We start from the raw sequence: 143495 nt of genomic DNA on the forward strand, positions 1-143495 counted from the left end.
GCGAGGTTACATCAACGGACAGCCTGTCAACAAGATGTTGGTAGACACCGGGGCGGCAGTTAACATTATGCCATACTCCATGCTACGTCGGTTGGGACGCTCCAGCTCGGATCTGATCAAGACCAACGTAACGCTGAGCGATTTCAACGGCCAAGCATCTGACGCGCAAGGTGTTCTGAATGTGGATCTGACCGTAGGAAGGAAAACTGTCCCTACGACGTTCTTTATTGTCGACAGCAAGAGTACCTACGCTGTCCTGCTAGGGAGAGATTGGATCCACGCCAACTGTTGCATTCCATCCACGATGCACCAATGCCTAATACAGTGGGATGGAGATGAAGTAGAAGTCGTCCACGCAGATGATTCAGTCGAGGTTTCAACAGCTGGCATGGACGTTTGGGAGACATCAGGCCAAGAGCCGCTCTCAGGCATCAATTTGGACGACTGCGAGCGCATCGACGTGAAAAAGAACGGGGTTAGGCTAGTTTTATCCACCGGCCTGACCGTGTAACAAAGCAAACGTCGATGGACGAACATGGCAAGGCTGATCCTTGTGATCGGCCCCAAAAAATTTATGAGGGGACCTCACAAAACCTTCACCGAGCAAGCAACGTGGAGGCCGATTCCAGCAATCGGCCAAAATTATCCTCACCATTCATTCTGCCTGGGTTCAACATGTAATCTAACAGAGCCGATACCATCAATTCTCTTGACAGAATCGGCTCGGGGGGGCACCCAGGTGGATAAAACACGAGGGTATGCAGTAGAAGTGTCTCATCCTTTGGTGATGGGTATTGAAGTATGGGGGCCAATGCATAAGTCGGCCGTAAAAATTCAAAAATTCGAAAAATTTTGAGCACAGCCGATGCAGCAGACATCGACTTAAGGATATGAAAGCCGATGCATGGCCATCGACTCAAGAGGTATAACTGTCAGGGGATCAATGGAGCAGTAAGTGGACCACGAAGAGAGACTATGATGGGAGAACTCCTCAATGGAGTGGTTCAATGGTTCAAGGGCTCGGATCCTCTCTTCAAGAACAATGCCAAGAGTAGCCTGGACGTGCAGATCAGGTCAAGGATGGATTGCATTAGATCCGCCAAAGGAAAGGAGCCGATCTGGCCGGCAAGGTGTAGGAAGAACTGAAGAAGCTCGGGGGGCAGCTCACCCTGAAGGTTCTCTGCTCTGGGGAACCGATTTTGTTGGAATCGGCTAACTCTGCATCACAACTTGTCTGAAGAATGGTGCTGATGTTGCGAAATTATCAGTTTCAGTATGCAAGACGATTCAGCGACAAGCCCAGGGCTCTGTTGAGGACACCTACTCAACACCAGATTACCAGCCTGCTGGATCGACTATATCGGCTGTCGACGGATGAAAGGTGATCAGCTGGTTGGCCCCGCACGATAGCGCTCTCAGACATGGTTGAGCCCAGGCCTGTTTGCCTGAATTACGGGTCCTCATCACTGTTTCCACCCCGGCTGAGGCTCGGGGGGCAGCTTGCCACGAAAGGTCCTTTGCTATAAGGAGCCGATTTTGCTGAGATCGGTCGGCTCTGCATTTCAATTTATCATGAGAGACCGATGCGCTGCCGTCGGCTCACTGGGCATTGACCAAATTGACAATCTGCAGAATCAGTACGAAGGACAATCGGCTAAATTATCTTAAAGGAAATCGGCAAAATCAAATTGGGGAATTTCTTCATTGATAAACCAGATTTCTTACATAGAAGAGCTGATTGCTCTCAAAAGGGAGTACTAAGGGGATACATTGCCCCGTCTACTACTGCTGATCCTAGGCTAAGGGTCCTATCTACGGGCCGTCGCTGCCCTTGTCATCGCCCTCGCCGCCGCTGTCGGCGCTGCTCCCGGCGGGCTCGTCGTCGCTGCTGTAGCGGCCACCGGCGGGACCTTCGTTGTCCTCATCCTCCTCGTCGTCGTCATCGTCGCTGTCGTAATCACTGAGATTCCCTGGCCAGGGGCAGTGGCGCTTGGCCGGCGGCTCGTCGGAGGGGCTGTCGTCGTCGTCCTCCTCCTCCTCCTCCTCCTCCTCCTCCTCCTTCACCTCCTCGGAGGAGGTAAAGTCATCCCAGGAGAAGCGATCGTCATCGCTCTCCTCCTCCGATTCCCCGTCGGCAAGGAAGCGGAGGTCGCTCTCCCCGTCCGTCGAGGACTTGTCGTCCTCGGACCGGATGGAGAAGTCATGGTCCGGCTCCTTCCCGGCCTGCGGCGCGGCGGGTGTTGGCCGCATGGACCTCTTGTGGGTTCGGTTCGGCGTCGGCTCGTGGGAGGAAGAGGACTCGAGGGAAAGTCCCGACGAGGCGGAGGAAGAAGAAGACATGGTGCGCGGAAGGGCTTTTGGAGTGCTAATACGGAAAGGATGAGGAGAAGAACTGTTCGGTACGGTTGGATAAAAGAAGTGGGGATTTAATGTCCGAACGGTTTTCGAGGAAGTTGTGCCAAAAAACTGTCAAATCGTGCAGAGAAGTTGGGAAGGCAAGTTGTCATGATGGAAATACTGCGACGGTTCTCGCTCGCCACGACATGACCCCTCGGAGGAAAAACGAGTGGTTTTGAAATTATCATTACCAAAACCAGGGGGCATGTGTTATCACCGGATTTTGGCTAAATCGGGAGGTGGGCCGCGATCAAGATGGGCTTGGAAGATTACACGTGGAAGATCTCCGAAGCGGCCTTGCTCGGAGAATTTGGGCTAGATTGCCCATGTATCTTTAATTACAATAGATTGTATCTAGATTAAAAGTTAGAGTTTGTCTCGTACACGGTGGGGATCTCCCACGTTAGAAAGTCCCTTGGACTATAAATATGTATCTAGGGTTTATGGAATAAACAACAACCAACGTTCAACACAAACAAATCTCGGCGCATCGCCAACTCCTTCGTCTCGAGGGTTTCTCCGGTAAGCACCATGCTGCCTAGATCGCATCTTGCGATCTAGGCAGCACAAGCCTGCCCACGTTGTTCATGCGTTGCTCGTCGTTGAAGCCTTTTTGATGGCGAGCAACGTAGTTATCTTAGATGTGTTAGGGTTAGCATTGTTCTTCGAATTACATGCTTTCGTTATGCGACCCTTGCACATCTAGCCGCCCTTACACCTATCTTAGGTGTAGGGGCGGCACCCCGCTTGATCATAGTTTAGTAGATCTGATCCGTTACGGTTGCTCCTTGTTTCATCAAGGAGTAGTTTAACATCCGCAATAGTTAGGCCTTACAAAGGGTTGGAGGATCCAGCGGCGTGTAGGGTGACGTTTGCTAGCCCTAGAAAGGACGTTCCGGGGATCAACCTCGTGTTGGTTTTTAGGCCCTGTCTAGGATCGGCTTACGGTCACCGTGCGCGAGCGCGAGGCCCAATCGTGAGTAGGATGATCCGATTATGCGGTGAAAACCCTAAATCGTCGTAGATCTAATTAGCTTTATCTTGATCAAGCAGGACCACCATATATTCGGACACCTCGTTCGAATCATGGGTGGATCGGCTCTTTGAGCCGATTCACGGGATAACACTGAGAGCCGATCGAGGCTCGTATTTAATGTTTACGTGTATGCCATGCAGGAAACTAAGCGAGGCATCATCCACACCTTCCCGACCAGGTATAGGTCAGGTGGCACGCCCTTGCGATAGCATCGGACGTGCGACCAGGAGGCTTTGCGGGCCGTCGCTCTGAGGGACTGGGGCCAGCCGCAGCCCTAGTTGTTCCCGGCTCTACTGTGTTGCCCGTCTCTGCCCGCCAGGGGGTTTCTGACGTCAACAGGGAGGAGGTGGTAAGTGGACCTCACTTCTGGGTTCTCGAGGGTTTCTTTGCGCTGCCTGAGCATTGGCATGCCCTGCATATCTCAGCATTGCCTGGAAATTTCGACAATCCTTCTGAGGATGTCCTGACTGTCTTTTTCCGTTGCTGTCGAGAAAAAAGTGCATCTGACACGGCCCGTTCATCATTTCTTCGGGAGACACAAAAGGCCTCTGGAACCTTGGCCCGCTGTTTTGCTTATTTTGTCGAAATTCGTCTCTGTTGTCACTTCGTTGCTCATTACTTCTCTGATAGTCATCTCGATTATTTCCTCCTGCGCTGGCTCGGAAACCAGCCGAAATTTGACCTGGAGCGTCGTAGTTCAAGTACTGTCGAGGAAATCGTCGCCTTGATTGATAATTTCGACCGCGGTCCTCCTCTGGCGACCTATGCCGCTTGTTGTGGACAGCATCTTCTCCATCTGCCCATCTATTTGCTATTTCCATTAATGCAGATACTGTCTTTGGATTGGTCCTTCCCAAATCTTCGACAAAATCTCCACGCCTGATACCTGCAACAAATGCATCTATTGCCCTCTCATCATATATATTTTCTGCCGAGTTTTTTATGATGTTCCACCTTTGAATATATTTTCTGATTGGCTCGTCTGGCTTCTGTCGACACGCCCGTAACTCTTCTAGAGACGCGGGTTTCTTGCAGGTGGATCGGAAATTCTTGACGAATATATCCTCAAAGCTATCCCAGGCTGTCGATAGATCCCGGCGGAAGCTTCTTGATCCAAGATCGTGCAGCTCCACTTAAGTGCACTGAATACTTTGCATGGCTGTTGCCCTGGTCCCTCCGAGTTAACTTCACCGTCTCGAGGTAATCAACTAGCCAATCCTCCGGATCTTGCGAGCCGTCGAATTTTTTGAAATGATCAGGCAACTTAAATCCCGAAGGGACTCGAGTTTTTCGTACTCTCCTTGTGAAGCACGGCAAACCGCACATATCCTCGTCGTTTAGTTCTGGGGAAAGCCGATGTTCCCTTCTGCCTTGTCGTGCTCTGTCTACCCTTGCTTGTGCTGCCGTATCTCTTGCTCCACTTGTTCCTTCGACATTTCTGCTGCTTGCTGCCGTAGGTCGTGGACTATTTTGCCTTGCGGCTCCTTCCGCGGTGTTGATACAAACGCCGTTCCCATGGCTTCAGCTCCTACTACTACCATGTTGTACAAAGCCTCCCTTGGATCTCCTGGAGGTGGCCTGGATGCAAGGATAAAGGCTTGTGTCGCCATATACCCAGCTTCTGGTGTTTTAGGGATAATATTCCCTCTTGTGTCTATCGACATAAAATACATGTCGAGATTTTGAACCAGGTACTCTCTTTCTCCTTCCGGTATGTGTTGCAATCTGGACCTTGCTCTGTTCCGAGCTTCTCTATGACTATCTCCCGAGGTTCCGGATTGTCGACTTAGATCTGCCCTTCGTACGCTTGACGCGGAAGCTGCCTCCTTTCTTTTATTTAAAGCTTCAGTCTGTTTTTCCGAGTTCTCTTCCAGCTACGGCGAGTCTATATTGATAAGCTTGCAGTTCTTGGACTGTAGCAGTTGTCGTCATTGGCTCCGAACCATCTAAAGCTTTTGCAGCTCTATCTCAGGCTGTTTGTGGAAGTTGAACTCTGACGTGTGGTGTGGGCCCGACATATTTAGTTCCCATACCTCTCCTTAAATCTGAGGGATCGACATAGGGATTGCCCAAATCGTCGAAAGCCTCCGATGTTTCCTCTTGATCGCGGCTTGCATCTCCGATGGCGAAAACTTGATGATACTTTGGAGTTTTCACTTTGCTTGGTTCGGTGACACCATCACAGAGTTTGGTGAAGACCTTCCCAATAGAGGTGGATTTGTCGATGAAGTCGAAGCTGTCAGTGTCGCTTGAATCATCGCTTATATAAGAGTCCGCCGATGATTCAAAGGACACGTCGCTGAAGATTCTGGCGAGTTTTTCGCTTGCCCTGCTGTCGATGAAGCGTGGCGACGAAATCTCCTTATTGCCGGACTCGACGGATGATACTGAGTTTGAGAGATCAGAACCACCCGACGAAAATCCCGACGAGATCGGAACTTCGAGACGGTACACTCCTTCTTTTTCGACGTGGAAATTGAATTTTCCGAACGTCATCTTCATTGGCTCCTCCAGATACGCATATGCATCCAAACGGGAGGGCGGGTGAGGAACAAAATTAACAAGACCAGTTTCGATCTGTTTACCTCTGTCCATGATGTTGCTTGCTACCGATGAAGTCGACGATCTTGAACGTGCCATCGAGATCAGCTCCTTGTCGCCTCTAATTCCCACGAGACGGCGCCAATTGACAAGGTATTAACTTGTCAATGCCTATGGATTGTAGGCTAGGGTTTAGTTGGAAGTAGAGGGCAAGTAGATCTCGAAGGTTTCAGCCGAAAAGTACTCGACGATTATGAAAACTAGGGTTTGTAGACAATGATTCGTCCTTCTCTGCGTCCCTCGACTCCCCCTTATATAGGAGGCGGAGCCGAGGATTCGTGCTTGTACAAGTTACAAAGTCCGGGAAGGTTTCAAACTCATCCCGTAAGATTACAAATAAGACTTTCTATTACAACTCTAACTTTCCTTAATAACATCTTGGGCTTCCAAATCCTCTTATTCTTCGAGTAGTGGGCCTTCAGTAAACCCCGGGTACTACCTTCGGCAAGCCCATTAGGGATGCCCATGTCAGTTGGCGATGCGCCGAGATTGGTTTGTGGTGAACGTTGATTGTTGTTTATTTCATAAACCCTAGATACATATTTATAGTCCAAGGGACTTTCTAATTCAGGCGTGCACCTAACCGTGCACGGGTTAAACTCTAACTTCTAAACGACACGTATCCTACTATGTTACAGATACACGGGCAAACTAGCCCAAACTTGGTATACAAGGCCGATTCATGCATTCCTTCTATGTATATTCTTCAAGCCCATCTCCAATCGCGGCCCACCTCTGATCCGGTCAAAATCTGGTGATAACACCATGATCGTCTATTAATCAACAAGCTAGTTTAACAAGAGGCTTACTAGGGACTCCTTTATGTTTACAAAACACACAAGTATTAATGTTTCCGGTTAATACAATTATAGCATGGGATGTAAACATTTATCATGAACACTGATACGTCCCAAACGTATCTATAATTTCTTATGTTCCATGCTACTTTTATGATGATACTCACATGTTTTATACACATTATATGTCATAATTATGCATTTTCCGGCACTAACCTATTGACGAGATGCCGAAGAGCCGATTCGTTGTTTTCTCGCTGTTTTTGGTTTCAGAAATCCTAGTAAGGAAATATTCTCCGAATTGGACGAAATCAACGCCCGGGGTCCTATTTTTGCACGAAGCTTCCAGAAGACCGAAGGAGTCACGAAGTGGGGCCACGAGGCGCCGCCACAACAGGGCGGCGCGGCCAGCAAGGGGCCCGCGCAGCCCTGTTGTGTGGGGCCCCCGTGGCGCCTCTTGACCTGCCCTTCCTCCTACTTAAAGCCTCCGTCGCGAAAACCCCCAGTACCGATAGCCACGATACGGAAAACCTTCCAGAGACACCGCCGCCGCCAATCCCATCTCGGGGGATTCAGGAGATCGCCTCCGGCACCCTGCCGGAGAGGGGAATCATCTCCGGAGGTCTCTTCATCGCCATGATCGCCTCCGGATCGATGTGTGAGTAGTTCACCCCTGGACTATGGGTCCATAGCAGTAGCTAGATGGTCGTCTTCTCCTCATTGTGCTATCATGTTAGATCTTGTGAGCTTCCTATCATGATCAAGATCATCTATTTGTAATTCATGTTGTGTTTGTTGGGATCCGATGAATATTGAATACTATGTCAAGTTGATTATCAATCTATCATATATGTTATTTATGTTCTTGCATGCTCTCCGTTGCTAGTAGAGGCTCTGGCCAAGTTGATACTTGTGACTCCAAGAGGGGGTATTTATGCTCGATAGTGGGTTCATGCCTCCATTAAATCTGGGACGATGACGAGAAAGTTCTAAGGTTGTGGATGTGCTTGTTGCCACTAGGGATAAAACATCGATGCTTTGTCTAAGGATATTTGTGTTGGTTACATTACGCACCATACTTAATGCAATTGTATGTTGTTTACAACTTAATACTGGAGGGGTTCGGATGATAACCTCGAAGGTGGACTTTTAGGCATAGATGCATGTTGGATAGCGGTCTATGTACTTTGTCGTAATGCCCCGATTAAATCTCATAGTACTCATCATGATATATGTATGTGCATTGTTATGCCTTCTTTATTTGTCAATTGCCCAACTGTAATTTGTTCACCCAACATCTGCTATCTTATGGGAGAGACACCGCTAGTGAACCGTGGACCCCGGTCCTATTCTTTACATCCGAAATACAAACTGCTTCAATTGTTCTTTACTTGTTCTTCGCAAACAACCATCATCATCCACACTGTACATCTAATCCTTTGTTTACAGCAAGCCGGTGAGATTGACAACCTCGCCGTTACGTTGGGGCAAAGTTCTGTGATTGTGTTGTGCAGGTTCCACGTTGGCGCCGGAATCCCTGGTGTTGCGCCGCACTACACTCCTCCGCCATCAACCTTCAACGTGCTTCTTGACTCATACTGGTTCGATAAACCTTGGTTTCTTACTGAGGGAAACTTGCTGCTGTACGCATCACACCTTCCACTTGGGGTTCCCAACGGGCGTGTGCTTTACGCGTCATCAAACACTAAGATATAACAATAAACACTTTTATTATTGCTCTTGGGCGTATCTCCAAGAGTCTCCCGCTTGCACTAGAATCAATAATCTAGTTTACATTTGTAAAGATATAACACCTTGCCCTTATGGTGCTTATCATGTTTGCCTATGGGAGAGGTTTCAGTCAACGAATCTGGCATACTCAGAAACGTATGTATTTTGCAATTCATTTGCGTCTCTACGCATTACTCAGTTTTTCAAACAAGTCGGCATTAAACGTATATATTTGGTCTTCTGGTGAAACCTTAATTCCGCGGTCTAAAATATGTTACCAATATTGTCACATACAATATAGTTTCATAGTTCTTACACTACCGGAACTATACCAAGTTCTCAAATAACTCTTTCACTCAAACACCTTTGGTCATTGTCAAAACAATTTCATCATTGTCAAAACAATAAGATACTCTGCCTTCGTTTGTAGAATCTGTCACAATATTTAGAACTTATCTAAATCTAGCATAGACTCTTTCTAGCCCATTGTGCTACCTTTTAATGAACACATTAGCTTAATTGAGAGTGAAATTTCATTTTTATATGTGACCAAACTAATATCGGTGTAACACCTTACATCGATTCGTTTGTCATTACCCCATATAAAACTATATATATTTATATCCTCGGCTCTGACAAAGCACTCAGGGATATTCTTACTTTTATCCAATGATCATCATATGTATCATTCTGATATATGCTCGTAACACCTTAGAGCATAGGACATCTGATTGTGTATATATTATTCGTGATCTAAAATCACTCATGTGTTTTTACTCATTGAGTGTCAAATACACTCAAGTCTTGTTTAAACCTCCACATGGAAAAGAACACCTTCTTAACGTTTTCATATTGAACTACTTCAATATTCATTCTATGTACTTTGACTTAAACTTATTATGTGTTTCAATCTATCTTCATAGATCTTGACGCTAAATATGTTTTTAGTCCATATTCTTTTATTGAAGTTGATTTTCAATGAAACCTTCTAATCATATCAAGTACATGATTATATTATTTATAATCAACAGTATGTCATCTACATAAAGTATTATAAATATGTCTCAGCGCTCCCACTTAATTTCTTGCAAGTGCAAGCTTCTTCATCGTTTATGATGAAATCATAACTCTTTGATTATTTTATCCGGTGAAGATTACAACTCCGTGATACTCACTTCATCCAGTGAAATTTGTATACCTTTCTAGTATTCTACGGACTAGCAAAACTCTCAGTTGTATCTTGTATACACCTTTAATACATACTTCTGATAAGGATAGTAATTCTGCCATCCTACTAACATATCTCATAAAAGAAATATGTAGCGATTACTAGAACAATCTGTATAGACTACAAGCATCACTGCGAAAGATCTAATCTTATAGCAGTCAACTTTTTAAACTTTGTCGTAAATAAGCTTTCGACAAGTCAAGCTTGTTTAAGGATATTATATCCAAGTCTATTAATTTTATAGATCTATTTACTTTCAAAAAGTATTTATTCCTTCAAAAGGTTTACCAAGCTCCAAGCTTGATTATAGATACTATTTTGGATTTCATGGCTCTTAGCCATTTTAACGGAGTCAGGGCCCATCATAGCTTCTTTGTATGTAGTTGGTTTATCATTGTTCAAAATCAATTCTTTGTCCACAAATCATTTATTTGATCACAAAGTAAACCATACCTACAAGGTTCAATAGGTACTTCGATCTCCATGACTATAACACTTTGTAGACATGGGAGCCATAATCGTCGTGGCTGCTTCTGGAACCATTTCCAATGCTGCGCTACTCTGATCATCATGCTCAGGTTCATCAACCTTATCAAGTTTCATTGTCCTCCCACTCAAATACTTCGCTAGAAATAATTTCTTGGAAATAATCAAGACTCATCGACAAACACTTTGTCTTTGACTTCATAGTGGAAAGAATTCCCAATTTATTCTCTGGGATAACCAACAAAGACATTCATTCGATTTTGGTTGTAAACTCATTTACTTATGCTATGCATACCAAAATTTAAGAAATGACAATTAGGATTTATACCCATGCCATAACTCATATGGTGTCATTTCAACGGATTATGATGACGCTTTATTTAGTGTAAAAGCGGTAGTCTCTAAAGCATAATCTACAAAAATATAATGGCATCATTTTATATCATCATTAATCCAATAAGGTTTGGATACGTCTCTCGAATACTCCATCATAACTATGGTGTTTCGAGAAACGTGAGTTGTTGAACAATTTCGTAACTCTCTTAGATGTTCGCTAAAAATCGTAATTAAAATATTTTCACCATGATCCAATCATATATATTTGACTTTTCTATTACGATGATTTCCACTTCATGTTGAAATTTATTTGAATCTATTCAATGTTTCAAACTTCTTCCTCATTGAATAAATATATCCATTCAATTCATTGTTGGAAGTTTTCATGAAGTAGAAGAATCTTACGCACACAACTATGCCCAATGAACCACATATATCATCATGTATGTTTCCATTAAGTTAGTTGCCCGTTCAACTCTTGGCCTATGAACAGTATTTCAGTCATTTTCTTTAGAAAAGATTTGCAAGTGCCAAACGATTCAAGAATCAAATGACTCCAAAAATCCATTTGCATGGAGTTTCTTCATGTGTTCCTTTCTAACATGACCTAAATGGCGGTTCCACAAATAAGTGGAATTCAAATCATTTGCCTTATGGCATTTTAGCGTCAGTGTTATGTATGTGTGTTTCACCATTAAGATTTATAATAACTTATCCATCGTACATGGAGTAAGGTCATAATTTGAACAACTCATTGTTTTCGTTTGACCATAGAAAAATAAAAATTATTAAGTTCTTTATTATATATCTGAAGGGCTAGGTAGAATGCCAATGACGAACATAATAACACTTTATTTTATCCAGACGTGCATTATTACCACATTCCTTATTAGGCACTCAGGCCATTGTATTCTTGTATTGCGTTGTGTTGTATGACATCTCGTACCAACCAATATGGTATAAATACCCAAGAAATTCATTGTGTGACTAATCAAAGGATACATTCATAACATGTATATCATCTATATACACCTGAGCTAGACTTTCTAGTCTTTTCTTTCTTTCTGCCAAAATCCTTTTTGTACTTTCTATTTCGACTTTCCTCATATTTCAGTAACCACTTCAACATCAATAACTTCTAGGCTTGTTGGTCAAATACCAATAACCTTGAGGTTCACACTTTGAAGTTGATCATCACATGACAAGTGTTTCAGATTTCACTATTAGTAACTTTTAATGTGATGAACAATTTCACTCATAATTTTACCCATCAAATCATGACAACTTCATGATGAAGCTACTATGGCTTACATGGATATGTGAATAATGTTAGTGCCCAACTAGTTGGAGGATCGGGACGCCTGTCGTCTTCAACCTTCGTACATTCCCATAAAACTTATGAGTTTATGTAGTCTTACTAAATTATATTCTATCTTGTAATAAGGTATTAGATATCACATATATCTCACACCATGCTTATTTCTGAAAACAAACTTTTCAGCTCCTTACTTTTCAAAAGGATTTGAACATCAAGTTTCACGGAGACAAGATAATTTTAGATACTAATTGAAACCATTGTTTTTCTAATCAGCAATTTAAGGATTATCAAAAGTTTGCTATAGGACTTAATTGTTTATTGATTCTTTAAAAATACGGTACTAGTCCGTAAAGTTACTTGTCAGACTTAAAAGTATTTCTATCTCAATTACAAGCCTAGCGTAAAGTAGAAAACGGATGCCAATTCTATAAAATTAATTCAAATACAATTTAGACTTTGTTCAGGATAAATTTGAGTTTACTATTAATTTTTGTATACGTGACGTGACTCACAGAGTTCATTTTTTATGTCACTTTTTTTGCGAGTCAATTCAAACGTAATTATTTGTAAAAAAATATAATTTATGAATGTAACAACATAAAAATATGTTGGGTTCGAAATAATTTCTGTTATATAAATTTGTTGTGAGAGTATGTACGTGCTTGTGTCCGGCGCGGAGGAGGAAGGAGGCGACTACTGGGGAGGCAACCACCACGTGAAACACGTCCAAGGACGCAAGTTCAGCGTGGAGGCGATCCGAGGCGTCACAGAAGAAGAAAGACAGCATACTGTCGACGGAGGGAGGGGAGAATCACGGCGAGGAGAAAGGCGGCGTGACCCAGATCTCGCCGGCGATGAGAGGCAAGGAGGGAGAGAAGGAGATGAAGGAGGAGAAGTAGGCTAAACGTAGGCTTGAAAAACCTTACCTCGACCAGACCCGAAGGAACTGCATCTGCGAAGGAGACAAGGGCCGCACCGCCGCCCAAAGAGAGGGAGCTTTCCGGGTGCGAGCCTCCAGGGAGGGGAGCAGCAGCAGGTGAGGAGTGGACGGGCGCCGCCGGAGCAGCAATGCTCGTTGGCTGAATGGGACCTCTGGTTTTGGTCGTGCACTGCAGGAACAGGCGAGGTGGAGCCGCCGCTCCGCGGGAGCAGCAACTGAGGCTGGTGGGGGCTAACTACAGGGAGGCTGGGGGAGGCGCATGAGGGCTGGGGACGCCGGCCGCCGGAGCGGAACCGGGCGGGTCGCCCGCTGTAGTTAATTTTTTTTACAGTATCTTCGTTTTTTATGATAGAAGAAGCCGTTTTAGCAAAGTATTTTAGTTTGGTAAAACGGGTCATATTAGGAAACAGAATGATAGCCATTCGGTCGTAGTCTACATATAGATAGCGACGCCGCATCCGAATTTCGCATCACGGCCGCATCCGCAAATGTCGTCCGTGCTCGTGCTCTACCGCCTGAAGCCGGATGTCCTCGCTGACCTCGCCGGCCGCTTCCGCCTCCTCGACTCCCACGCCTCGCCGCTCCCACTGGACGCCTTCCTCGTTGCCGCGGCCGCCGACGATGACCCCCCCCCCCCGCGCGCGTGTTGCGGTCAGAAACCCACCGGCGGGCAGCGACTGGCAACACCGTAGAACCGGGAACAACTAGGGCTGCGGCTGGCCCCAGTCCCTCAGAGCGACGGCCCGCAAAGCCTTCTGGTCACACGTCCGATGCTGTCGCAAGGGCGTGCCACCTGACCTATACCCGGTCGGGAAGGTGTTGGATGATGCCTCGCTTAGTTTCCTGCATGGCATACACGTAAACATTAAATACGAGCCTCGATCGGCTCTCAGGTTATCCTGTGAATCGGCTCAAAGAGCCAATCCACCCATGATTCGTACGAGGTGCACGAATATATGGTGGTCCTGCTTGATCAAGATAAAGTTAAAGCGATCTACGACGATTTAGGGTTTTCACCGCATAATCGGATCATCCTACTCACGATTGGGCCTCGCGCTCGAGTACGGTGATCGTAAGCCGATCCTAGACAAGGGCCTAAAAACCAACACGAGGTTGATCCCCGGAACATCCTCGTCTAGGGCTAGCAAATTACACCCTACACGCCGCTGGATCCTCCAACCCTTTGTAAGGCCTAACTATTGCGGATATTAAACTAATCCTTGAAGAACAAGGAGCAACCGTAACGGATCGGATCTACTAAACAATGATCAAGCGGGGTGCCGCCCCTACACCTAAGATAGGTGTAAGGGCGGCAAGATGTATAAGGGTTGCACTACGACAGCATATGATACGAAGAACAATGCTAACCCTAACACATCTAAGATAACTACGTTGCTCGCCATCAAAAAGGCTTCGAGCACGAGCAACGCATGAACAACGTAGGTAGGCTTGCGCTGCCTAGATCGCAAGATGCGATCTAGGCAGCATGGTGCTTACCGGAGAAACCCTCGAGACGAAGGAGTTGGCGATGCGCCGAGATTTGTTTGTGTTGAACGTTGGTTGTTGTTTATTCCATAAACCCTAGATACATATTTATAGTCCAAGGGACTTTCTAATTCAGGCGTGCACCTAACCGTGCACGGGTAAAACTCTATCTCCTAACCGACTCGTAATCTAATATGTTACAGATACACGGGCAATTAGCCCAAACTTGGTACACAAGGCCGATTCACGTATTTCTTCCATGTATATTCTTCAAACCCATCTTGATCGCGGCCCATCTCCTCGATTTAGCCAAAATCTGGTGATAACACATGCCCCCCGGTTTTGGTAATGATAATTTCAAAACCACTCGTTTTTCCTCCGAGGGGTCATGTCGTGGCAGAGCAGAACCGTCGCAGTATTTTCCACCATGACAACTTGCCTTCCCAACTTCTCTGCACGATTTGACAGTTTTTTGGCACCACCTCCTCGAAAACTGTTCGAACATTAAATCCCCACTTCTTTTATTTAACCGCACCGAACAGTTCTCCTCCTCATCCTCTCCGCATTAGCACTCCAAAAGCCCTTCTGCGCACCATGTCTTCCTCTTCCTCCGCCTCATCGGGACTTCTCCATCTGGTCCGAGGACGACAAGTCCTCGACGGATGGGGAGAGCGACCTCCGCTTCCTCGCCGACGGGTAATCGGAGGAGGAGAGCGATGACGATCGCTTCTCCTGGGATGACTTCACCACCTCCGAGGAGGTGAGGGAGGCGGAGGAGGAGGACGACGACGACGACAGCCCCTCCGACGAGCCGCCGGCCAAGCGCCACTGCCCCTGGCCGGGGAATCTCAGTGACTACGACAGCGACGATGACGACGAGGAGGAGGATGAGGACAACGAAGGTCCTGCCGGCGGCCGCTACAGCAGCGACGATTAGCCCGCCGGGAGTAGCGCCGACAGCGGCGACGAGGGTGACGATGAGGGCAGCGACGGCCCGTAGATAGGACCCTTAGCATAGGATCAGTAGTAGTAGACGGGGCAATGTATCCCCTTGGTACTCCCTTTTGCGAGCAATCAGCTCTTCTATGTAAGAAATCTCGTTTATCAATGAAGAAATTCCCCAATTTGATTTTGCCGATTTCCTTTATGCCAATTTAGCCGATTTCCCTTCATACTGATCCCGCCGATCGTCACTTAGTCAATGTTTAATGAGCCGATGACAACGCATCGGTCTCTCATGATCCATTCTTCATCCTTTTGATGTCGGAGTGATCGTGAACTTGCTCCATGCTCAAAAGCTGATGTTAACATTACTCCTTCACGATCTATCTTTCGCCTTTCCGACCGATGACTTTGAGCTCTTGGCGGTCAACGAGGCAGATCAACGCCTTTACGAGAGCCCCAGAACCGCTGCTGAAACGACTTGATGCTGAAGCCGATACCTCTGGAAATTCAGATATTCAGTGATACTCTGCCCAACCCTCTTAAAAAAGGTCATGATGGAGGGCCATCCGATGAAATCTCAATCGGCTTCTTAAGAACAGAATATCTACGCAGTCAGTTGCCCCCCGAGCCTCTATCAAGGCGAGAACAGCAGTGGGCTGATCAAACGTGTCACCATCGGTTTCCAAGCCATGATGCAGCACCAGCCGATTCCACCAAAATCGGCTCCTTATAGCAAAGGGTCCTTCAGGACAAACTGCCCCCCGAGCTTCTTCAGTCCACTTCTTCGTCTTGCTGGTCAGATCGGCTTCTTTCCTTCGGCGGATTTGATGCAACCCATCCTTAACCTGATCTGCACGTTCATGCTGCTCTTGGCATTGGTCAGGGTCATGATCCCCCAAACCTGCCCCAGCTAATACTGCGGACTCGAATACTCGCAAAAAGAATCCAGAGGTTCTTGAAGAGAGGATCTGAGCCATCAAACCACTCCATTGAGGAGCTCTTCCATTAGGGTCTCTCTTCGTGGCTCACTTCCTGCTCCATTGAACCCCTGCTTATAACAGTTGTATCCTTTGAGTCGATGGCCATGCATCGGCTTTCTATCCTTAAGTCGATGTCTGCTGCATCGGCTGTGCTTAAAAAAATTTGAATTTTTTACGGCCGATTTATGTATCGGCCCCCATACTTCAATACCCATCATCAAAGAATATCTTGGGCTGCTGGGCATTTGCAAGACACTCCTACTGCATATCCTCATGTTTCATCCACCTAGGTGCCCCCCGAGCCGATTCTTTCAAGGGATTTGATGGTATCGGCTCTTCAGGTATTCCCTGTTGAATCAAATGCTGAACCCAGGCAGAATGTATGATGATGAGGATGATTTTGGCCGATTGCTGGAATCGGCCTCCACGTTAATTGTTCGATGAAGGTTTTGTAATGTTCCTCCATAAATTTTTTGGGGCCGATCACCAGGATCAGCCTCGCCACATTTGCTCATTGATTTGCTCCAGCTACACGGTTAGGCCAGTGGATACGACCAGCCTAACTTCATCCTCTGTCACGTCAATGCGCTCGCTGTCGTCCACCTTGAGTGCATCGTTTAATCCTCGAGCAGTAAACTCCGTTGGGAGGATGAACACCATGTTTGTGCCAGCCGATGTCTCATCATCGGCTTTCCTTTGCTTGGGGCGCCACTCTATTCTTTGTGGCCGACCTTCTTCGTCCAGGGTTCGCTGAATTTTGGCGGCCAGATCAGGCCGTGCCTTCCTCAACGTGTGCAGGTATAATCTTTCAGCTTCTTCCAACCCACGCAGACGCTGAACCCTTCGTTTTTGGGAACGGCTGAGCCCATCAGGGCACCACCTTGGCCGATGATACTTGTCTTCTTCATCATCGTCCTCTTGTTCCTCGAGATCTTCCACCCGAGCAGACTCAGCACGCTTGTTCCGAGGCGGGAGAGGCCCTAAACGTTTGAACACGGACACGCTAGCTGCATCCTTCTTCTTCTGTTTGCATTCTGGGCAGTTGCCAATTGTTGGCAATCGGCTCATTCCTGAATCCCAGCAGTGTCTGAAGAAGGGGCAGTCCCAGTGCCTATCCACGTCGTCTTGCTCCCTCGACTTTTCCTTGGCGTGGCGCTCGTATCGCTCCTCGTCGTGATCATGCCAACGACGTCTCCTCGTCGTCCCTAGCCGACGATCTTTTTCATCATCGTCGCCGTATCGCCGGCGTTGGTCATACCGACTCACATACTTGTTGAGGAGGTGATCGGAGAGAGGTCGTTGATATCTTATGTTCTTCACTTCTCCCTCCGTGACGTAGCGCTTGCCGTCGTGGCGGAGCCGATCGCGTGGAGCGGCTTCCTCTGTGTCTTTGCTATGAGAGCAGCTGCCCTCATCTCCGTCCTTACCAGAGTGGTGCCCAAATCCTACCATGTTGATATTGCACGATAAATCTGGCTGGCACCCTCCATGGTAAGTATACTCCACCATGTTAACGGCGGGGAAGGGGTGTGTGTCGACCTTCATGGCGTACTGGTTGAAAATTAGCCGTCCATTTTCTATCGCCATTTGGATCTGCCGACGCCACACCCTGCAGTCGTTAGTGGTGTGGGTGAACGTGTTATGCCACTTGCAGTATGGCTTTCCGTTCAGCTCCTGCACCGTAGGAATCTTGTGGCCTTCGGGTACCTTTATATGCTTCTCCGTGAGTAAGAGATCGAAAATCTGCTCGCTTTGGTCACGTCGAAGTCGAACCCTTTTGGAGGGCCTTGTGGCTTCACCCATTTGCAGGACACGGGGCCTGCCGCTCGAGTCCATTCAGCCACCTGCTACCTCTCGATCTCCCGCAGCACCTTCATCCTCGTCCGCCTCAACCGTGGCCACCGCACGCTTGAATTTGTCCTGGTAAACATCCGGGTGGCGCTGTTCATATGCCGACGGCTTCGCACCATGTGCGCCAATGAAGGGTAGCCTCGCTTGGGAGGCCACGTCCCTGATCGATGATGAGAGACCCACCACCGCCAACTCGATCGCTTCTTTTTCACTTACGTGAACCGAATAGCATCGGTTCCTCACGGTCCTGAAGCGCTGGATGTATTCCGACACCGTTTCCCCGCGCTTCGTCGTACTTGTGCTAGATTGGCAATGCCAGCTTCGGAAGCCTCTCGAGTGATACCGCTCATGGAACCGCTCTTCCAACTGCTTCCAAGTCCGGATGGAGTTCGGTGGCAGCGATGTGTACCACCCGAAAGCCGATCCCGTGAGGGACTGTGCGAAGAACCTCACACGCAGCTCGTCTGATGCTGAGATCGTGCCCGAGCTGTGCCAAATATCGGCTCACATGCTCGATGGAGCCGGAACCGTCCGATCCACTAAACTTTGTGAAGTCCGGGAGCCGATATTTGGGTGGTAGCGGGATCAATTCGTACTCGTTGGGGTACGGCTTGGTATAGCCGAACGTCTTCCTTTTCGGCATCATGCCGAACCGATCTTTCGAATTGTACAAATCTGATCCGCGGTGATGGCTGAAGGTGTCGAACCCTGAAGATTCGCCGGGGTGGCATACTTAACCAGCCATGCTTGCTTTTCCAGTTCTGAGCCAACTGCAGGAGCTGGGCTCTGGAGGTTTGTCGGAGTGGCATACTTAGCTAGCCACGTTTGCTTCTCAAGATCTGCTCCCGACGTTCCTCCTGCTGTTCCAGAGGCCCCTGCCGTTGCAGCCTGGTTCGAGAGTGCCCAGGTGCTGCAGTCTGGCACATATGCGCACGCGTATCCGTGTGGGATCTCCTTGGGCGCCTCAGGTAGGAATTGGTAGTCACTAGGATCACCACCAATCTTGTAGACGACGTATGCCGATGAGTTCGGCACTTCCGGTGCCGCCCATGCGAACGGCAGCGGTGGATGGGACTGGAGTGGCATCTCTCCTTTGTACGTCCCCAGAGCTGGTCCCGACGGAGAGTACCGATGGCTCATGATTTCCTGGATCACGCGCAGAGCGACACGCTCCAAAGTGTTCACCAGGCTCTCAGAGTGGCGGTGCAGCGAATGAGCCACCATGTAGTTGATCTCCTGACGCAGCGACCTGGTGCGTTCTTCTGACGGGGCAGACAGGTCCACTCCATCGAGTGCGCCTTCAGGTGAGAACCCCTTCCACCTGACGCCATGGGAGCGGGTTCGGTGGAAAGAGCCGATGAGTTCGGCTTCGAGGACTGCCTTGATCTCGTCATGCTTCTTCTTGAGCTCGTCAGTCAGATCCTCGTACTTGACCGGAGTGCTTTCCGCCATCTCGGATGTAGATGGCGATGCGGTGGATGTCGAAGGTTGTCCCACCGGGCGTGCCAGAATGTGTTGCGGTCAAAACCCACCGGCGGGCAGCGGCCGGCAACACCGTAGAGCCGGGAACAACTAGGGCTGCGGCTGGCTCCGGTCCCTCGGAGCGACGGCCCGCAAAGCCTTCGGTCACACGTCCGATGCTTGTCGCAAGGGCGTGCCACCTGACCTATACCTGGTCATGAAGGTGTTGGATGATGCCTCGCTTAGTTTCCTGCATGGCATACACGTAAACATTAAATACGAGCCTCGATCGGCTCTCGGGTTATCTCGTGAATCGGCTCAAAGAGCCGATCCACCCATGATTCGTACGAGGTGCACGAATATATGGTGGTCCTGCTTGATCAAGATAAAGTTAAAGCGATCTACGACGATTTAGGGTTTTCACCGCATAATCGGATCATCCTACTCACGATTGGGCCTCGCGCTCGCGTACGGTGATCGTAAGCCGATCCTAGACAGGGCCTAAAAACCAACACGAGGTTGATCCCCGGAACATCCTGTCTAGGGCTAGCAAATTACACCCTACACGCCGCTGGATCCTCCAACCCTTTGTAAGGCCTAACTATTGCGGATATTAAACTAATCCTTGAAGAACAAGGAGCAACCGTAACGGATCGGATCTACTAAACAATGATCAAGCGGGGTGCCGTCCCTACACCTAAGATAGGTGTAAGGGCGGCAAGATGTATAAGGGTTGCACTACGACAGCATATGATACGAAGAACAATGCTAACCCTAACACATCTAAGATAACTACGTTGCTCGCCATCAAAAAGGCTTCAGCACGAGCAACGCATGAACAACGTAGGTAGGCTTGCGCTGCCTAGATCGCAAGATGCGATCTAGGCAGCATGGTGCTTACCGGAGAAACCCTCGAGACGAAGGAGTTGGCGATGCGCCGAGATTTGTTTGTGTTGAACGTTGGTTGTTGTTTATTCCATAAACCCTAGATACATATTTATAGTCCAAGGGACATTCTAATTCAGGCGTGCACCTAACCGTGCACGGGTAAAACTCTATCTCCTAACCGACTCGTAATCTAATATGTTACAGATACACGGGCAATTAGCCCAAACTTGGTACACAAGGCCGATTCACGTATTTCTTCCATGTATATTCTTCAAACCCATCTTGATCGCGGCCCATCTCCTGGTTTAGCCAAAATCTGGTGATAACAGCGCGGCCATCGTCCCAGGCAGCGGTGTCGTCCGCATCGACGCGGCCTTCCTGGACGCGGCCCCGTCGCTGGGCTGCATCGTGTCCCTAAACGCGGGCCTCAACCACGTCGACATCCCCGAGTGTGCGCGCAGCGGCGTCGCCATCGCCAACGCCGCGGGGATATACTCCGCCGACGTCGCCGACTACGTCGTCGGCCTCCTCATCGACGTGCTCCGCGGCGTCTCCGCGGGCGACCGCTTCCTCCGGCGCCGCGGCGAGTACAAATTCTCCTTTAACATGCATTTGGTGCAATTTATTGCAATGATGAGAGTAGATTTTGTACTTACATATATGAGTGTGGGTGTTTTCGTCATCACCCATTTATTTCTCGAGATTCGGATTAAAAAAAAGAGAAATAAAGAAATACACTTTTCCCCCCTCACGCGTGTAAGTACAAACATATTTCCCTTGGGCCTCTTTCGTGTTTCAAAGTTGTTTGCCTTGTAGTTGATTTTTTATACGGTACCTCCCTTTTATAATAGAAGCTATTTTAGCGGGAGTGGTGTTTTGGACATGGGAGCATATGCTCCTCTATTTTAAAATGCAACTTACATATATTTTAAAATTTTAAAAAAAAATGATACTCCCTCCGATTCATATTACTTGCCATCAATATGCATGTATCTAGAATTAAAATGTATCTAGATACATCCATACTACAATCAACTAATATGGATCGGAGGGAGTATAAAAAATTTGCACATATATCTTCACGTGCTACACACTCACAAAATCGTTTTATAAAAAATTAATTTGTCAAGTGACGTGCGTAAAAAAGATAAAATTAAGTGCTAAAACTAATGCTTTTCACAAGATAAATTTTGTAACCATAAAATATATTGGTTTTTCGTGAAACTTGACGACTCACATATATTATGGATATGTGCATGTAGAATTTTTTGTTAAATTTCTTTAACATTTTAAATATATCTTTTTGGTTTCCTGTCAAAAAAAAAAAAATCTTTTTGGTAGAGAAAGCATATGCACTCGGGAGCCCAACTGAATTTCCGCCGTTTCCAAAGTATTTTAGTTTGGTAAAAGGGGCTCATATTACAAAACAACAGAGTGATACTATCTTAGCCATTCGGTCGCACTCTACAGATAGCGACGCCGCACCAGAATTTCGCATCACAACCGCTTCTTCGGCGAGCCAAATGCCGTCGTCTCCTTCCGTGCTCGTGCTCTACCGCCTGAACCCGGCCATTCTCGCTGACCTCGCCGGCCGCTTCCGCCTACTCGACTACCACGCCTCGCCGCTCCCACTGGACGCCTTCCTCCTCGCCGCGGCCGCCGACGATGACCCCCCGCGCGCGGCCGTCGTCCCAGGCAGCGGCGTCGTCCGCATCGACGCGGCGTTCCTTGACACCGTCCCGTCGCTGGGCTGCATCGTGTCCGTAAGCGCGGGCCTCAACCACGTCGACCTCCCCGAGTGCGCGCGCCGCGGCGTCGCCGTCGCCAACGCCGCGGGGATATACTCCGCCGACGTCGCCGACTACGCCGTCGGCCTCCTCATCGACGTGCTCCGCGGCGTCTCGGCCGGCGACCGCTTCCTCCGGCGCCGCGGCGAGTGCCTCCTCCCCCTCGGCGGATCCAGCCTCGGCGGGAAGCGCGTCGGCATCATCGGCCTCGGCAGCATCGGATCGGGGATCGCGAGGCGGCTCGAAGCATTCGGATGCGTCGTCTCGTACCACTCCCGGCGGCAGAAACACGACGTCTCCTACACCTACCACCCCACGATCCTCGACCTCGCCGCGGGCTCCGACGTCCTCGTGGTGGCGTGCGCGCTGACCGCCGAGACCCGGCACGTTGTGGACGGGGCCGTGCTGGACGCGCTGGGGAGCGGCGGCGTGGTGGTGAACGTGGCGCGCGGGGCGAACGTGGACGAGGCGGAGCTGGTGCGGGCGCTGGCGGAGGGCAGGATCGCCGGCGCCGGGCTGGAGGTGTTCGAGGACGAGCCCAACGTGCCGGCGCAGCTAATGGGCATGGACAACGTGGTGCTGACGCACCACCAGGCCGCGTACACCCCGGAGGCCATGGCCGACCTCGACCGCCTCGTGGTCGGCAACCTCGAGGCCTTCTTCACCGGCACGCCGCTGCTGACACCCGTCCTCGTCTTCGACTGATCATGCGGAGGTTGCCAGCCAAAATTTGAGCTTGGAGTCGAAATAGTCTTGAGTTTTTTTACCCTGGGTTTGGGAAAGAAAAACTACTAGCTCATATGCATACTTCTCTGCTCAAGTTCTTCAGATCGTGGTCTTCTTGCGTGCTGAAATGTTTGGATCACTGACATTAATTTCTAGCGCGCGTGATGTCGTTTTCTAGTTACAGAGCACTGTGTGTACTCCACCACAGATCATGTCTGCTGGTGGCTTTACTGTCTCTGTCCCTCTAAACGTTTCAAGCCAAACAAATTGCTTCTCGACGGACCGACGGACTGATTGCCAAGATCTTAATGGAGAACATGAGGCCACCGCCACCGTCCAGCGACGAGAGGCCGCTGGTGCTCCTGGCGCAGCCGCTCTTCCCGGACTTCGCCGCGGCGCTCGCTGGCCGCTTCCGGTTCGCTTTGGCCGCTGACGCGGACGCGGCGGACACGGCCGAGGGGAAGGTGCTGCACGTGGGGTTAAAGCCTGTCACGGACGAGCACCTGACGGCGTTCCCGGCGCTCGAGCTCGTGGCGGGCATCTCTGTGGGCGTCGACCACGTCGATCTTGCCGCCTGCAGACGCCGTGGGCTCAGCTTGACTAACGCTGGTGCCGCGTTCGCCGTCGACTCGGCCGACTACGCCGTCGGGCTCCTCATCGCCGTGCTTCGCCAGGTGGCCGCCGCCGAGGCGTATGTCCGCGGCGGCAGGTGGGCGTCCGACGGGGTTTAGCGTCTCACCACCAAGGTTAGCAGCAGTACGTACCAGCATACGGAATTGCTGGGCTTATGGTAAAATTAGGAAATTCCTATGAAATTTACACCAAAAAAAAGGAAATTCCTATGAAATTAGATCAAAATTGGTATCCATGTAGTTGCAAACAGGGTTTTCTTTTCTCGCCCGAGATTTCCGAAATCTCGCCGGAAACTGAAAATCTCGGTACCCTCCGAAAAAAATTGCTACCGGATAAAAAAATTCGGTTGCATTTGAATTTATACTCGGCTGACTACGCTGTCGGCCTCCTCGTCGCCGTGCTTGGCCGGGTGGCCGCCGCCGAGGCTTATGTCTGCGGCGGCAGGTGGGCGTCGGACGGGGATTACCCTCTCACCAGCAAGGTTAGGAGGTGGAAAAGTGTAATTCTGTAAAAAAAAGGTGGAAAAGTGTGACAATATTTACTACTCCCTCCGTCTATAAATAGTCTAAGTTTTATCTAAATTTAGATGTATCTAGATAATAAATAGCGTTCAGATACATCCATATTTAGACAAATCTCAAACGTCTATCTTGAGGTAGTACATTTTCAATAAAATTAGCCAAAACTTTAAACATTAATTTAATAATATCTCCGTCCATAAAAAATGTTAAAGATTTGTGAAAATTCGATTGTATCTATACACCAAATAATGTTTAGATACATCCAAATTTTTACTAACTTGTGATTCTTTTTATATGTTGAGATAGTACAAAAGCTAAAAATACACTTATTTAAGAATCTAGGATTATACTGTCCTAGACTTCTAGTAGTATTGATTACTCTTTTTTTTTTTTGAGTTTGCTACACATGTAGTGTTCATACGGGTCCTAGAGAAGTTACACAGGAGGACGTTTATACTCTCTCCGTCTCATGAAACGCCTTATCAGAGATTTTTTAAAATTGGGTTGTATTAAGGTGTTATCTAGTGTCTAGATATACATTTAAATTTAGATAAATCTCAGACAACTTTTATGAAATGAGAGAGTACCATCTAGACCATCTAGCATGGAATTCAAGTGGTATCAAAGCTTCATGTGTTCAAGTTCTAGCGAAAGCAATATTACAAATAATATATGTGATCGATCTCTCTAAAAAAGTCTAAAGATCCATGTCCAAGAACTCCCGTGCTTCTTCAAACATAATCCCACCGGCACGTTGAATAAGTTACATATTAGCTTCTATTAGACCAGTCTTTCGGAGGATGAAATGACTAGAGCATGAAATCCGCACTACTCACCTAGGAGAAAAATTCATAGTGAAGACCGGGCGATGAATCATTACTCTAATTGGCAGTATAGTGTTCGATCTCTAAGTTGCGCTAGATAATTGTAGAAAAATACATAATTTATGCTTTTCATTTGTTTAATAAAGGAGAAGTGAAGAAATAACATATGCCTATAGAGTTTTCCTATTGTAGCTACTCATCCCAAGGACCCAAGAAAATGAAAAATAGTGATTTTTTTTGTTTGATCATAGTTTCAAAGAGAAAAAAAAGTCAATAATAGTAACATCAATATACTTTACATGTGATTTGTCTTTAATTTGATGAGTATTTGCATGTTTTCATCCTATGAACCAAACACCTAGCCCTACCAAATTTGTACCTTCATTGGTACTTTGTTTTGCACAAGCATTCCTATAACATGTCTCTATTTTTATTTCTATATTTAAAATAGCTGCCAACTAAGGAGAAGCTTTTGTCATTCTGGAGAAAAAACGAGGGTACTGTGAGTTTGGTGTTTTAATGCTCTTTCACTTCAAAAGAAAATAAAAACCACACTTTGAGGTTCGAAAATATTCTCAACAGATCTAGATGTAGCCAATGATGTGTCGTACGAGTGTGCGAAATATGAACACGAAATAGCTTGTATTTCGCACGATGAAAGATACATCATTGGCTACATCTACAATTTTTTCTTTTTAATAGTTTTTAGACGATGGAGAATTAAGTTAGTTCTAAGTCGACTCTAAAACCGCTAGATTTGTATCGCCCCTAGAAATTCCAAACGGGGGAGAGGAGACAGAGTGCTAAATCCAGAACAATTTAACCATTTGCGCAAAGTGCATTACCATGAGGCACCCTTTCTTCTTCCTTCGATCTGTGTAATCCTACGTGCTAGGACAGCATCTAAATCTAAGCTTCAGTTTCGGAAACGCCGCATTTCGTCTGTTCCATAAAGATGATATTGCCAGCCACTGTACTGTACTTACCCTATTGAAATGGTCAGACTATGTGTTTCAATACCTTTACTTTGATTTATTGCTTTATGAGTTAACTCTTATGCAAGACTTATTGATGCTTGTCTTGAAGTACTATTCATGAAAAGTCTTTGCTATATGATTCACTTGTTTACTCATATCATTACCATTGTTTTGATCGCTGCATCCACTACATATGTTTACAAATAGTATGATCAAGGTTATGATGGCATATCACTTCAGAAATTATCTTTGTTATCGTTTTACCTCGCTCGGGACGAGCAGAACTAAGCTTGGGGATGCTGATACGTCTCCGACGTATCGATAATTTCTTATGTTCTATGCCATATTATTGATGATACCTACATGTTTTATGCATACTTTATGTCATATTCGTGCATTTTCTGGAACTAACCTATTAACAAGATGCCGAAGTGCCAGTTCCCGTTTTCTCGCTGTTTTTGGTTTCAGAAATCCTAGTAACGAAATATTCTCGGAATTGGACGAAACGAAGACCCAGGTGCCTATTTTTCCACGGAGCTTCCGAAGACCGAAGAACACACGAAGTGGGGCCACGAGGTGGCGACACCATAGGCCGGCGCGGCCCGGGGGGCCCGCGCCGCCCTATGGTGTGGCCCCCTCGTCCGGCCCCCGACTCGCCCTTCCGCCTACTTAAAGCCTCCGTCGCGAAACCCCCGAGGCGAAAAACCACGATACGGAAAACCCATGCGAGACGCCGCCGCCGCCGATCCCATCTCGGGGATTCCGGAGATCTCCTCCGGCACCCTGCCGGAGAGGGGATTCATCTCCCGGAGGACTCTACACCGCCATGGTCGCCTCCGGAGTGATGAGTGAGTAGTTCACCCCTGGACTATGGGTCCATAGCAGTAGCTAGATGGTTGTCTTCTCCTCATTGTGCTTCATTGTTGGATCTTGTGAGCTGCCTAACATGATCAAGATCATCTATCCGTAATTCTATATGTTGTGTTTGTCGGGATCCGATGGATAGAGAATACCATGTCATGTTAATTATCAAGTTATTATACATGTGTTGTTTATGATCTTGCATGCTCTCCGTTACTAGTAGAGGCTCTGGCCAAGTTTTTACTTTTAACTCCAAGAGGGAGTACTTATGCTCGATAGTGGGTTCATGCCCGCATTGACACCGGGACGATGACAGAAAGTTCTAAGGTTGTGTTGTGCTGTTGCCACTAGGGATAAAACATTGGCGCTATGTCCGAGGATGTCGTTGTTGATTACATTACGCACCATACTTAATGCAATTGTCTGTTGCTTTGCAACTTAATACTGGAGGAGGTTCGGACGATAACCTGAAGGTGGACTTTTTAGGCATAGATGCAGTTGGATGGCGGTCTATGTACTTTGTCGTAATGCCCAATTAAATCTCACTATACTTATCATGTCATGTATGTGCATTGTTATGCCCTCTCTATTTGTCAATTGCCCGACTGTAATTTGTTCACCCAACATGCTTTTATCTTATGGGAGAGACACCTCTAGTGAACTGTGGACCCCGGTCCATTCTTTAATACTGAAATACAAATCTGCTGCAATACTTGTTTTACTATTTTCTCTGCAAACAATCATCTTCCACACAATACGGTTAATCCTTTGTTACAGCAAGCCGGTGAGATTGACAACCTCACTGTTTCGTTGGGGCAAAGTACTTTGGTTGTGTTGTGCAGGTTCCACGTTGGCGCCGGAATCTCCGGTGTTGCGCCGCACTACATCCCGCCGCCATCAACCTTCAACGTGCTTCTTGGCTCCTCCTGGTTCGATAAACCTTGGTTTCTTTCTGGGGGAAAACTTGCTGTTGTGCGCATCATACTTCCTCTTGGGGTTGCCCAACGAACGTGTGAAATACACGCCATCACCTGCACTCTTCGCCTTTTTGCCCGGTGAACGAATAGACTAATCGTTGGAATAAGGAAGCCGATGACGGCCGATCGCAATTTAATCTTGCGACCGGCTGTCATCGGTTTCCTTATTCCAACGATCAGCCTATTGGTTCACCGGGCAAGAAGGCGAACGATGCAGGCGCGGGACACACGGCTTGAAGCGCGACAACACGGCCCGGCATAATGCTGGGCAGGCCGGCACGGTCTTTGCATCAAGGACTCGTTCACCTGGACAGCGAGGGACCGGCGTGGTTCTCGCGCCGGAGATGCAGATCGGCGTTGTTGTGTCGTCAAGCACCCGTTGACGGAACGCCGACCGGGGAAAGGGGCCCTTACGCAAAGTATACGGCGGTGTATACTGCAACTATGGTTTCCGACCATAGTATTTGTGTTGACCAACAATGTATGAGGCACATATTCCATTTTGTCATTCCATTTGCTTTGAGATTTTCAAAATGCCGATGATTAAAATGTTTGGTCACCGTACACTTGGGGGTGGCGTAAGTGAGCCTGGTAAGATAGCACAAATATCAATCTCTTGTGCATCCTACCTGGCCTCGCTTACACCATCCCTAAATGTTAATATTTGTGTTGACCAACAATGTATGAGGCACTTATTCCATTTTGTCATTCCATTTGCTTTGAGATTTTCAAAATGCCGATGATTAAAATGTTTGGTCACCGTACACTTGGGGGTGGCGTAAGTGAGCCTGGTAAGATAGCACAAATATCAATCTCTTGTGCATCGGACTTGGTCTCACTTACGCCATCCCTGAATGTTAATATTTGTGTTGACCAACAATGTATGAGGCACTGCTTATTCCATTTTGTCATTTCATTTGCTTTGAGATTTTCAAAATACCGATGATTAAAATGTTTGGTCACCGTACACTCGGGGGCGGCGTAAGTGAGCCTGGTAAGATAGCACAAATATCAATCTCTTGTGCATCAGACTTGGTCTCACTTACACCGTCCCTGAATGTTAATATTTGTGTTGACCAACAATGTATGAGGCATTTATTCCATTTCTCTTGTGCATCGGACTTGTTGGTCTCACTTTCTTCCATTTTCATCATAGTAGGAACTGGATGAAGGACCCCGATGCAAGCGAGCCTGGTGGGTAGAGATGACGGAGCAAAGGAGGAACCGGATGAAGACTACTTTGTATCTCGAAATTGTGAATTTTGTATGAATTAAGAGTTGTATGCAAAACATTTGACACTTGCCACTATATATGTATCTCGATCGGGCTCTAAGTAATGTGATGATGATGTCTATGTTATATCTGTGCAATGTACATGATATTTATATTATATCTGAATGTTGCTGTATATAACCTGTGTATCTGTGTATCTGTATTGCTGTCTATAAACTGCATGTGTATAGCAGGCAGCACAAAATCGTGTATAATACAAGCAAATCCTGTGGCGCACTAAAAACAAATCCTGTGGCGCACCTAAGAACAAGTGCGCCACAGAAACCTTAATTCTGTGGCGCATGGGCAGGTGCGCCACAGAAACCTTATTTTTGTGGCGACGTTTCTGTGGCGCACCTCCCATGCGCCACATAATCCATTTTTCGTGCGCCACTGATGAGGCTTTTCCTACTAGTGAGGGGTAGGCATGGCTGCCGTTCTCGCGACGGTGGGGAACGGCGATGTCGAGGGATAATCAGCCTCCCCGGTAAAGGGGGAACGAGGCGATGACAGTGGTCCTGTTGGTAATGGAGGCATGCTTGAGGAGGGATGGAGCAGTGTCGTGGTGGAGCTCGCGAGCAGCGTCGAAGACCGCATCATGGTTCACATACCTTCCGCCGGTGTTTGTTTTCTAGGAATTCGTGGTATTTTCTATTGTGTCTTGCCAACTTCGCTGGAAGAGGGCCAGAATTGAACTAAGCGTCAACTTTCACGTGTTCTAGATTTTTTGCAAAAATTATTTTTAGATCCACCATGTGTTGTTTTATCAAAGTTATGATGTCGGTTTCACACGGTTCCCTCCGGTGTGCCTCACAATAATGCCCGTTCTTATAAAAAGTCATTTCAACGGGTCCTAGTTTGAGCACAATTCTCTTTTAAAAAATAGAAAATTGGAGAATTTTGGCAAGGCATCATTTTAGGTGACCTACTTGCGGTAGAAAAATAAGAACTTGGAATACGATAATAATTCTGAATAGCCCTTCACAAAATAAGCTACCTCTTACGATGTACTCTGTCTTTTAGGTCAAATAATCTAGATCATGACTTGAAATGTGTCATAGTTTGCCGGAACGAGTCCATATTGCGTCCATGCGTGAGCTTGGGATGAGAAGAAATATTTTATTTTTAAGTTTCCCATTCCTAGCCATGAAAACCTATTTTTCATTTTCCTAACGCTGAAATAATTTTTTGTGAAGCAGCTACAACAAAAGGAATCGGCAATGGCACGGAACCTATGCACCAAAATAGAAGACCACTTCTGCCACATGGTTTGCATACCTTCTGTCCTCGTTTGCTTTCTAAGAATTCGTGGTATTTTCTACGGTGTCCTGGCGATTTCGCCGGAAGCGGGCCAGATTCGAACTAAGCGTCAACTTTTGCTTGTGCTGGATTTTTTGCAAAAAATATTTGTAGGTCCACGACGTGTTTTTTTATCAGAAGTATGATGTCGGTTTTGTGTGGCTCCCTCCGGTGTCCCTCGCAATGCGTGTTCTTGCAAAAAGTCATTTATGCGGGTCCTAATTTGAGCAAAATTCCCTTTTTAAAATCGGAAAAAGGAGAACCTTCACGCATTTTAGGAGACCTACTTGCGATAAAAAAAATCAAACTTGAATACGCAATTATTCCAAAAAAAAAAACATTAACGACATGAGCTACCACCTAGGTAGGTCAAACTAGCTAGGTTATGACCAACGGACATGCATAGTTTTTCGGAACAAGATCATATCGCGCACATGCTTACCCTGGGATAGGAATCAATGTTTTGTGAGGGGTTTTAGCATCGTGGCCATGGAATATCCGATTTCCATTTTCCGAATGTCAAAACGCGTTTTTTTGTGAAGCACGTAGAAGGGGCGCAAACTGTGGTTGAGGTAAACCTGTGCACAACGTTATATGAACAACTATACAACGCGTTTCAAACACCTGCTTTGTGCGCTAGCTCTCCGGAAACTCATAGGATCCTCCATCACATCCCGCTGATTTCGCTAGAATCGGGCCAAATTTAAACTAAGCGTCTACCTTTCATTGCTCCGAAATGTGTTATTTTATTTTCCTTTCCTCAGTTTCACGCGGGCCCCAATGATTTGTAGTTGAACGGGTTGAAAAGAGACATACAAACTTGGCAAGAACTCGTGACGAATGCAATATGAAGGAAATGAAGATGGCCTAGGTATTGCAGATTAAAGAAAAATTCTGAAAAATTCTTCCTCGTTGTTACAACCTACTACTCTGTCCAGTCATTTTTAATTGATGTGGAGTACTTCACTGGCTTGCACTACATTTTCTTGTGGCCGTGTCAATTATTACCAACCGGAGGTAATATTACATAAGGTTGCCCGCATAAGATAAGGATATGCTGGTGCACTATTAGGCAACACAAGACATAGTGACAAATAAAATATAAAAAACTGCTGCAACATTAACTAAAGCAAGACACGGAATATCCATTAAAATAACCATAGAAATTACTGTCATGCGCCATCGTACAACTTTATTATTACAGTGGTATAAATGAGACACACACCTATACGTATTTATTTTCCAGCAATATATGTGGCAGTGTCATATCGTACACGTGACTTGCCGCATATACAGGCTGTCACCGACATCTTATTATAAACGTAACACAAACGCCCCAGCAATACGTTTCATGCCAGGAACATGTGTACAGTACGAGGAGTTTAAACATACATTATTAGCACTCACTGAACTCAAATAAACTGTGTGCACATGTGGACGTAGACCTGGAAGCATGTTGAAACTTCAAACATCAGGCTACTTATTAGCCTGTGGTGCTGGGTCGCTGGTACCTTCATCATTGCACTTGCAGTCGTTCTTGAGGACGCATTCGACGAAGCAGGTCTTGACCTCATCACCATCACCACCAGCTAATATGCACTTTCCAGCACAAGCACAGTTCTTGGAGCAGATGCAGGCACTGGCGCCAGGAACCTTGTCCGTCGTGTCGACGCAGGTATCCTTCTTATGTGAGGGATCTGGTTCCGCATTAGCAGCGATCACGAGCACGATGGCCAATATCATGCCAATTGCAATCATCTTCACCTGAGCACCAGAAGCCATTGTTGCTAACTTTGACAGACTATTCTTGAGTATATATGTGTATTGGCTTGTTGTAAACTGTGGTCTGTTGATGGATGTATTGCTCCAGACCTTTGGTATTTATAGAGGCCGGCTTAGAGAGCAAAACGCATGCCACACCCTTTCTAGCTTCTCCAGGTACAGAAAAAGAAGGAAGAAATATAAATACCTCATTGTTCATTCCAGACCACACACATATGGAGCACCTATATATCCGTAGAACTTAATTCAAGGACGTTAAAGAAAGAAGTGCATAGGAATCAATCAGATAATGCTGATGCAGATGCACACATGTATGTACGTCCACATGCTGAAAAAATGGAATCAGATTTAATCCTTTAACTATCCTATGAAAAATTCATGACTCTCAATATGAGCATATTTTTTCACAATCGGGCGGTCGGGTGGCGGCCGGTGAAGCAGCTGGTGACGGGGGAGATCCCGATGGTTGTCGATCCAGACCCCTTGGCGGCGTGGCTGAGAGTGGCAGTGGTCAGCGGGCCCTCCCGCCCCTCCCCACAGGTGTCACTCCCCTTCGTCACGGTGGTTAGGGTTTGCTCATGTGATGGGAGTTGGAGTCAGTGGCCTCGTCGACGAGTCAGTGGCTCCGTGGTAGCCCTCTCCTCCACTGGAGGTGGTTGGCCGGATGTTTCGGTGGTGAGTGGGGTGGCACATCCACTGGTGAAAACCGTGCTCCGGATCCGGTCTGGGAGGGCGATGACAGTGTGTATGCACCGTTCTCTAATTGAAGGCATCACATTGCAGTCTGCTTTCACTATACTTGAGTTGTTTCCGGGGGAAACCCCAAACCCGGCTATCCTGGTTCGGACAATGGTGACGCAGCTGGCTGCACTCTCCCCCATGAGCAGGGGTGGATCTACAGGGTGGTGCATGGACCACCATAAAATTTCAACTTAGCCTATATACCATAGAAAAATAAAATATAATTAAATAAAAATATATTGTTGGACCACCTTGACATATTGTGCTAGATCCGCCACTGCCCATGAGAGCATTGATTTTGTGAGCAGCTGCTAGAGAGTGGTGCTACGAGGTCTGTCAGAAGCTATATAGAGCTTTGCTTTGAAGATGGACTAGGTGTTGATGGAGTTGACGGTTTCTGAAGCGAGAGCATGCGGCGCTCGCGGACGATCTGCTACACCGGTTATGTGCACATATTTCGCCATAGAGTAACTCAGCGATGCCCCCGATGCTTTTTTGCTGATGGGGCATTTGTTTCTGTATTTTGGGCATATGGTTACTCAACGGTGCACTCATTTCGCCACATTTCTCTTCCCCATTGTCAGGTTTGTAGGTGTTGTGTGCTAGCTTCGGGTTTTGCAATGTAATACCTCCGGCAGATCTCTGTTTAATAACATCTAAATAAAGGTCGTATGCATCGCTTTGATGCATAGGCTGGGGCTACACGCCATTTCAAAAAAGAAGTAGGATAGGTTACCACTAGTGCAGAGCGACAGATTGGATAGAGGTGAAAAGACTTGCGGGTAACAATTTTACTGTCCGTCAGCACATTAATTTCACTGATATGTGCACCTCAAACAAATGATTCATCAACCATTGCCCGCTTGAAGACATGGTCAATGGTGAAGAAAAAACACCAGTGCCTTTGCTGACATACATAACTACCAACAAATCAAAGACCATACACTCCGATGTTATCGATACAAACTAAAAAATAAATATATGCATTGTGAGCTTGATAGTATGTTCGAGAATACCAGTCCAAGCTTTTTCGTCTTCCGGCTTGATGCATCATCATCGAAAAAATCAGTAAAATTGAGAACCTTCGTGGGGCAATTTTAGGTGACCTACTTGTGAGAAAAAAAATTAAATTTGGAATACAACAGTTATTTTGGAAAAAACATTCAGGAAATGAGCTGCACCTACAGAATTCTATGACTTTTAGGTCAAACCAGTTAGGTTATGACCAACGGATATGCATAGTTTTCCGGAACGAGACTATATTGCGCACATGTGTGTGCCCTAGGATGGGAATCAATATCTGTGCGGGTTTTACCACCGTGGCCATGGAATACCTGATTTTCGTTTTTTGAATTACAAAAGATTTTTTTTGTAAAGTGTGTAAAAGGGGCGCAAACTATGGTTGAGGGAAACTCGTGCACAACGGTATAACCGTTTTGAGCACAACTAATTCAAAAATAAAAGAAAAATGTTAGTCCTTCGCAACCCGCCTGACCTTGTTGCAAGAATAAAATCAATCTTGGCATACGACAGTTTTCTGTAAAAGCATTCACGAAATGAGCTACCACCTACGTAGTTCTATGACTCTTAGGTCAAACATGGTAGGTTATGACCAACGAACTTGCATATTTTGCATGAACAAGGCCATATTTCGCACATGCGTGTTCCCTCGGACGGGAATCAACATTAGTGATGTTTTACATATTTGTTCATGTCTTTGACACGTCTGCAAATTTCGTGATGCAAAGACATGTGGCTCTCCAGATAAAAATAACAATATTCTATATAGTGAAAAGAAAATTTGAAATTCTGAATTTTTCATTTTTACAAAAGACGAATATGAAAAGACATATGTCCATGTATAAATTCAAATGTATATTTATAACTAGGTGCAGAAATGAAAAAAATGCGCTCGTGTTCATCTATGTATTTTGCTACGTACACTTCGTGTTTCATTCTTTGATCCAAGGATAGTACGATCCTTTCATATCACCTACAGGTGGTAGAAGACTTGTTTTCTTCCCGCCGACAGCGTAAACAAGTTATATTCTTGAGGCTCTTTTGTACGTGTAAAGTTTTCCTTACATATGGTAGTCATCCAAGAGAAGTCGGCCTTTAGTTTTCACGATATATTGTATTTTTTTTCCTCACGTTGCAAGCACACACGTCATACGTTTTGCTATCAAGGATTCTGATACAGAACAATGCAAGGCGTGGTGCACGACCGTATCTCTAAGCAATCCACACCATGGTCCAGCCCATCTGATTCGCCAACCAATTTGTTTCTTTTCTCATGTATTATCAGAAATACAGACTACACAACAAGAGATGGCGTGATACACGGCATTCCTATTATTTGGTGATCTATCTCTCCTATATGGAGCTTAGATGTGGTCATTCCAACGTTATCCTTCTATAAATTGCTGTAAATATTAGAAGAGAAACTTGCGGTGTGATGTACTACAAGGTGCTGCCATGTTGCGACGTTCTATTTAGAGCATCTCTAACAGAGCCCGTAAACAGGCCAAAACTGTAAAATAACTGCCAGTTTACGGGTTCAGTTCGAAAATCGGCGCAGATCAGTTACTGTAAATTGGACAAAACCGAAAAAAATTTACAGGCAGAGACTGAAAACCGAACTTTGGCCCGTATTTTTAGGGGTCGAAAGGTCGAACTGAACGCTGAACTGTACTCCTAGTGGTGTTTTGGCGGGCTGAAACTTTAGCTCCAAACAGTGCACTTCCGCCGGAAGACTACCGGAAGAGGACCAAATTCGACAAAATCCGGCCGAATGTCAACCAAATTTCGGCGGGGCCGTGCGTTGCGAGCTCGGGGAAGGGAGAGCAGACAGCTAGCCGGCCACGATTTCGCCGGGCGCGGCCGGTCGGACCTGGAGGCGTCCGTGATGAGGCAGGGAGGGATCGAGCTCGCCGGGACGATGTTGGGCGGGGCGAGGCGGAGCCAGGGCAGGGCGGGGCGGTGCAGGGGCAGAGTGGCGCAAGCCGGGGCGTGGCGGGACGCGCAGGGCCGATGCAGGGCGGGGCGGAGCCGCGAAGGCCTGGGCGTGGCGGGGCGTGCAGGTCCGGGGCGGAGCCAGGTCGGGGCGGCGCGGCGTGGCCGATGCAGGGCGCGGCGGAGCGGCGGGGCGTGCCGGCCCACGGCGTGGGGCCAGGTCGATGCAGCGTGGCGGGGCCGGGGCCGTGCGAGGCGTGGCGGCGCGGCGGTGTTGGGCGGGGCGTGGCGGCGCGGAGGTGTTGGGCAGGGCAGGCGGGGCCGGGTGGCGCGGCCGGGGCGGGCGTAGCGTGGAGGCATGGCCGGGAGGTGTTGGTCAGGGACGGTTTCAGCGAGAGTGTCCGTAGGAAGAAGAAGATACGAAGGAAAAAATAATAAGTGGGTCCAAGTGCTATATTTAGGAAAAGATGCAGTTTTTGTTTCGGGTTTTGATCTGCGCCACCACTTTTTTCGACCCGTAAACACGAGTTCAGTGGCCTGCACTCGCGTTTTACGGTTTGTACGTTTACGGGCTCTGCTAGAGATGCTCTTACCATGTCTAACTATCGTTAACAGCGTACGTGCTTTGCCGAATGTGTTTTGCAGACACACGTCAAAGAGTGTACATGCCACTCGGCAATAACAAAGTACACGTCGTCGTAACAATGTAAGAGCATCTCCACTCGTCCTCCCTATAACCCCCAAAACGAAAATAGAAGCGCCAGCGTGAAAATGCTCCCCCAACCGCGCGCCCCAAAAATGTTTTCGCGCCAACGCGGTGTGTATTTTCATCTGGCGCCCCAGGGCGAACCCAATCCGGTGGGAGGCCATCGGGGGTCCCGGATGGCGCTAAAAGCAAGCGTGGGCTAGCTCTCTCGACAAGATATGACTTCTTCCTCTCGCAAAAATAATTAGATTTCCCGCCAACCTTGGCACCGTACCACCATGTTCCCCTTCTCTCTCGGCCAGTTCCCGCCATTTCGTCCGCGCCCGGCACGCTAGCCATCGCCTCGCTACGCCGTCCAACCATGAAGATGAGGCAGTGCGTCGCTCCGTGCACGTCGGTGCCAGACGCCCTCGCCGCCAAACCTGCTCCCATGAAGAAGAAGGTGCCACGGGCACCCATCATCAAGGAGAGGCCACCGGGGATGACCAACACCGAGTGGGCGTTCGACATCCAATGGTGGTCGGTGGAGAATGCCAGCTGCCGCTCGAGGGAGGCGAAGCTGAAGGCGAAGAGGGATGCGGCAGCGGCGGGGAAGAAGGCTGCGTTGATGGAGCGGGCCGCTACCATGGCGACGCCCCACACCCCGGCGCATCCGTTCGGCCCCGCCGCGTGGAGCGGCAGCCAGGGCAGTGTCTCCTCGCCGTCATCGTCCACCTCGTCACTACTAGGAAAAGGCCTAGCCGTAAGACTGCCAGCAGTGGCGCACCATGACTGCCGTGCGCCACTATGATTGCGCGTAATTAACACGTCCGTTGGGAACCCCAAGAGGAAGGTATGATGCGCACAGCAGCAAGTTTTCCCTCAGTAAGAAACCAAGGTTATCGAACCAGTAGGAGCCAAGAAGAACGTTGAAGGTTGATGGCGGAGGAGTGTAGTGTGGCGCAACACCAGGGATTCCGGCGCCAACGTGGAACCTGCACAACACAATCACAGAACTTTTCCCCAACGTAACAGCGAGGTTGTCAATCTCACCGGCTTGCTGTAAACAAAGGATTAGATGTATAGTGTAGATGATTATGGTTGTTTGCGAAGAACAGTAAAGAACAATTGCAGCAGATTTGTATTTCAGATGTAAAGAATAGGACCGGGGTCCACAGTTCACTAGCGGTGTCTCTCCCATAAGATAGCAGATGTTGGGTGAACAAATTACAGTTGGGCAATTGACAAATAAAGAAGGCATAAAAATGCACATACATATATCATGATGAGTACTATGAGATTTAATCGTGGCATTACGACAAAGTACATAGACCGCTATCCAGCATGCATCTATGCCTAAAAAGTCCACCTTCAGGTTATCATCCGAACCCCTTCCAGTATTAAGTTGTAAACAATAGACAATTGCATTAAGTATGGGGCGTAATGTAATCAACACAAATATCCTTAGACAAAGCATTGATGTTTTATCCCTAGTGGCAACAAAGACATCCACAACCTTAGAACTTTCTGTCACATCGTCCCGCATTTAATGGAGGCATGAACCCACTATCGAGCATAAATACTCCCTCTTGGAGTCACAAGTATCAACTTGGCCAGAGCCTCTACTAGCAACGGAGAGCATGCAAGAACATAAATAACATATATGATAGATTGATAATCAACTTGACATAGTATTCAATATCCATCGGATCCCAACAAACACAACATGAAGGATTACAAATAGATGATCTTGATCATGATAGGCAGCTCACAAGATCTAACATGATATCACAATGGGGAGAAGACGACCATCTTGCTACTGCTATGGACCCATAGTCCAGGGGTGAACTACTCACACATCGATCCGGAGGCGATCATGGCGATGAAGAGACCTCCGGGAGATGATTCCCCTCTCCGGCAGGGTGCCGGAGGCGATCTCCTGAATCCCCCGAGATGGGATTGGCGGCGGCGGCGTCTCTGTAAGGTTTTCCGTATCGTGGCTCTCGGTACTGGGGGTTTCGCGACGAAGACTATATGTAGGCGGAAGGGCAGGTCAAGGGGCGTCACGAGGGGCCCACACACCAGGTCTACGTCAGGCAACCTCCGGGCTTCGTCAAGAACGGCGAGGAGGGCAAGGTGCTGCGCCTAAGGAAGGCGTTGTACGGTCTTCGTCAAGCTCCACGCGCCTGGAACGCGAAGCTGGACAGGAGCCTTGACTCGCTCGGCTTCGTCAAGTGTCCATCAGAGCATGCAGTGTACACGCGGGTCAAGGATGGCGCGCGTCTGCTGCTGGGGGTGTACGTCGACGACATGATCATCACCGGCACCTCGGCAGCGGCGATCAGCTCTTTCAAGAAGGAGATGATGTCGTTGTTCAAAATGAGCGACCTTGGGCTATTGAGTTATTACCTCGGTATCGAGGTGACTCAGAAGCCCGGGCACATCACGCTCGGACAAGCAGCATACGCCGAGAAGCTGCTGGAGATGGGCATGAGCGGGTGCAATCCCACGACAGTGCCCATGGAGCCTCGGTTGAAACTGAGCAAGCAGGGTGCTGGTGAAGCGGTGGACGCCGCGGAGTACAGGAGCGTCGTGGGAGGACTGCGCTACCTCGTCCACACCAGGCCTGACATCTGCTTCGCCGTCGGTTATCTTAGCAGAGTTCATGGAGGCGCCGACCGGTGAACATTGGAGCGCGGTGAAGCACCTTCTGCGGTACATCGCCGGCACGAAGGAACTTGGGTGCTCTTACGCACACCAGGAAAAGGAAGCCAAGCTCGTGGGACACGGTGACTCTGATCACGCCGGGGACGTCGACGATCGGAAGAGCACGAGCGGCACCTTGTTCTTCTTCGGATGCTGTCCGGTCTCCTGGCAGTCGATGAAACAGAAAATCGTTGCGCTGTCGTCCTGCGAGGCGGAGTACGTCGCTGCGACGATGGCGGCGTGCCAAGGTGTCTGGCTCAAGCGGCTCTACGGCGAGCTCATGGGCCACGACGGCGACGCCACGGAGCTGCGCGTCGACAACAAATCAGCCATTGCGCTGATGAAAAACCCTGTCTTCCACGACAGGAGCAAGCACATCGAGATTCAGTACCACTTCATCCGCCAGTGCGTGGAGAACGGCAACATTGACGTTCAGTTCGTGCGTACCGAGGATCAGCTCTCCGACATCCTCGACGAAGTCCCTCGCTCGCGTCCAGTTTCAGGAGCTGCGACGCCGCATCGGCATCATCAAGGTGAAGGACAACTAGATTAGGGGGAGATTGTCAGTTAATCTATCTCGTCAGGTTCAGAATAAGAGCCGTTTAGGTTCAGTTAAGTTCAGCTAAAACTTAGGGGTTTGGATAGGATCGTTTTACTTAGTCGTTTCGCACGATCGCTGTACTGCTCCGATCCGCTCGAACGTGGGATGGCACGTTCACCACGAGCGCCGTGGTTCTAGTCACGATCGTGATCCTCTGTAATAAAAGGGAATGAGAATAGAGAGAAAAACTGCAAGTTGTACGCAGGCCAAAAACCTTCGTGTGTTCATCTGTTCGTCCAGATCGTGAGCGAGAGGGAGTCTCGTGAGATCGAGAGAAGGAGCGATCAAAGTCCACAAGTGGTATCAGAGCTTCGCCAACGATCATGGCAGGTTCCAAGCCTCCGCAGAAACCTGCGGCGGGGGAGAAGAAGGACAAGGACGGGGCGTCCAAATCCGCTTCCAAGCCCCCGGAATCCCCACCGCCTCGTCGCCCCTCCTCCTCACCCGTTCGCCGTGGCCAGAGCCGCCACCAGGGGCGCGAATTGGTGGTGAGGGCGAAGGTGGCACGGGAGGTCACCGGCGGATCGCAGTGGCCCACCCTGACGCGTACGAATTACGCAGATTGGGCGGTCCTGATGCGGATCCAGCTGCAGGTCCACGGCCTCTAGGACGCCGTCGACAGTGGTGAGTGCGACGATCACGACGATCGGGCGGCACTCTCCGCACTCCTCCGCGCCGTGCCACCGGAGCTGATCCGCACCCTCGCCGCCAAGGACAACGCCAAGGTTGCGTGGGACACGCTCAAGACGCTGCGCGTCGGCGCCGAACGCGTGCGGATCGCCAAGGCTCAGACACCGCGGCGCGATTACGATCGCCTCGCGTTCAAGAGCGGCGAGACGGTCGAGACGTTCGCCCTGCGCCTCACCACCATCCTGAGCGATCTGGAGATCCTCGGCGACCCGGAGGACGAGCACAAGGCCGTTCGCAAGTTCCTCCGCGTGCTGCCCCGTAAGTACCGCCAGATGGCTTCCTCGATTGAATCTCTACTGGATGTAGATACCATGACGATCGAGGAGCTTAGCGGGTGCCTGCTCGTCGTCGAGGAGAACGACGCCATCGACGGAGAGGACGACTCCGGCAAACTCCTTCTCACGGAGGAGGAGTGGAGGTCGCGCTACAAGCGCGGCGATGGCGGCGGAAGCAGTTCGGGCGGAGGAAGGAACCGCGGAAAAGGTCGCGAGGAGAAGCGGCCGGCCGGGGACGGCGCCAACGCCTCCGGTGGGTCCAAGAGGGACGACCAGTGCCGCTACTGCGGCAAGAAAGGGCACTGGGCCCATGAATGCAGGAAGAAGAAGAGGGAAGAGGCTCACCTGGCGGAGGCCGAGGCCGACGACGATGCCGACCCGGCGATGCTGCTCGCAGAAGTGCAGCTCGACCCCGCGCCTCTTCCCCTCGCCACGGCTCCCGCTGCAACACCACCTGCGTCGTCAAACGAGCACGCGGTCGTCTTCCTCAACGAAGAGAAAGCCGTGGTACGGCCCGGGCGCGACAACGAGAAGCTCGAGGCCACCTGGTACCTGGATACCGGAGCGTCAAATCACATGACTGTTGACCGCTCGGTGTTCGCGGACCTTGATGAGACGATCACCGGGAGCGTCCGCTTCGGCGATGGATCGGTGGTGCAGATAAAGGGCCGCGGCACGATCACCTTCACCATCGACGGAGGGCCGCATCGCGCCTTCACCGACGTCTACTACATCCCTCGCCTGAAGAGCAGTGCCGTCAGCCTCGGTCAGCTTGACGAGCACCACTACGACATCAGGATCAGCCGCGGCATCCTCACCATCCATGACCGCCGCGACAAACTGCTGCTCAAGGTAAAACGCGCACCAAACCGCTTGTACAAGCTGACACTGCGCTCCGTGCAGCCCGTATGTCTCGCAATGCATCACGACACGGAGTCGTGGCGCTGGCACGCGCGGTACGGGCACCTCCACTTCGAGGCCTTGCAGGAGAGCGACATTGTGCGTGGGCTCCCGACGATCCAGCACACGGGGGAGCTCTGCCGGGTGTGCCTGGCAGGGAAGCAGCGCCGCACGCCATTTTCGTAGAAGGCCAAGTATCGAGCGGAGGAGCCGCTCGAACTTGTCCACGCGGATCTCTGCGGTGCGATCACGCCGGCGACACCAGGAGGACGTCGCTTCTTCCTCCTGCTGGTGGACGACCACAGTCGCTTCATGTGGGTCATGCTGCTGGGCTCGAAGGATGAAGCAGCGGCCGCCCTGAAGCGCTTCCAAGCTGAGCGCGCGCTGAGGTGGGGACGGAACTTGGCTCCTTTGATTGATTCGGTCAACGCATCGATCGTACGTTGACACGCATGACGACAGCGTCGCGTCGAAAAGCCAAACCCGCCCGCGAGGTTTCGGTTGCTCGCTCGATCGCCGGTTCATTCCCAACCAAACCACCGACCGAGTATTTTTCTGTTGCGCTTAATTAATTCCCGGCTTTGGAAACTAACCAAACTGCCCTACGTGTACTACGTGGAGACGAACAATTCGTTTCTAGTACTAGTACGCTGCTAATTGTTGCTTGCTAATTAATGCACCGTAATCGGTGCTCCATTCCATCGTGCTCGTGCGCGCGCATTTTTTTATACTAGTACTAGTACTAGTATCTAGTACATTCGTCACATGTGATTTGTTTCGTTGGAGAGTGGCGGTGCGCGCAGCAGTTCCATGGGCAGGATTTTGGCCCCGACCAGGGCTTCCCTACTCTCGCGCGTGACGCGCGCCATCTTTAGCTGGAACGAAAAACCAGACCACATCAGATCCCGTGAAATGAATCACGTGTTCACGAATCAGAACTGCTACGCTAGTACGTATACGTACTACCTCTACTCCCTACCAGAACGAAGAAATAAGGAACGAGATAGAAAGTGGAAGATCTGCTACACACCGGCAGTAAACAAAGAACGAGCTACACAGAGTGACGGACAAGATCGAGAAGAAAAGAAAACACTGATGGTTTACCTACCTGCACAGATCGATCTGGAGAAGAGACAAAAGCCGGCCATCGCACCATGCCTTGTGTTCGCCCAAATCCATCCGCGAGCAGCGCCGGCTCTCCTCTCCTCTCCTCTCCTCGACGAGTAAAGAGTCAAAGTCTAAGTCGTCACACACGACGCACGCGTTGGTTCAACCCCCGCTACTACTTATAGAGAATGATTTGCCAGGTTTCAAAGTGGTTTGAATTTTGTGGAGGGAAAAAGGTGCGGCGGGAAAAATACTAAATTTTCGGTCTTCTCCTTTCCTCCTTTTTGATTGCTGGGATATCGTGAGATGGAGCGCTAAGGTAATACCGGATGGAAGCCAAATTAAACGTCCAGGCCTAGGCATTAATGCACATGGATGGCAACCTGTGCTGATTTCTTTCCCCACTATTAATTGATGGTTACGGAGGACTCTCCAAGTATAGAATTCAAGGAGCACTACACCCTAGTACTACGTGATACTCTCTATCTTGGGCAGAACTATATGAAGTGAGTCACTTCTCTTTTAATCTCTAAACGTAGGTTTTATTTTTAATGTTACATCACGGATATGAATCAGTACGGCTGAATCTATACTATCCGCTGGCTCTAAATACTTGTCACAGATTTATTTCACCCGCTGTCTCTAAATACTTGTCATGAATTTAACCAATCTAGACATATCTTAGCCTATATTTTGCCTAAATTGTCATCGTCGCACGCGACGCACGCGTTGCCTCAACTCTGACTACTACTTATAGAGTACGATTTAACCGGTTTTTGAAGTGACTCGAATGTTGTGGAGGGAAAAAAAGTTGGGACGGGAAAAAGACTAAATTCCGGACCTGGAGCCTGGAAGATTGATTACTTTCCTTACTACTAGTAGTACTATCAGATAATCGTGGGGACTCTCCAAGTATGGTTCTCGATTATACTGTGGAGTAGTATCACATACAGAAAACATACGGTAGTTTCGCTGCATGATTCTGGGATTGGTGAAATGGACGATCAATTTATTGCGTGGGATTGTATGGCGACCGAACTTTTCCGTTCCATAGACGTAAATGCCATGCCTTTCTTCTCTCCTGCTTCCTTGAGATGGGACGGAAAGAAGACTAAATTTTCGGACCTCTCCTTTCCTCCTTGATTGCTGGGAGATCCATGAGGTGCCGGGAGTAAGCCAAATTAAACGCCTAGGCATATTAATGCACATGCATGTCGATTTCTTTCCCTACTTGGAGGACTCCGATTTTACTCCAATTTCGGTTCGGTTTCGCTGCTTGTTAATTCCGCTGCAGGATGCCATGTATTAGTGAAATGAAGGGTCAATTAATTGTACGGGATTGTATGAAGATCTAACGTTTCCGTTCCTGGACATAAATAATGTCATGCCTTTTTTCTCTCTTGTTTGCTCGGGACGGGATAGATGGGAAATCGTTTGGGGAGCACTAGGCATCAGATGCCGATCCTGGTTATCCATCGGACTACTCTACTGCCGTAAGATGCAGTCCAGATCATCCGTCCGATTCTCCACTTGCATGTGTGGGCCTACCGGTTGTTAGACTTGACTGCTTTCCTGTAACCGTGTCCACTAAAATGGCTGATCAATCGGAAACAATCCCGTATCTATAGAAAATAATGTCCAGATCCTGAATTGTGTCTGATTAACAAAACAGCACATAAATTATGTTTTCTTTTTTTCTGTCACAACATGTTTCTATGCTACAGAAGCATTGTCTCTCATTACTGGAAGCTCCATCTTTTTGTTGGAAAATATAAGTGTCTTGGAACATTCATGGCCGATCTAATTGTTGAACATTCAGTGCACCTTAACTGTGCTTCCTAACAAGAATATTGTGCTTCCGTTGGCCAGCAAGATCGCTTCGAAGACACATATATATAGTTAAGATTGCTTTCAACATACAAAATAATCTGCTTGCAAAGAAAATAGTTTTGCTTCCAATGTAACAAACATTATTGATATCAACATTTGTTCAGAGAAAGAAAATAATTTGCTTCCAAAGGGGAATAAAACAAATATATGATTTCTAATCATTGCTTCCTACGGAGGATATAATTTGCTTCCAAATAAAATAGCTTCTCACAATATTCAAATTTGCTTCGGTACACAATAAGAATCTGATACAAGGTTTGTGTTGTCTGGTAAATGCCCACCATCCACCTCTCATGGCGATGACACACACACACAAGGAGCATAGCCTGCAAGATCATCGAAGTACTAGCACATTTCAAATGATGCTGAAGTCGATGAAAAAACAGTGAAACCATAGAATCAGGCCTGATGTGCAGTTGTTTTCATGGAGGAGCAACCACAATGGCCCTTCGGGTCGCTCCGGTACGTCCTAAAGGGCATGCCTCCCTCTTCTCGATCCATATATTGAAGCAGCAGCCGTGAGCACCTAGGATGTCGTTTGACGAGGAAAATCAAAGGCTCCTTAATGACCTGCAAGAGCAGCCTCATGCCACCGCTGTTAATCCTCGCTGCCTTCTAGAGTGTGTACACCCAGTAGTGAAGGGCACAAAGGTACAAGGAGCAGCACACTGTTCTGCATCCCCGGTGTGAAGTCACTTGTCCACGCGTTGGTGATTCGAACATGAGACGTTGACCATCATAATCTCGACCTTGACGTGCTCATGGTAATGGCCACTGTCAGTGAAGCTAACTGATAGTCCATTAGAAACAAGTGAATATGGAATGTGTTGACTTTAATCATGAGCAACATATATGAGAAATGCATGAAGCATTGGAAAATGTTCAAAATACAATGCTATCGACAAGCTGAAGAACAAATGCATGAAGGTAGAAACATGGTTTTTGTTTATGAAAAATTTCAGGAAGAAACACATATATGCTTTGGAAGCATCAGTTTTATGCTATGTCAACATAAATAGTACCAAGCAGAAGCTTAAAGCCTGAAACATAAGTAGTACCACAGGGGAAATATTTAAATTACAATTGTACTAAAATGACAATAAAAAAAACAAAAAGGGAAGAAGCATGGTTATATGCCGCAAACTATCTAGACAGAAGAAATGCACATATTATATATAGGAAGTATGGATATTTATAAGCAAAAAAGGAAAGAAGCGCAGTTATATAGGAAGCAAAATAAACATAAATTAAATGTATCGGAAGCAGAGAACTTTGAAATTGGAAGCACATACATTTATAAGAAAGAAACTAATTCTATCTCAATATAACCAATCTGTATTGGAAGCAAAGATATTTCGAAGCACATGACTAGTGCTATCTCAGTAATACTCATCTGTGTTGGAAGCATATAAATTTGAAAATGTAATTAAGTATGCTTCCCTTCAACATGAGGGTGAATCTTCCTTTGCTATAAGAATCATAAATATAAACTTAAGAAGCATGGTCGTATTGCCCATCGTCTATACATTAGAGGCACATACTGAAAATATATGTGAAGCATGGAATCTCTAGCAAAATGATATCATAACAAATAGGAAGACCTAGTGGAAGCATATAACTTTGTATTTATAAACTAAATTAGGATGCTTGCAAGTAAAGATGTATCCATATTGTATTTTAAAAATGTGAGCAGTCCATAAGTGGGATTTTGTCAGACTTGGTCAACTTCAACGGGGATAAACTATGGCATGAATAGATATAAATTTGAGAAAAATATATTATCGTTGTTGTAGCAGCTTCATAATCTAGGATCAAGTGCTATGTCTGGAAGTTTGCACTCCGCGATCTTACAGAAATTGGAACCCACAGAAAATTAAGGATAATATGAGAACACGGATGGTAGAGTTTGCTGCACCTGCGGCCGTCCCGAGATGCATCCGCACATGACGCGAGCTTCCAACAGACATGTCCACTCTGCACCTAGTTGTGGGGATCTCCTCGGATCTGATCATGGAAAGGGGGACGCTAGATGTGCGGGATGAGGACAGTGGGCGGAGAATCGCGGCGAGCAGGATACACTAAGTCGATTGAGGTGGAAGCACAGGTCACGCCCCAGATCGAAGGATGCGGTGCTGTGCAGCGTGGAGAGGTGAGCGGAGAATCATGGCGCAGAGCGGAAGCGCCGAGCAGCAGATCTATCTGACAGCCGGAAATTTGGAGATTTATTAGTTAGGGGATGGGTTACCGGGGCCAAAAAATATTCATGGGAAGCAATACTAGGCCGTACGATGGTAAGGAAATGGACAGCGTCTGAGAGGTCCGACGAGTTGGTTTGCATCGGACTACGATAGGTAGTGTTTACCAAATCGTTTTTATCATGTTCCTTAATTATATCGACCGACATCAGAAATCCTACATATATATTGCCGACCTGGACTGCCCTAGTTATCGGGTTGATTTGCGAGAATTCACAAATGGTTTATCAAACCACAGATCCAGATCCATACGATGCAAAGCTACGTAGCAACTCTAGCCAGACTGTTAAATTTCAAAAAACTAAAAAAAAAACTCTCGGATAGGAATCCAGTGAATCACTACCCAAATGTTTGGCAAATTTTGGAGCAAATTGTTTCCGTTGTATTCGTACATGCAAGCTACGTATTTGTCTTTCAAGATGGATTCCTTGGTTGAATCTAGTTTTCTCCAAATGAGAATATAACTAGCAGTAGATGCGGTACTTGATCGATCAGGATTACGAGAAATTCCGCTTCTCGTAAGTATCGTACTGGTGTGTGTGTCCCACTGTCTCCTCAATCAGGCTTGTTCCCCTAAAAGCAACGTTGACATGTAGTGCAAGTTCTATATATGTACATGCTGAACTAGCTCAGGTTTTGACACGCATGTACTATCAGGCGAGATGAGGTCAGCTCTTAACAAACATTTCTCAGTGCTCGCACTCTGCAACAACAAACTATACAAAAAAATCGAAATTTTGCCATACCATTTTTGCTCTTTGGGAAATTCGGGTCACAGATCAAATAATCACAGCAGCTTATACTCACATCCAAAACCAGATCACAAGTCCAGATTCGAATCAACAACAAAGACAAACCTAGCACTTAAAACTCCAGGTCTTATGGAGCATTACAAAAATACATGCCACAAGGACTGAAGCAGCAACATAACTCATACGCCGGGGACAGCTTTCCGGTTCACGCTTCTGAACTCCCAAGCATAGCCGGTCAGCAACGGAGTTTGGTGACCCAGCATGCAGAGTCGCAAGCGTGTCGCCCCTCGCCTCCAATAGACCGAGCTATTTACATACATGATGAAAATGAAAGGATCTTGCTCCAGCTTCTCGGTCTTCTTCTTTCTTTACTTGCGCTGAAATGCAAAGACAAAAAGGACAGAAGCAAATTTTGTCAAGTGTTAAAATGACGCATATACCAAAGCTACATAGACAAATCACATTAACATTAAGGAATAACCATTTTTTGTAGAAAGAAAATATACACTACGAAGAATATGCATATGCATTCCTTGTCAATGTGGATGGTACGGTATATAGTCAGTCATGTAGTAAATCACACTATTTTAGATACCAAAGGAAGGCTGGGACAGAACTCAAGTAACAGTTGCTTAACAACCTCAGTGCTATTTAATCGTCCTTCTAAATAAATTAAATTGTCACGTTTTAGAAATATAAAATCATAATAAACTAAGATTTCAAGTGTACGAATGCCAAGTAAATAGGAGAACTTAAGGATCTGATAGTAAAATGACAACCACTAGAAATTTGCTTAAATAGCAGGCTAAAAAAGTACATATCTAGTCGGTTGAGGTGGTTGAGGTGTACAGTAGTTTTCTTAAATAGCAGAGGATCTCAGTGCACATGTTACTTTTTCTGAGTAAGCCACTTACTGTCCTGAGCTAATCATCATCGTTCTACAAGTGTATACATGTCTAGTCAGGAAAATTCCCATTTTCTAAATACAAAGAAACAAGGCTGACGCGATATTACACTATCAACTCCAGGACATGAAAAGGCAGTGTGAATGATAAGAGTGACATGACAAATGAAGGTACAAACAACAAACACGCAAGGTTTCGATCACTTTGACATATTTGGTTGTTTGAAGCAGCAAAACATATTGTCTGAGCATGGCATTGAACAAACAAATGACACCCTCGGACTGCAACATATGCGCAAAGAACATGACTGGCCCAACGCCATACAACACAAACAAGCTAGAAGCGCCTCATCTCTGGACTTGACCATTCATGGTAATGGTATCCACCATTTCAACTCAGCGAGAAGGAAACATGTATATGGATCGTGACTTCGGAAACCAGTGATTAGAGAAACGGATTGTTCTTACCTGAGGAAGACGCTTGGACATGTCGACATGGCGCTACAGTGAGAAGTTTGCACCGGGGAGGGGAGGATCATCGGCCTCCCAGCCACAGGCCAGCAGTGATATTCCAATCAGGGTCCCAGCACTAGAGGTCACAACAGATGACCTGGGTGACGAGCTGCGCGAAAATCGATAGATAATCAGATAAGATTTCTTCAATGCCGTTGATAACCAGCTGCGCAAAATCAATCATGACAGGGTTTCGATTGCCTAATGAATGAAACTAATGACAAATGGTCCATGATGTTGATGTACCACAACACGAACAGTTCGCCTGTGCGGTACAGGTCCCGACAGGCAGAATTTAATGCTTCTACAACGTAGCAACCATCCTCATTTAAATTTGTATGACAAAGAAGACGTGCATTGCAATTTCAACCCACTTCTTGGCAATTATCCACAGCTACTCACTTACCAAGTGCACCCAAACCAGGGCGTACATGGTCTGCCTACGTGACCCCACACATTACTATGAGGGGACTTTGCTGTAAACGTATGAGCCAATTAAATTCATGCTAGGAAGATACCTAATCTGCACAGAAGACGTGGGGCTGACTTCAGTCTTTCCTACCTTGTGTGCAATTTTTCCTCTTCGCTCGTCCTCTTTGCTATCTTGGTGATTATATTTGGCAATCTGCAAAACTAATGTAATCACACGATTAAAAAGGGGCCATTCTTGGGAGCTTGATATATAAGAATGTGAAACCTACCTGTCTATTTGCTTTCCAAATTCTTTGCATCTGCTTCTGTCCTCAACCTCTCATGGCGACGAGATCTTCTGTTCAGTTCTACTCATGTAACTCTTTTTTGTTTTGGTGCCTGAAAAAATAGAAAATCATACCAAGAAAACATATTATCATCCGCAAAGACAAATTGGCAATGGCAGTGACTCGAATAATATTTCGAAAATCAACACTAAACCTTCAAATTTAAAGTTCAGTATAAAAGATAGCTTATTTTGACAACAGAAAATGCTTCCAGACGCTCTTATGGGGTTCTAGATGCGAGCTAGGATTCACATGGACCTCAATGAGGTGCTCTAAATGATATCCAACGCCATGCTCTTCTAGCTTTTTAATGCTATCACTGGAAAATAACAGAAAACCATAATTATTAGTTACTCGGGTACATCAATACACAAGTTTCCTGTAATCTAGCCATGCAATTCTTCATGTATTGTTTCGGTATTCTTTGCTGCAGTACACTTGTGTAGCTGCAATATCCTACTTGCAAACTGCAGTACGCAGTGTGTCTCTAGTACTATAGAAGTTATGAAGCATTTACCAGCAGATCACATCGGCCAGACCTGCAGCATATGTGTGTGTGTGTGTGCTTCTGACATCTCATTGGTGCCATATACACGCCATATCAAATGAGTGAGACAAATGGAAGGGCACCAAAAACAACCTGAACCATATCAATGCTCACAATCTACTACTAGCACACATGAAGGCAGAATTAATTCCCGCAGGTTCTTTACTAGTGGCATTTACCTCGATTGCAATTAACATACAAAAAATCTAGAACGGAACCATTCTTCCCAAGTCGATTCCTAATCACTACATCTGAGAGGAGTCCCGTACGATTTGAAAGAAACGAAATTTGCAAGGAATGATAGGCATGAAGGAGGAGGAGAGGAGGGGCCTCACTTTGGAAGATGCAGGTTGGGGAGGTGGGCGACGGCAGCGGAAACGGAGTCGGGGGGTCGCAGCTCGGGGAGGTCGTCTAGGAGGTCGCCGACGGACGGGAAATCGACAGCCTTTTACTCCGCCTTGCCTCCCTGCTGCGAGCTCCGGCGGTGGCGGGAACGCGTGGACGCCGTGGAGGAGGCCCTCCGGCGGCGGCGGCTGATGATGTTTGGGCCGTCGGGGACGGCTGGTGCGTCGAGGCAGGGGGACGGAGGGGCGCCGGGAGCCCAGGTCGACGGGAGGCGACACGGCGGCGAGTGGGCGACCAACTCCATGCGCTCCAGATGGCGAGGACAAGGACGGGGCGGAGGTTCTCGATGCGGACGCACGGGGAATCATGGTGGCGGATGGGATTGGGTGGGGTGGCCGGCCGGTGAACTGCGAGGCGGGGAGCAGCACCGAGCGGCGGCCGGCGATTGAGTGAGTCTGAGAGATGGATAGAAGAAAGGGGAATGAGGTCATGCGTTCCTTGTGTCTTCCCACGTTAATTAATTGCCCAATCAGCATTCCTAATTTCTCCCCAAAAGTAGGAATTGTGGAGCCAAACCAGCCTATGAAATAGTATGTTGACTCTTACATTTTTAAGGAGCAACGCATTTATTTAGAAAACAGAAATCACGCTAGATTGCCAAGTTCCTTTTTTCATCTACTCTTAATTTCCATATCGATTTTTTTTTTGCACGGAACAAAAACCCTGATAGACGTGATGGCTCCATCGGATTTAATTCGTCCGGTAATTGTTAAATCTCGCTCCTAGGCTCTTTGCCTACACACGATTAATGACTCTCCAATTCTTTCACTCTTCCCTAACATGCATTGGCAGTTTCCATCGCTAGAGAGAAATTAAATTGACATGGTGCTTCATTTTAGGGGCATTAATAGTCTGTCCTTTGATTATTATTACTCTAATATATGAAAAAGAGGAGGTGACTTGGATACCCAAACGGTGAGAGTAGCCCTTCCTTGCATGCTGCTAGTACTAGTATGGTAGGACATCAACCAATTACACATTTGATCAACCTATTTGAGTAAATCGATTTTTTCCCTATTTGTGCATTTCACTCCGGGCATTAAACCCAAATCCTGAATCTGAAATTCCCGATCCTAAACCCATATATCCTGAACCCAAAAAAAAAAACCCGAGCACCTATTCGGGAAGATATTTCAAATTCCCGAAATTATTTCAGAAATTTCGAGCCACTCCAATATTTCAAATAATCCAAGAAACCCATCAACCATTAGAATTTATAAAGCCCACAATCCCAGAAGCCCTAAGCCCAGCCCAAGTGTAGCGAGTTGTAACCCAAGACTACCACACACGCACACAATATCTCATCCAGCCTCCCCACTCCTCGTCTCCCACACCGCCAGGCCCACCACAACCTCACTCCTCGTCGACACCTCATGTCGTCCTATCCTCGACGACAACTAGATGCCCCCGTCCTCCATCCTCCTCGCTTTGTCATGGAGACGGGCAAATTGCCCCGCCGTTTGCTGCCACCTCCTGGGCGACACCTCTCCATCATCCTCGATGCTCGATGGGACTGTCGGCGCGTATGTACGTGCGTGACTGTGTGGGCGTAAGTAGGGAAACCATCAAGTGCTCAGTCAATCACATCAGATCAAGCTACTTAGCTGTTAAGCTATTACAACTAAAGGTCTATTCGAAATTTTGGCTTGACAAAACCTGTATTTTATGCTCTTTTTCAGATCACAAATCAAATATTACCTCCATCCTTAAATAATCCCCCAATCAAATATTGCCTCCATCCTTAAATAATCACCGAATCAAATTTACCCCCGGGATTTCCTTTCACACTTGCTCCACGGATGCAAATCCGATCAGATTCTCAACGCGAAAAAATAAAAACTTCAGGCCCGCCAGCTACACGAATTGCTTCGCTCGCTCCAGTTCCCAAATAAGTGTTTGGGCTGGTTTCACCAAATGTAGCCCAAACATCGGTCGAATTTGAATGCATTTTTTTCCTACAAGCACCAGGTGGCTCAAACTCGTTCATTTGGGCATCGATCGATTTGGTCAGTAAGCAGCCATTGCATGCATGCTCAGAAGTCACCTAGCTTATTACACAAGCCTAAACAATGCATATATATACTGAAAGCTGCAGCTCAACTCTTCTCACGAGCCCAGCTAAAGAAAGAGACCAAATATTACAGCCGTGCGTCTATGCACGTGCAAATAAAACAGTTTCAGCTTCTTCACTGGAGCATTACGATGCAACTCGGCATGGATATGACAACGGTTCAAACATCATTTTATATCGACGCCAGCAAGCAGCAGAACCATCTAGACACCAGGCGCGCCAGACTCAACCAGCCACGACACATGGCTTGTGCCCCTTGCACTAGACCACCAAGCAGAGTACTCCAGCATTGCAGCACTCAGGCACCTACAACAATGTCCCAGCAGCAACAGCCACTTACCACCACCGGGCAAAGCACAAAAGGCTCGGCCGCCCCCACGTCCCGCCACCACCTGCATCGATAAAAGACAAATCATTCACGTGACGAAACAGAGACAGTCACCGGTGATAACCATACAAGTTTCACACACCATGCTTCCAACACAAGAATGCCACTTTCTAGTGCAGGTAAAAATTACTTACACCACCACTATTGTACATACGATGCAACGAATATGAGCAAAAGCAAAACCATTCCATACGGTTCATGAGTGACCATTAGTATATCTTGCAATCACTCTTTCGACTCCAGAATTCGTTTTGGGACTCAGCTCTCATTGGTTGCCTCTTTCTACATTTTTAAATCAAACACATAGAAAAAATAAAACTGCACACAATAATGGACTAGACAAGACAATAAAAGACACCGTTCAATTTTCTTAGCAGGGCATGCACATAGCAGACTCAAAAAACCAGTTTGGCAGATGCACATTGCTATTTCACCAAAGGTCAGATGCATAACGAACACACACAAACACACCCTGGAAACGAAGCATTTTTTTAAATGGTGAAGAACAGATAGAACAAACACCCATCGGGCCATTCACAACAAACGGCAACAAATCAAGTCTGCCCATATGCAACAGACAACAATTAATGCTAAAAACGTATACTCACAAACATATTGCAAACAGCAATACATGCTTTCTACAACCCAGCGCGCCATTTGTAACAGCAATACAAAGTATATGCTTGCCCAAATAGAAACAGCTCCATGTCCATGGTCTATCACCTGGAATGTAGAGGACACAGGGGAGAACCAGAAACTCACGGCAAGCACATGGAGTCGAAGAAGAAAAGGCCACCTCTGTGGTATCATGCTCCTCGAAAACCTAGAACAATCACAAAACAATATGGTCAGCAAAGCAATCACTTATTCTTAGAAGAAAAGGCTCCAGTATTGTCAAAAATTCGTTCCAAGCAATAGCAAGAGAGTGCCACCAGATAATAATAACAACACCAAACAATGTTTATTCAACTTCTAATCAGAGACCATCCAAAGTAAATGCTTTTGCATGTCATGGTCAAGCTTTGATGCTCAAGCCAATGGTCAAATCATTCAGGAAACAATTTATTTCAGGAAACAGAGATTAATGGATTGCCAAGCGCATTAAAAGACATATGGATCATATGGATCATGGTTTGCTGATTTCAAAAGACAAGATCTTCTGGTATATATTTCCATGACACATGGATCATATCATCACCGTTCACTGTCCTTTTCTTCCGTGAAAAAAACCCGCAGTTTCGAAATGTAAAAACACCCATTTACCACAAAAAAATGCATGGATATTCAAGAGAATGCATTTTGAAGTATAAATAGGCTCAACATCTAATAAAACATGAACTTACAATGCCATTTAACTCAAATAACTTGTGGTTACAATGTTGAAGCAGTAGGCTTCAACAATTAACAATGGCATTACAAACTCACAAGAAACCAATCGTCCTTATACCAATAAAGAGTTTGCATCCAAACCACCTAGTTCAGGCAGAAGTAAATGTTTTTTTCCCCACCAAACTGAAGATAAATCTCAGAAATCCATAATTTAGACTCCCATGTTAGTTGGCAGACTGCTAGCTACAGAAGCTTAGAAGTTATTTCTGTTTTAGTGATACTGAAACCAGCAAATATTTTCTAAGGCAGTATAATTATTGTCAGAAAATCCCTGTTACAATTGATCATCAATATACATGGTAGGCCTTAAGTTAGTATTTTAAGCAGACTAGAGAAGATTACACATGATACACCTAATAACATATAGGAATTTGCCATCTCTCAGCTATAATATCTTCGTCCAGTATCACAATTAACAAATATCCACCTTCGAGAGGGTCCTATCATGCACAAGTGCCTCGACATGAATATATCCTGAACACGACATATTTTGTCAATGCCTAGAAGCCTGCTGCATTGTAAAAATGCATACAAGTGCAGCTGAATTTAAGATCTTTCAGTGCAAATAAAATGGTTCCCAAAGTTGTAAAAATGCATATGCGACAGAGAGAATGAAAAGAACATAACCACCATATATTGCTGCATCTAAAACTCTGAACATCCAAAGAGCCTTTTCTATAGAGTACCATTAAAAAAGCAAGGTGTGCAGAAAGAGCCTACGTTTCTCTCATGAGAGCAGCTTCGAAAAATCCTCCTGCTGCTTCGGCGGCTTTTTCATCGCAATGCCTAGCTATATACAGGCAGGTAGATTAATTACCCGCAAGGGCCAGGGGAGCTCCTTGTGGTCAGCAAGTCATCCCTGAATGAGAAGGGTACTTTAGTTTGAATTAAAACTGCAGCATGCTCATAATTAAGCTTTCTTTCATACTCCTAAATATGCCTACTCCTAATGACTAGAGGCACGATTAACCTGCCTTTTGTTTCATGAAATGGTGAAACGTAGCAGGACATGAATCACAATCAGACCATCAAATTAAACAACTAAAATAACACAAGAATGTTTCTATTCTAGAGTTTTAGTAGATGAAGTAAAGCATGAATATATAGTCTCTCGGTAATCTGCTTCTTGTAAGATAAGATGGACAAATATAAAAGAACATATAAGTTTAGAGGGAGATCGCTTATACTAATCCCTGTTCAGATTATGTAATTCAGTCACCCAGCTGTGCAGCGACTTCAAAATCAAAAGATGATGAATTTCAGAACCTATCACCTCTATGATAGGCATATATGCAGAGAGCAAACCTACCAGAGAACAGAGGCAAAGAAACACACCTAATAAAGTACAGGAACCTCTCCTGCCGAGTACCACCATTAACGAGTTCTTCAAGAGGACACTATCATATATTCTGCCAACCATCACTAGCGAGAAGCCTGACTGCTGCACTGTAAAAACGCAGACATGGAAGATAACTAAATTCATGATCTTATCAATCTTTTTTTTTTGCGAAATCAAGATCTTATTAATCAACGCAGCAAATAAAAATGGATCATAGAGTGCATGCAGAACAGAAGGTGAAATCGCTCACCGACTGCCCCTATTAGCTTCCGAGAATCCCCGGAGCCCTTGGTGTGCCAAATGGGCGCGAGGGGGCCTCCACGGGCAGACGCCAGGATGTGGGGTGACCTTGATGACGATGATGGTGGTGGCAGATTAGTCGGAGCAGATCAAGACGGCGCTGGAGCGTGCTGCTCCGAGACGCGACGTTTGCGCCCCTCCGGCTGCTCGATTCGACGAGCTCCTGAACGGCGTCGAGGTCACCGCGGTAGATATTGCCGTCGAGCAGGTTGAAGCCCCCCACCCGGCCATCGGACCCTGCCCTGTCGTCGGGCGCCGCACCATGACTGGCACCGCCTCGCTGGCGCGACGCAAGCAGCGAGTTCGAAGGAGCGTCACCTAGCTAACGTGCTCCGGTGTACGCGCGCGCCGTCGAACTGGGCCGCCGCGACGTCTTGGCCCCTGGGTGCGCCGCCCCTCTCATCGGCGAGGCTTGGGCGGAGGGGAGGAGGGCCGGGCTGGGGGGAGGCGAGGTGTCGCCGGAGTTGGAGACATGCACCGGGATTTTGAAGGCGGAGGTGGTCGCCGGTGTGGGCGGCGGACGCGTTGTTGGTGTGGACGGTTTTGGATCTTTGTCGTCCAAAACAGGAGTCAATATTTCTTCTCCTAATTAACTTCTAACGGAAATTACTCTGTTGTGCTCTATGGAAACTAATTAACCATCCTAGCCAAATAAGCTCGATCTTGCTTCAATTTTTGATCGTCCAAAACGGAAGGAGATATTGGCGCTAGAGTCAAACATTTCTTCTCCCTGGGAATCACTCGTAATTACTCTCTGCTCTATGGAAACTAATTAACTATCCTAGCTAAATAAACTCCCGAGACATGCAGACTACTACTTGACTACTACTTGATCTTGTTTCAATTTTGGATTCGCGCGTCTTTTTTTGTTGTTGTTCAGAGTAACTGGCAGATTGCACTGACGGACAAAAAATACGATCAGGTTAAATGTTGCCTTCTTCATCTGGTTGCCTTGCATACACGATGCAACGGCGAAAGGGCGTCCGGAGATGCGCGTGTCCTCTTCTACCTTTCTCTTCGCCTCTTCGGGATGTACGATGGCGAAGGTGTATGGCCTCGAACGTTGGCTTGTTACACGGGTGGGGTCGGTGTTCTCTTTGTCAATGTCGGGCTCAATGCCTCGCCTTCGCCGTGTCGGTACCCCAACATCATGGAGTTATTTTGTTTATTCAGAAAAAAAAAGGATTTGTCGGCCATGTTAATTGAAGAGAAAGAGTGGTGTTGAGTTAGATGTCGAAATAGATTTGGATGTCATCGGCTAGGAAATATCGCATCATCAACAACCAATGAGAGGGGTTGGACAAACTTGGAGTCCTACATGGAAAAGCAAGTAAAAGTTATTGTGCCCATCGTTTCTTTACAGGTGGTGGGGTCATCTGGCACATGGCGGCCCTCGGCATAGCCTCCTCCCGTTTTTTTCTTTGCTCTACACCGATGGCCACCTTCGGCGTAGCACCTTCCTATTTTTTTACTCCTAGTTATTATCTTATATTATATTTGTACTTATTTATTTATTAGTACCAATTATTTAAACATGGTTCTATTCTTTATCAATTGGACAAATTTGTGCCCTCTGAATAGCAGTCTACATACCGCATATCCCCGAGGCCCCGAAGTTAGAAAATTACGCAGAGCCGTGTGACATCATTTTATGTGTCCTACTAACCACTCCAAAAGTCGGAATAAGAATACAACAATTATCTTGGAAAACCCTTCACGAAAAGGACTATCACGTCCAGAGTTATATGGCTTTTAGGGGAAATGACGCAGGAAATGGCCCATGGCACTGCATAGTTTGTCGGAACGAGGCCACATTTGGCACGTGTGTGTGCCCTAGGATGGGAAGCGAGGCATGGCCGCGGATTTTCAATCCGACCCACGGGCGATGGTATTTTTATTTTCGGGGTTTCGAAACGGGTATTTTTTATGAAGCCGCTACATAAGGCGCATTTAAGGTTTAGGCGAGACCCTGCGCAGTGATAGGAGACCGCCTACGCACCACCTATCACGTGCCATACGCGTGCATTTGCATTCTGGAAATGCATGCGGCTTCCGACGGTGTCCCGCCGAATCCGTTGGAAACTGACCGGATTTGAACTAGGGGTCAACTTTTCGTTACTCCAGAAATTCCGGGAAAATTATTTTTAGGTCCTAGACGCGTCATTTTATGTGTTGTTTTTTTCCTGGATCGCGCGTTCGCGAACTGGTGCATCCCATGCTCCCGTAACGGAGATACAACATGTCCCGAATTTGGATTTTGGCCAGAAATGTATCTGTACGAAGTCAGAAATGTGTGACGTCATTTGATGTGTCCTACTAACCACTCCAAAAGTTGGAATTGGGATACGGGTATTTAGGAAAAACCCTTAATGAAAAGGACTATCACGTCCAGAGTTCTATGGCGTTTAGAGGAAATGACGTAGGAAACGGCCCGTGGTACTGCATAGTTTGTCGCAACGCGGCCATATTTAACACGTGCGTGGACCCTGGGATGGGAAGCAAGGCCCGAAGCGCGGATTTCCAATCCGACCCACGGGTGACGGTATTTTAATTTTTGGGGTATCAAAACGTGTTTTTTTGTGAAGTACCTACAGAGGGCGCATTTAAGGTTTGGGAGAGCCCTACGCATTGATAGGAGACCGCCTATGCACCACCTATCACATGCGGTATGCACATGTTTGCATTCCGTGAACGCATGCGGCTTCCGACAGTGTCGCGCCGAATCCGTTGGAAACTAACCGGATTTGAACTAGGGGTCAACTTTTTGTCGCTCCAGGAATTCTAGGAAAAATATTTTTAGGTCCAGGATGCGTCATTTTATGTGCTGCTTTTTCCTGGATTCGTGCGTTCGTGAACCCCAGGTGCATCCGCCGCTCCCGTAGCAGTTATACCGCATGTCCTGGATTTGGGTTTTGGCAAGAAAAGTATCTGGACGAAGTCAGAAAAATGTGTGGAGCCGCGTGGAATCATTTCATGTGTCCCACTAACAACTGGAAAAGTCGGAACTGGGATACGGCAATTATCTTGGAAAACCCTTCACGAAGAGGGCTATCACGTGCGAAGTTCTATGGCTTTTAGGGGAAATGACGTAGGAAACGGGCCGTGGCACTGCATAGTTTGTCGGAACGAGGCCACATTTTTGGCACGTGTGTGGGCCCTGAGATGGGAAGCAAGGACCCGGGCCTGGATTTCCAATCCGACCCACGAGTAACGGTATTTTCATTGTCATGGTTTCGAAACAAGTTTTTTGTGAAGCAGCTACATGGGGGGCATTTAAGGTTTGGGTGAAAGCCCCGCGCAGTGATAGGAGACATCCTACGCTCTACCTATCACATGTACACAGGTTTGCATTTTGGAAATGCATGCGGCTTTCGGTGGTGTCCCGCCGAATCCATTGGAAACTAACCGGATTTGAACAAGGGGTCAACTTTTCATCGCTCCAGAAATTCCGAGAAGAATATTTTTAGGTCCGGGACGCGTCATTTTATCTGCTATTTTTTTCCTGGATTCGCGCGTTCGCGAATCCTGGGTGCATCCGGCGCTCTCGTAACGGCTATACCGCATGTCACAGGTTAGGGTTTTAGCCATAAAAGTATCTAGACGAAGTTAGAAAAATTTGTGGAGTGGTGTGGCATCATTTTATGTGTCCTACTAACCACTCCAAATGTCGGTATCGGGATACTGCAATTATCTTGGGAAACACTTGACGAAAAGTGCTATCACGTCCGGAGTTCTATGGCTTTTAGGGGAAAGGACGTAGGAAACAGCCCGTGGCACTGCATAGTTTGTCGGAACGAGGCCATATTTGGCACGTGTGTGGGCCCTAGGATAGAAAGCAAGGCCCCGGGCTCAGATTTCCAATCCGACCCACGGGGGACGATATTTTCATTTTTAGGGTTTTGAAGCGGGTTTTTTTTTGTGAAGCAACTACAAGGAGCGCATTTAAGGTTTGGGCGAGAGCCCCGCACACTGATAGGAGACCTCCTACACACCACCTATCACATGCCATACGCGTGTGTTTTCCTTCTTGGAATGCATACGGCTTCCAGCGGTGTCTCGTCGAATCCGCTGAAAATTTACCGGATTTGAACTAGGGGTCAACTTTCGTGAACCGATGCATCCGACACTCCCGTATTGGCAATACCGCATGTTCCGGATTAGGGTTTTATCCAAAAAAGTATCTGAACGAAGTCAGAAAAATGTGTTGCGTCGCGTGGCGTCATTTAGTGTGTCCTACTAACCACTCCAAAAGTTGTAATTGGGATACGGCAATAATTTTGGAAAACTTTTCACGAAAAGGGTTCACGTCCGGAGTTCTATGGCTTTTAGGTGAATGGCGTAATAAACGGCCCATGTCACTGCCTAGTTTGTCGGAACGAGGCGATAGTTTTGACACGTTCGTGGGCCCTGGGATGGAAGCAATGCTCCGGGCGCGGATTTCCAATCCGATCCACGGGTGATGGTATTTATATTTTCGGGGTTCCGAAACAGGTTTTTTTTGTGAAGCAGCTACATAGGCACATTTAAGGTTTGGGCGAGACCCCCGCGCAGTGATAGGTGACCTTCTACGCACCACCTATCACATGCCATATGTGCGCATTTGCATTCTAGGAATAAATGCGGCTTCCAGCAGTGTCCCGTCGAATCCGGTGGAAAGTGACCGGATTTGAACTAGGGGTCAATTTTCCGTAGCTCCAGAAATTCCGGGGAAAATGTTTTTAGGTCAGGACGCGTCATTTTATATGATTTTCCCGGATTCACGTGTTCGCGAACCGGTGCATCCCGCACTTCCGTAACAGCGATACCGCATGTCCCGGATTAGGGTTTTAGCCAGAAAAGTATTTGGACGAAGTCAAAAGAATGTATGGTGTCACGTGGTGTCATTTAATGTGTCCTACTAACCACTCCAAAAGTCGGAATTGTGGTACGACAATTATTTTGGAAAACTCTTCACGAAAAGGGCTATCACGTCCGGAGTTCTATGGCTTTTAGGAGAAATGACATAAGAAACAGCTCGTGACATTGCATAATTTGTCGGAACAAGGACATATTTGGCACGTGCGTGGGCTCTCGGATGGGAAGCAAGGCTCCGTGTGTGGATTTCCAATCCGACACACTGGTGATGGTATTTTCATTTTTGGGGTTCCGAAACGGGTTTTTTTTTGTGAAGCAGCTACATGGGCACATTTAAGGTTTGGGGGAAACCCCCGTGCAATGATAGGAGACTGCCTACACACCACCTATCACATTCCATACGCGCGCGTTTGCATTTTGGGAATGCATGCGGCTTCAGGCGGTGTCGCGCCGAATCTGTTGGAAACTGACCGGATTTGAACCAGGGGTCAACTTTTTCGTACCTCTAGAAATTCCGAGGAAAATATTTTTAGGTCTAGGATGCGTCATTTTATATGATTTTTTTCTAGATTCATGCGTTCACGAACTGGTGCACCCCACGCTCCCGTAATTGTGATACCGCAGGTCCCGGATTAGTGTTTTTGCCAGAAAAGTATCTGGACGAAGTTAGAAAAATGTGTAGGGCCGCGTGGCATCATTTTATGTGTCCTACTAACCAATCCAAAAGTCGGAATTGGGATATAACAATTATCTTGGGAAACACTTGACGAAAAGGGTTATCATGTCCCGAGTTCTGTGACTTTTAGGGGAAATGACATAGGAAACGGCCCGTGGCACTGCATAGTTTGTCCAAACAAGGCCATATTTGGCACGCGCGTGGGCTCTGGGATGGGAAGCAAGTCTCTGGGCGCAGATTTCTAATCCGACCCACGGGCGGCGGTATTTTCATTTTCTGGGTTTCGAAATAGGTTTTTTGTGTGAAGCAACTACAGGGGCACATTTTAGGTTTGGGAGAGATCCCCACACAGTGATAGGAAACCACCTACGCACCAAATATCACATTCCATACACATGTGTTTGCATTTTGGAAATGCATGCGTCTTCATGCAGTGTCTCGCCGAATCTGCTGGAAACTGACCAAATTTGAACTAGGGGTTAACTTTCCGTAACTCCAGAAATTGTGGGAAAAAATGTTTTAAGGTCCAGGACGCATCATTTTATGCGCTTTTTCCTGGATTCACGCATTCGTGAACCGGTGCACCCCACGCTCCAATAACAGCGATACCGCATGTCCTTGATTAGGGTTCTGGCCAGAAAAGTATCAGGATGAAGTTAAAAAAAATGTGTGGAGCAACGTGGCATCATTTTATGTGTCCTACTAACGTCTCCAAAAGTCGGAATTGGGATACCGCAATTATCTTGGGAAACACTTGACGAAAAGGGCTATCACGTCCGGAGTTCTTTGGCTTTTTGGGGAAATGGCGTAGGAAACGGCTCGTGGCACTGCATAGTTTGTCGAACAAGGCCATATTTGGCATGTGCTTGGGCACTGGGATGGGAAGCAAGGCCCCGGGTGCAGATTTCCAATCCGACCCACAGGCGGCGGTATTTTCATTTTCGGGTTTCCGAAACAAGTTTTTTTGTGAAACAGCTACAGGGTCGTCCCGCGTAGTGATAGGATACCACCTAAACACCACTTATCACATTCCATACGCGCGTGTTTGCATTCTGGGAAGCTAGCCAACACCTAACTATTTATGTGTACTTTGCCTTATCACTACTCCGCATGAAGATTTTGGATTTATAGTGCAAAACATTCCCTTCGAAGCTAGCCACCACCCAACTATTTATGTGTATTTTGACTCTTTTGAATTTTGTAATATTCTTATAATTAATCTTATTATAGCACAAAACGAGGAAAGTCACATGGAATCATCACTTTAGACGGAAAGCTAGGGGCAGTTGTCGTGGGACCCACAAAATAAGGTTTCACGTAAAATTGCTCGAGGAACAGTGACACAATGCATGGTTCCTATTTTTGCATGGTTCCTTATATTACTATTGAATGGTGTGTTAACATGAAAACACAATGCACCTATTCCATAAACAAGACTATCCCGCACCAAGATTGTAGACTTAGAGTGCAAAACCCCCACTTCAAAAACAGTGACAAAACTTATCTAGGTACCTGTCCATTTTGTGGTTTGTAATATTCATATGGTCCATTATAACACACAAAAAGTAAAGATACATAAAATTACCACTTACGATGGACATCTAAGGGGGTAGATACCGTGGGGCGTACAAAATAGAGGAACAATTGAGTTCTTCATTGAAAGCCTCCTGTGAACATAGATTTTAATCAAAAGATAAATTAAAACACGGACTACAAATTTTAGTCAAATCTTACACTCCCGTCGCCCATATCTTACCCGCCGAGTTCTTCCCTGCGCAGATGAGATCTAGAGCGCAAGGCACATGGTGGCGCGGAGCACGACGCACTAGGTTAGCTTGGCAAAGACGGCTACCATAGATGGTATATATCGAGAAAGCGTGACCACCCCCCGCAACAACTCTAGGTGACCCTCATGCTGAAGAGCAACACCAATCACATCAAAGTTGTACGGCCTTGGCGGCGGCGACGAAGAGTGGGGTCAATTTGGGGAGTCTACCTTCTTGGGTTCTGGACGCCTCGATGTAGGCGAGGGGGAGATGTGTGCTACTTTTCGAGATGGAAAATCCATAATATGTGGATCCGTTGATAGGGAGGCTTGTGGGAACCTGGACCAATGTTGTACTCGTTGTCATGGGTCTCTTACCCGTTGGGTGCCTGCCCCTAGCACCTACGAGACCCTCTCTTGTCGCGTCGGCAAGGATCGAAACATATATTTGTTATATAGTTTCCTTAATTAACACCCCCAAACACCGCCCCAAACTTGTTTTTATATTAAAATACTCTTTTTTTGCATTTTCATTTCAATAAAGAGGAGGAACATTGCACAAACTAAATACATAATTGGGAACATGGTTTTTCACCAATTAAAACACTGCAAAATGAGGAAACCTAACTGTAGTTAGCCTCGCAGATTTAGTATGTTCGCTGCCAAGAAAGAACACTCTCAGGCACTCTCGGTCACCCAAACTGGAAAATCCAACTGGTAATGATAGCCATGTTGGTCATTTGTAGGGAGAATATACAAAACTTCCATGACCATTTTTGCTGCGAAGAAAGAACACTCGGCGTGTTAAATCACCCTCATCTTCGTCGTCGCTGTGGTAGTGTCGGCAACAGGACGTGTCGTCGAACACCTTCATGCTCATCTCCTGGCCGGTCGCCTTGGTACGAGAAGGTGAGCACGCAGCCGGCTTAGAGGTCGTGGAAGCGCGCGAACTTCTCCAAGACGGTGTGGAGGTACATCTTGCCGCGCCTGTCAAAGAGCACGTCCACCGGCCACCGGCAGAAGCCGCAGCCAGCCTCCCGCAGCTGCAGCGCGGCTGGCTCATTGCCGGCGACGAACTCGGTGAATTTGTGCGGCAGCCTCTGGATGTTGAGTGGGTCGCCATTGAGGACGACGATGAACTCAAACTCCCACTCCCCTCGGAATACGACGATGTCGCAGGCGACAGCGATCGTGCAGCCATTGCTGCTCTAACACGGTCGCGTCCGCATCCATGGTCATGGCCCCGACCTCTGACTCGGCCTCTGCCTCTACCAGCCATGGAAAGGCCCTCGACTCTTGAGATGGTGGCGGCTAGGGTTGGCGAGAGAGGCACTACGGTTTGTGTGTGAGGGACGATTCGAGAGCACCCCTTTTTATAGGTCGGATGGAGGCGGCGGAGCGGTGGCACTCATTAACGCCGACATAGAGAGCTAGGCGCGACGAGACGCATCGTTGCGCATCCGCGGAAACTACACCGTAGATGCGCGCAAATAACTTCTATCGCGAGGTAGGCGATGGTTAGCTTAAACTTGAATGTGCCACTAACGCGTTGGGCCTGCCACTCCCGCCTCGCTTTTCGTTGTGTCCGGCGTGCTCGGAGCGTCCCGTGTGGACCGGGGACGGGTTCGGGGTGCCGGACACCGTATTGGGCCGCGCAGGACGTAAGGAGGCTTTGGGACGCGCGGCCGGGAACGATAAAATATTCGGCGCACCCCAAATACCTTTCGGGGACGCGGCTGGAGATGCTCTTAGTACTCACTCCATTTCACAAATGTTGTCCGGAATTTAATAAAGTTTAAATGTATGTAGATTCTATTTAGCGTCTAGATACATCCAAATTTTAGTAAATCTTAGCCAAGTTTCGTTGGACGGAATGAGTAGATTGGTCCATATTACATGTGAAAAAGCTCACATGATGCAAGACTCAAATAAATAAATAAATTACCTCCAATTATTAGCTATAATGTGGGAAGATTGACACACGCATGCATCATTGCATCATGAATGATGCCATGCGATCCATTTTAGCAGATAGGAAAATTAACAGGAGATCCATATCTCTGCGATTAGGGTAAGTTAATTAAACCAGATTAATTAGGCCAATGCAAATCAATTAATATACAGATTTATGCCCGTGCATGCCGCGGTCTCCCCCGATTGCTTCTCCCTAAAACCCAGCAAGTCCACGATCCAACTCCTCACACGGATCGTGCTCTGATCCATCGGTCTCTCCGCATCCTCAGCTCCTCATCCCAGCTCCAACTGCGCGCGCTTTCTCTCTATAAATCCCCTATGCAGCTATGGTCATCGTCCTCCGATGTCGCCTCATCGTTCCTCCAAAGATTTCTCTGCTTCCACCACATATTCCATCATCTTCCGCTCATGAATTCTATCTAGTATCTACGCTGCCGGTGACAGCCGTGCCCATGGCATGGCATGGCATGGCGAGGAAAGGCCATGCCGACAGACAAAGGCGTGCATGCTCCCTAAGAAGTAAGAACTCTGTAGTGTTTTTCTTGATCCATCTTCATTATGATTTGTTCTGGGCATATATTGATTCACGCCTTGCGGTGCAGCGGCACGCAGATCATATGGCGCTAGCTGCTGGAGGTGAAAATGGAGATGCAGGCATATATGCGCGTGTCCTCGCCGCCGCGCGCCGTCCACTTGCCAACCAGCGTACGTACGGCGGTGCCTTGTTTTTTTTTCCACGATCTCTTGTTGTGTTTCACTTGATTGGATTTTGAGCAGCAGCTACTATACGCAGGAGATTGAATCCATATACGTACTGGACAGCTTACTGAGGTAAAGCTACCAGGTACGTAACTGAACTTTGTAAAGTCTGAACATTGTGAACTTTCCATCAGTTGTAAAACTCGATGTCCATGAATTTGAAGAGCGTCTGATCGGATCTTGAGTTCAGCTATGTACGATTACGGCGTGTGTCCTTTAAATCATCTCCATCAATTCCAAAACTCACACGTAAAGTCATGTGGTTCCCGTAACTCTGTAACCTGGACATGCTAACAGCTGACTGAATTTTACAAGTCTGAATGAACTTAGTCTCATCTTTGATGCGTTGTAAAGAAATGATGCCTACACGAAAAAGAGAGGATGCTGCAGTCATCTTTGATCCCTGAACTTGATAAAAAGAAAAAGACTCGATAGAGCTAACTGAACTACCTGAACTTGATAAAAAGAAAAAGTCTCGACACCCGGCGCTCTGTCCCTCATTCCTCTGTCTCTCGCGATGACTTCAACTCCGGAGCTCCATCTGGCCGGAACGCTTCCAACTACGGCGACATCTCGTCTCCCCCCGACCCTGGCCCTCCTCCCCTCCGTCCCCAGTTCCTCCCGTCCGGCGTTAGGTCGATGCCGCCGCCCAAGCCTCGCCGATGAGAGGGGCGGCGCACCCAGGAGCCAAGACGTCACGGCGGCTTGTTCGACGGCGCGGGCGTGCACCGTAGCACGGTGGGCGACGTTCCTTCGACCTCGCCGCCTCTTGCGTCGCGCGCGTGGCCGAGGGGTTCTGCGCGCCAGTCACCGTGCGGCGCCCGACGACAGGGCAGGGCCCGATGACCGGGTGGGACGCTTCAACCTGCTCGGCGGCAAGATCTACCGCGGTGACCTCGACGCCGGTCAGGAGCTCGTCGAATTGGGCATCCCAAGGTCGCTGGAATGAAGTGCTGCCTGATGCACACGCTGTTTGGTTTCTGCTCTGTTCTCAGCATTAGTTAGGTGTAAAATATTCAGCCCAAATCTATTTAATTTGGATGCACAACTCTGTAAGAGCCTTTTTTTTTATCCTCTCTTAGCCTATATGTAAATGGAGAAGTTTATATCATGAAGATGTAATTTAGTCTTTTTGTTAATTGGATTGGAGGTGCCTCATTTCATATGTACAATCAACCTGGGAAAAACCTTGCAAGAGTTGCACGGTTACGTGTTTGTAATATCTTCTTGTTTATTGAAATTCCTAGCATCTAGTCCTTATTTTCTAATCGATCATTTTATTTCTATTTTCAGGTGTCAGGAGGAGGGGTACATGGAAGCTCATCTTTTCAACCGCAAGGCCTTGATGCTACCGTTTAATAGCTCATCGATATCGGCATTCGTAAGTACCGACTCTGCGCACGCTCAAATGGATTGCTTCCTAATGGAGACACTACTTTGGTTCTGCATTGTTCCTCAGCATTAGGTGTATTCAGTCCAGCTCTGTTTCATTTGGATGCACCACTTTGTTTAGCACTTGCAGCTTAATTAGATTGAGAGAAAGATTTTACTGATATTTCTCATGCTTCAGCTGTCTCTGACTTTTTGTCTTTAGGCCCAAATAAATTAGGCGGTGGAAAGGAGTCGGTTGTTTCTTTATCTCTGTGTGCTTAAGTTGTAGTGAATGATGAACCATATACGCTTCATGAAATCTTGTTCCTTACATCATTAGAGTGCTAACTCACCAAGCCTACTTTCCATATTTCTCTAATATTCACTCCCTGGTTTGTGTACTATTCGAGTCATTTTGTCATAGTTTCAAATATGGATAGTTGCTTAAATCTTATTTGCTGGCTAGTACATATTAGTAAAATTCTGTGTAAAAATCTTTAACACATCTTCATATTATGTGTAAAAATCATTTCTTTAATACATCTTCATATTTCTTATATATTTGTGCATCTTCAGATGTTGTTGGCAGTAATCACTAATCACTACATTATGACTAGTCTAATGCTGCAAGTTTGCTAAGCTACTGAATTGTGACCAGTTGTCCTATTGACGTGAGATAAAAATCAGGCTATGGCATGTCTTTCACCTAGTTTGTTGTGGCTGCTATTTACTTACATTTAGAAGTTTATATCATGAAGATATAATTTAATCGTTTTGTCAATTGGATTGGAGGTGCCACATTTTATCTGTACAATCAACCTGGGAAAAAACCTTGAGAGCTGCAAGGTTACAGGTTTGTAAAATCTGCTCGTTCATTGAAATTACTAGAATCTAAGTCCTTATTTTCTAATTGATTGTTTTTTTTTCAGGTGTCAGTAGTAGGAGGAGTACATGGAAGCTCCACTTTTCAACCTCAAGGCCTTGATGCTGCCGGTTAGTAGCTCATCGGTATCTGCATCCGTAAGTACACACTCAAATGGATTGTCTTGGTTGGGTATGAAGTGTTTCCAACGGTCCTAGCTCTCGGAACACTTCTATCTGGATCAGACGATGTCCCCTAACTCTAGTCTGGTGGTGGTTTTCGTCGGTTTTCCTTAATTAACCGCGCTTGTATGGTTTTTAGGTCGGGTTTCCCTTATTAACCGGACCATTTCCCCTCTTCCTATAATGCAATGCGGGAGCTCCCCGCCCTCTGACGAGGTTCCGTCAAAAAATGGATTGTTGCCTAATGGAGACACTATTTTGTTCTGCATTGTCCGTGAGCATTAGGTGTATTTAGTCCAGCTCTGTTTCATTTGGATGCACCACTTTATTTAGCACTTGCTGCATAATTAGATCGAGGGAAAGATTTTACTGATCTTTCTGTTAAAATACTGCAAGCTGCTTACTGTGTAAGTATATGTACTTATTTTGTGAGTCATGTAATACTGAATGATGGATATCTTTTTGAGAGAAAAAATCCACACATTTGAGACTTTGAGTGGCTTAGCCTTCTTATGTCAGCATACATAGTGCTTGCTGGACACCTTTGCTGGCCCTGATCCTATTTAATATTGCAAAACATTCTTAATTTTTTAGGTACTCTTGCTAACAGAGGTGAACATGCAATCACCACACCAGCATCAGCGAGCTACAACTCATGTAAGTCAAGCACTTTTTGCTCTATGCTTCTTCAGTTGGATGTGTCAGTGCTTACCTGGTAAACTTGGCTAATTTCAGAGGGGATTCCCAAGGTCCTTGTCATCCCTGATGTGGGTTGCTGGTTATCTTGACTATCTCCTTCCACAATAGAGTACTATTTGTCATTCATACAAGAGTAGTGGTGCACTCATTTCTGAAACAATCCATTACTTTTTTATTGCTTGCTAAGTAGTGTTGTTGCTTCTATATCACTCTGTCCATCCGCTGAATCGTAGGTTTAATTTTCAAATTATAAACAAACAACTTGTATGTATATTTAACTATAAAGGTGTCATAGGTTGTTATGATGAAGGCAAACAAGCTCCCTCTTCTGGAAGTGTTGAGGACATCTCTTGCAGAATAGAACCTGATTATTGTGATTAAATTCCCTAATGTATAGCAAAACCGGGCCATGGCCTGCCCAATATTTTTGTACTAGAATTTTTTTAACCCCTAACCATGTGAGGCATATCCCACCAGCAGTCAATGCCTCCCCATGTACATTATTACAGTTTGGTAGCCTGGCCTGCCCATGAATCATTTTGAAGCTCCACTAATGAATGCTGAAGTGAAAATGCATCTAAATATCTAAGAAATGCAGATACATGTGCTTTTGAATATCTATATGATATTTGTTATACCTGCCTATATCAATCCTGAAGTTGATAGTTTCCCTAATGCTCAATCTTTCTTGTGGAGGTTGTGCATTATTGCATACACACATGGCATACTATATTGATTTATTGCTTTTATTATGGTCAAGATTTTATGACTAGATGTGGCTACTGGCGGGTCTTCATTAGCTTTTGTCCATTGCTTTTTGTTTATTAGCAATGCGAGTTATTGAACTATTGATGTGTATTTGACTAGTTGTACGTGGATAATAAGTTTTATTATGGTGTTGCAGAGTCTACTGGTAGATAGCAAGCTTGTTTTTTTTTTGGATCTAATATCATTTGCTAATCTTATAGTGGTTAGCAACTCGGCCTTATGAAATCTTTTGGTGGTTTTCATGTACAAGTTTGCTTTGAGAATCTCCTGTTGCTAAACTCGATTTTCTAGCTGTCAAAGATGTGTTAATGTGAACCGTCTGTCTTGTGTATAGCAATATGCTACTCGTTTATGTAGTGTTTGTTAAACACTAAGAATCTTAGGTGCCCACATTTGTGAACAAAACATCTTAATTCTTTTACATCCCTCACGATTTGATTCTTTTGATGTGGATAATATCACCAATGGTACATGCTGGCATGCTACAAGGTGTTTATTGTGACCGGCCTAATGATGTTATCCGGAGGCATTTCAAGTGCAATATTGATGCCATGGTGTGTATTCAAGAGTATATGTAGGTTGTCGCATCTTTAAAATTATTTTAGCATATCGATATTGTTGTTATATTGAGTGAATATTTACGGTTAGGAGAGGGGACAATATATTTTGGTTTTAGAAGAATATTATTCTGCCCTGCTTGGTGTTGCAGGTCCTCCTCTTCAAGGAACTCCATATGTGCACATTTATCTACTTGCCGGTTCTCTGACAATCTTGAAGGAGAACCATCAGTGCCCTATGCTGCAGCGGCGCCATTGCGACTTCGTCGGTGCCATGTGGGTCACCAAGTCAATCGTGTGAAGAAGATAATCAGGTGCTCATGGGCTGGCATGGAAAACATGTGTCTGACAGTAGCATTTGAATTTGAGTGTGTATAACTTACAAGCTGCACTATATCTCGTGTTTACTTTGTAAATATTTTAGCTAGGTCATAGAATTCCCTAGCTTTACATGCAAACTATGACGGATATAGAGTCTTTTGAAACCCTGGAAGTGTGTGAATACTTTGCCTAATGAGTAGTCTGTGTGCACCTCTTGGTTAGCCTTGACCTAATTTGTACATATCACTTTCCCTAAAGCACATGGGCATTGTATAAGTTTTGTTTTGCCTACTCGCAGGTCAAAGCACATATATTTTATACCATTCCATTATGAAAAGTGTGATGCAATAGTCTTATTCTTTAGAGATAGGTAATTTCTGAGCTTAATTATCACGGGCATGAAGGAAGGCAAAATGGTGTCATCTTCTGTCACCACCGACCTCAGTTGTATGATGTTACAGCTGGTATTGACATGATATCTATCTGATGAAGTACAGGTGGAACATGGTGAGCTAGGTGACAGCGCCGAGTGGAGACCAGGCCTCGCGTTCGGCTTCCTGATGGCTTCTCAAACAGCACATGCATGCGGAGAAGAGAGCCTTGCTTGCTTTTTAGGAATTAAGGATGAAAGGTATTAATCTATTTGTACCGGTTCAAGGAGCATCTTTTGTTAATTTCCTTATATACATTAATATTCGTGGTGTATGCCTGGTGGTGATCCTCACCAATGCCACCATGCGGAGCGACATCAGCAGCCAGAAACAAGTGCAGTAGCAGGTCGCTCAGCTCCAGCTCCAAAGGCAACTCACTATCGCAAGGCCGAGAACCCCCTGCCGCATCCACCACCCAGTCTCCGTCGCTGGATTCTTTTATGCAGGAGGCGTGCATGCCTTGAGAAAGAGTCCCTATGGATATGATCTCATTATATGTGGTGGTAGATAGATATGTGATAACTGTCATTTGTTTCTAACCCTTTTGATTCATGAAACATTCTCCAAGTTTCTGAGAACGGGGAAAGTTGAGAATGAAGTTGAGACCCATGTTTTTTTTCCACATTGGATGAGAAACGCCACTGGCTTCTAATTTGGTTCAAACCATTATCTCTTTGGTTGCCATTATTCTATTGGTTTGAAGAAAAATACATGCATACGTATATATTGTAGTTCGGAAGTGTGTTGTTCATGGATGCATAACTATTTCAGCACATTTGTATAACATATTGGAAAAAACCGACCCTCGTTGCATTGTGTTGTATTTTTTTTTGTGTGCACATAAGCTCAGCTTGTTATTAATTGGTGAAAACAAAATAAAATTCTCTCTAGTCGATGGAAACAAGAATACTCTGATGGTTTGAAGCTGTTGTCAAGTTTGATTCACGCTAAGCAAAAGCAAACTCATGGCCGAGGGAGAAAACAAAGCAATACACCATACATTAATCAGTACACAAATCCAGCCGCATCTCTTGGAAACAGATAGAAAAGTTAGGACGCGAACAAAAAAAAACTCGCAGGAAACATATAGGAAAAGGCAGTGATTTGTAGAAATAGCTTCGTATTAAGATGATCAAATCACCGAAGGAGAAGAGAAAGCAAAACACCATGCAGTAATTAGGACAAAAATCGAGCCGCATCGGTAGGAAAACAGAAAAGCATTTTTTTTAAAAGATCTGAAACAGAAAAGTAGAGACGTGAAAAAACGCATTGAATAGCTAAGGAAAGGGAGTAATTTCTGGAAGCGGCTAACAAGAATTTTTTGATTGTTTGAAGATATTGACGCCTTAAGAAAAGCAAACCCATCACAGAGGCATAAAAGAAAGCAATACATTAATTAGGACCCAAAATCGAGCCGCACCTCTAGCTAGGAAACAGGAAAGTCAAGACGTGAAGAAAAAAACAAACACGCATAGAACAGATAGGGAAAGCCAGTGATTTGTGGAAGCAGCTACGCTATATTAGGAGGACCAAATCAATAGGTAATGAATGGCTGATTTTACGGCCGAGCTGTTTCTTTCTTTGGTTTGGCAAGCCACGTCACGGATCCGGATCCGTCGCTCGCTGTGCCTTCGTGTATGGACGTGAGCCGTCCATCCCATCTCCTGTTTCGCGTCGTTTTGGATTGCCGGCCGGGAAAACGAAAAGTGGGCGGGAGATGAAAAACCGCGCCACATTTTGAACGAAAATTGAGGCTTGGCCTTGGCCTATATATATGAGGAGGGGTGTAGTTCCAACGCGTGCGTCGTGTGTGACGACTTAGACTTTGACTCTTACTCGGCGAGGAGAGGAGAGGAGAGGAGAGGGTGCCCTATTCGATCGACCTCTGGGCAACCTGCCTTCATGCATGGTAAGAAGTAATTGTGTGCGATTTGTCTTTCGATCTGTTGGGTGGATCAATCGAGTCGTTGCGCCACACATCTTGTTTCCTGAAAAGCGCGCGGCGGATCGGATGTCAGCCATCCCCTTATTTCAGCGCCGTAGGAGGGAGACGTACTAATCAGTTTTTCTTCAGCAACGCGTCGATCGATTGATGTTGTAACCGAGTTTGTTTGCACCGTAGGTAAACTAGGATTACTACTGTAGTAGGAGCCTAGTACATAAGGTAGGTATAAACTAATCAGTTTGGCTGCAGATGCACGTTTGAGCATAGTTGCGTGCCTACACACATGTACGTAATTGTTGTTTTTTTTTTGTTAGAAGGAATACAAATGATTTCATGGTCTCTCGGTGGTTATTTAAACTTGGAGCTTGGTTTAATCGCGAGTGCAGGAGAAAGTCTCTAGTGATCGCGAGTCACAGTCACAGTACGTACAGCGTGTTGCGGAGGAGAGTCACCGAATCGATCGACCGCTTTTTCGTTTTTCTTTTCTTTAATCCAGCTAGGCAGGCTGGCGTGATCACACACGTACGTTGAGCGCTTTTAATATCCAGATCCAGCTACCAGGCGTCACGTGTGCGCGCGCGCGGGGGTCCGACGCGTCAACGATCAGCGGGACGATCGACGTTGCTTCAGGAGCGCCTTCTGGGCGGCGTGGCGAACTCCGGGATGAGCCCGAGCTGTGGCGGCACATCTACCTGTCCGCCGTCCCGCCCTTCACCCCGCAGGCTACTCTTTTGTTTGTTGGAACAGTATAACTAGAACATATAAGCTGTAATCCCATCATCCGGCCTCTGACGACGTACAACAAGAGATCAACTCCGACTCCAAGTTCTCGCCTGAAACCATGCAGTTACGATGATCTCAGACATCCCAACAACCAATCCAACTACTCCGTATCAAAGAATCTTCAAATAAATTACTCGATCGTAGTTAAATTTTTTTACAGTATCTCCGTTTTATGATAGATAGAAGAAGCCGTTTTAGCAAAGTATTTTAGTTTGGTAAAACGGGTCATATTAGGAAGGAAACAGAATGATAGCCACATTCGGTCGTACTCTACAGATAGATAGCGACGCCGCATCCGAATTTCGCATCACGGCCGCATCCGCAAATGCCGTCCGTGCTCGTGCTCTACCGCCTGAAGCCGGACGTTCTCGCTGACCTCGCCGGCCGCTTCCGCCTCCTCGACTCCCACGCCTCGCCGCTCCCACTGGACGCCTTCCTCGTCGCCGCGGCCGCCGACGATGACCCCCCGCGCGCGGCCGTCGTCCCAGGCAGCGGCGTCGTCCGCATCGACGCGGCGTTCCTAGACGCCGTCCCGTCGCTGGGCTGCGTCGTTTCCGTGAGCGCGGGCCTCAACCACGTCGACCTCCCCGAGTGCGCGCGCCGCGGCGTCGCCGTCGCCAACGCCGCGGGGATATACTCCGCCGACGTCGCCGACTACGCCGTCGGCCTCCTCATCGACGTGCTCCGCGGCGTCTCCGCCGGCGACCGCTTCCTCCGGCGCCGCCGCCACGAGTCCCTCCTCCTCTCCCCCGTCGGCGGATCCAGCCTCCGCGGGAAGCGCGTCGGGATCATCGGCCTCGGCAGCATCGGATCGGGGATCGCGAGGCGGCTCCAAGCATTCGGATGCGTCGTCTCGTACCACTCCCGGCGGCAGAAACACGACATCTCCTACACCTACCACCCCACGATCCTCGACCTCGCCGCGAGCTCCGACGTGCTCGTGGTGGCGTGCGCGCTGACCGCCGAGACGCGGCACGTGGTGGACAGGGCCGTGTTGGACGCGCTGGGGAGCGGCGGCGTGCTGGTGAACGTGGCGCGCGGGGCGAACGTCGACGAGGCGGAGCTGGTGAGGGCGCTGGCGGAGGGCAGGATCGCCGGCGCCGGGCTGGAGGTGTTCGAGGACGAGCCCAACGTGCCGGCGGAGCTGCTGGGCATGGACAACGTGGTGCTGACGCATCACCAGGCCGCGTACACCCTGGAGGCCATGGCCGACCTCGACCGCCTCGTGGTCGGCAACCTCGAGGCCTTCTTCGCCGGCGCGCCGCTGCTGACACCCGTCCTCCAGGTCTTGGACTGATCGTCCACAAAACTTGAGCTTGGAACTGAAAGAGACTTTGAGTCTTTGTACGGTGGATTCGGAACAGAAAAACTCATATGTTCTCTGCGCAAGTTCTTCAGATCGTGATCTTCTTGCGAGCTGAAATGTTTGGTTCACTGCCATTAATTTCCAGCGCGATGTCGTCTTCTTACACAGCAGTGTGTCCTCCACCACACACCGTGTCTGCTGGTGGCTTTACTCTCCCTGTCCCTACAAACGTTTCAAGGCCAGTGGAGAACATGAGGCCACCGCCACCGCCCAGCCACGAGAGGCCGCTGGTGCTCCTGGCGCAGCCGCTCTTCCCGGAGTTCGCCGCCGCGCTCGCCGGCCGCTTCCGGTTCGCTCTGGCCGCTGACGCGGACGCAGCGGACACGGCCGAGGGGAAGGTGCTCCTCGTGGGGTTAAAGCCTGTGACGGACGAGCACCTGGCCGGGTTCCCGGCGCTCGAGCTCGTGGCGGGCATCTCTGTGGGCGTCGACCACGTCGATCTTGCCGCCTGCAAGCGCCGTGGGCTCAGCGTGACTAACGCTGGTGCTGCGTTCGCCGTCGACTCGGCCGACTACGCCGTCGGTCTCGTCGTCACGGTATTCCGAAGGGTGGCTGCTGCTGAGGCGTACGTCCGCGGCGGCAGGTGGTCGGCCGACGGGGATTACCCTCTCGCTACCAAGGTTTTTTTTTTTAATAATAGGCAAAGATTTGCCCGACTTTAAATTAATAAAGCCAACAAGGTAGCAAGGTTTAGATACATACTGCTGGGCATTACAGCTTCGCCAACGCACACATAAGCATAGAGTTTCTAAACAAGATTCATGGAGACAGAGAAAAGCCACATCATATAAGGAGAGGTCTTCATGCATTCCAGGCCGTCCCAGGCACCCCACCATGGCACGGGCTACTCCATCATGACATCGCTGGCCCGAGAGACGCGTACAGCTCCCTTAGCTCGCGCACCATCCAGATTTAAGCCCTCCTTTTCTCTTGACTTGCATTTTAGGCTCCACAATCTGCAAAAAAATGATGATTTTGTAAACGATGTCGATTTGGGTTAGCAATAATTTTTCTTTTCAATAGCAAGTTTATTGCGCACATTCCACAGGCGCCCAAGGCCGGGCAAGAAAAAGGATCCACAACAACTTTCCGGGGTAACCCGAGAAGCTAGACAAGATATCATGGAACCGGGCAAAGTTAGCGGGCGCCGGTTGCACCCGAGCAGTCGGCGCGTGATCGACCACGCGAAGATCGCCAAAGAACGAGGAGAAGAAGATATGGCTAACATCCTCCGGCGCACCACACGGGGCACATAGGCCGTTTGACGGACCATGTCGAGTAAGGATCTGCGGTGCCGAGGGCGGCTTATCCGGGGCTAAGCGCCGGGAGAAGATTTTGATTTTTAGCGGAACCGAGGCTTCCCACAGGTCTTTGAAATGAGCCACCGTCGTGCCCTTCGACGAGCATAGCATACATGGATCTCACCGAGAATGATCCGTTTTGTTCCAGTGCCAAGAGATCTTGTCTTGACCCGTGGTGAGAATCACCGCAGCCAAACTTCTTTGAAGATCTTCCCATCGCCGCACACCCTCCGGATCAAGAGAACGGCGAAAACGGACTTGCAGATTGTCTTGAAACAACGCATCAGCGACCGAAATATCTTGATTGTCACAGATGGCAAATAACAAAGGAAAGGACTCCAGTAGGGGGCCCCTTCCCCACCACCAGTCCTTCCAGAAGCTGGTTCTATTGCCGTTCCGCACCTTGTGTTTTGCTCCTACCTTAAAGAGGTTCTTGATGTTGTGAAGACTTTTCCAGAAGGGGGAGCCTCCATGACCTGATCCCGCAAACAAGTCGGAGGCGTCCACATACTTAGCACGGATGATGCGAGCCCAGATCGTGTCCTCTTCCTGGTACAGTCTCCAAATCCACTTCAACATCGCTACCAAGGTTAGCACGTGGAAAAGTGTGACAATCTTTGTGGCACCAATTTATATTATACCCATTTCATGTCTTATTAGCTACATTTTTAATAAAATTAGCCAAAAATTAAAACATTAATTTAATACTCCTTCTGTTAATAAAAATAATGTCTAATTCTAGACGAACTTGCGATATTATGTTATGGACAGATAAAGTACAAAAGCTAAAAAATACACGACAGATGATTACACTACGAGGAAAAGGCTTATAGGCCCGCCGGCGGGCTAAAAAGGAGGTCCGCCAGTGCTATTTACCGTCGGGGCATCCAAATATTGGAGCACCGGAGGTACAGGATACCACTAGTGGGAACAAAATTTTGGTGCGTCGGGGATAATCCTGACGCAAGTCTAGGCCGGGCCAAATTTTGGCCGACCCTTACCCTATGGCCCGGCCCGCGGCCCGACGGCCCGATGGGTATCATGGGTATTTGGCCTGGCCGGACCAGGCTTGGGCGTGATTTTTGAGCATCGGGCTTTCCTCGGCCCGGCCCGAGGCCCGGCCTGGCCCGACATATGGCCAGGTATAGCTTGGTACGACGCCCATCTCCAAGAAATCCTCCGGCCCCCGTCGGCTGCTTCGTCCTCTGCTTCGACGTCAACTCCCGCCGCCGCGACACCGGCAGCCGCCGATGCTTTGTTGGCCGATGCCGCGCTAGACGAGGCTCAGGACGGGACCGCCGATGAGCCTGTTATCCTCTAGTTTCTGTTTCGATCGCCGGAATGTGGCTGATCCGATCGCCGGACTTTGGCGATGTTTTTGTGTAGCGGGAAGACGATTTTTTTAAACTATCATCGTTGATGGCCGAATGCCGGGGTGCGACTGGAAAAATGTTGCCCCCACGCCTTTTTTACATCCAATCCGTCGTTTGTTATATCCGGATTTTCGACCGGGGTCTCAAACGGCTGGAGATGCTCTAAGATTCAGTTTACGAAACACCGGCATTTTGTCTGTACCATAAAGATCATATTGCCAGTCACTGTACTGTACTTACCCTATTGATACTGTCGGACTATGTGTTTCTTGAGAACGAATCAACAATGTTCTTCAGCTGCACGACAAAAAGAATACTATGAAATCGGAGAGTGATCTTGTCGATGGGTTCGTTTTGTTATTTCTCAATAGAATAGATAATGGTCGGCAGTCAGTAGTCACCACCAAACGTGCTGGTGTCACTCCAAAGCAGCTACTGATTCCAATTCCATCCCCTCTACCTGCCAAGCTGTTGCCGCGATCCCGATGGAGACCACGCCGCAGTCGCCCGCCGACGAGAAGCCGCTGGTGTTCCTGGCGCAGCCGCTCTTCCCGGAGTTCGCCGCCGCGCTCGCCGGCCGCTACCGGTTCGTCCTCGCCGCGGACGCCGACGCGGCGACTTCTGCAGAGGCGAGGGTGCTGCTCGTGCCGGGGCTCGCGCCGGTCACTGCCGAACACCTGGCAAGGCTCCCTGCGCTGGAGCTCGTGGCGGGAACCTCCGTGGGAGTTGATCATGTGGATCTCGGTACGTGCCGGAGCCGCGGGCTCAGCGTGACCAACGCTGGGCCAGCGTTCGCCGTCGACTCGGCCGACTACGCCGTCGGCCTCGTCGTGGCCGTGCTCCGACGGGTGGCCGCCGCCGACGCGTACGTCCGGAGAGGCAGGTGGGCGGCCGACGGCGACTACCCTCTCGCCACCAAGGTTAGTACTTGTTGGTCTCTGTTTTCACATGGCTCGCTCACGAGCTGCCAAGGTCAATAGATCGCGCGCGGCGGCCAGAATTAGTTCATCGATCATCGCTGCCACTGTACAAATTAGAGCGCATGGTTGATCATCTCTTGATTCATCTTGCATCGCCCTTTTGCAAATTAAATCTCAAACAACACGAAAGATGCTAGGTAGTAAAATTAAAGTTTTAAATAGAGAAATTGCTAAGTTTCAGCTAGCTTATGTCTCAGTTACGTGCTTTATCGTTGGATTTTGTTTCTATTTCAAGATTCGTGTTTGCTGCTATTTGTACTTTATTTAGACCACATCGAAACACACTAACTGAGACATAAGTTAAGTCTCAATCGACTTAGACTTAACCACACCCTTTAAATAGCGAGCAATGCTTCTTAGCGGCTATATTTTGTACTTCAGCGGAGCTAAGTTATTTAGCGTTTTTGTACAAAACAAGCAAACTACTGACAAAAATAGGCATCAGACGTTCGTATCATCTTTAAATATGGAAAGAAATTCAATGATACCAAACTTGTACTCAATAATTAGGATGATTTACTAATAAAAATAGTACATAATTGCATATAACATAAGTAGGTCCAACTTTCAAATATGAATGTTAGAATATTTGGTCTTAGCGGGAAAAATAGTGTCATTTTTTCGCTCTATTTAGCGTTTTAGCTCAATTAAGCAAGCTATTAGCGAGAGATTCTATTTAACGTTAACAGTGCTCATTTTTAGCGACAGTCTTGTGAATCTGCGCTATTTTTAAAACTTTGAGTAAAATTTAATCGGAGTCTTGTGCAATTAACGGCAGGTGAGCGGCAAACGGGTGGGGATCGTGGGGCTGGGCAACATCGGCTCCCGCGTCGCGCGTCGCCTCGCCGCCTTCGGCTGCGCCGTCTCCTACCACTCGAGGTCTCCCAAGCCTTCATCACCGTACACGTTCGTCCCCGCGCTGCTCGACCTCGCCGCCGGCAGCGACGTGCTGGTGTTGTCCTGCGCGCTGACGGCCGAGACGAAGCACATGGTGAACCGGGAGGTGATGGAGGCGCTGGGGAAGGATGGCGTCCTGATCAACGTCGGCCGCGGCGGCCTGGTGGACGAGCCGGAGCTGGTGAGGTGCCTGCGGGACGGCGCCCTCGGTGGCGCCGGGCTGGACGTGTACGCGAACGAGCCAGCCGTGCCGCCGGAGCTGTTCGACATGGACAACGTCGTGCTCTCGGATCACCGGGCCGTGGTCACGCCGGAGTCCATGCGTGGCGTGCTCGAGGTCATCACCGCCAACCTCGACGCCTTTTTCTCAGGGAGGCCGCTCGTCAGTCCTGTGCAGCTCTGAACTCTGAATTGTTCAAACCATTGAGAACTAAATAAATTGTCTTGTCTGCCTCATATTTATACAAACCTTTTAGTTTCTACTCAACTAATACAAATTTTAGAATCTTAATTGTTCGATCACATAGGTGTTTTGTTTTTGGTGGAAGAATACATACCCTGTCGGGCCATCGGTTACGTGTTATATAGGCAGGTAAAGTCCCCTGCATGGCCATACAAATGAGGTATCTATGTACGGTGGGAGTACTACTCCGTTCACCCATGCACGTACAATAATGCATACTCTAACACCCCTCTTAATCTAAAGCTCGGTAGAGATTTAGATTACGCTTAACTCATAGACCTTTTGCAGGAAGAGCCTTTGTGAACCAATCAACAATCTGCTCCTTGTTGAAAATGAATTTGATATCAAGACGGTTGTTTGCAACTTGTTCACCAAAAAAAAAATCTATTTCAATAAAGCTTATATAGTATGCATATTTTCGAACAGAAAGAGGTGCAGGCCTCCATACATCAGAAAAAACTTGTTCCAAAGAAACATACAGATCTACTAGTGAAGATGGGGTATGACAACTAGTGGCTCTTAGCTAACTGACAAGAGTTACACACATAAGGGGTAGTTTCTGGGGGTGTAAGCTATTTTATTTCTTCTAAGAACTTGCTACACAACGAATAAAGAAGGATGTCCTAGGCGACGAGGCCACGTGGAGGAAGAAGTAGCTCGATGCCTATAAGCCTTTTCTGTGTATTGTCTGTTGGTAAACGCTATGAGTGTGGAGGGTTGTTCCGGTTATCTTTGTCATACGTTTGTACTAAAGTTGTTAATCATATATGCACAAATATTGAGATAAATGTTTCGCATTCACATCTTTATCATGTAAATTTTAGTTATATGACGGGGCTGCCTAAAATGAATTTAATCCCGAGTTTCACTATGGTCAAGTTTTTTTTTTTTTGACGGTCTCTCCTATTAACTATACATCACGAGTTACATTGATCGGGATATCAATAGGAGGTTCTAAAAACCACACATACTGGCCCTCTGGCAAGGACGAAGCAAACCAAGCCAGATTGTGAGCCTCGACATTATGTTCCCTCCGTTTGTGGCCGAAGGTAGTATCTCCTCTTGAAGAAGCTCGCGCTTGAATCTCCATGAGGATGCTGCCATACTCTCCAAGATTGACCCCCTGGAGACCCTTTACGACGTCCAAGCAATCGGAGGCCACTTGGATTGCATCCACTCCTAGGTCATCCGCCACGTCCAAACTTTCTCGGCAAGCCAGAGCTTCCAGGATGCCTGGACTGGTGAATCCCTCATATACTGTCGCTGATGCGCCTAGGTACAACCCTTCGAAGGACCTGCACACAGCGCCGACCGCCCCCTTCGTCGACGTCTTGGCTACAGCCGCGTCAACGTTCACCTTCACTCGGCCCTGTGAGGGCGCGATCCACCTCATCGTCCGCTCTGAACGTGGACAATGTCCATGAGTCTTCCGAGCACCAGGTTTGCATGCCTCCACATCGCACAGGAAGCGATTAATGAATGCCATTGTTGCCATCGGGCTTTGGAACACCTCCTCGTGGACTGCCTTTCGCTATTGTCAAGTGTGAGTGCAATCTAATCAACCTCGCAAGTCTCATATGACTGCACCGGTGAGAGGGCCTATACTTAACCCCTTCCATGATTTGGCAAGGCACTCGTCCACCCTTGACCTCCACTTGGGCCTCGACTGCTGGTTCCTGCTTTCTTTTTAGCATTCCACAGAACATGTTGTGGGCTTCCTTTGTTGGCACCGTTGAACAGCTGGGACCATCCAGCCCTCGAGCGCCTGTACCGCCTAAAGGGAGAGGGGCCGCCATGCATGGCCGGCAAGCCGTCGTACGTGACATTAGTCACGGCGCTCGTTGCTGGCGGCGTTCGCTCCATCACAAAGGAGTTGAGTTGAAGCTGATGTGGGGATCACAACCCGGGTACTGTGGCGTCGAGGAGAACCTCTTCACTGGTGTCCCATGGCCGTGGCCATAGTGAGATCCCGGGGTGGACGGCGAGTTGGTTGCCTGCGATGAGACGCCACTCTTGCTCCCCCAAAGGCTTACATGAGGCGACGATGAATTCCCCCATAAGACCACGTCAAAGGTCGTCTTGGCCTAGTTCTCCTTTGACCGAGCCGCCCTTGCCCACCGGTCACCGGAGACCACCACCCAGCGAGCGACGTCCGCCGACCACTGGGCGTTGGTCTAGGCGGACGGAATATTTCACTATTGTCGCTGACAGGGCGAGCCCGCTAGCTTTTCATCTTCATCTGGCTCCCCCCGTTAGCATCCCCATGGGTTGGGTGCAGCCTACATCGTCGTACGGGAAAACAACCCCTCTCAGCCGAAATTAGGCTTTTGGGAGGGGCGACTGGCAGGATATTTGGTCCGTCGCCCCCAAAGGCATTTTTCAGGGGGCGGGGGGTTAGTGTAGATGCTCTAATTAAGGCCCTGCTTGGAAGCCACGATTTGCAGCCAATAGCAGTGTAAGTTCCCCACATGAAGAAAACCAAGGAGAAATCAGACAAAGTTCGTTGGGATGGATGACATTTCACCAGTTCAAAACCAGTGGCTTCCCATTTTCACGCGGAAATATAAAAACACCTATTAGACTAAGAATTCCAATCCGACACCTGTCTTGGTAAAATCATGATGGGGGAACTGTCGGCACCATCCAGACTACACTCGTGAGGAGATGGTCCATGCCGAGGCCTGAAATCCGTCGATGGCAGCCATGCATGAGGATGTGTGATGATTCCTACGCGCATGGTGGAATCGTGACAGGGTATTGTCGGCACCGTCCGTACTCCCCACATGAGGAGGTGCTTCCCGGCGATGTGTGAAACCGTCGATGGCAGACGTGCATGAGGAGGGAGCAAGGCAGTGTCGTCGATGGCAAGTACACACGAGGAAGGCGGCACCACCGCGCACCGCCACGTCTTGATATTCATTTCGATCCTAGAGTTTTCTTATCTAGAATGCTCACCCTAAATTATCCGCTCACTAACTGCTTTCCAAACAACCTTTTTAAGGCTAGAAAATTCGATAAAAAGACATGCCGTTTTCTTTTTTGCACCTGCTCTTAGACAACCTTTAACATAAGCTTCATGCCAACTGCTAGATGCATCGTGGTGTCACGTGTCAGGTGCATGTCCATCTATGTATGTCATTTATGGTGAGGGTGCTAGCTCCTCCCTCGACACCACTGACACGGTGCTAATATAACACCCCCAAAATTTGAACCATACTTTAGCCATAAAGTTAACTAACAAGAACTATAATTTATCTGTCCTAATTTTTGTACCGTTGGAAACATCTTTTAAATACGAATTCAATCATAAAATTATGCAACATATAATTTGAATTTAATATGTTCAATTCACACAATAAGAGTTATGCTCACATTTTTAGGGGTCCTATAATCTCTATCGGATGTCGTAAAACAGAAATGCAATTAAGATTGATGCACTACTTATTGCTACTGTCCTGACCGGTAAAGATTTTAGACAACTGACAAAATACAAATCATGCAGGATAAAATCTCTTCGTTATCAGAAGATGATCTTCCAGCACCCCCTGAATGGTGACCTTCACAAGGCCACATGAAAGAGAGACAATGGCAGCACCTTTGTCACGGTGACCACTTGAAGCATGACAAGAGCAAAACAAGACGAGGAGGACAGCATGACCATATCGAGGTTGTTCTGGTGTTCAGTGGACGTGGATGGCCTGCAATTATTGTCGTGCTTGTTTTGCCCCTTTTCATTTATTTATTTTCACCAAATAGTTCATGTCTTTTGATATCAAGCGGTCTACTAGAGAACAAAGGAAGGTGTGATGCACGACCCGAGCTATCTCTCATTTATCTAGATGTACAATTTGTCTGTAGCACTTTATTTGCAGATTCATCCTTGTTATTCAAAACAACCATTTTTATAATTGCAAAAATATTATGCTCGTTTAAAACTCTGCCCCAATGTATGATTAACGCGATCCAGCCACAGCTTGACCGGCCGCCGCAGATCTCTCTGATCCCTTCCGTTGAGAGCTTCCCGCTGCACTTCAAAACAACCATTTTTATAATTGCGCCTAGACACGCAAAACAACCATTCGTTTGAAAGTCTGCCCCAATATTATGCTCGTTTAAAATATAGGAAGCTGGATGTGATCCACGCCCTCTATTGTCGTCATGCACCTAGACATGCATGAAATGGGGTAATTGTATACCCATGCTTACAAGCTATCAAACAAAAGATATATTGTGATGATACCTACACCTGGACTGTGTACGCTGATACTCTCGAGTGTGTGCGGCTGTGTGCATCTTGTTATGCAGAGGCCGGGTGTAATGCTTATCATAAGTAATGGAAGCACCCTTTATCGAAAAAAAAAAAAAACCTACACCTGGACTGGGCTTGACCACGGATGTGAGACATGTGTGGAAATGGACAAAAAAATGCTATCACTAATAAGCATGTGACAAAATGGTAGCTGTCCGAAATTGTCTATGTGGCACATTGTTAATTTCTTCCCCACACGCATATGCGTGCATTTATATCGACCGTACATTTCTATCAAAAATACTTCATTTATATGTCTCTTTCTTTTTTTTTTCCAAAAGAGCATTTTTAATTTGTGTTCGTTGTTGACAGTTGACACATGCATAATCTCTCTTTGTGGCAAAGAAGAAATTCAAAGGAAAAGTTAACAAAGTGACATGTGCTTACTTGTGGGTACGGAGAGTATAGCCGTTTTTTATAATTAGTTTTGGACCTTTTTTCTATGTTAAAATTACAAAAATTGATCGATATAATTATAAAAACATCTTTGCGCAGGAAAAGCCTTTGTCCATCTTCTCACCCATCTTGTTGTTCTTATTGAGATACTTCCCACATAGATCATGGACACACCACACAAACCAGGGATGGAAGATGCACAGACAAGCCCTCCACACCAAGTTCCTATTATCTCATCGGAGGTCTGGCTCACCTCCATCGATCTATCTCTCCTATCATGCGAACGTTGGTCCGAACATGGCTGATTTTTACAAATACAATCCATTATTTGATACGAAAATCATGTAGTCGCAGTGGAAGGCATTGAGACATGGCGGTGCGGTTCACATGGATAGATAGAAGTGGGCATGTGGAGATGGCACAACGATTGTCATGATACTTTAGTTCGCCTTCTTGGCCAGCTTAGGATCGTGAGAGCCTGCATTGGCTGTGAAAGCCTATGTGGCGTATATGTATGTATATATAATGACTCTGCACTTCTGGGTGTACGTACTCCCGCGTCTAAATATACCACGAAGATGAATAAATTGTACCACTTTATGAGTTCTAATATACTTCATTATTAAATACTAGATACCCCAAAATGAGTTTTACGGGAAAAAAATTCCGACTACATACTTTGTACCATTTGCATATATACTGTATTTTTTGTACGTAAAACACTAGTGGAGAACAGGCCTTTCGTCCCAAGCTCCTGGGAGCAACAGTCCCGGTTTTGAACCAAACCGGGTCCAATGAGGGGTACTGGTCCCGGTTCATCGTGGAAACCCTTTGGTCCCGGTCCGTTTGGGATCTTTAGTCCCGATTCGTAATACCAACCGGGACTAAAGGGGGGTCTCGGTGGCAAAAGCCTTTAGTCCCGGTTCGTATTACCAACCGGGACTAAATACGAACCGGGACTAAAGGTCTACCCTTTAGTCCCGGTTCGTATTACCAACCGGGACTAAAGGGATTTTGGGTTTTCTTGGCTCCCCACGCACCTCCACCACCACCACCACCCCCACCCCCACCCCCCATGTGGATCGCCTTTTTTAACACTGTAAAATAGAAAATAAAATGGTAGAAAATTCAAAAAAATAAAATGATTTCAGATTCTTGTATGTTATGCAACCTACTATTAGAAAAAATTAACAAATTTGAATTTTCACTTTTTTTGCAAAAAGGTTAGAAAAATGGTAAAATCGCATTAACTTTTGCATACGACATGGAAAAAAACGTATAATATATCAAAATCATTGTGTGAAAAAGTTACATCGTGGGTTTACCCGGTTAGCCAATTTTTGGATTCTCAAAATTCCAAATAAAAATATGAAAGTAGGAAGATTTTAGTTTTTGCCAGAATTTCATGATTTTATTTTTTTTATTTTTTAAATTAATAATTTCATCATGCATAAAGATTACTATTACTTAACCATAAAGTTAACCAATTTTTTAGATATTCAAAGTTTGGCAAAAAATTTATTAAAAAATTTAATATTAAAGAACAATTATAATACAAATTTAAAAATTAATATTTATAAAAAATAAAATTATAATATAATTATCACAACATGTTATTACGTCATTAGTTTTGTTTATTAAAATAATTATTTGGAATTCGAACAATAAATAAGTGTGACATCGACCAACATGTTAATAGGATTGATATGATACTATTATCACAACATGCGCGCGAAGCACTTCGAACGGGATGGGAAAGGAACTTGGAAGTTAAGCGTGCTAGTCTTTGGAGTAGTGGGAGGATGGGTGACCGAGCGGGAAGTTGGACCACGGGTAAGTAATTTGACTTGAGATTATAAGCGTACTTAGAGATTAAGTGGAGCTAGAGACTAAACTAGTTAAATAACTGAAATACTAGAAATTCTGAAAAAAATAGAAAAAAAAAGGAGGAGCGAAAAATAATTGGGCATAACAAAATGGATTAAAAAAATTAACAAATAACCTCCAGTCCCGGTTCGTACCAAAGGTCCTCCACCTCGAGCGCCCTCGCCGCACCACGTGGCAGGGCCTTTGGTCCCGGTTTGCAAACCGGGACTGAAGGGCCAAACGAACCGGGCCTGTAGCCCCGTTTTCCACTAGTGAAAGTGGTATATTAAAAAAACTAAGGGATGCAATGGTACTTTTGCATGGTAATAGTATTAAGGTATATTAGAATAACCAGTAATATTTATTGAGAATGATAAAGAGGTATAATACACTCGTATAAGGGGTATATTGAATGTGGGAGTATGTACACCCAGGAGTATATAAAATGAGTTCTATATAGGAAAATTATATGTAATTCAAGTTTGGCATGATAATTCTATACCAAATGGTAAATTAAGTTAATTTCCATTCTGTTAGATTTTCTCAATGAACCATCTCTTTTTATGAGGACATTTACTTCAATTAATTAAGAAGCATGTCTGATCTACTTTGCATGTAGGTCCTAATGGAATTGCAAGAGGAGATTAAGTAGTCCATGATTCACACACGTATGTATCATCATGCTTATAGGTTATAGCAATGCATTGTAGTCTTTTATATATGTAAATTCTAGATACAAGCTATCTAGAGAATAAGAGATACATTTTCATGATACACGACTCACAGCTGGACAACCTACCAAACATAAGGAACAAAACAGAATATTGGCATATTCCAAAAAAAATCTAGGATAAAATGACGACATGCAATCGTCCATTTGTATGTGTGGTTGGTGTTGTTAATTTCTTGCACACAAGCACATACATAAATTCTTGCATTTTATGGTCCATGCATTGCTTGTCGAGATTATTTGATAAGAAAACATACTAGAGATAGTTTGTGATACACAATGTCTGGACCACCAATACATGCAAATTTAGAGGAATGAAATGGTTATAGTAGGTTTGAGTATGTACACATGGTAAGTATACTAACAGTTTTGGTAAAAAATATAAAGTTTAAAAAAGACGATTAACTTATCTCTCTTCTATATAGAAAATTTCACCTTGTTAAAGAATGAGGTGTTGAAAACATACTTATTTTTTCATGTACATCATATTCACATTCTCATGCTCCTCATTTAATGAACACATAATTTATTATTTAACGTTTCACACAAATTCAGAAGGATAAAATGTTATCTAGTAATATAGAAATACTTATTTTTATCACATAAGAATTTCTTAATCAAAATAATTGGTAGCGCCTTAAATGTAACAAATTAATTTAAAGGTAATGCTTTGTGAGAAGAAAAGAGAAGAATTAGTTCATGTTTTATGAAAAAATGGTGTTATCATGCCCCCTATGCAAGGCCCCCCCTATGCGCTACATACATGCATACAAGCTAGAACACCCGGATAGTGCTGAACGAATTGCCAGAACACCGGGATAGCTAGAACACTGGGAGTAACATGGAAATGCAGTTAAGATCAAAGTTACACTACATATAACTAATATCCTGAGCGCCATGGTTGGAAGGTCAAGGAAGAGGAACCTCCATGGTTGACAAGAAAATGGGCCTTAGGCTCACCCTACGCAGGTCGTGTGACAACTTACCGCCGGCACCACGGTCGTTCGATGAGTTGCCATCCACACGTAAAAGATAAAACTTCAACGACCTCAGTTACGATGACAAGGATAATGCAGGCAACCGCTGATCTATTCCTAGGTTTGTTTTCATGGAAATTCAGTTCAACAGTGTAAGATATCCACAAATAGGAATGAAAAACGTTTTTCCTTTCAAATCCTTGTTCTAGAGAATTTGAAACAAGTAACCATTCGGAACTGCCAAACTTCACCTACTAGCCGCTGCCCCTGCAACATAAAAACCTATAGCGACCGACTAAATTACGATCCAACTCGATCACATTAGCTAATTAAGTTACATGTGCATCAACAACTTCATCTACTTCCAATTCATCAACCATGTCATCAAAAGATTTGGCTAACTTCTATCATCAACAACATCTGCTTTCGACATTTTTGTCCGTGATGTTTTTTTATCAACATTATGTCTAACCGCCGACAATTTCATCAACGTTCAGCTTAACCACGGCACAAAAACTTCAAACAGTTATGTCAACGATGTTATTTGTCTAAGTCCACTTCCACTATATCATCAAATGATTTTGCTAACACACGTGTACATCCACTTCCACCATGTCATTAAAGATTTGGCTAACTCCACTCATCAATTGTGCTTCAAATATTTTGTTCCTGACGTTCTTCATGCGTCCACTTCAACATTATGCCTAACCACCGTGCCCTGAAGAGCGCAGAGAGAGGACTAGTATGATTAGTATCTTATAAGGATTAAAGGCATTCAAGCCACCATACCCTTAATAGTTAGACGATAATTGGCTCCGCGTTGTCATGTCGCGCCACAAGGAAGGAATTGACGCATGTCAGCGTGGTACTGCAAAATTGATATCGGCAGACATGGCGGTGCCTACAGAGATGACGTATCCACATTCCAAAATCAATGTTTTTACAAATTCCTTTAAACATGCATGTGCCTTGGGGCAACTTCCTTTTATGGCCGGTGAAGCCCACATATCAATCAATTTTGCATATTATTACTATCAATCCTACATATATATATGCCGTCTTATGGAGTTCCTAAACATGTCACAGAGATGCTAAAACACACATGTTCAATTAAATACCCCCACTTATTTCACGTGGTGGATTGGGACGTTAAAATGTACAGTACATAAACAGACGATCCACGCCGCTCGGATTGGGACAATCGTCTACGCGAGTTTGACAGTGTTTGACCCCCTCTTCCCAGGCATTGGGCACCATAAATACCACAACCGTTTCGTCAACAGCCGCTTGGATTGGGCGTCCAGCTTCCCTAGTCCCACACGTAGTGTTGGGTGTCCTCGCCGATCTATCCGCCCTTGTCAACACAAGCACAGAGACGCCCATCAGCCTACCCATGAAGGCTGGTTTTGACCTAGTGTCTACACATGCATGCGGTGTTAGGTGGAGTAGCTAGTTACCACCTCCCTCTCTTTCTTCATTTATTTACATGTTATGTCACCAAAATGTCTTGAGGTGTGTGTTACTACCTATGTTACTCCCACCATGAGTAGTCTAAGACATGCATGTTTTCAATGTATCCACTCCACTTCATAATTTATTTTGAAAAATCCGCATGTACATTTATTTGTGGATAGATGGAGTACTCGTATGCACCGTCCATATCCCTACAAGATATAATGGCAAAACTAGAATTGCGAAGAATAACAGGGTATATAGGTCGTGAGACACGACCACTAGATCTCCAGTCACGCAAAGACAAGCCAAATGGCACCATCACGGTATCCTGAGTGAGGTGCGTGTTTGGTCATCATTTCTTACCCTTTTCCGGCACACGTATTTGTTTCACGTACATGAATTGCCACGTACTCATCCATACCGATCATGAAATACGTAACGGCGAAACCAAAAGTACAAAGCATATTGCCTTTTCGACAATGACGTGCAATGGTGTGTTCTCTTTTTTATCTGGTGTAGACTTTTTATTGTTTCATTAATTTGGGACCGAGCGTCCTTTTCGGGGTGACTGCTGGCCTGCTTGGGTGCGACGGCGGGAGAGGAACACCAGCTTGAGGTGGTTGTGAGATTTTTTTTTCGAGAAATAAAAGATATATTTTCTAGTTAATTTGTATTGATTACCTTATTGGTACCGGTATTGATTATTGATACTCACTCCGATTCATATTACTTGACCTTAATATAGATGTATCTAGACATATTTTAATTATAGATACATATTTTAGCATCAAGTAATATATATCGGAGGAGTACCATGATTAGTTCAAACAAAGGGAAGAAGGGGCACCATACCATGAAAGTAGGTCAGACAAATAGAATGAATCAGAAATCAGATTGGATAGACAGGACGAATCCAATGATAAACGTAAACTGTGTTGAGTGACATACCACAATCACCAACCGCATTTAAAACTCACTCCCATACAAATTAATTGACTCAAATTTGTTCAGATATGGATGTACTTGGACGTGTTTTAGCTCTAGATACGTTCGTGGTGGACGGTGCAACAGCTGGAGCCGGTCAGCAGGCGGTTGCGGCGGATACTGGGCAGGCACGCTCAGATCACCTCTAGTTCATGTAAGGTCCTTCCTTCTGCATGGGTGGGCGCCTTCGACGACCATGTGCCCCAAGATCTCGTCGGTAGATGGACTCCCACAATGAGATATCCATTACCCGGTTCTACCGTTGCAGATGATGCAGCGACATGCGCAGATACCCCTAACCTTGTTTGAGGGCATCCATCATCATGGTGGAGGTCCCGTCGAGCTCGGAGGGAAACCTCAAGTTTGTCTTGCCATACCGGATAGTGGTGCCGTGTGGCGTCATCTACATGTTTGGATGCACTGTTTTGGAGCTCACCAGAGAGAGGACTCAGGCTGCTCATAGTGGGGAGTAACATAAGGTAGTGTCATGCATAAGTTACTAGTCCATGTTACTACCTTCATAGTGGAAAGTAACTTCGAAAAGGTATCATGCAAAGTCTCATTTATTAGTTTGTAGACTCATTTTATCTTAGGGTGTGTGATGTTATGGTAACATAGCTAGTTACCACCTCCCTCGTTTTCTTTATTTATTGCTATGCCATGTCATCAAAACACCTTAAAATGAAAATGTGTGATGTTACTACTTAACTTTTTTTTTTTTTTGAAACCATGTTACTACTTAACTTACTCCCACTATGAGCAATCAGGAAGGGTCGTGTGCTCTGGGTAAACCTTAGATCTTCTCGAATCGGACCAATGGCCAAGCCCGACCCGCACCTCCTCCATTTCCTTGATATAATTACATAAATTTTCTTACAAGAGTAAGTATAGTGGAGTATTATAATTTATAATGGACGCGCTTTAATCATGGCACCGTTAACGACAAGCACGTCCACCACCTCGGACCAACGACGCCTCGCCGTGTCATCCGCAGGTGTAAGCACGACCGACACCACCACCTCCTCGTCGTCGTGGGCTCCGATGGCGTCGACGTTCGCAGCAATGTAGAAGAAGCCGTCTAGACTGTACGGAGGAGCGCGATTGTGCTTCGACACTTCGAGCGAGCCCAGGAATCGGGGTTCGTCGTGCGTGCTGTCGAGCTCTCGGTCCTCGCCTTCCGGCGTATTCAGCCACACCATGGCGGACACCTCGCCGGGGAATTCCGATTCGAACTCCAGCGCGACGTACAGCAGCTCGTCCAGTCCGTTCCTGCTCTTGCCCATGAATTCCTCGGGCCTCGTGACAGGAATCCTCACCGTCTTCTTGGGGACCAACTCCGGCTCCGGGGCTGCGGCGGGGCACAAGACCCAGCCGCCGTCGCTGAGGACGCAGTCCACGAAGCAGGTCTGGGACTGCGCGTCTGTGAGCCCCGCCTTGCTGTCTCCTCCTCCTGTGTGCGCGCACTTGCGGTAGCAGAGGCAGGAGCCGGGCACCGGCGTGTCGTGGACCCGTCGGATGCACCCCTCGCCACGGTGCTGGCTGGGTGCCGGAGTAACCGTATTGGCTACTGCAACTTGGCTGCTAGGTGGTGTTGGGGCTGCAGGTAGTGCCGGTGCCGGTGCGGGGTGGCATGCGCCGCCCTGGCAGCCGTGGCCGCAGTACTCAACGCCCATGCCGCAGTACCCGTGCTGGCTGCAGCAGAGGTTGCTGGCGCACAGCTTGCCGCCGGCCTGGCTGCCGCACCTGACACTGGCGTAGCAAGGGCCACTCTGGCAGCCGGCGCCGCAGGGCTCTCTGCCCAATCCGCAGACGCCCCTCTGGCCGCAGCAGTAGTTATTTGGGCACACCGCACCGCCCACCTGGCTGCCACAGAGATTGTATACATGGTCGAACTTGTAGCAGCCGCCGCTTGTGCATTCAGCCATGGCGCAGTAGTCTTCACCCATGCCGCAGTGCCCGTGCTTGTCGCAGCAGAGGTTGTGCGGACACTCAATGCCGTCGCCGCACAGCTGGGCCTCGGCCACCGCCGCCAAGGCAAGCACCACGGCAAGCCTCCTTATCATCTTTGCTTGAATTCGATCTCCTTCTTTTTCACCTTGTTCGTGGTGGGAGTTGTTGCGTGGAGTAATACGCTACAGCCCCTTTATATAGGCTCCCCTTTCATCCAATACTCCCAATTCGGGATTCACCGTGCATTTCTGAACGAGATTAAATTAAATTTAAAAAAAAAGCTGCCTTGCCGTGCCCGGCCGGCCCCTATATAAAGGGGACTCCTCGGCCACACTTTGTCCAGCTAGCTAGATACTAGTTCGGGGCAGGCAAGCAAAAGAGGCTAAGACGATGAACAAGCTGGTGCTCTGCGCGGCCATCGCCTTCACCTTCGCCTCAGCTGCCGCACACGCCCAGCGGTGCGGCGAGCAGGCCGGCGGCATGGAGTGCTCCGAAAACCTCTGCTGCAGCAAGGACGGGTACTGCGGGCTGGGCGCCGACCACTGCGGCGACGGATGCCAGAGCGGCGCCTGCCACGCCAGCAAGCGCTGCGGCAGCCAGGCCGCCGGCGCGGCGTGCACAAACAACTACTGCTGCAGCCAGTCCGGCTACTGCGGCTTCGGCGACGAGTACTGCGCCGCCGGCTGCCAGAGCGGGCCCTGCCGCGACCCCATCAGGTGCGGCCGGCAAGCCGGGGGCGAGCTGTGCGCCAACAACATGTGCTGCACCGGCCTCGGGAAGTGCGGCATCGGCTATGGTTACTGCGGCTATGGCTGCCAGAGCGGGGCTTGCACGGAGAGGGAATTCTGCGGAAACTGGGCACACGGTCGAGTTTGCGACAGTAACTACTGTTGTGGCGAGGGTGGGCTTTGTGGCCTCGGCCCCAAATATTGTGGCCACGGCTGCCAGAGCGGCCCCTGTTATGCTACTCCATCTCTCCCAAAATAAGATGATGCATAGTACTAATTTTGATTTTCGTCAAAGTTAAACTTTGTAAACTTTTATTGAATATTAAAAAAATTATATACATAATCTCACCTGCCTCCAGGATGCACAATAGTTATTCTACGTTCATATTCTATATTTGCAAACGTAAATAGTTTTTACGTCATGTAATTTTTTGTCTTACTTAAGAAGTCGAGTAGCACATAAGAACAAATAAACATGGCATACTTTTTTTTGTATACGTGACGTGACTCACAGAGTTCATTTTTTATGTCACTTTTTTTGTGAGTCAATTCAAACGTAATTATTTGTAAAAAAATATAATTTATGAATGTAACAACATAAAAATATGTTGGGTTCGAAATAACTTTCCTCAAATTGTATTTCTGTGTATATATGAATTTGTTGTGAGAGTATGTACGTGCTTGTGTCCGGCGCGGAGGAGGAAGGAGGCGACTGCTGGGGAGGCAACCACCACGTGAAACACGTCCGAGGACGCAAGTTCAGCGTGGAGGCGATCCGAGGCATCACAGAAGAAGAAAGACAGCATACTATCGACGGAGGGAGGGAGAAGCACGGCGAGGAGAAAGGCGGCGTCACCCAGATCTCGCCGGCGATGAGAGGCAAGGAGGGAGAGAAGGAGATGAAGGAGGAGAAGTGGGCTAAACGTAGGCTTGAAAAAACCTTACCTCGACCAGACCCGAAGGAACTGCATCTGCGAAGGAGACAAGGGCCGCACCGCCGCCCAAAGAGAGGGAGCTTTCCGGGTGCGAGCCTCCGGGGAGGGAGCAGCGACGAGAGTGAGGAGTGGACGGGTGCCGCCGGAGCAGCAATGCTCGTTGGCTGAGTGGGACTCTGGTTTTGGCCGTGCACCGCAGGAACGGGCGAGGTGGAGCTGCCGCTCCGCGGGAGCAGCAACTGAGGCTGGTGGGGGCTAACTACAGGGAGGGCTGGGGACGCCGACCGCCGGAGCGGAACCGGGCGGGTCGCCCGCGTGGCCTAAGGCAATTTGGTGCAGTTTTCATCTATGTCACGATTGTAATTGCAATGATAGGCTTCTTTCATCTTCCAAAGTAGTTTGCGCTGTAGTTAATTTTTTTTACAGTCTCCGTTTTATGATAGAAGAAGCCGTTTTAGCAAAGTATTTTAGTTTGGTGAAACGGGTCATATTAGGAAACAGAATGATAGCCATTCGGTCGTAGTCTACAGATAGATAGCGACGCCGCATCCGAATTTCGCATCACGGCCGCATCCGCAAATGCCGTCCGTGCTCGTGCTCTACCGCCTGAAGCCGGACGTTCTCGCTCACCTCGCCGGCCGCTTCCGCCTCCTCGACTCCCACGCCTCGCCGCTCCCACTGGATGCCTTCCTCGTCGCCGCGGCCGCCGACGATGACCCCCCGTGCGCGGCCGTCGTCCCAGGCAGCGGCGTCGTCCGCATCGACGCGGCGTTCCTTGACACCGTCCCGTCGCTGGGCTGCATCGTGTCCGTAAGCGCGGGCCTCAACCACGTCGACCTCCCCGAGTGCGCACGCCGCGGCGTCGCCGTCGCCAACGCCGCGGGGATATACTCCGCCGACGTCGCCGACTACGCCGTCGGCCTCCTCATCGACGTGCTCCGCGGCGTCTCGGCCGGCGACCGCTTTCTCCGACGCCGCCGCCACGAGTCCCTCCTCCTCTCCCCCGTCGGCGGATCCAGCCTCCGCGGGAAGCGCGTCGGGATCATCGGCCTCGGCAGCATCGGATCGGGGATCGCGAGGCGGCTCGAAGCATTCGGATGCGTCGTCTCGTACCACTCCCGGCGGCAGAAACACGACATCTCCTACACCTACCACCCCACGATCCTCGACCTCGCCGCGAGCTCCGACGTGCTCGTGGTGGCGTGCGCGCTGACCGCCGAGACCCGGCACGTGGTGGACAGGGCCGTGCTGGACGCGCTGGGGAGCGGCGGCGTGCTGGTGAACGTGGCGCGCGGGGCGAACGTGGACGAGGCGGAGCTGGTGAGGGCGCTGGCGGAGGGCAGGATCGCCGGCGCCGGGCTGGAGGTGTTCGAGGACGAGCCCAACGTCCCGGCGGAGCTGCTGGGCATGGACAACGTGGTGCTGACGCATCACCAGGCCGCGTACACCCCGGAGGCCATGGCCGACCTCGACCGCCTCGTCGCCGGAAACCTCGAGGCCTTCTTCGCTGGCGCGCCGCTGCTGACACCCGTCCTCGTCTTCGACTGATCATGCGGAGGTTGCCAGCCAAAATTTGAGCTTGGAGTCGAAATAGTCGTGAGTCTTTTTACCATGGGTTTGGGGAAGAAAAACTAGTTCATATGTATCTGCCCAAGTTCTTCAGATCGCGATCTTGTTGCGTGCTGAAATGTTTGGATCACTAACATTAATTTCTAGCGCGCTAGCTTGATGTCGTTTTCTAGTTACAGAGCACTGTGTGTGCTCCACCACAGATCATGTCTGCTGGTGGCTTTACTGTCTCTGTCCCTCTAAACGTTTCAAGCCAAACAAATTGCTTCTCCACGGACCGACCGACTGATTGCCAAGATCTCAATGGACAACACATGACGCCACCGCCACCGTCCAGCGACGAGAGGCCGCTGCTGCTCCTGGCGCAGCCGCTCTTCCCGGAGTTCGCCGCCGCGCTCGCCGGCCGCTTCCGGTTCGCTCTGGCCGCTGACGCGGACGCGGCGGACACGGCCGAGGGGAAGGTGCTCCTCGTGGGGTTAAAGCCTGTCACGGACGAGCACCTGGCCGGGCTCCCGGCGCTCGAGCTCGTGGCGGGCATCTCCGTGGGCGTCGACCACGTCGATCTTGCCGCATGCAGGCGCCGTGGGCTCAGCGTGACCAACGCTGGTGCCGCGTTCGCCGTCGACTCGGCCGACTACGCTGTCGGGCTCCTCATCGCCGTGCTTCGCCAGGTGGCCGCCGCCGAGGCGTATGTCCGCGCCGGCAGGTGGGCATCCGACGGGGATTACCCTCTCACCACCAAGGTTAGCACGTGGAAAAGTGTGACAATCTTTGTGGCACCAATTTATATTATACCCATTTCATGTCTTATTTGCTAAATTTTCAATAAAATTACCCAAAACTTAAAACATTAATTTAATACTCCTTATGTTAATAAAAAGAATGTCTAATTCTAGACGAACTTGCGATATTCTGTTATGGACATATAAAGTACAAAACCTAAAAAATACACGACAGATGATTATACACCACGAGGAAAAGGCTTATAGACCCGCCGGCGGGCTAAAAAGGAGGTCCGCCAGTGCTATTTACCGTCGGGGCATCCAAATATTGGAGCACCGGAGGTACCAGGATACCACTAGTGGGCACAAAATTTTGGTGCGTCGGGGATAATCCTGACGCAAGTCTAGGCTGGGCCAAATATTGGCCGACCCTTACCCTATGGCCGGCCCGCGGCGCGACGGCCCGATGGGTATCATGGGTATTTGGCCTGGCCGGGCCAGGCTTGGGCGTGATTTCTGAGCATCGGGCTTTCCTCGGCCCGGCCCGAGGCCCGGCCTGGCCCGACATATGGCCAGGTATAGCTTGGTACGACGCCCATCTCCAAGAAATCCTCCGGCCCCCGTCGGCTGCTTCGTCCTCCACTTCGACGTCAACTCCCGCCGCCGCGACACCGGCAGCCGCCGATGCTTTGTTGGCCGATGCCGCGCCAGACGAGGCTCAGGACGGGACCGCCGATGAGCCTGTTATCCTCTAGTTTCTGTTTCGATCGCCGGAATGTGGCTGATCCGATCGCCGGACTTTGGCGATGTTTTTGTGTAGCGGGAAGACGATTTTTTTAAAACTATCATCGCTGATGGCCGAATGCCGGGGTGCGACTGGAAAAATGTTGCCCCCACGCCTTTTTTACATCCAATCCGTCGTTTGTTATATCCGGATTTTCGACCGGGGTCTCAAACAGCTGGAGATGCTCTAAGATTCAGTTTACGAAACGCCGGCATTTTGTCTGTACCATAAAGATCATATTGCCAGCCACTGTACTGTACTTACCCTATTGATACTGTCGGACTATGTGTTTCTTGAGAACGAATCAACAATGTTCTTCAGCTGCACGACAAAAAGGACCCTATGAAATCGGAGAGTCATCTTGTCGATGGGTTCGTTTTGTTATTTCTCAATTAGAATAGATAATGGTGGGCAGTCAGTAGTCACCACCAAACGTGCTGCTGTCACTCCAAAGCAGCTACTGATTCCATCCCCTCTACCTGCCAAGCTGTTGCCGCGATCCCGATGGAGACCACGCCGCAGTCGCCCGCCGACGAGAAGCCGTTGGTGTTCCTGGCGCAGCCGCTCTTCCCGGAGTTCGCCGCCGCGCTCGCCGGCCGCTACCGGTTCGTCCTCGCCGCGGACGCCGACGCGGCGGCTGCGGCAGAGGCGAGGGTGCTGCTCGTGCCGGGGCTCGCGCCGGTCACGGCCCAGCACCTGGCGAGGCTCCCTGCGCTGGAGCTCGTGGCGGGAACCTCCGTGGGAGTTGATCACGTGGATCTCGATACTTGCCGAAGCCGCGGGCTCAGCGTGACCAACGCCGGCCCCGCGTTCGCCGTCGACTCGGCCGACTACGCCGTCGGTCTCGTCGTGGCCATGCTCCGACGGGTGGCCGCCGCCGACGCGTACGTCCGGAGGGGCAGGTGGGCGGCCGACGGCGACTACCCTCTCGCCACCAAGGTTAGTACTTGTTGGTCTCTGTTTTCACATGGCTCGCTCACGAGCTGCCAAGGTCAATAGATCGCGCGCGGCGGCCAGAATTAGTTCATCGATCATCGCTGCCACTGTACAAATTAGAGCGCATGGTTGATCATCTCTTGATTCATCTTGCATCGCCCTTTTGCAAATTAAATCTCAAACAACACGAAAGATGCTAGGTAGTAAAATTAAAGTTTTAAATAGAGAAATTGCTAAGTTTCAGCTAGCTGAGACGTAGCTTATGTCTCAGTTACGTGCTTTATCGTTGGATTTTGTTTCTATTTCAAGATTCGTGTTTGCTGCTGTTTGTACTTTATTTAGACCACATCGAAACACACTAACTAGACATAAGTTAAGTCTCAATCGACTGAGACTTAACCACACCCTTTAAATAGCGAGCAATGCTTCTTAGCGGCTATATTTTGTACTTCAGCGGAGCTAAGTTATTTAGCGTTTTTGTACAAAACAAGCAAACTCCTGACAAAAATAGGCATCAGACGTTCGTATCATCTTTAAATATGGAAAGAAATTCAATGATACGAAACTTGTACTCAATAATTAGGATGATTTACTAATAAAAATAGTACATAATTGCATATAACATAAGTAGGTCCAACTTTCAAATATGAATGTTAGAATATTTGGTCTTAGCGGGAAAAATAGTGTCATTTTTTCGCTCTATTTAGCGTTTTAGCTCAATTAAGCAAGCTATTAGCGAGAGATTCTATTTAACGTTAACAGTGCTCATTTTTAGCGACGAGTCTTGTGAATCTGCGCTATTTTTAAAACTTTGAGTAAAATTTAATCGGAGTCTTGTGCAATTAACGGCAGGTGAGCGGAAAACGGGTGGGGATCGTGGGGCTGGGCAACATCGGCTCCCGCGTCGCGCGTCGCCTCGCCGCCTTCGGCTGCGCCGTCTCCTACCACTCGAGGTCTCCCAAGCCTTCATCACCGTACACGTTCGTCCCCGCACTGCTCGACCTCGCCGCCGGCAGCCGACGTGCTGGTGTTGTCCTGCGCGCTGACGGCCGAGACGAAGCACATGGTGAACCGGGAGGTGATGGAGGCGCTGGGGAAGGACGGCGTCCTGATCAACGTCGGCCGCGGCGGACTGGTGGACGAGCCGGAGCTGGTGAGGTGCCTGCGGGACGGCGCCCTCGGTGGCGCCGGGCTGGACGTGTACGCGAACGAGCCGGCCGTGCCGCCGGGGCTGTTTGACATGGACAACGTCGTGCTGTCGGACCACCGGGCCGTGGTCACGCCGGAGTCCATGCGCGGCGTGCTCGAGGTCATCACCGCCAACCTCGACGCCTTCTTCTCAGGGAGGCCGCTTGTCAGTCCTGTGCAGCTCTGAACTCTGAATTGTTCAAACCATTGAGTCCTAAATAAATTGTCTTTTCTGCCTCATATGTATACAAACCATTTAGTTTCTACTCAACTAATACGAATTTTAGAATCTTAATTGTTCAATTACAGAGGTGTTTTGTTTTTGGTGGAAGAATGCATACCCTGTTGGGCCATCGGTTACGTGTTATATAGGCAGGTAAAGTCCCCTGCATGGCCATACAAATGAGGTACCTATGTACGGTGGGAGTACTACTCCGTTCACCCATACACGTACAATAATGCATACTCTAACACCCCTCTTAATCTAAAGCTCGGTAGAGATTTAGATTACGCTTAACTCATAGACCTTTTGCAGGAAGAGTCTTTGTGAACCAATCAACAATCTGCTCCTTGTTGAAAATGAATTTGATATCAAGACGGTTGTTTGCAACTTGTTCACCAAAAAAATCTATTTCAATAAAGCTTATATAGTATGCATATTTTCCAACAGAAAGAGGTGCAGGCCTCCATACATCAGAAAAACCTGTTCCAAAGAAACAACAGATCTACTAGTGAAGATGGGGTATGACAACTGGTGGCTCTTAGCTAACTGACAAGAGTTACACACATAAGGGGTAGTTTCTGGGGGTGTAAGCTATTTTATTTCTTCTAAGAACTTGCTACACGACGAATAAAGAAGGATGTCCTAGGCGACGAGGCCACGTGGAGGAAGATGACTTTATTGTGATGAAGGCATGCTTGGAGGACTCATATGCGGTGGTCATCAAGGGATAAAGACCTCCATAGCAAGGGCCCCTAAACAAAATTCGTCGTGTTGCTTGGTCCTTGATCAAAAAAGAAGAAAGGATGAATCTCAATAAAGACGTGGTTGTCAAGAGTCGATGAACAGATAACAAATTTTTGCATGCACTAGAAACATGTAATATGGCATTGAGATTAAAAGAATTAAGAGGGGTGCCCAATATTTGACTGACCAATATGACTAATGTGAATACATGTGCCTTCAGCTGTGCGAACACGGTCTTTGGCCATTGTAGGTGTCATGTGTGGTGAGCTTGTTCAGCTCCCCGGTGATGTGGTAGGTGGCGCCGTGTCATAGTACCAATTGGTGTTAACGTCATGAGAGGCAAAGTTGGCACCTTTGTTGCCACGGTCTCCATTGTTGCTGCGGTCATCTCCATAGCGCCACCGACAGTCATGGGCATGATGCCCATGGATGGTGCATATCTGACAGGTGGTGTCGACGTAGGGGGGGCGCTGGCGGTCGCGACGCCGACCACCATCATCTTGGCGACGACGATCATCATCATATCGGCGGGGACGATCATCATAATAATCCTGGCGGCCTGTTATCACCAGAATTTGACCGGATCAGAGGTGGGCCGCGATTGAAGATGGGCTTGAAGAATATACATGGAAGAAATACATGAATCGGCCTTATATACCAAGTTTGGGCTAGTTTGCCCGTGTATCTGTAACATAGTAGGATACATGTCGGTTAGTTAGAGTTTGGGCTCGTGCCCGGTTGGGATTATTCCCACGTTAGAAAGTCTACGGACTATAAAGGCGCATCGCCAACTCCCCCGTCTCGAGGGTTTCTTCCGGGTAAGCACCATGCTGCCTAGATCGCATCTTGCGATCTAGGCAGCACACGTTTATTCGTCGCTCATGCGTTGCTCGTGCTGAAGCCTTTTGACGGCGAGCAACGTAGTTATCATAGATGTTTTAGGGTTAGCATTGTTCATCGTATCATATGCTATCGTCGTGCGACCCTTAGGCATCTAGCCGTCCTTACACCTATTTTGGGTGTAAGGGCGGCACCCCGCTTGATCATTGTTTAGTAGATCCGATCCGTTATGATTGCTCCTTGTTCTTCAAGGATTAGTTTAATATCTGCATAGTTAGGCCTTACAAACGGGTTGAAGGATCCGGTAGGCGCGTAGGGTGTAGTTTGCTAGCCCTAGACAGGATGTTTCGAGGATCAACTTCGTGTTGGTTTTTAGGCCTTGTCTAGGGTTGGTTTACGATCACCGTGCGTGGCCGCCAGGCTCAATCACGAGTAGGATGTTCCAATTATGCGGTGAAAACCCTAAATCGTAGTAGGTCGTTTTAGCTTTGTTTTGATCAAGCAGGACCACCATCCGATCGTACACCTCGTACGCATCATGGGTGGATCGGCTCCTTGAGCCGATTCACGGGATAACTTCGAGAGCCGATCGAGGCTCGTATTTAATGTTTACGTGTATGCCATGCAGGAAACTAATCGAGGCATCATCCAACACCTTCCCGACCGGGTATAGGTCGGGTGGCACGCCCTTGCATCAGCATCGGACGTGCGTGCCGAATGCTTTGCGGGCCGTCGCTCGGAGGGACCGGGGCCAGCCGCAGTCCCGGGAGATTCCCGGCTCTACGGTGTTGCCCGTCGCTGCCCGCCGGTGGGTTTCGACCGCAACACATTCTCGGCACGCCCGGTGGGACAATCTTCGACATCCACCGCATCGCCATCTACATCCGAGATGGCGGAAGGCACTCCGGTCAAGTACGAGGATCCGACGGACGAGCTCAAGAAGAAGCATGACGAGATCAAAGCGGTCCTCGAAGCCGACCTCATCGGCTCTTTTCACAGAACCCGCTCACATGGCATCAGGTGGAAAGGGTTCTCACCTGAAGGCGCGCTCGATGGAGTGGACCTGTCTACCCCGTCAGAAGAACGCACCAGGTCGTTGCGTCAGGAGATTAACTTCATGGTGGCTCATTCGTTGCACCGCCATTCTGAGAGCCTGGTGAACACTTTGGAGCGTGTCGCTCTGCGCGTGATCCAGGAAATCATGAGCCATCATTATTCTCCGTCAGGACTAGCTCTAGGGACTCACCGAGGAGAGATGCCACTCCAGTCCCGTCCACCGCTGCCGTTCGCATTGGCAGCACCCGAAGTGCTCGAGTTCATCGGCATACGTCGTCTACAAGATCGGTGGTGACCCTAGTGACTACCAATTCTTGCATGAGGCGCCTAAGGAGATCCCTCGCGGATACACGTGCGCATACGTGCCGGACCGCAATGAATCGGGCGCTCTCGAACCAGGCCGCAACAGCGAGGGACTTCCGGAACGAGCAGGAGGAACTTCGGGAACGGATCTTGAGAAGCGGACGTGGCTAGCTAAGTATGCCACTCCGACAAACCTCCGCAGCTCAGCTCCTGCAGCTTGGCTCGTAGCTGGAAAAGCAAGCATGGCTGGCTAAGTATGCCACCCCGGCGAATCTTCGCAGTTCGACGCCTGCAGCCATCACCGCGGATCAGATCCGTACGATCCTCGAAAGACCGGTTCGGCATGATGCCGAAAAGGAGGACAATCGGCTATTCCAAGCCGTACCCCAACGAGTACGAGTTGATCCCGCTACCACCCAAATATCGGCTCCCCGATTTCACCAAGTTCAATGGATCGGATGGTTCCAGCTCCATCGAGCATGTGAGCCGATATTTGGCACAGCTGGGCACGATCTCGAGCATCGGACGAGCTGCGTGTGAGGTTCTTCGCACGGTCCCTCACGGGATCGGCTTTCGGGTGGTACACATCGCCGCCACCGAGACTCAATCCGGACTTGGAAGCAGTTGGAAGAGCGGTTCCACGTGCGGTATCACTCGGAGGCTTCCGAGGCTGGCATTGCCGATCTATCACAAGTACGACGAAGCGTGGGGAAACGATGTCGAATACGTCCAGCCGCTTCAGGACCATTAGGAACCGATGCTATTCGGTTCATGTGACCGAAAAGAAGCGATCGAGTTGGCGGTGGTGGGTCTCTCATCATCGATCAAGGACGTGGCCTCCCAAGCGGACTACCCTTCACCGGCGCACATGGTGCGTAGGCGTCGGCATATGAACGACGCCACCCGGATGTTTACCGGGATAAATTCAAGCGTGCGGTGGTCCTGGTTGAGGCGGATGAAGATGAAGGTGCTCGCGGGAGATCAAGAGGTAGCAGTGGCTGAATGGACTCGGGGGCAAGCCCCGTGTCCCGTAAATGGGTTAAGCCACAAGGTCCTCCAAAAGGGTTTGACTTCGACGTGACCAAAGCTGAGCAGATTTTCGACCTCTTACTCAAGGAGAAGCGACTAAAGTTATCCGAAGGCCACAAGATCCCCACGGTGCAGGAGCTGAACGGAAAGCCATACCGCAAGTGGCATAACACGTTCACCCACGCCACCAACGACTGCAGGGTGTGGCGTCAGCAGGTCCAAATGGCGATAGAACAAGGGCGTCTAATTTTCAGCCAGTACGCCATGAAGGTCGACACACACCCCTTCCCCGCCGTTAACATGGTGGAGTACACTTACCATTGAAGGGTGCCAGCCCAGGATTCTCGTTCAACATCAACATGGTAGGACTCGGGCACCACTCGGTAAGGACGGAGATGAGGGCAGCTGCTCTCATAGCAAGGACACAGAGGAAGCCGCTCCACGCGATCGGCTCCGTCACGATGGCAAGCGCTACATCACAGAGGGAGAAGTGAGGAACGTAATATATCAGCGACCTCTCTCTGATCACCTCCTCAACAAGTATGTGGGTCAATATGACCAACGCCGGCGATACAACGACGATGATGAAAGAGATCATCTGGCCAGGGACGCCAGGAGACATTGTCGGCATGATCGTGACGAGGAGAGATCTGAGCGCCACGCCAAGGAAAAGTCGAGAGAGCAAGACGACGTGGATAGGCATTGGGACTGCCCCTTCTTCGGACAACCGCCGGGATTCGGGAATGAGCCGATTGCCTACAATCGGCAACTACCCAGAATGTAGACAAAAGAAGAAGTATGCAGCTAACGTGTCCGTGTTCGAACGTCTAGGGCCTCTCCCGCCTCGGAACAAGCACGCCGAGTCCGCTCGGGTAGAAGATCTCGAGAAACTAGAGGACGAGGATGAAGAAGCAAATTACTCGATGCGGTCAAATAAAAGGGGGTATAGTGGAGATTTAATGCCATAACGGTTCTCGAGGACATGATGCCGAATCTGCCAATTCACACAGAGAAGCTGAGGAGGCGAGGCGACATGATAAAAGACTCTGCAGCAGGTCTGCTCTGCCACGACATGACCCGACGAAAGAAGAGCATAATGATTTTGGAAATGTCATTTCCAAAACCAGGGGACATGTGTTATCACCAGAATTTGACCGGATCAGAGGTGGGCCGCGATTGAAGATGGGCTTGAAGAATATACATGGAATAAATACATGAATCGTCCTTATATACCAAGTTTGGGCTAGTTTGCTCGTGTATACGTAACATAGTAGGATACATGTCGGTTAGTTAGAGTTTGGGCTCGTGCCCGGTTGGGATTATTCCCACGTTAGAAAGTCTACGGACTATAAATATGTATCTAGGGTTTATGAAATAAACAACAATCACGTTCACCACAAACCAATCTAGGCGCATCGCCACACGTTTATTCGTCGCTCATGCGTTGCTCGTGCTGAAGCCTTTTTGATGGCGAGCAACGTAGTTATCATAGATGTTTTAGGGTTAGCATTGTTCATCGTATCATATGCTATCGTCGTGCGACCCTTAGGCATCTAGCCGTCCTTACACCTATTTTGGGTGTAAGGGCGGCACCCCGCTTGATCATTGTTTAGTAGATCCGATCCGTTATGATTGCTCCTTGTTCTTCAAGGATTAGTTTAATATCCGCATAGTTAGGCCTTACAAACGGGTTGAAGGATCCGAGTGGGCGCGTAGGGTGTAGTTTGCTAGCCCTAGACAGGATGTTCCGAGGATCAACTTCGTGTTGGTTTTTAGGCCTTGTCTAGGGTTGGTTTACGATCACCGTGCGTGGCTGCCAGGCTCAATCACGAGTAGGATGTTCCGATTATGCGGTGAAAACCCTAAATCGTAGTAGGTCGTTTTAGCTTTGTTTTGATCAAGCGGGACCACCATCCGATCGTACACCTCGTACGCATCATGGGTGGATCGGCTCCTTGAGCCGATTCACGGGATAACCCGAGAGCCGATCGAGGCTCGTATTTAATGTTTACGTGTATGCCATGCGAGAAACTAAGCGAGGCATCATCCAACACCTTCCTGACTAGGTATAGGTCAGGTGGCACGCCCTTGCATCAGCATTCGGACGTGCGTGCCGAAGGCTTTGCGGGCCGTCGCTCGGAGGGACCAGGGCCAGCCGCAGTCCTGGGAGATTCCCGGCTCTACGGTGTTGCCCGTCGCTGCCCGCCGGTGGGTTTCTGACCGCAACACGGCCGCGATCATCCTGGCGCCCGCGGTAGTCGCGGTTGTCCTGGCGCCTGCGATCTTCCTGGCGGGGGCGGTAATCCTGACGTGTATGAGTAAAGATTGATAATATGGGTTAACCCGGGCTACCAAACACACCCTAAAGCCACTAGAGTGTGTGTGGTGAGTACACACTGTTGTGTAACTAGAAAATGATATCGCGCAAGAAATTAATGCCAGTGATCCAAACTTTTCAGCTCGCAAGAAGATCAAGATCTGAAGAACTCGGGCAGAAAGTATACATTGTTAGAGTATATATTTGTATATTGTAGTTTCCCCATATGTTAGGGGGCTTCCTGCATATTTGCACCTGTACCTTTACTATATATTGTGGCCTTTGGCCCCCTGGTAATACAAGCTATCTATTCCTAACATGGTATCAGAGCTGTAGGTTTAGCTCCTCTTCTCTCCTTGTCGCAGCCGCCACCTCGCCCCGGTCTCCTTTGCCGGTTCCCGATCTGGCCGCCACTGTTTTCCGATCTCCCGATCCCGATCCGCCTCCGCTTCGATCTCGATCCCGCTGGACGAGGTCTCCCTCGGCCCGTCCTCGCCCTCTGCTCCACGAGGTCGCACGCAGCGCGCCCAGGAAGCACGCGCCTCACGCGCCCAGGAAGCACGCGCCCCACGCGCCCCGTCCTGGCCAGCAGCGTGCCCCGCGACCTCGTCTCAGCACGGCCAGCGCTCGCCCCGTCGCCTCGTCCTCGCCCCGTCACCCCGTTGCCCCGTCGTCCCCGTCGTTCTGCCACCAGCCACCGGCGGGCCCTGTCTCTCCTGCTCTCTGTCTGGCCTCAATTTTCCCCGGAATAGGTTTGTACTGCCCCGATCTAGCTCATCCCAGTGCTCAGATTGTCGGAGGTGCTCTGTTCTAGGCGGAATTGGCCGGAGTTCTTGCAGGCTTGTGAGTTGATTCAGATTCAAAAAAAAACAGAGAGAGATATGTCTTCCTCGTCGGGCTATGTTGCGATTCCTCGCTGCCCGGTGATCTTTGATGGCGCGAATTATCCCGATTTCACTGTGTTCATGCGCGTCCACTTGCGCGGTCTTCGTCTTTGGGGTGTGCTTTCTGGCGAGGTCTCCTGTCCGCCGCGCCCCGTTGCTCCTACGGTGACTGTTGCACCGACGGCCGTTGCCCTTGCCCCTGATGCTACTCAGGCGGATAAGGATGCAGCCAAGAGCGCTGATGATACTGCTCTGGCTGATTATGACCGGAAGGTCCATGACCACTCTCATCGCCGTTGCGACTTACCGGCTAGATCTCGACCGACTACACTCGGTGGATAGATCGGGATGCTCATCGTCGTCGCTGTTCTCACCGCTAGTGTTCCCGCCTCGCATGTCTGCCGAGTTCATGGGTCTTCCCCCCGCTGCTGCTTAGTGGGCTTTTCTTCGTCAGCTCTATCAGCCGTTTGGGGATGCTCTTTACCTGTCTGTGGTCCGCCATGAGCATGCCCTTCAGCAGGGTGATTGTACTATTGATGAGTTCTACACTCAGAGTGCTGCTATTTGGCGTCAGCTTAATTCTCTTCGTACAGTTGTGTGTGCCACCTGTCCCTCGTTGTCCGATCGTGCGCGCGGATCTGGAGTTTCAGCGCGTTTTTGAGTTCTTGTCGCGGCTCTGTAAGGAGTTTGAGCCGCGCCGTGCACAGCTGCTTGCCCGTGGTCGTGTTCCGCTCTCTGAGGTACTGGCTGAGCTTCGTGCTGAGGAGACTCGCCTTCGTGCTGCTGGTCTTCTTGAGGTTCCCTCTGTGCTTGCTGGTCGTGGCCCTCTGATGTGTCCCAAACGTATCTATAATTTCTTATGTTCCATGCTACTTTTATGATGATACTCACATGTTTTATACACATTATATGTCATTATTATGCATTTTCCGGCACTAACCTATTAACGAGATGCCGAAGAGCCAGTTGCTATTTTCTGCTGTTTTTGGTTTCAGAAATCCTAGAAGGAAATATTCTCGGAATTGGACGAAATCAACGCCCAGGGTTCTATTTTTCCACGAAGCTTCCAGAAGACCGGAGAGGAAACGAAGTGGGGCCACGAGGTGGCCACACAACAGGGCGGCGTGACCCAGGTGCTGGCCGCGCGGCCCTAGTGTGTGGGCCCCTCGTGACGCCCCTTGACCTGCCCTTCCGCCTACTTAAAGTCTTCGTCGCGAAACCCCCAGTACCGAGAGCCACGATACGGAAAACCTTACAAAGACGCCGCCGCCGCCAATCCCATCTCGGGGGATTCAGGGGATCGCCTCCGGCACCCTGCCGGAGAGGGGAATCATCTCTCGGAGGTCTCTTCATCGCCATGATCGCCTCAGGATCGATGTGTGAGTAGTCCACCCTGGACTATGGGTCCATAGCAGTAGCTAGATGGTTGTCTTCTCCTCATTGTGCTATCATGTTAGATCTTGTGAGCTGCCTATCATGATCAAGATCATCTATTTGTAATCCTTCATGTTGTGTTTGTTGGGATCCGATGAATATTGAATACTATGTCAAGTTGATTATCAATCTATCATATATGTTATTTATGTTCTTGCATGCTCTCCGTTGCTAGTAGAGGCTCGACCAAGTTGATACTTGTGACTCCAAGAGGGAGTATTTATGCTCGATAGTGGGTTCATGCCTCCATTGAATCGCGGGAGTGACAGGAACCTCTAAGGTTGTGGATGTCTTGTTGCCACTAGGGATAAAACATCGATGCTTTGTCTAAGGATATTTGTGTTGATTACATTACGCACCATACTTAATGCAATTGTCCGTTGTTTGCAACTTAATACTTGGAAGGGGTTCGGATGATAACCTGAAGGTGGACTTTTTAGGCATAGATGCATGCTTGGATAGCGGTCTATGTACTTTGTCGTAATGCCCCGATTAAATCTCATAGTACTCATCATGATATATGTATGTGCATTGTTATGCCTTCTTTATTTGTTAATTGCCCAACTATAATTTGTTCACCCAACATCTGTTTATCTTATGGGAGAGACACCACTAGTGAACTGTGGACCCCGGTCCTATTCTTTACATCTGAAATACAATCTACTGCAATTGTTCTTCATTGTTCTTCGCAAACAATCATCATCTTCCACACAATACGTTTAATCCTTTGTTACAGCAAGCCGGTGAGATTGACAACCTCACCATTACGTTGGGGCAAAGTACTTTGATTGTGTTGTGCGGGTTCCACGTTGGCGCCGGAATCCCTGGTGTTGCGCCGCACTACACTCCGCCGCCATCAACCTTCAACGTGCTTCTTGGTTCCTACTTGGTTCGATAAACCTTGGTTTCTTTACGAGGGAAAACTTGCTACTCGTACGCATCACACCTTCCTCTTGGGGTTCCCAACGGACGTGTGTCAACCGCACGCATCAAGCTCTTTTTTCGGCGCCGTTGCCGGGAGATCAAGACACGCTGCAAGGGAGTCTCCCACTTCCAAACTCTTTACTTTGTTTTTGTCTTGCTTTACTTTACTTTATTTACTGCTTTGTTTGCTCTTATATCAAAAACACAAAAAAATTAGTTGCTAGTTTTACTTTATTTACTGTCTTGTTCTCTATATCAAAAACACAAAAAAATTAGTTACTTGCATTTACTTTATTTAGTTTTCTTTATTTACTACTGCTAAAATGGGTACTCGTTGAGAATACTAAGTTGTGTGACTTCGGTAGCACAAATAATAATGATTTCTTATGCACACCTATTGCTCCACTCGCTACTACAGCAGAATTCTTTGAAATTAAACCCGCTTTCTTGAATCTTGTTATGAGAGAGCAATTTTCTCGGTGTTAGTTCCGATGATGTCGCTGCCCATCTTAATAATTTTGTTGAACTATGTGAAATGCAAAAGTATAAGGATGTAGATGGTGACACTATAAAATTGAAATTGTTTCCTTTCTCCTTAAGAGGAAGAGCTAAAGATTGGTTGCTATCTCCGCCTAGAAATAGTATTGATTCTTGGACTAAATGTAAGGATGCTTTTATTGGTAGATATTATCCTCCCGCTAAAATTATATCTTTGAGAAGTAGCATAATGAATTTTAAGCAATTAGATAATGAACATGTTGCTCAAGCATGGGAGAGAATGAAATCTTTGGTAAAGAATTGCCCAACCCATGGACTAACTACTTGGATGATCATCCAAACCTTTTATGCAGGATTGAATTTTTCTTCGCGGAACCTATTGGATTCAGCTGCTGGAGGTACCTTTATGTCCATTACTTTGGGGGTGGCAACAAAGCTTCTTGATGATATGATGACAAATTACTCTGAATGGCAAACTGAAAGAGCTCCACAAGGTAAGAAGGTAAATTCTGTTGAAGAAACCTCCTCCTTGAGTGATAAGATTGATGCTATAATGTCTATGCTTGTGAATGGTAGATCTAATGTTGATCCTAATAATGTTACTTTAGCTTCATTGGTTGCCCAAGAAGAACATGTTGATGTGAATTTCATTAAAAGTAATAATTTCAACAACAATGCTTATAGGAATAATTCTGGTAACAACTATAGGCCATATCCTTCTGCTAATGGTAATGGTAATGGTTATGGTAATTCTTATGGGAATTATTACAACAATAATAGGAGTATATCCCCTGGTCTTGAAGCTATGCTTAAAGAATTTATTAGTACACAAACTGCTTTTAACAAATTTGTTGAGGAAAAGCTTGATAAAATTGATATTCTTGCTTCTAAGGTTGATAGACTTGCCTCTGATGTAGATCTTTTGAAATTGAAAGTCATGCCTAATAAGGATATTGATAATAAAATTGTTACTACAACAAATGCCATCCAAGTTCGAATTAATGAAAATATTAGATTGATGGCTGAACTGCATGCTAGGTGGGAAAGAGAAGAAAATGAAAAACTAGCTAAAGAGAATAATGTAGCTAAAGTTTGGACTATTACCACCACTAGTAATGTTAATGCTTCACATGTTGCTACACCTCCTACTATCAATGGTAAAATAATTGGTGTTGGCAATGTTTCTACTCCTAGTGCAAAGCGTGCAAAATTGCTTGAAACTGCTAAAACTGCTGAAACTGATAAAACTGCTGAAATTTTTCAAAATGTTGGGGATAATGATTCCATTGCTGTAGGTCATAATGATTTAGATTTTGATGATTTTCACATCTCTGAAGTTATAAAGTTCTTACAAAAACTTGCTAAAAGTCCCAATGCTAGTGCTATAAATTTGGCCTTTACAAAACATATTACAAATGCTCTCATAAAAGCTAGAGAAGAGAAACTAAAATTTGAAACCTCTATTCCTAAGAAGTTGGAAGATGGTTGGGAGCCCATCATTAAGATTAGGGTCAATGATTTTGATTGTAATGCTTTATGTGATCTTGGTGCAAGTATTTCTGTTATGCCTAAGAAAATTTATGATATGCTTGACTTGCCACCATTGAAAAATTGTTATTTGGATGTTAATCTTGCTAATAATGCTATAAAGAAACCTTTGGGGAGGATTAATAATGTTCGTATTATGGTTAAAAATAACCTTGTCCCCGTTGATTTTGTTGTCTTGGATATTGAATGCAATGCATCTTGTCCCATTATATTGGGAAGAACTTTTCTTCGAACTGTTGGTGCTACCATTGATATGAAGGAAGGTAATATTAAATATCAATTTCCTCTCAAGAAAGGTATGGAACACTTCCCTAGAAAGAGAATGAAGTTACCTTATGATTCTATCATTAGAACAAATTATGATGTTGATGCTTCATATCTTGATAATACTTGATACACACTTTCTGCGCCTAGCTGAAAGGCGTTAAAGAAGAGCGCCTAGCTGAAAGGTATGGAACACTTCCCTAGAAAGAGAATGAAGTTACCTTATGATTCTATCATTAGAACAAATTATGATGTTGATGCTTCATATCTTGATAATACTTGATACACACTTTCTGCGCCTAGCTGAAATGCGTTAAAGAAAAGCGCTTATGGGAGACAACCCATTATTTTACTTCTGCACTTTATTTTATATTTGAGTCTTGGAAGTTGTTATTACTGTAGCAACCTCTCCTTATCTTTATTTTATTGCATTGTTGTGCCAAGTAAAGTCTTTGATAGTAAAGCCAATACTAGATTTGGATTGCTGCGTAGGAACAGATTTCTTGCTGTCACAAATTTGAGCAGTAGTCTCTGTAGAAAATTTATAAAAATCTTCCAATTTACGTGCGTGATCCTCAGATCTGTACGCAACTTTCATTCAATTTGGGCATTTTCATCTGAGCAAGTCTGGTGCCTCTTAAAATTCGTCTTTACTGGATCGTTCGTTTTGACAGATTCTGCCTTTTATTTCGCATTGCCTGTTTTGCTATGTTTGATGGATTTCTTTGTTCCATTAACTTTCAGTAGCTTTGTGCAATGTCCAAAAGTGTTAAGAATGATTATGTCACCTCTGAATATATGAATTATGCACTGACCCTCTAATGAGTTTGTTTTGAGTTTGGTGTGGAGGAAGTTTTCAAGGGTCAAAAGAGGAGGATGATACAATATGATCAAGAAGAGTGGAAATTCAAAGCTTGGGGATGCCCCCGTGGTTCATCCCTGCATATTTTAAGAATACTCAAGCGTCTAAGCTTGGGGATGCCCAAGGCATCCCTTCTTCATCGACAACTTATCATGTCACCTCTAGTGAAACTATATTTTTATTCCGTCACATCTTCAGTGCTTTACTTGGAGGGTCTGTTTATTTTTGTTTTTGTTTTTATTTGAATAAAATCGGATCCTAGCATTCTTTGTTTGGGAGAGAGACACGCTCCGCTGTTTCGTATGAACAAATATGTTTTTAGCTTTATCTTTAATGTTCATTGCGAAAGTTGGACTATTTCATTCATTGTTATATGGTTGGAAACGGAAAATGCCGCATGTGGTAAATGGTATAATGTCTTGAATAATGTGATACTTGGCAATTGTTGTGCTCATATATATCATGTTTAAGCTCTTGCATCATGTACCTTGTACTCATTAATGAATAACTACATAGAGCTTGTTAAAATTTGGTTTGCATGATTGATCTCTAGAGTCTAGATATTTTCTGGTTAAGGTATTTGAACAACAAGGAGACAATAAAAAGTCTTATAATAGTTACAATATGTTCATATGTGAGCTTTGCTGCACCTTTTATACTTGAGTTTGCTTCAAACAACCTTGCTAGCCTAGCCTTGTATTGAGAGGAATTCTTCTCGTGCATCCAAATCCTTGAGCCAATAACCATGCCATTTGTGTCCACCATACCTACCTACCACATGGTATTTCTCCGCCATTCCAAAGTAAAATTACTTGAGTGCTACCTTTAAAAATTCTATTCTTTGTCTTTGCAATATATATCTCATGGGACAAATAGCCTTAAAAACTATTGTGATGAAGAATACGTACTTATGTGTCTTATTTCTTAATAAGTTGCTTGTTGAGCGGTAACCATGTTTCTGGGGACGCCATCAACTCTTTTACCTTTGTTGAATATCATGTGAGTTGCTATGCATGTTCGTCTTGTCTGAAGTAAGGGCGATTTTCATGATCAAATGGTTTGAGTATGCATACTGTTAGAGAAGAACATTGGGCCGCTAACTAAAGCCATGATTCATGGTGGAAGTTTCGGTTTGGACAACAATCCTCAATCTCTTATGATAATATTAATCTGTTGTTGAATGCTTATGCATTAAAGAGGAGTCCATTATCTCGTTGTCTATGTTGTCCCGGTATGGATGTCTAAGTTGAGAATAATCAAAAGCGAGAAATCCAATGCGAGCTTTCTCCTTAGACCTTTGTACGAAGCGGCATAGAGGTACCCCTTTGTGACACTTGGTTGAAACATATGCTATGCAATGATAATCCATGTTAATCCAAGCTAATTAGGACAAGGTGCGAGCAGGTATACTATGCATGAGGCTTGCAACTTATAAGATATCTTATACATAACACATATGCTTTATTACTACCGTTGACAAAATTGTTTCTTGTTTTCAAAATGAAAAGCTCTAGCACAAATATAGTAATCCATGCTTCCCTCTGCGAAGGGCATATCTTTTACTTTATTGTTGAGTCAGTTTACCTATTCTTTCTATCCCAGAAGCAAACACTTGTGTCAACCGTGTGCATTGATTCTTACATGTTTACTTATTGCACTTGTTATATTACTTTGTGTTGACATTTATCCATGAGATATATATGTTGAAGTTGAAAGAAACCACTAAAACTTATATCTTCCTTTGTGTTGCTTCAATGCCTTTACTTTGAATTTATTGCTTTATAAGTAACTCTTATGCAAGTCTTATTGATGCTTGTCTTGAAAGTATTATTCATGAAAAGTCTTTGCTATATGATTCATTTGTTTACTCATTATCTTCATCATTGCTTCGAATCGCTGCATTCATCTCATATGCTTTACAATAGTATGATCAAGATTATGATAGCATGTCCCAAACGTATCTATAATTTCTTATGTTCCATGCTACTTTTATGATGATACTCACATGTTTTATACACATTATATGTCATTATTATGCATTTTCCGGCACTAACCTATTAACGAGATGCCGAAGAGCCGGTTCTTGTTTTCTGCTATTTTTGGTTTCAGAAATCCTAGTAAGGAAATATTCTCCGAATTGGACGAAATCAACGCCCGGGGTCCTATTTTTCCATGAAGCTTCCGGAAGACCGGAGAGGAAACGAAGTGGGGCCACGAGGTGGCCACACAACAGGCGGCGCGGCCCAGTGCCGGCCGCGCGGCCCTAGTGTGTGGGCCCCTCGTGACGCCCCTTGACCTGCCCTTCCGCCTACTTAAAGTCTTCGTCGCGAAACCCCCGCATGCGAGAGCCACGATACGGAAAACCTTACAAAGACGCCGCCGCCGCCAATCCCATCTCGGGGGATTCAGGAGATCGCCTCCGGCACCCTGCCGGAGAGGGGAATCATCTCCCGGAGGTATCTTCATCGCCATGATCGTCTCCGGATCGATGTGTGAGTAGTCCACCCCTGGACTATGGGTCCATAGCAGTAGCTAGATGGTTGTCTTCTCCTCATTATGCTATCATGTTAGATCTTGTGAGCTGCCTATCATGATCAAGATCATCTATTTGTAATCCTTCATGTTGTGTTTGTTGGGATCCGATGAATATTGAATACTATGTCAAGTTGATTATCAATCTATCATATATGTTATTTATGTTCTTGCATGCTCTCCGTTGCTAGTAGAGGCTCTTGCCAAGTTAATACTTGTGACTCCAAGAGGGAGTATTTATGCTCGATAGTGGGTTCATGCCTCCATTGAATATGGGGGAGTGACAACAACCTCTAAGGTTGTGGATGTGTTGTTGCCAGTAGGGATAAAACATCGATGCTTTGTCTAAGGATATTTGTATTGATTACATTACGCACCATACTTAATGCAATTGTCTGTTGTTTGCAACTTAATACTGGAAAGGGTTCGGATGATAACTCGAAGGTGGACTTTTTAGGCATAGATGCATGCTTGGATAGCGGTCTATGTACTTTGTCGTAATGCCCCGATTAAATATCATAGTACTCATCATGATATATGTATGTGCATTGTTATGTCTTCTTTATTTGTCAATTGCCCAAGCTGTAATTTGTTCACCCAACATCTCGTTTATCTTATGGGAGAGACACCACTAGTGAACTGTGGACCCCGGTCCTATTCTTTACATCTGAAATACAATCTACTGCAATTGTTCTTCACTGTTCTTCGCAAACAATCATCATCTTCCATACAATACGTTTAATCCTTTGTTACATCAAGCCGGTGAGATTGACAACCTCACTGTTACGTTGGGGCAAAGTACTTTGATTGTGTTGTGCAGGTTCCACGTTGGCGCCGGAATCCCTGGTGTTGCGCCGCACTACACTCCGCCGCCATCAACCTTCAACGTGCTTCTTGGCTCCCTACTGGTTCGATAAACCTTGGTTTCTTTCTGAGGGAAAACTTGCTACTGTACGCATCACACCTTCCTCTTGGGGTTCCCAACGGACGTGTGTCAACTGCACGCATCACCCTCCTATGCCGTCTGCTCGTGGACCTCCTATGCCGCCGGCTTCGTTGCGGTCTCCAGCACCGCCGATACTCTCTACTCCCCCAGTCCAGGGCCAGAGTCAGCCTCAGCAGCCTCGTGGTATGATAGCACCTCCCTCCACCTACTGTGGCAGGTCTGGCCACACTGTCTCTAGCTGCCGGCGCAGGTATCCCGGTTTACGTCGGCGGCACTATACTCGTCGGCGAGCTGGTTCTTCGGGATCTTCTGCCGTTGCGCTATCTGATCAGGACATTATCCGTGGTCTTCGTGGTCTGCTCGCTGCTACAGGCTCTTCCTCGATGGGTACTGCTGGTTCTGTGCCTGGCTCTTCTGGCACCGGGCGACCACCACCTTCTACACAGTCAGGTACGTCATCCCGTGGTATCTGGATTCTGGAGCTTCTTTTCATATGACTTCTGCGTCTTCTATTCTTTCCGCTCTTCGCTCTCTTGTTTCTCCTGTCTGTGTTATCACGGCTGATGGTACCTCTCTTCCTGTTTTCAGTCGAGGCACCCTTTCTACTTCCTCTTTCTATGTTCCTGATGTTTCTCATGTTCCTTGTTTTAAGATGAACCTGTTTTCTGCTAGTCAGCTTACTGATTCTGGTTGTCGCGTCATTCTTGATGCTGATTCTTGTGCTGTTCAGGACCGCCGTACACAGGCCCTGGTTGGAGCTGGCCCTCGCAGCCTTGAGTCCCCGGGGCTCTTGGAGTTAGACTGGCTTCGCGTTCCTTCTGCTGACACTTCATCTGCCAGTTCTCCTGCAGTTGCTGCTTCTGTCACTAGATCTTTTCAGCAATGGCATCATCGGCTGGGCACCTCTGTGGCTCTCGTTTATCGTTATTAGTTCATAGTGGTCTTCTGGGGTCCGTCTCAGGAGATGTGTCATTGCATTCGTGTCAGGGTTGTAGGTTAGGCAAACAGATTCAGCTTCCCTATCCTACTAGTGCGTCTATATCTCAGCGACCTTTTGATTTAGTTCATTCGGATGTTTGGGGTCCAGCTCCCTTTCCTTCGAAAGGGGGTCATCGATACTATATTTTGTTTATTGATGATTTTTCGCGGTACACCTGGTTGTTTCTTATGCGCTCTCGCAGTAAGGTGCTCTCTATTTAATTATCAGCGTTTTGCAGCCATGGTTCATACTCAGTATTCCACGCCTAGTCGTGTGTTTCGTGCTGATCCTGCAGGAGAGAGTATATCTCCCAGCACCTGCGTGGTGTTCTTGCGGAGCAGGGCACCCTTGCCCAGTTCTCGTGTCCCGGTGCCCATGCTCAAAATGGTGTCGCCGAGCGTAAGCATCATCATATTCTTGAGACTACCCGTGCTATGATGATTGCTTCCTCTCTTCCGCCACATTTCTGGGCTAAGGCTGTCGCTACATCGACTTACCTCATTAACATTCAGCCTTCTGCTGCCCTTCAAGGTGGCATTCCTCTCGAGCGTCTTTCTGGTCGCTCTCCAGAGTACTCGACTCTTCGTTTATTTGGTTGCGTTTGCTATGTTCTTCTCCCTCCTCGCGAACGCACCAAACTGACCGCTCAGTCTGTTGAGTGTATTTTTCTCGGATACAGTGATGAGCATAAGGGCTATTGTTGTTGGGACCCTGTTGGTCGTCGGATGCGCATCTCTCGTGACGTCACATTTGATGAGACGCGTCCCTTCTATCCTCGACCCACCTCGGGTACTTACCCGGTGGATGATATCTCTTTTCTTCTTTTTCTGGATGCACCCCCTGCTGTCTCTTCTCCTCCCCCTCCTAGTTCTGATGCGCCCCGTTCGGCGCCATCCTCTCCTCCGTCTAGTCCACCTAGTACTCCTCGTTCTTCGGCTTAGGATCCTTCCGATGCTGTCCCTTCTTCCTCTTCTTTTGATGAGTTGTCCTCCGCAGATGAGCTTCCCCCTTCACGGCCTGTTCGTCAGCGTCGTGCTCCAGCTCGTTACTCTCCTAGTCAGTATGGTCTCTGTGTCGTCTCCGAGCCGACTTCTTATCGGGATGCCGAGCGTCATCCTGAATGGCAGCTTGCCATGGCTGAGGAGATCGCTGCGCTTGAGCGCACTGACACCTGGGATCTTGTTTCTCCCCCTTCTGGTGTTCGTCCAATCATCTGTAAGTGGGTCTATAAAATTAAGATCCGCTCTGATGGATCTTTTAAGCGCTGAGTTTTTGTTTTCCGAACACACCGTACAAAGGCTCAAGACTTTTTTTGCCGGGTGGACTCAAGACTCCTTCAATTCAAAGCTCAACTTTTGTCGGCGACCACCGCATGATCAGTCGAAGATGAGGACTGGTGTCAGCAACGGCGCGCCGGCAAAGAAGGTTTCCGCCCAAGAGGCGGTCGAGGTCGGCCATGGCCTCCGGGGCGTGCGCGGCCTGGTGGTGCGTCAGCACCACGTTGTCCATGCCCAGCAGCTCCGCCGGCACGTTGGGCTGCACCATGACACCAATGCTCCAAAGTGAATTTCCGGTGCTCACACGACTAGGACACATGTTGTTTTTTTAAATGTGGATATCTTCGAGCTTAAAATGATCGGCACATATTCGGTTTTACCTGACGAAACAAAGTCTGTGAGGTCGCGTGGAGGAATCTGTCTAGGTTTTGGCTTCAAGATGGACGGGAGGCTTCTGTTTTCTCGCCAAAAACAATGTGTTAGTTCATGGAAGTGAAAATTCCTCTCCACCATTATCTTTGGTTTGTGTATCTTATGGATGTACTCCCTCAATTCTCTTTTAGTCGACATTTTAGGAAAAATCAGACAAATCGTTAGTGCATTGTTTAGTACTACTTAAGTTGGTAAATAACCAGTCCAACTTACATTGAAAATAGTAACATCCAATAGCTAAAGAAAGACCACTTCGTTTTCCGTATTTTTGTTGACTAAAATCTAAAATGTAGAGTATTTCAGAATAAATTTTAGGCCTAGAATGTATAGTATTTCAGAACAGAGAGATTATTATAAAAGGTACGACTACAATTATGCTTATATTTATTATTACGGCGACAAAACCAAAGCATGGGGGAGAAAAGATGGTGTCATTGGATGGCTACGCACGCAGGGAACACAAACCGGACATGGAAGAAAAAATGGTTGTTCGATTCGTTCCCCCTCTATGATGACTCTATGTGTCCCGTCTCTGTTATCAGCATACCATCAAAACGCCGGCCTGTTATCCATGTGACACTAACGACACAAGATTGCCCTGGAGTCAGACATAGCACAAAAGCATGGATCTAGCAGATATGGTGTTTTTGCACCAGTGATTTATGCCCCTGCTTTCTAAATAGAATTTTAAATGTATTATAAAATGTCAAGAAAAAACCTAAACAATTTCTCGCATATAACATGATGTTCTATATGTTCCTAAAGTCGTTTCACGACAAAATGAAGCTATTTGAGTCATGTGCAAAAGATTACAAAAAATTGGTGTTAAAAATAATCTCTCTACAAGACTGTTCCTTGTCTTCTTACAGATGGTACATAAAATGTCGGGTTCGGCGAAAAATGGCATGCTCAAATAGAATGTCGACATATATGAGTGAATTTTTGTTCGGAATTTTTTTGATATTTTAAAAATATTTTTTTCGCTTGCAGGAGCATATGCACCTAACATCAAAAATGCATTTCCGGAATCTAGCAGGTTACCAGTGCAATATGATTCTTTTATGGAAACGGGACCATCCACTCTAGCATGCACACAACCTTTATATTATTATAAAATTCATAGCATATTGGTTTTACATTATATGGATCGTTCAAAGTCGTAGCAAAAAATAAACATCGAAAGAACAAGAGTATCCTCTATGCATCTTGGATTCGCTTAGAATGATGACATCCATCCTAGTAGAGGATAGCCTGAACGACCGCCATCAGACGATTGGAACCAATATGGATAGGTCCACGTTGCTCTACAGGAAAAATGTAGGACCACATGTGATTGAAGAAGCCGCCCTCTGTATAACCTACAACAAATCGGTTTCGCCTATCTAATAAAAAAACATCCTTTCGACATTAATTTGTAAAGGAATGCACCTAACATGCGTCCGTGGGTGCTGGCATGTGTTCCTGGCCGTGCAGTCGGCGGGGCTGCGGCGAGCGGGCGACACGGCGTGTTGGCCTCTGCGTCGACTAGTGGCGCTAGATCTGGGAGATCTCCTTCCCCGAACGTGAAGCTCTTGTTACCCGGCCGAATCTCCAGTTTGGTGGAGTGGATGACGGTGGGGTGTTTGGGAATAGGGGAAACCCATGGATAGCGGTGGCCACAGCGTTGTCGATGCCCTTGGCGCCGGGTCCCTCCTCCTAGGCTTCATTGAGGTCCCCTCTCCTCCCACCCAACCCCTTGCCGTAGGTGAAAACCCTAACCCCCTCGTGGATGGCGGTAGAGTCATGATGATGTTCCCCTTCTTGAACCCATCCGGGGCTGCTGGGATGGCTGGCGAGTTTTCGTTCATCGGTGATGGTGCTTGGCGATGCTTCATCTGCTGTGATAGTGGTTGCTACTCCTTGTTCGCCGATCTTCCCGATGCGTCATTGCTGATCGGCTTGCGTGTTCTTGGTGGCGGTGTTGTGGTTTGGAGGTGATTGTGGAGTGTCGTCTGACGCGACAAATGGTCTTGATCTCTTCAATGGACCACGACTTTTCTCTCGAGCGTTCTTGGGGGAACATCCATGCTTCTCGACGGTGCGATGCTCTTCGATCCGGGGAGAGAGGGAAGGGATCCCTCTTCGGAGTCGGAGACCGTGAGCTGGTCGGATATGTTCATATCGAAGCGATGCCAGGATTACTTCTATTTTTTGTGCCTCCTATGGCCCCTCCTCCCCTAGTGTCGACAATCGGCAAGGCGATGGCCTCGACGTCTCAAGCAAAGCTGTTCTTCTTCTTCTTCTTTTCTTATGTTTACTTTTTTCTCTGAGTCTTGTAAGCTGTGTAAGATACGTAATGCGCGCTCTATCTGCCGAAAACGATTTTATTAATTTGAGATAGGGCTACAGCCTTATATTTAAAAAAGATGTGCATGATTTTATCAAGGTACGGGCGAGCGGCGACCTAGGCAGTAGTTCTTCCTGCCTGGTTCCGAACAGGGGAGAAGGGGATAAGAGCATGCCTAACAGGCCCCGTATAACACGCCCATCCCGTAAAATTCCGGCGGGATACGGGGCAGGCGCGATTTGGGGCGTCTAGCAGGCCCCGTATTCGGGCCGGCCCGTTTCGGCGGAATACGGCCCCTAGGAAATCGGCCCCGTCGCCCCCTACTTATACTGGGCGCAGGTGCGAGTGAGGGGTTAACCCCTCACTCGCAACCCTAGCTCCGCCGTGCGCCGCCGCCTCCGTAGTTAGCTCCGGCGAGCAATTCCTCACTCCCCCGCACCGCATTCCACCCCAGCTCCGGCATGTACGCTCGCGGGCGCAGTACCGCCTCGCCGGCGAGCGGATCGAAGCGATCCCGCTCGCCGGACACCGTGGAGGAGGCGTGGCGGCGCCAGTGCAAGCGCTCCGCCCAGGGGAGCCACCGTGCGGCGTGCCGGTACGCCGGCGCGCTGTACGTGCCGGATTCTCTCCGGGAGTTAGCCGCGGGTGGGCGGTGGTACCGAGAAGACCCGCCGCTCAAGCCGATGAGCGGCGTCGCCTTCGAGAAGTGGCGCGCCGACTGGGAGCGTGACCGCACGTCGAAGGCGGCATGGGCGGCGCGCATCGGCAGCACCAGCGGCGGAGGAAGCGGAGGAGATCCGCGAGCCAGCGAGGAGGAAGCGGAGGCGGCAGAGGAGGAGGCGGCCTTCCGGCGTGCGGTGGCCGAATCCGAGAAGGATGCCGCCGAGAAGGCGCGGGTGGAGGCATAGGAGGAGGCGGCGGCCATCGCCGCCGTCCGGGACTTCGAGGCGGCGGAGGCGCAGGAGGAGGCGGCCTCCATCGCGTTCATCCCATTCGTCATCCTTGACGAATAGATGTAGGATAGATCCGTAGTATGATCGCAATGTATGTATGATCTGTAGTATGATCAATGAAGATGGACTTCCCGGGGTTTTAATTTTTGAAAATACGAGGCGAAATACGGGGTCTGCTAGACGAAATGGCTCTTCCGTTAGCAATTTTTCAATACGGGGCGAAAACCGAGCGTTATACGGGGCATATGAATACGGCCTGTTAGACATGCTCTAACAATCTGAATCTGATTCTGTTTACATGTACAGCCAGGGGCACTTGTGTCATGGAGTTTAGTCCTAATCCTCAAATGAAACGAAAAGGTCAAATAGTCAAGAGACAAAGTAAATAGTGTAAATAAGGGCAAATTGTAGAGTTTCAAAGTAAAGCATGGCAAAAAAGTAAAATTCCCTCATTTCAGGTGGTTGGAAAGAACGGCCGATGGCGTCCGCCATTGCCGCCGCGACGGCTCCTCCCACGGGCGCCCAGCACTCTGTCCTCCTCCTGCGCCGCGCCAACGACTACCTCGCCGCCGCCCTACGGGCGCGCTACCGCGTCCTCAGCTTCTACGACTCGGGCGGCGCGCCCCTCCCGGCCTTCCTCGCCGCGTCCGCCGCCGCGGAGCCCGAGGCCCCGCGGGCTGCCCTCGTCGTTGGCGTCGACGCCGCCTTCCTCGTGGCCGGCGCCGGCGAGGTCTTCTCCACGGACGTGGCCGACCACGCCATAGGGCTCCTCATCGACGTGCTCCGGAATGTCTCCGCGGCCGACCGCTACGTCTGCCGCGGGCTGTGGCCCGTCCAAGGGGACTACCCGCTCGGATCCAAGGTCCGTCCTTTCTTTCTCTACCTACTGAGCACAGTAACAACAGATAAATGGAGTATTATCTGAAGATTTTCTTAGTTTAGGCCTTACAAAGTTTGAACTCAGATCTTACAAGGCCGAAGGCCGGGTATCTTCTTGTCCATCTCGGAAAGAAAGAATTGTACTAGGATGCTTACGCAAACTGCTTCCCATGAATTGCTCAATTAGAGCAACAGTAGGGTAGTAGAATTGAGACTTTTTTTCTGTTATAAAAAAAATCCAAATCTGGAGTCTGGACACTACCCCCACATTATTACAGTGTTCATCATTCAATTCCTCACTGGTTCTAAGTGCTAACTAATTACCGGAAGTCCTGTTCTTCGAATACATTTTTACTTTCAGTGAAAAATACTGCCAACACTAATGCCGACACTTTACCAGCTCGGTGGCAAGCGCGTAGGCATCATCGGTTTGGGGAGCATCGGTTCATCCATCGCCAAGCGTCTCAAAGCATTTGGCTTTGTCATCCAGTACCATTCCAGGAGACCAAAGGATGGTGTCTCCTTCAGATACTTCCACGATGTGATCAGCCTCGCTACCGAATCCGACGCGCTCATTGTCGCGTGCGCGCTGAACGACCAGACGCGGCACATCGTCAACAAGGAAGTCCTGAGGGCACTAGGTAAAGATGGCGTAGTGGTGAACATCGCTCGCGGAGGGAACATTGACGAGGCGGAGCTGATCAGCATGCTGAGGGAAGGCAAGATAGCTGGCGCGGGCCTAGACGTCTTTGAGAAGGAGCCCGTTGTGCCGCCGGAGTTCTTCTCCATGGACAACGTGGTGCTAACTGCTCATGAGGCGGTCTTCACCACAGAGTCTGGCTCCGACCTTTGCGACCTCATGATTGGGAACCTCGAGGCGTTCTTTGATGGTAGGCCATTGCTCACGCCTGTGCCTCCCAAGTAGATGTGGTGGAGAATAGAACAAGAGATCATACCAAACTCAGTGTGCATACAACGTTTGTCATGTTAGATATATGCTGCTCCTTGTCCGAGTTACCAGGGGTGACAAGGAAATATATGCTACTCCTTGTCCAAGTTACCAGGGTGATGACAAGTAGATATATGCTACCTATTGTCTGAGTTACCACAGGACACAAGCCGGACCTAGCGAGAGCACTACCCTCACCTATGATGTGTTACATCTGGCCACCAAGTTCTTTTGCAGCCCTCACCGGTCATCATCATCGCCCGTCCAGGTCCGTCCAGCGACGGCTCCTGACATGCACATCCCCACGCTAGAGGGGCCCTGCTTACCTCTCCGACTTGGGACCATAATCGCTCAGTTTTCACCAAGTCGCCAACAAGGTTAGTGCTTCTCGCTTGCATTACATTTCTAAACAGAGGATGGTACCTTTTTTATGCTCCATATGTTCTAGCTTTACCGTTGGAAGAATTAGGTTTCATGTTTGCTGCAACAAATATGGCAGCATTTCCCGTTTGTTGATCGGACCTAGGTTATTAGATGCAAAGGTGTTCCCACACTAGTGGCCCCATTGAGTGTAGATAGATATTTCTACCTAACTTTCACCTTGTCATAGTAGTTATGAAAAAAAAAAAGTTTAGCAACATGAGACTTGGGGTATGTTTGGCTGGTATCCATAGCCATCCTAGCAAAATTTGATAGCCTATGATTCTTTGGTTGTTTGTTGTTTGCCAAAATTTTAGTTCATATGGAAAGCGGACTAAAAGAGAACAACAAAAGAGAGATCACTTTCGACGATTGAACAGCACTTTTATATCCAGATTGGAACTGGACTTGAACCTTCATATCCATCTTGCCAGCCTTCCTCACATTCCTTTCACAAGCATTGCTAATTATTTCGCCAATGAGGGGTCTAGGGATATCTTATTTATTTTGTCTAGTGAAATTGCTAAAATTTTATACATCGTGATATGGCATGAATCAAACATACCGAACCAGAGAGATTATGTTCCTTCATGAATCGTAACTACATTTTTATGCATCTCTCTTGTCTAAGTTATCCTTTACATAACAGTTATAATATCTAGAGCGAAGGAGTAATTTACCTACCTTCCCCCTAGAACCGTAAAAGTCAGGCTGTTCTTTGAGCTTTTAGCGTTTCCTGTTACATGTTCTACTTCGTTATCCATATGGGGAAAATATATAGGTTTATTTGGGATGGACAGTGTGGCACTACCATTCTCCAAGATGAACACGACTGATGACATGGGTGGCCGATCTTTTGGGTTGTCCTGCACACACAAGAGTCCTAACTGGATACAGAGCAAAGCTTCATCTATTATATAGCTCTCCACAATGTCATGTTCTACCAAATCCTTGATGTTCCCTTTGTTCCATTGGTTCCACGCCTGAATAAAACAATCAAATCACAACTGAGTTCCCAAAAGAAATAAAGAAGTTCAATTATATAGTTTTTTTTTTGGCAAATTTAGGAATGCTTATACTCACATTAATTATGAGGTTTTCACCCTCGTCTAAGTGGTAAGTAGAGCTTATCTTCACGCCAGTTACGACCTCCAAGGTCAAGACACCAAAGCTGTACACATCTGATTTGGCAGAAAAGATGCCTCTCATTGCATATTCAGGAGCCATGTAGCCACTGTTTATATTATCACCAAAGCAAAATGTTACTTATACACTACCTAGGTTCAATTTTTTGAAATGAAATAGCAGGCAGCGGTCTCCGTTATAAAGAAAAGGTAAACTTATAAATTAATTTCATGGGAGTTTTCACTCACTATGTTCCGACGACCCGTTTGGTGTCTGCCTTTTGTTGGTTGTCACCAAACATCCTTGCCATACCAAAATCTGCTATTTTGGGGTTCATTTCCTCGTCTAGTAAAATGTTGCTTGCTTTAAGATCTCTGTGAATTATCTTTAGTATGGAATCTTGATGGAGATATAGAAGCCCTTTAGCAACCCCTTTGATTATCTTAAACCGGGTTGGCCAATCTAGCACCGTGTTTCTTGCGCTCTCTACAAAAAGCAAAAGCATTATGATTAGTGACTGATGCGTTGCCGCAGTTCAAGAATTTTTTATGTGGTGCTGGATCATACTGAAAAGGTGAGCATCCAAGCTTTTATTAGGCATGTACTCGTAAATCAAAAGTTTTTCATCTCCCTCCAAGCAGCAACCAAGAAGTCTAACCAAATTCCTATGCTGTAGTTTGGCGATCAGATTAACCTCATTCCTGAACTCCACCATTCCTTGGTCAGAATCCTTCCCAAGCCTTTTGATAGCAACTTCACGACCATCTAATATTGCCTTTGTAAATTAAAGTGGAAAATGCATGAGATTGTAATTCATGTATGCCTGACACAGAACCAAGACAAGAGAAATATTCGGAGAGAAAAAAGACCAAGACTGGAGGAGATGCATGATTAATGACCTTATAAACTTTGCCAAAACCGCCGTGCCCGATCTTCAGCGATTTGTTGAAGTTGTTTGTTGCGGCCACAATATCTTTGAAGCTTACAAATTGAAATTCAAAGCTTCCGGTTGGGCTTCCTGCTCCAAGTCCTTCAGGAGTTTTCAAATCTCCTAGCACTAACATCTTCAAATTTTCATGTTTCTGTTTCTTGCCTGTTTCCAAGATAGTTCGGATATTTATAATCTACTGAGAATATCATATAATAGGATGTTACATATATGCATGCCACTGCTACCAAATATGTTTATACCTTTGGACTTGCGAACCCATGTCCCAATGAATAAGCATGTGAACACCAGAGCACTTCCTAAAACTGGCAATACAATTTTCATTGTTTTTCTCTCCTTTGTTCTGCCTTCAAAAATGCATCACAAAGTCATTAGACAATGTTTGTGGTACAAATAATAATTTTAATCAACTATGGGTGTCAACCCCTATCTCTAAAAAGTAAAAACTGATATTACACCATTTGTGAATAGTTTCAGGATCTGGTTCCGCCAGGTGAAAACTCCCAAAATTGCTTACACACACATATGCTTTGATTCCTTGGGAGATGCATTTGACAAGTCTTGTAAAGGCTCACATAGAATTAACTAGAAAATGGTATTTCGCCAGAGATCCTGTTGGCTTGTTCACACAGAATTTCTGAGACGTGTGGCGGTCCAATAATTTCTTTTGTAACTTTGAATTCGCGATGGTCTCCATCGCGAAAGAACGGGAGCCTGGGTGGTACCTGCAGTAGCCGCAGCGGCGACCCGGAGCCGGAGGTAGAGCGTCTCGGCACTGCCAACAGTGCCAAACTTTTCGGTGTCGATGAGGTCCCCCGCCCAAACCAGACACCTCGTGGCATCTCCCCTGGAGCTGCTGCTCAGGTTGGTGTGCGCGTACGCCACGCACGAGCAGTTGCCGGCACACTCCGCCGCGCACTGCGCCGCGCCCTTGTTCTCCACCACCACGAACCTATCGGGAGCTTTCATCAACGGCACCGCCAAGAACGTGTCCTCCTCCCCGACGCCGCACCGTAGCTCCTCCTTTCGCCGGCACCCCTGTGCGAAGCTGCCGCGGCGCCACTCCTCGGGGCTGGCCGGCTCGAAACCAGCGAGGCAATGGCATGACGGCGCCTCGGCGGTGTTGTCGCAGTAACCGAATGCGCCGCAGTGGCCGTAGTGGCTGCACTCGTGTGGCGGCCAGCGGCCCAGCGTGTCCCACCGCTCCGACATCCAGCTCTGGAGCTCGAACATGCCGGAGTGGGCCATCACATAGCGCGTGCGCGGGGCGCCGGGGGAGAGGGTGAAGGCCATGTACGACTCGTTGGTGGTGTCCACGACGGCGAGGTAGACCATGGCGTTGATGTTGGGAACGTACTCGCTGTTGACCCTGTACCCTGTCCACGCGCCGCTGCGCCAGAGCGGCCGCGTCCCGTTCCAGGTGAAGAGCTGGAGGGTGGTGACCGGGTCCACGCCATAGGAGAATTGCCCCGGCGATGGATCGCTTGGGCCTTTCCAGGACACGAGGAAGTTGAAGCCACCGCCGCTGCCACGACCACGCTCGCTGGCGGTCCGGACCCTCATGCCGGGGAGGAACGTGTCGGTTGGGTCGTCGAAGCTCTGCCATAGCACGGTGTTGTTCGGCGAGCGGAGCTCGAGGTTCCCGGCGTCCGTTAGCACGGCCACCGCCGAACCAGCGCCAATGTCTGGAGCGACAACGTCGGTCGCCCAGAGCACGTGGCCGTTGTTTTCGTCGGAGAGGACGAGGCTAGAGGCGTTGGTCAACGTGAGGATCGGGCGGCCGGTGATGGCCGGGGACTCACGGTTGGCGACCCACACCACGGTGAGCTCGGTGATGCCGCTGTACCATATGCCGAGGTACTGGCTGGCAGGCACGGAGTTGGACGGGGAGAAGAAGCCCAGTTCGAAGGCGCCGCCGTCCGAGACGATGGTGGCGCCGGGGAAGAGCGGCCTGCCGACGACAAGGCTGTCGTCCGACGTGCTTAACGGCAGCACGACAAGGAGGAGTAGCAAGGCGATGCCGGCAGCTGCCATGGCTGCTTCTTCAGGCCGTTTCACCCTCGATCGGCTGCAGGTGTTGGCTATGGTGTACGGTATGGTACGCCAGGCGAGAGCTTCCCACTTTGTTGGTACCTATCTGCTCCAGCCAGAATTCAACGGCTTTGCATTTTGTCAACCATATGTTGTACGCGAATGCTGGAAAGGTCCATTGATTTGTCGAGGAAATAGCAAAACAGTCAAACTTTTGAGATTATTGTTGCTTGTAAGACCAAGATCGGTCGGTGGCATTGTATTAATTAACAGCATGTCAGCATCAGCAAGAGAGTACATCAACAAAGTACGATTGTACTATTAACAGAAACTATTAATTTGAACAGCTTGAGGATTGATTTGATGTTGGTCCAAGAGGATATATAATGGAAAAGTCAATTCTACAACCAGCTTAATCATCAGCCGGTCACCGTCATGTCGCTCCAACCTCCAAGGTGTTGCTTCTCCTCTCTCGCGCATATCCGCTGCTTCTTATCTGCTCGAGCATCGTTCTTCTTATCTCTTCTAGCATCTCTATGGTGTTTCTGATCACGGTCACGCTTGAAGTAGATTTTATCTCTCAAATCATGATCTAACTTCTAATTCCAGTTTTTCTTATTGTTATTATTTCTATGCTCACCAAGGTGTAGCTCCGCATGATGACAGCCTCTTTCTTTCACTTCGTTATGCTTTCTATCTTCCTCCATCAACAAGTGCTGCCTTAACTTTCTCATGTTGACTGTACACTCTGAATGGAAAAAAGAAAATTTGAACTGTTCCGAAGATGGTGGCAGAGAGTTAAGAACCATCATTAATTGGACTTTCTCCTCGAATGGTTTTTTTTTTTGTGAGAAACTTCTCCTGGAATGGATAGCCAGCAATTTTCAGTTACTCGGACAAAACCAGCAAGCTTGTTCAAGTGTTGATTGACAGATTGGTTGCCCATCTTTTCCTCTCATCCGTAGTATCCTCTATGGCTGGTTTGGTTTGGTGCACGAGTTTTAGCAACATAGTCTATGCTCTTAGAAGTGAGCAAGTACAACAATTTTCTCTTCCAAGGGGTGAAGTTATCTCCAGCCAACTTGTAAGCACGCATCAGCTCTGCAGACGCGGCATTGGAGGCCATTGAGGAAAGAGATGCTTACAGGAAAAAACTTGATGTGCTTCTTCCTTGTGAGCGTTGTGTCAAACAGCTTCTATCCACTGATAATGGAGAGGAGCAGAGCAGCAGGCAGGCCAAGTGAGGGAGGGGAGCTTGGAGTTGATGGATGCTGGCGCTGCAGACAACTCGACGGCAACGAGCTTGAGGAGGCAGCGGTCACGGAGAGATTGGAAGGTTGGCAAGGTGGTGCAGTGGGGCGGCCGCGGCTAGGTGTTGCATACCGGGGCGATGACGGCAAGGTGGTGTGGACTAGGGTGACAGCGGTGGCAGTCGACCAGGGACTGGAGGGGTGGCGACGAGTCGCAGCAAGCAGCGCTGGGTATCGTGGTCCTGTGCATGGAGTGATGTGGTGTGACACGAAAGATGGAGTTGGTTTTCCCAGCTGCAGCAACGATATTTGCTTCAGACCAATCTGAGGTTGTCGTCAGTGTACATGTCTCTCCTGCAGATTGGATCGGGTTGAATTCGCAGCGGGTTCTAGGAAGCCCGTGGAGTATTTGCTAACTAGATCGATAATGGCTTGAGGATTTAACATGCGTTCCCTATCTTGCTCTGATACCGTACCAATGTTAGTTTTTGGCACTAATACGCGGTCTAACCCCTATTCCTCGATCCTTTTCCGTGTTGCCACTCACGGCGATTCATTTGAAGCTAGGAATTAGGGACCTTTGTATAGTGCTAATTCTGATTTTATTTAAACCATAATTCTTAATATAAGTATTTCAGATAAATCTTTTTAAACAAAAACTCTAGGTTAACCGAACCAACCACGATGGTCCATAACTATCTAGGAGTCTCGGTCTGCAATTTGACCCACAAGCACACATGTGTGAGTTACATGCTGGATTTGAAACTAAACTCAAATCCATAGACTTTAATCAGTTCATATAGCCAACATATATACAATCTAGCTTTCATCATAATATTGTGCCCAGGAAATATTTTTATAATTCCAGTATAAATAATATTGTGTTCCCGCTCAACAGGCAATATTCATAATGCAATGGTAAAATTCTGTATTGAGATTTGAGGGAATAAGACAATGTAGTATAAATGTTGCAAGCCACATTTTATAATTCTTACAATACCCCTACTCTTGACCTCTCTGTATCTACTGATTTTAGGTGCCACTGCCGAGTTCACAACTGTGCTAGATTTGGTAGAATCGTTGCCGGTTGCTTCTGTTCCTAAGGGCATATCCAGATGCAAAACGGACGGTTCACGACCAGCAACGGAAGAATAACGAGCTTACCGAAAAAGCCGAGCTTGAAGACAGACGACGGGTCGACAAGACCGACTAATTTTCCCCCCGTAACGCTCTCCTCCTGCTACAGTACCCTTGAGAGGTCTCCACCGCCGACCGGGCCGCCGACGGCCACTCCGCCAGAATAGCTGGTCGGAGTAGGCTTAGGTTGGGCGCCGGAGTAGTTCTAGCTGTAGATCCGTAGGTTTCTAGTTGTTTGTGGCGTTCGCCACCGTTTTGGGCGTATGTCCCGTAGAGGAGATGGAAGTCTGGATCTCCGCCGCTGGATCCAGGCTGGTCTAGGGCTGCTGCTGGCGCTTTCTCTGCTCCGGTGGTCGGAGGGAGGTGCGGCGGGTAGCGGCGCCATCTTCTTCTTCAATAAAGCTGCGGCGACTGGCTCTTCTCCCTCCCTCTGCGGTGAAGACGAAGCTCCCCAGGCCGGCCATGGTGGCGAGGTGGGGACTCTTCTTCGTGCTGCAAGGTGCGCTTCTGCATCTCTCCTGGCCGGCCTTGGTGGCGAGGAGGAGTGGATGCGTGGTGTGCTGTTTTTGGATCGAGGCGGAGGATCCGGTCTTCTCCGTCGGCGTGGTGTGTGGTTTGTGGTTGTCGACTCCGCAACTTCTCCTTCCCGGCCATGGTGGCCGGAAGAGAAGCGGCGGCGAGGCGCTTGCGACCACCGCTAGTCGACTTCGCTTGCGGTGGTGCTACGGAGATGCGGATAAAGCTCTCCTTCGAGCGAAATACATGGTGCTCTTTCTCGACACCGTGATCCTTGGCTGGCAAGGCGGCCCTTCAACAACCTCCATTGCGGAGGCCCTTCTGCGCTCGGTTCGTCGGAGCTCAGCACTTCTCCACCGACAAGTGGTGCGTCCCCGGAGGAGGAGAAGTGACCGGCGGATCAGAAGCTTCGCCGGAAGTATGCTCTTGAGCAACTTGGCATCGTATCTCGACGGCAACGTCTGGAGATCGCCGGCGAGTGGTGGCGGAGACTCCCAGGGACCTGATTGCTTTCCTAGATTTTGTCCTAGGGTGTTTTTCGTAATGTTAGAGGACCTTTCTTCAAATTCCTGGTTTCTCTGTGCAATAGACGCCAGAGGTCCTCTTTGTAAAATGTACCTGCCACATATGGTCTGAATGAAATCCTCTGGGGCCTTCTAGGCCCTGTCTTTGTTCCAAAAAAAAGATGCAAAACGGACGCCAAAAGTGGCCGCGTGCAGAGAGAAGTGGTCACGGCGGTAGTGTGCAGCCACTAGCCACTGGATGCATATGTCAGGAAGATTCGGACAGTGCATCAATTTTGGTGCAGCCCAATGGGGTTTCAAAACGTCACCATGATGATTCTCTATCGGCTAATCACCTTGGTAATGCAGACTAGTTAATAACTGACATCGGTAATGATTCTCTATCGGCTAATCGTCACAATTTCAGTACAGCCAATGGAGTAACAGTCTGTCGACCTGCATAGGTTGCTGTTCGTATCGCATGGGGATTAATTTTGAATAAGATGGATTTCATCTTTGGTAGGAGATGCATGTTTATGCATGGGAAGGAGTACATGTGACACCCATTTCTTTTGGCGTGTGGTGTGCTATTGTCGTGCCGTCATATTCTTCTGTTTCAGTCTGAGAAGCTAGAAACGCAAAGTCTTAAGTAAAGTAAAAGGGAAAAGAGATGCAAATGCAAATGTATGTAGATTCTGCCCTTTCCGACTCCCAAAGCTAACCTTATGGGGGTGTCCGAAAGGAGCAGATAAAGAAAGAAATTTGGACTATCATCATACCCCTTTCCTTGTCTCCAACTTGGACATGGTATTGTAGCTGGCATATTCCCTTGTTCGTATTTCCTTCAAATTAAGGGTAATTGAAGAAAAGTACTGCATGCATCCTCCTTGAGGAGAGATGCATGCAGTAGTTATAAGAATATCCACAATGGGAGTATCATAGCTAGTATCATGCATCACATGCATGCAAAAAAGCTGATGTGTCACATCAATAAATGAAGGAAGAAATGGTAGTAGTATCATAGGTAGATACTGTATCATACTACCTCCATCCCATGTCTTAAGGCCTACTACCTCCGTTTTAAGGAATAAGACGTCATCGTTTTACGTGTTTTTTGTTTGACCAAGAATTACTTTAAATAGATAAATATTGTTTGTATGAAATTAGTATCATTGAAAAGTTCTTTTCAATATGAATCTAACGATACTAATTATATACTTCGTATAATATAATCAAGATTTTGTTGCTCAATTTTTATAGTCAAAGTTCGTCTTGGAATACGCGTGCGCCTTATTCCTTGAAACGGAGGTAATTTTTTTTTAGAAAGTCAAATTATGTTAAGTTTGACTAAGTTTTTAAATAAAAATCATTAACATGAAAAGCACAAAATCAATATCATTAGATAGATAATGAAATATATTTTCACAAGGTATCTACAAAATATCATATTTGTTCATAATTTTTTCTAAAAGTTTGGTCAATCTTTACTTCGTTTGACTATCTGAAAAAATATAGGTCTTAAGCCTTGGGATGGAGATAGTAGCACGTAGAAATAGAAAAACTAATGTCAAACCAATCTGCATTGAATTCTACAAATAACTAAATATAATTAACCTATGATACTACTACATGATACTATGCATTGTGAAGATAGTAGTATCACACACTAGTACCATATGCATGATACTACTATATGATACTCCGCATTGTGACTAATCTAAGAAGGATACACAATTTAAAATATGGGCCCAACCACGGGTAGCCGTAGGAAGATCTGATTTTCGAATACAAATGGTATAGTAATGCAACACAGCCGACCGAGATCTAGGTGTGTCGCATGGGTGTACTGGACCCTGAAAGATGTGCCGTAGGACTGCTAGCAGGTGGAATCCCAATCAGCATCCACAGCTTTCCCCTGAAACATTGTCTCCAGCAGCCAAAGAATAATTCCCCAGCTTGATCCGTCCACTTCATTCCCATGCCCCAGTGCACCACCTCTCTGTTGTTGCAGCCTCTCTTTCTCTCTCTCTCTGAATCTGAGTTCTCTCTCTAGCCTACATAGGTATTCTTCTGCTCTCTGAAATCGACTTCCCCGGCCCTCCCAGTGCAGAACGGTTGGGGATCCGGATTTCTCCGATTCTCGACTAGTACAGTACTACTGCCACCTATCTGCTGCAAACTTTGATACTCCCACCTGACAGACACTTGCTCAAACATGAAACACTCACTCTCACACTGACAGCAACAGCTCGTTGCGACATCAACTCAGCTAAAAGCAAAGGTCCTTCCGTTCATCCGTCAAGCTAGCCGCTAGCTCATCTCTCCTCAGTGTCAGACCAGATCGATGAAGAAGCAGCATTGGTCCACTACTTCATCGGCCGCGCGCCCTCCCTCCTCCGACCACGCCACAAGTCAATACTCCTACTAATACTTCGTTAACTATTTAGTGATTTAGCCTTTGTCTCAAGTCAAGTAGATTATAAAACTATATTTTAAAATGATTCTTGTGATACAAATTTAGTGTAATAAATATTGTTGTTTTTCTGAGGAAGTTGATCAAATTAATAAAAAAAATTGGACTTAGGACAAAAGCTAAAGGTGCTGCGAACTTATATTCTTGGAACGAGGGGTAAATACAGAGACAGCCACACGTGAGAAATGAATGAAATGAAATGAGTGCATTGCTTCTGTTATCTGCAGTGCAGCCTGCCTGCGACAGACCCTGCTGCTCAAATTAATTTACATTGGTGCTATTTGGCGCTTGCCCTATCCGTTAGTAGTAGGATCTAGAGACTTGAATTTGGCGTAGTGTAGTTATCAGTAAACACATGTGAGCTCCATGCATAACCGTTGCGTTCACGCGTCCCATGGGCCACAGACGCATTGGTTTTGTACTTCTAGCATGTCATGCAGATATATGTAGGATACTGATTGCATGCACAGAGGTACGGTAGAGATCCGTGTTAGAGATATATTTGGTAGTTATAGATTACACGGGGTTAGATTGGGATTGTTTCTATATTCCTCCTAGAAGCCTTTTTGGCCTTCAAGCTTTGTAGGCACTACGGGAACCCGCCGACGTGCCGACGGCCAGAATCTGTGCCGACGGCCGCCGTCGGCACAGCCTCGCTCGCCGTCAGCCCAGCAAAGTGGCCGTCGGCACAGCCTGGCCGTCGGCACAGAACCACTAGAGCCGACGGCCGCCGTCGGCACACTGTAGCCGTCGGCACAAACCCAGTATGTGCCGACGACACGTAGCCTAGCCGTCGGCACATGGTTATATGGTGGGGCCACAGACAGCCACCGACAACGGCGTCAGCAGGTGGCAAACGGCGTGATGTGGGCCGACGGCCGAGCCGTCGGCACGGCTTCCCCGCCATTTTTTCCTTCTTCCCGCCCTTATTCGCGTCATTCTTTTCGCGCCATTTCCTATGTAGGCCGACGGCCGGGCCGTCGGCACGAGTTCCCGCCATTTTTTCCCGCTCCTTCCCTCCCGCCATTCTTCTCGCGCCCATTCTCTCCCGACAATTATTCCCGCCGTTTCAGCCCTCGTCGTCCTATATATACCCATGTCTTCTCAACACTAACATCACCGACAACATTTCTCTCCTCATCAACTCTCTCATCCAAAAAACACCACGAATCCTCCTCCGAGCTCGACCGCCGTCGAGATGGCTCCTCGTCGCCGTAGCAACACGGGCTTCATCGGCGTTCGCCGGCGGGCTGCGGGCCATTTCGCGTCCGAAATCTCCGCCGGTGGTGTGCGTGTGTGGCTCGGCACCTTCTACACGAAGGAGGCTGCCGCCCGCGCATACGACGTTGCGGCTTGGAGGTTTGGCCGGTCGCGCCACGAATTGAACTTCCCGGAGGTCGGGTCCCCGACGGAAGCCGAGAGTCTCTCTACCGAGCCGCTACTTCGCTCGGAGGGTGAAGCGCAGCGGTTCGGAGATGGCCGCGGCGGATTGATACCACCGAGGCGGACGAGCGGTTCATGGCACAGGTGGCGCGAGACCATCCCGGAGACGTCGCGGCCACGCGCGCATTCCGGAAGGAGAAGCAGGGCGTACGGGAGAGAGAGGAGGGCGGGAAAGCGGCAGAGGAGGGCCGAATATGACGCGGAGTACGCCAAAGGAGAGGCGTCGACATGGGGGGAAAATGATGAACGGTGGTTTTCGTACCTCTCAAGTACCGCTTCAGAGGACACCCCTAGCGAGGACGAAGATTTCGAGAACTGATTAGTATGTGTGTCGAGTTCGTGTGTCTAACGGGTCATGTGTCGACCCAGTGTTAAGTGCTTTGTTCGTGTGTGGGTTTAGTTTTTTAAGTGTTTTGGTTTGTGTGTTAGTAGTGTAGTTTTTAAGTGCTTTGCTTCGTGTGTGGGTGTAGTTCTTTAAGTGCTTTGGTTTGTGTGTGGTCTAGTTCTTTAAGTGTTTTGGTTTGTGTGTGGGTCTAGTTATTTAAGTGCTTTGTAACGTGTGTGGGTCTCAAGTTCTTAAGTGTATCATTATTGTGTGTCGTCGGAAATCGAGCATCGGAGGGTGGGAATGGTCCCAAAACTCGGGCGGATTATAGACTCGTAGGGGTAAAATCCAGGATCTGTATGTGGAAACTCCTGGTAAGCCCAACCTATGGTTTCCCATGTACATATGTCCTAAACAAACCAAAGCAAATAAAAAAATCCATTGTTACACCGTCACACGGAGAAAGCTATAGGGGTAGATCTGCGGGGTCCCCGCCCTAGGGTTTCCGAAGATACAGATCAGCGGAGCGTCGGAACCGCTTAAAAACTTGCATATGTCCGTAGCATATGTGCACACGTGTGATGTAGGGTTTGGCTAACCTTGCATGTACCCGACGTTGACGATTTTCGCAGACATAGGCCAGCACTTGGTGAAAATCCAGGATCTGTATGTGCAAACTCCTGGTACGGCTAAAATGGAGCCTATTTTATGGTAAAGTAAGCCCAACCTATGGTTTCCCATGTACATATGTCCTAAACAAACCAAAGCAAATAAAAAAATCCATTGTTACATCGTCACACGGAGAAAGCTATAGGGGTAGATCTGCGGGGTCCCCGCCCTAGGGTTTCCGAAGATACGGATCAGCGGAGCGTCGGAACCGCTTAAAAACTTGCATATGTCCGTAGCATATGTGCACAAGTGTGATGTAGGGTTTGGCTAACCTTGCATGTACCCGGCGTTGACGATTTTCGCGGACATAGGCCGACACTTGGTGAAAATCCGGGATCCGTATGTGCAAACTCCCGGTACGGCTAAAATGGAGCCTATTTTATGGTAAAGTAAGCCCAACCTATGGTTTCCCATGTACATATGTCCTAAACAAACCAAAGCAAATAAAAAAATCCATTGTTACATCATCACACGGAGAAAGCTATAGGGGTAGATCTGCGGGGTCCCCGCCCTAGGGTTTCCGAAGATACGGATCGAGCGAGCGTCGGAACCGCTTAAAAACTTGCATATGTCCGTAGCATATGTGCACAAGTGTGATGTAGGGTTTGGCTAACCTTGCATGTACCCGGCGTTGACGATTTTCGCAGTACATAGGCCGACACTTGGTGAAAATCCGGGATCTGTATGTGCAAACTCCTGGTACGGCTAAAATGGAGCCTATTTTATGGTAAAGTAAGCCCAACCTATGGTTTCCCATGTACATATGTCCTAAACAAACCAAAGCAAATAAAAAAAAATCCATTGTTACATCGTCACACGGAGAAAGCTATAGGGGTAGATCTGCGGGGTCCCCGCCCTAGGGTTTCCGAAGATACAGATCAGCGGAGCGTCGGAACCGCTTAAAAACTTGCATGTGTCCGTAGCATATGTGCACAAGTGTGATGTAGGGTTTGGCTAACCTTGCATGTACCCGGCGTTGACGATTTTCGCAGACATAGGCCAGCACTTGGTGAAAATCCAGGATCTGTATGTGCAAACTCCTGGTACGGCTAAAATGGAGCCTATTTTATGGTCAAGTAAGCCCAACCTATGGTTTCCCATGTACATATGTCCTAAACAAACCAAAGCAAATAAAAAAATCCATTGTTACATCGTCACACGGAGAAAGCTATAGGGGTAGATCCGCGGGGTCCCCGCCCTAGGGTTTCCGAAGATACGAGATCGGCGGAGCGTCGGAACCGCTTAAAAACTTGCATATGTCCGTAGCATATGTGCACAAGTGTGATGTAGGGTTTGGCTAACCTTGCATGTACCGGCGTTGACGATTTTCGCAGACATAGGCCGACACTTGGTGAAAATCCAGGATCTGTATGTGCAAACTCCTGATACGGCTAAAATGAAGCCTATTTTATGGTAAAGTAAGCCCAACCTATGGTTTCCCATGTACATATGTCCTAAACAAACCAAAGCAAAAGACGGAACTGGGATACGGCAATTATCTTGGAGAACCCTTCACGAACAGGGCTATCTCGTCCGGAGTTCTATGGCTTTTAGGGGAAATGAGTAGGAAACGGCCCGTTTCACCACATAGTTTGTCGGAACGAGGCCATATTTGGCACGTGCGTGGGCCTTAGGATGGGAAGCAAGGCCCCGGTCGCGGATTTCCAATCCGAACCACGGCGACGGTTTTTCCATTTTCGGGGTGCCGGAAGGGCTTTTTTTGTGAAGCAGCCTACATGGTGCGCATTTCAGTATCGCGCGGGACATCCGCGCAGCGGTAGGATACCTCCTACGCACCACCTATCACATGCCATATGCGCGCGGAAGCCATCCGGGAATCCCACCCGCTTCTGCGGTGCCTCCGCCGAATCCGCCGGAAACCGACCGGATTTGAACCGGGGCGACACTTTCCTTCGCTCAATAAATGGAGGGAAAAATGGTTTTAGGTCTATGACGCGTCATTTTATGTGCTAAATGTTTTCCGTTTCGCGCGTTGGCGGACGGGTGCAACCGCGCGCCCGGTACGGCCATACCGCATGTCCCGGCGGCCCCGTTTTGCACAGTTGGCGAAGCAAACGGAGCCAAAAAATCGCGCGGAGCCGTGTGGCGTCATTTTATATGTCCTAGCAACCACTGCAAAAGATGGAACTGGGATACGGCAATTATCTTGGAGAACCCTTCACGAACAGGGCTATCTCGTCCGGAGTTCTATGGCTTTTAGGGGAAATGAGTAGGAAACGGCCCGTTTTACCACATAGTTTGTAGGAACGAGGCCATATTTGGCACGTGCGTGGGCCTTAGGATGGGAAGCAAGGCCCCGGTCACGGATTTCCAATCCGAACCACGGGCGACGGTTTTTCCATTTTCGGGGTGCCGGAAGGGCTTTTTTTGTGAAGCAGCTACATGGTGCGCATTTCAGTATCACGCGGGACCTCCGCGCAGCGGTGGGATACCTCCTACGCACAACCTATCACATGCCATATGCGCGCGGAAGCCATCCGGGAATCCCACCCGCTTCTCGCGGTGCCTCGCCGAATCCGCCGGAAACCGACCGGATTTGAACCGGGGCGACACTTTCCTTCGCTCAATAAATGGAGGGAAAAATGGTTTTAGGTCTATGACGCGTCATTTTATGTGCTAAATGTTTTCCGTTTCGCGCGTTGGCGGACGGGTGCAACCGCGCGCCCGTGCACGGCCATACCGCATGTCCCGGCGGCCCCGTTTTGCACAGTTGGCGAAGCAAACGGAGCCAAAAAATCGCGCGGAGCCGCGTGGCGTCATTTTATGTGTCCTAGCAACCACAGCAAAAGACGGAACTGGGATACGGCAATTATCTTGGAGAACCCTTCACGAACAGGGCTATCTCGTCCGGAGTTCTATGGCTTTTAGGGGAAATGAGTAGGAAACGGCCCGTTTCACCACATAGTTTGTCGGAACGAGGCCATATTTGGCACGTGCGTGGGCCTTAGGATGGGAAGCAAGGCCCCGGTCGCGGATTTCCAATCCGAACCACGGGCGACGGTTTTTCCATTTTCGGGGTGCCGGAAGGGCTTTTTTTTGTGAAGCAGCTACATGGTGCGCATTTCAGTATCGCGCGGGACCTCCGCGCAGTGGTAGGATACCTCCTACGCACCACCTATCACATGCCATATGCGCGCGGAAGCCATCTGGGAATCCCACCCGCTTCCTGCGGTGCCCCGCCGAATCCGCTGGAAACTGACCGGATTTGAACTGGGCGACACTTTCCTTCGCTCAATAAATGGAGGGAAAAATGGTTTTAGGTCTATGTCGCGTCATTTTATGTGCTAAATGTTTTCCGTTTCGCGCGTTGGCGGACGGGTGCAACCGCGCGCCCGTACGGCCATACCGCATGTCCCGGTGGCCCCGTTTTGCACAGTTGGCGAAGCAAACGGAGCCAAAAAATCGCGCGGAGCCGCGTGGCGTCATTTTATGTGTCCTAGCAACCACTGCAAAAGACGGAACTGGGATACGGCAATTATCTTGGAGAACCCTTCACGAACAGGGCTATCTCGTCCGGAGTTCTATGGCTTTTAGGGGAAATGAGTAGGAAACGGCCCGTTTCATCACATAGTTTGTCGGAACAAGGCCATATTTGGCACGTGCGTGGGCCTTAGGATGGGAAGCAAGGCCCCGGTCGCGGATTTCCAATCCGAACCACGGGCGACGGTTTTTCCATTTTCGGGGTGCCGGAAGGGCTTTTTTTGTGAAGGAGCTACATGGTGCACATTTCGGCATCGCGCGGGACCTCCGCGCAGCGGTAGGATACCTCCTACGCACCACCTATCACATGCCATATGCGCGCGGAAGCCATCCGGGAATCCCACCCGCTTCCTCGCGGTGCCTCGCCGAATCCGCCGGAAACCGACCGGATTTGAACCGGGCGACACTTTCCTTCGCTCAATAAATGGAGAGAAAAATGGTTTTAGGTCTATGACGCGTCATTTTATGTGCTAAATGTTTTCCGTTTCGCGCGTTGGCGGACGGGTGCAACCGCGCGCCGGTACGGCCATACCGCATGTCCCGCGGCCCCGTTTTGCACGATTGGCGAAGCAAACGAAGTCATATGGGCTGATAGTTGTTATCACATGTACCTATGACGTAACCAAGATCAAATAGAGGCATATGCCCACCAGGGGAGCCCGGTGGGATGTAGTCAAAGGGGTAGATCGCGCGGTCAACGGAATTAGGTTTTCGTCGAAATCGAGCATTGAAAGGCTCGAATGGCCCCAAAATGTGTGTGTCTCCCTATAATAATACTCCCTCCGTTTCAATATATAATGCCTATAGATTTTCCGCACGTGTAATTAGCGCAAGTCATTTTTTAACACAAAACCACCTTATTTTCAGTTAAAAGGAAAAAAATGAAAATAAAAAAATGCCTATAGATTTTCAGTTCCCAGATTCTATATTTTACTTGATTGTAGTCGTGCAGAGAAAAAAAATCAGAAAAGATTAAAAGAAAAAAAAATGAAAACACCGTGCCGACGGCTAGGCCGTCGCACGCCTAGGGCAGCTTATGTGACCGAGCCGGACCAAGTCCGGCTCATACGCACGCCCTCTCCCCACGCGCCACTCCCCGCACGACCTCTCCCGCGCGCCGCCGCCGGCCACTCGCGCCGCCGCCGACCACCGCCCGCGCCACCACCGGCCCTCGCCGCCGCCGGCCACCGCCGCGCGCCGCCGCCACCGCATGCCCTCTCCCCACCGCGCCGCGCCGCCAGCCACCTGCCCGGCGCCCCCGTCCCCGGCGCCCCCGTCCCCGGCGCCCCCGTCCCCGGCAGCCTCCTCCCCGGCAGCCCCCTCCCCGGCCGCCCCCGTCCCCGCTGCCACCCTCCTCCCGAGCCCGTCCCCGCTGCCGCCCTCCTCACTGTAAGCATTTCCCCCCCATTTTTTCCTTTTTTTTATTTCTATTTGTTGTAGATGATTTAGTTGTAAATAGAGCAAATAGAAAAATTGCAAAGTGCAAATAGAAATAATTGGAGAATGAAATATAGTTGAAAATAGAAATAGTTGGAAAACGAAATATAGTTGGAAATAGAAATAGGATTTTGTTGTTGTTTTACTTTTTGTCGTTGAAATAGAAATAGTTGGAAAACAAAATATAGTTGGAAATATAGTTGGAAACTAATTTTGTTGTTGTTTTAACTAGGCCCCGCCATGACTGCCCCGTCGTGACCGCTCCGTCGTGACTGCCCCGTCGTGACCACGACCGCTCCGTCGTGACCGCCGTGTCGTCGTGACCGCCGTGTCATCGTGACCGCCGTGTCGTCGTGTCCGCGATTCTCTCCCACCGGCGAGGGTGAGCTAAAACTTCGCCTCCCCTCTCCGCATTTTTTTTACATCACTAGATTCATTTTTCAAGTAAAGTTGCGTAACCTAGGAGTCACTTCCCGTCCGCGAGCGTTACGCGGATAAATATGCATTAGTGGTCGGCATATTTTCAACCGTAACGCTTGCGGCATTTACGGGACAGTCGGCGGATGCGTAGTTGTCTACGTTTTCCATGTTCTACTCCGGTCCGAGTCGGGATTTCGCGGCGCCTCCCCGTTGTTCTCCGGATGCACATCCTCTCGGTTTTTTGCCGAGACGTGTATCGGGAGAGCAGCGGGGAGGTGCTGCCGAAATTCTGACTTGGACCGGGTAGAGCATGGAGAACGTAGCCAACTACGGATCCGGCGGCTGCTAGGAGCCCACCTAGTAGAGATGTAGGTTGATGCATGCGTTTCGCCCGGTAAAATAAATAAAAATATGATGCATTTAATTTCATGGTACTATTTGTTGTTTGTCTCCCAATCAAGCGTGAGGATGGCTGATAATGGGTGGATGTACAAGTGGCCGTGCTAGTTCGACCGAAATGACGGAAGAGTGGGTATGGAAGACCAATTTATTAGTGAAGGAGTTAGCGCGTGGTTCAAAGTCGGGCGTTCGTCCAAGTTGCCCTTGCGCTCGTTGCAAGAGGCGTCATCGTCACGGAAAGGATGATATGACTAAACATCTTTGGTTGAATGGGTATATGCTCGATTACGTCACGTGTGTCGACTTTGCTCGCACGAACGTGACAGAGGTGAGGTGATGAGGCAGCGAATCGATGGCAATGAGGACGATGGGATTAGATACTTGCTAGATGATCTCCACGATGCCTACATGCCGGAATCGCCGTAACAGGAGGAACCGCCGTAACCGGAGGGACCGCCGTAACCGGAGGAACCGCCGAACCGGAGGAACCCGAGCCTACCGCAAAGGCCTTCTATGATATGATGGCTGCGGCTA

The 143495-nt window shown here is 47.8% G+C and overlaps 8 protein-coding genes, 2 long non-coding RNA genes and 1 pseudogene across 13 annotated transcripts; 7 read left to right on the forward strand and 4 right to left on the reverse strand.

Annotated features, from left to right (window-relative positions):
* Positions 1–13358: 13358 nt before the first annotated feature.
* On the forward strand, positions 13359–22972 carry LOC124673059 (glyoxylate/hydroxypyruvate reductase HPR3-like). Its single transcript, XM_047209192.1, has 3 exons — positions 13359–13472; positions 20790–21063; positions 21951–22972. The coding sequence occupies exons 1-3, from the start codon at positions 13359–13361 to the stop codon at positions 22970–22972; spliced, it is 1410 nt and encodes a 469-aa protein (XP_047065148.1).
* A 338-nt stretch (positions 22973–23310) lies between these two features.
* On the forward strand, positions 23311–75552 carry LOC124675854 (glyoxylate/hydroxypyruvate reductase HPR3-like). Its single transcript, XM_047211924.1, has 2 exons — positions 23311–23684; positions 75021–75552. Exons 1-2 carry the CDS (start codon positions 23311–23313, stop codon positions 75550–75552), a joined length of 906 nt encoding a protein of 301 aa, XP_047067880.1.
* Positions 31589–32192, reverse strand: LOC124675855. Its single transcript, XM_047211925.1, has one exon. The coding sequence runs from the start codon at positions 32138–32140 to the stop codon at positions 31835–31837; it is 306 nt and encodes a 101-aa protein (XP_047067881.1). The 5' UTR covers positions 32141–32192; the 3' UTR covers positions 31589–31834.
* On the reverse strand, positions 47678–50820 carry LOC124675856. 2 transcript variants are annotated; one of them, XR_006993445.1, is made up of 5 exons: positions 50752–50820; positions 49813–49921; positions 49674–49744; positions 49067–49220; positions 47678–48071 (listed from the first exon to the last, which is right to left on the reverse strand). It is a non-coding gene; the product is annotated as an uncharacterized LOC124675856 (long non-coding RNA). The 2 variants fall into 2 exon arrangements; XR_006993446.1 differs by having other exon boundaries at positions 49630–49744.
* Positions 52815–56487, reverse strand: LOC124675857. 3 transcript variants are annotated; one of them, XR_006993449.1, is made up of 5 exons: positions 56259–56487; positions 55979–56115; positions 55390–55528; positions 54043–54103; positions 52815–53284 (listed from the first exon to the last, which is right to left on the reverse strand). It is a non-coding gene; the product is annotated as an uncharacterized LOC124675857 (long non-coding RNA). The 3 variants fall into 3 exon arrangements; XR_006993447.1 differs by lacking the exon at positions 52815–53284 and having other exon boundaries at positions 53297–54103; positions 56005–56115; XR_006993448.1 differs by lacking the exon at positions 52815–53284 and having other exon boundaries at positions 53297–54103.
* A 3144-nt stretch (positions 75553–78696) lies between the features above and the next one.
* Positions 78697–80649, forward strand: LOC124678688 (glyoxylate/hydroxypyruvate reductase HPR3-like). The gene is made up of 2 exons (XM_047214559.1): positions 78697–79215; positions 80054–80649. Exons 1-2 carry the CDS (start codon positions 78781–78783, stop codon positions 80573–80575), a joined length of 957 nt encoding a protein of 318 aa, XP_047070515.1. The 5' UTR covers positions 78697–78780; the 3' UTR covers positions 80576–80649.
* A 13043-nt stretch (positions 80650–93692) lies between these two features.
* LOC124673062 (agglutinin isolectin 1-like) lies at positions 93693–94289 on the forward strand. Its single transcript, XM_047209195.1, has one exon. The coding sequence runs from the start codon at positions 93693–93695 to the stop codon at positions 94287–94289; it is 597 nt and encodes a 198-aa protein (XP_047065151.1).
* Positions 94290–95544: 1255 nt separating this feature from the next.
* LOC124673063 (glyoxylate/hydroxypyruvate reductase HPR3-like) lies at positions 95545–96594 on the forward strand. The gene has a single exon (XM_047209196.1). The coding sequence runs from the start codon at positions 95545–95547 to the stop codon at positions 96511–96513; it is 969 nt and encodes a 322-aa protein (XP_047065152.1). The 3' UTR covers positions 96514–96594.
* Positions 96595–98445: 1851 nt separating this feature from the next.
* LOC124674705 lies at positions 98446–100459 on the forward strand (annotated as a pseudogene).
* A 22554-nt stretch (positions 100460–123013) lies between these two features.
* On the forward strand, positions 123014–131240 carry LOC124673064 (glyoxylate/hydroxypyruvate reductase HPR3-like). The gene is made up of 3 exons (XM_047209197.1): positions 123014–123397; positions 123815–124740; positions 131175–131240. The coding sequence occupies exons 1-2, from the start codon at positions 123014–123016 to the stop codon at positions 124337–124339; spliced, it is 909 nt and encodes a 302-aa protein (XP_047065153.1). The 3' UTR covers positions 124340–124740; positions 131175–131240.
* LOC124673065 (putative G-type lectin S-receptor-like serine/threonine-protein kinase At1g61610) lies at positions 125464–128891 on the reverse strand. The gene is made up of 7 exons (XM_047209198.1): positions 127583–128891; positions 127100–127204; positions 126808–127001; positions 126476–126683; positions 126157–126394; positions 125867–126017; positions 125464–125766 (listed from the first exon to the last, which is right to left on the reverse strand). The coding sequence occupies exons 1-7, from the start codon at positions 128889–128891 to the stop codon at positions 125464–125466; spliced, it is 2508 nt and encodes an 835-aa protein (XP_047065154.1).
* Positions 131241–143495: the final 12255 nt, after the last annotated feature.

The sequence above is a fragment of the Lolium rigidum genome, chromosome 7, assembly GCF_022539505.1.
Source record: "Lolium rigidum isolate FL_2022 chromosome 7, APGP_CSIRO_Lrig_0.1, whole genome shotgun sequence".
Taxonomy (NCBI): Eukaryota; Viridiplantae; Streptophyta; class Magnoliopsida; order Poales; family Poaceae; genus Lolium; species Lolium rigidum.

Bases quoted from the DNA above. Each gene is read 5' to 3' on its own strand.
- LOC124673059 (XM_047209192.1), top strand. From the start codon at position 13,359: ATGTCGTCCGTGCTCGTGCTCTACCGCCTGAAGCCGGATGTCCTCGCT. The intron at 13,473-20,789 runs GTTGCCGCGGCC...CTCCTGGTTTAG, and splicing joins TCCCACTGGACGCCTTCCTC to CCAAAATCTGGTGATAACAG. The intron at 21,064-21,950 runs GCGAGTACAAAT...CGCACTCTACAG, and splicing joins CCGCTTCCTCCGGCGCCGCG to ATAGCGACGCCGCACCAGAA.
- LOC124675854 (XM_047211924.1), top strand. From the start codon at position 23,311: ATGAGGCCACCGCCACCGTCCAGCGACGAGAGGCCGCTGGTGCTCCTG. The intron at 23,685-75,020 runs GTATGTCCGCGG...CGGCGGATCCAG, and splicing joins CAGGTGGCCGCCGCCGAGGC to CCTCCGCGGGAAGCGCGTCG.
- LOC124675855 (XM_047211925.1), bottom strand. From the start codon at position 32,140: ATGGCTTCTGGTGCTCAGGTGAAGATGATTGCAATTGGCATGATATTG.
- LOC124678688 (XM_047214559.1), top strand. From the start codon at position 78,781: ATGGAGACCACGCCGCAGTCGCCCGCCGACGAGAAGCCGCTGGTGTTC. The intron at 79,216-80,053 runs GTTAGTACTTGT...AATTAACGGCAG, and splicing joins ACTACCCTCTCGCCACCAAG to GTGAGCGGCAAACGGGTGGG.
- LOC124673062 (XM_047209195.1), top strand. From the start codon at position 93,693: ATGAACAAGCTGGTGCTCTGCGCGGCCATCGCCTTCACCTTCGCCTCA.
- LOC124673063 (XM_047209196.1), top strand. From the start codon at position 95,545: ATGCCGTCCGTGCTCGTGCTCTACCGCCTGAAGCCGGACGTTCTCGCT.
- LOC124673064 (XM_047209197.1), top strand. From the start codon at position 123,014: ATGGCGTCCGCCATTGCCGCCGCGACGGCTCCTCCCACGGGCGCCCAG. The intron at 123,398-123,814 runs GTCCGTCCTTTC...ACACTTTACCAG, and splicing joins ACTACCCGCTCGGATCCAAG to CTCGGTGGCAAGCGCGTAGG.
- LOC124673065 (XM_047209198.1), bottom strand. From the start codon at position 128,891: ATGGCAGCTGCCGGCATCGCCTTGCTACTCCTCCTTGTCGTGCTGCCG. The intron at 127,205-127,582 runs GTACCACCCAGG...GCATTTTTGAAG, and splicing joins CGCCGCTGCGGCTACTGCAG to GCAGAACAAAGGAGAGAAAA. The intron at 126,684-126,807 runs GTCATTAATCAT...TAATTTACAAAG, and splicing joins GTTTTGGCAAAGTTTATAAG to GCAATATTAGATGGTCGTGA.